Source organism: Scomber scombrus, chromosome 9, assembly GCF_963691925.1.
Source record: "Scomber scombrus chromosome 9, fScoSco1.1, whole genome shotgun sequence".
Classification (NCBI taxonomy): Eukaryota; Metazoa; Chordata; class Actinopteri; order Scombriformes; family Scombridae; genus Scomber; species Scomber scombrus.
This window is the reverse complement of record NC_084978.1, coordinates 20,538,308-20,661,853: the sequence shown is the minus strand read 5'-3', so window position 1 is coordinate 20,661,853 and position 123,546 is coordinate 20,538,308. Positions and strand designations below refer to the sequence as shown.

The 123,546-nt window shown below is 41.8% G+C and overlaps 1 protein-coding gene across 6 annotated transcripts; it reads right to left on the bottom strand.

Moving 5' to 3' along the window:
- Positions 1 to 12,036: 12,036 nt before the first annotated feature.
- nlgn3a (neuroligin 3a) lies at positions 12,037 to 101,637 on the bottom strand. 6 transcript variants are annotated; one of them, XM_062425313.1, is made up of 7 exons: positions 101,517 to 101,637; positions 100,536 to 100,557; positions 88,783 to 88,809; positions 83,653 to 83,813; positions 52,605 to 52,790; positions 22,370 to 23,159; positions 12,037 to 12,986 (listed from the first exon to the last, which is right to left on the bottom strand). In XM_062425313.1, the coding sequence occupies exons 1-7, from the start codon at positions 101,620 to 101,622 to the stop codon at positions 12,128 to 12,130; spliced, it is 2,151 nt and encodes a 716-aa protein (XP_062281297.1). In that variant the 5' UTR covers positions 101,623 to 101,637; the 3' UTR covers positions 12,037 to 12,127. The 6 variants fall into 6 exon arrangements, with proteins under 6 accessions (XP_062281297.1, XP_062281294.1, XP_062281298.1 ...); XM_062425310.1 differs by lacking the exons at positions 88,783 to 88,809; positions 100,536 to 100,557 and adding exons at positions 91,819 to 91,878; positions 100,389 to 100,448 and having other exon boundaries at positions 83,653 to 83,802; XM_062425314.1 differs by lacking the exons at positions 88,783 to 88,809; positions 100,536 to 100,557 and adding exons at positions 91,819 to 91,852; positions 97,933 to 97,952 and having other exon boundaries at positions 83,653 to 83,802.
- Between the last annotated feature and the right edge of the window lie 21,909 nt (positions 101,638 to 123,546).

Genomic DNA, 123,546 nt, shown 5'->3' with positions numbered 1-123,546 from the left:
AGTATGCAAAATTATTTTCGCTCTGTTGAAGAAGATTTGAGTTGGGTCTGATGCTGAATTAACCAACAGTCAACAATCTTTGAAATGTAGTCACAAAGCTTACTGCAGTCTGGATTTGGAGTGGTGAAAGAAGTCGGGTAAAGGTTTGTCCTCCTGGAAACAGAGACGTCAGGGACTGGCAGTTTATAGAATTGTCATTGTTTTCTCCTTAAAAATTCCCCAACATTCTGTTGATACGATCCGTCATCCATGCCACTGGTCCAGGTAATACATTATGGATAGACTGCTGCTTGGGTAGACCTATTTTCTGACATGATGTTAGGGGCAGTGGCCAAAGGAAGAATGACTGCATTTAAGATACTGCTCCCTGTCTGATTATGTCTTATTAAAGGCCATTTTGTTCAGAAAGTTGAGCTCTGCTCTGAACTCCGACCAGCTATTTAACCCTGCTGACCGAGACAGGAGCTGGCACTGATTTGTGGGGAGAGGGAGGAAGGGTAATATAATAGTGAGAGCGAATTACCTTAAAACGTGACATACTGTAAAGGAAAGACGTATAATGGGAACAGAAAGAGACCAAAAGGGAAAGTGTTCAAACAATAGGGAAACACACAGAGGTGGTATAGAATAACCTGCTCCTCCTGTGCTGTCTGTTCCACTTAGAGAGAGGGGGGGATGACTGATTGAGGCCACAGCTGTTCAGGATAGTAACAAACAAAGTTGGCTTTGACATGATGGAACTTCCCTCCCTAACGAAGGGCACATCCTGTTTTCAGAGGAGACAGAAGGCGAGGAACTGCAACAATGCAGGAAATGTGATGCTACAGGGCAGATGAAACTGAAAGGCATTTGATCGGAATTCAGTTCTCGCTTTGTGTTTTTTGTAACTGCGTGTTTCAGATGTGTAGCTCTGTATCTGGTCTGGTGCTTCACATTGCTGCCACACTTACCGGCTCTAATCTACACTGTCATTTCATTGTACGCAGAAAGTCAACGGCAGATAATTATGCTGTATGATTTTTATTAGATTGCGTGTCGGTGGGATCTGATGTAATATATCAGTTTGTCTTATGGGAACACCTCCCCATTGCTTCTCCGCTAATTACTACGTGGCTGGTATTTGATTGGCATCACACGAAAGTAAGAGGCCAATATGTCAGCCAGTCGCCTTGTTTAGATAACAGACAGAGTAAATGATGAATGAGCTGAGTTCATTACCTCATAAATTAAAATTAATTGATGTTATGATGAGGCAGTGAATGGTCTTGAGAGATGAAGACATAATAAATATCATGTTGTACCCCTCATGGCCTTCACCTATAGAGTCAGGCATCTTGGTAATAAATGTCAAATAGAATGAATAGAAAATCTCTGCACACAATGCTGGTTTGTTTTAAGCTAGTTGGCAAGCTAATGAAGATGTAATTGACTATAGCAGAAAGGAGACACTTGTTATTATCAGACAATGAGTAAATGAAGCAGAGATACGGCCTGTGCAGTGAGGCTATTGTGGCCGAGATGAGTGCAGCATGCAGAGCACGCAGTGTTCTGTCATCTGCCTGATGAGAATCCGGAGCAACGCCTTTCCCCTGAGAGCTTCTCAAATGGTCCAAGCTAACAACGCTCTCCCAAGGAATTAGCTGGCTCAACCGCCCAACACACACACACACACATAACCACCAAACCGCCAACCCAACGCACACACTATGAATTGTTAGACTCTGACTGGGTCTTACATAACTGAGACCAGTCCCTGAGCCCGGATCAAGGACTCAAATCACTGCTTTGTTATTCTTGCAGAACTCACAAAAGGCAGAACAAGGAGCTTGACTCGGTGGCATGCTGTCGAATAATCTCTTATATGACACCACTTCACAAGTCATATAATATATTCATATAAGCCATAAATACTGCGAAAACATTTCTCAGTTATTTTGATATCCTGACATGATTGGACAGTGAACACCGATCAGATTAACAGCAGCATGAATTATAAACTACAACAGTCTTATATAGCTTCATTATCTTAGCCATGCTTTGCTGGATGGCAGTGTTGGTCTGTCTGTTGGTTGGTTTGTGGGTCCACCACTGTGATTTAGAAATATCTCAACAACTGTTGGATCGACCATTAGAAGACATGCATCATAGTCCCCAGAGGATGAATCCTACTGACTTTAGTGATTCCCATAATGTTTCCTCTGGCACCACAGCTAAAAGCTTTCAGTTATCTAATGAAATAGCTCCTTATTCATGGATTACCAAATTTTGTACAGACATCCAAGGTTTCACATTTGTGGTTTTGATTGAAATGTCTCAACATTATTGGATCAACTGTTTTGAAATTTGGTACATATGTTCATGTCTCCCTGAGGATGAATTGTAATAACATTCTTTCAATAACTAAAGTGAACTAACCCTTCACTTTTCATCAAGGCAACCGTGAGGACAAACGTTTGTCTAATATTTTGGTTGCCCCCAATATTAATGACATTACCAGCAGCTTCAGCTGTACTTTTTTGTGCTAATTAGCAAAAATCTGCATGCTAACAAGCTAAACTAAGATGGTGAACATGGTAAACATTATAACTGCGTAACTTCAGCATGTTAGCATTTTTATTGAGTGTGTTTCAATGCATACAAGTTCTGAGTCTAATCCTGTTTTTGATCATACCTTGTTATACAGATTCCTGTTTTCATATCTCTAACAGTATCCAGATTTCAGATCATGTGTTCAGTTGTGTATGGATTCCCTAACATCTGTACCAACAAAAAATACTCAGAAACCTGTATAGTGTGTTTATATGTGACAGTATCCTGGTTTCTATTGGAGTACTCCAAGTAACATATCCAGGTTTTTCAAAAGCGGGATATGGCCTTAATCAAGTTTCTGAAACCAGGATATGGTGTTCACATGCACAACACGTAACCAGGATACTACAAAAACCAAATCATAACCAGGATACTACTGTGCATGTAGACACTCATGTGAGCATGTTGTTGTTAGTATTTAGCTCAAAGCCCTACTTGCCAAACAGAGCCATTACCATGGCTGTCAACTCCTTGTCCTGGCCACATTTAGCCATTAAATAGTACATTTCAGTGATATTTGTATGCTAATTGAGGAGTTTATTTAAATGAAGCAAAATAAGCATTTTGTGTGTCTCTTAACTCATCATAATTGAGAATACTGGCCTGCTTTCCTGCTGTGTTCATAACAATTACCAATGTAAATAAGCCTTTAACAGCACCAGACAATATAAATAACTAAGTTCAATCCTCAACCCATTCAGGAGAGGAAAAAATCCCACTTCCTTATTTTAAAGCCATTAGTGCAATGGGAACAATTTAATGACTTATTTGGATTTTTGTGGTGGTCATTACGTAAATCAAAGTCTCCTCCTGTAGCCATGTCATTTCCTGTTTTGCTCTCAGACTCTCCAGACTTCATTGTATGGAACAGGAAACCAGTGTATTCCTTTCAGAGATGTTCATCCCCCAAGAATGTGAATCATCCAGCCTTCCCTGGACTCCAAATGAGCCGTTACATCACTGCTGACTGGGGATTTCTTGACGCCACTTCACTCTTCCTCTTTCAACCCAAACCAGCAATTTACTTGAATTCGTTACCGAAACTCAAGTAAACAACATAAAACATATCAAAGGGACTAAATGTTGTAATAATTCCATTCTTGGAGTAAGGAGAGCATTTGCATTAAACATTGGATCCACTAGTTATAAATTGAACATTTGTGAGAAAAGGGGCCGAAAACAATCCATTGACAAAATGTGGATGCAGGATTAGAAGTGAAAGAGAACACACAATAGTTCCAGTAAATGCCATGAGCTACCTAGTGGGCAGGAAAACAGTTTTTATTGCAATGTACTGATAAAGTAAGCTGTCAGTCACACAAGGAGGTCTCAGTGCATCTTTACAGCTGCGTAACATTTTCCCAGTCTGTTTGTAGTTTCAGCAGAGCGAGAGACAAATGTGTGGAATTTTTAAGCTCCAACAGTCGGCTGTTCGAGTTGCCTGTGGTGCCCGGTGTTTATTTTAGCAGTGGGATACATTTTTTGTTGCCGAGATGATACTTATGTCTAATTAATTAACAGACAACATTATGCCACATCTGTGAAGTAAAATAAGAACTTTAGATCTATTTTACGGGATGTGTGAAAATGCATTTGTTTCCAATTTGTGTCATTTGTAAACACTCTGTGCAGATGGACCTGCATTTTGAGATATGGGGGAATTCAAATTATATTCACATCAGCAAAACTACTATATCTTTAAAAAGAACTGTGTAAAAGTTTTATGAGGTTAGACGTTTATTGGACTTTATGATTAAGTATTAACAATATCTAGGCCTTTTTGAGTAAAAATTACCATGAAAAAAATCTGTCTTATTTGTAAGAATAATTGGAAATTTAATCATTTAACAATTCGCTGCACAGGACTGACATTTAGGCATCACTGACAAATGAATGTCTCTGCCTCTCGGGGGGGGGGGGGGGGGGGGGGGGGAATAGGCTTAACTTCAAAGGATGTTTCCAGTATTTCACGGAGAAAAAAATGGTGCAGATTTTTTTTAGAGTAAGCTCAGATATTGAAGTCAAACTCAGTGTATTTGATCTAAAAGATCTGTGAAAAGCCTGGTAGCCTGGATTAGCACTAAAGATCAAATTGGTGCTACTGAAAGTCATTGTAATGTGATCTAAGTGATAAGATACTTTCAGGAAGTCCTCTGGGAGTCCTCTGTAGTCTGTACTGGAGCAGCACAGGCCTGAAAGTTCAGACACCAAGGTCCCACTGACGCAACCTCCCCCCCACCATCAGTAACCCACATCTGAGAAAGGCATTAGTGGACTGCCATCTGATGGTGAACTCCAGCTGATGCAACTGAGAGATAGCGCTGGGCCTGGACTCGGCTGGCGAGGATCAACTCTGTAAAATAGCTCTGAATCTGCAAGATCATGCTGTGAATGATGGGAGCAGTTAGAGAAGAGATAAATTAGATACCTTAGAAAATGTGAATCATGCCATGAAACGTCTTCTCCAAGTATGGCCATTAGAACTGGACTGGCCAATAGGAAAAAAAAAAAAAATTAGCTGTCGAGCAGCATCTCATAGTGTGATGGTTTACAGCACAGAATACAGGATAGAGAATGTGTAGAGGTTTAAAATGCACTTGTTTCTTGCTGTTGTTACTTCTCTTACACACAGTGGGACCGTAGAGGCTTTAGTCTCACCAGCCTCAATGGTATCTCCAGGCCATCCATCTTATAGAGGGCAGATCATTATGTAGTCGACAGGCAGCTTTAGGCCGGGGGGCAGGTAGGAATGCTTGTACTAGATGAACTATAGGCTGCTACTGTTCTTTACTGGACCTCTATAAAACCAGCACAGCCCCTTTTATTGTTAGATAGTACATCACACATGAGCTTGATCCATGTTTGCAATGCTGCCACATTTTTTTGCACCAAGAGCTGCATTTAGAGGATCATACTGGTATTGCTATGTTTTCCTTTATCTGTAACCACCAAATCACCTGAAAAGACTTGAAATAAACAAATAATTTATCTCGAGACAAATATTGTCTGTGTAGCCACAATTTGCAACTTATGTCTCTGCGCCACAGAACTCCATAGTTGTCCAAAAACCATTAAAATCACATAAAACAGCTATACCATTGGGTGATATTCTAGCTTATTCTGAAACTACTCTGGAAAAGCATTTTCTATAGACCAGTGATTCACAAATGTATTTACATCAAAGCCCCCTGGCACAAATTAGACCACCAACTCCCATCTGATAACATTTTAGCTTTTAGATGTTTTATTACAGAAAATGTAAGAAACCCATGACCAACATAGTCACACATTCTGTCAGTGTGCTACTTATGGATGAAATTATAGTGAAATTAAATGATTCCCCATTTTTGCTGGGAACCCCCGGAACGTCCAAAAAATGATGGGAAAATTCAGCTCCTTGCTTTGTTAGTTTGATGAGCCAAGAAGAAATAAACTACTCTGGCTGTGTTCAACGTAATTAAAGAATATGTCACCCAGTGCAACAGTCTGGCTCATGTTTGGCTCTTGTCTCCTTGTTTTTAATCGTTTTTGGATGGCAATGAGTTCAATGGCACAAAGGAGTATGCTACATCTTTCTGTGGCTGCACAGACAGTAGCTACTCGTTAGCAGGATAAATTCATTGTTGGTTTTGGTCTGCTTGTGGGATTTGTTGATTATATAAAAAAAAGATCAAATATACCAGGCTTATCCTTTAATGCAAAAGCAGTGTGATTTTTGGAGGAACAGAGCACTCAAATACAGCACTTACAGAGATGCTCTCCTGGATTGCGATGCATTCTCATTTTGCAGGATGAAAAATATACAAAACACTATTATCAGCACCAAACGTCTTGGTCTCACACCCACTGAAAATGGATGTCATGTTATATATTCATGAGAACCACAATAAGATACAGAAAGAATAGATATTTTATTTTGATTACTCCAGTTTGCGCGATTATAAATACATTCTATGGACATAAACATAGAAGTAACAGGGTATCTTTAGTAATCTGTACAATGACACTGAGATTACAGATCTATCATGATGTATTTGGCCTCAAAGACCATTGGTTTTGTTGATTTCAGTCCTAGTTTCTAGTGAAAAATGTGTTACAATATCTGGGTTTGATGCCACCACAAAGCTCCAGTGCATGATGCTCCTCGTTAGGAAAACCTGAAAAATATGCCAGTGATTTGTCTATGCTCTGTGGGTACAAAAGAAAACTGTCAAGAATGTTTTGTTCACATGGAAATAATAGATTATTGATGTTTTGACAAAATGCAGGATGATTACCCTTTGGAGAAAAACAGGCTATTTAAATTTAATGTACAATAGTTTTGGTTCAGTAACTGGTTCTACTCTGCTTCACAATAAGTAATATTTATTAGCTCAGTCAGCAGAGAAACACAGTAACTCTGGAAAATTAGACCTTAAGTGATGGGTAATGAGTGAGTCGTCCAAATTATGACACTCACAAAGTAGAAGAAAGAGAAAATGGGGTAGTCATGTCTGTGTGAGACAGAGGTAGAGCTGCTCGGATTGCATTTTTTTGTGAGGGAGAGTAGAAAAAACAACTGTGCACAAAACAAGAAAAGAGCAAAGACAAATGAGACACAGGAAGAGAGAGATGAGGGGGAGGGACAGGGTGAGAGGAAAAATGGGTAACAACACGTTCACTGTAGTAGAAATCAAATTCTCAATATCTGCACACACATACTGTGCACACACACACACACACACACACACACACACACACACACACACACACACACACACACACACACACACACACACACACACACACACACACACACACACACACACACACACACACACAGCTGCAGCTCTCTCCCAGCGGGTGGCACTGTGTAATTTGGCACATCCATTTCCTAGACTGGGTTTGTCTTCGGTGCTGTCGAGGCAGTCACAAACCCCATCGGGGTATTCCAGCCAACCCTTGAATGATGTCACATTGGAAACACACTCACTGAACTGCAAACAAATCTCGACTGTGGAAGAGTCTCGCTCATAACTGTCTCGTTTTTCTGATGCTGGTGATTCGTGTCATAGGAAGTTTGGACTAATTTCATCAAGCCTTCAGGTGTCTGATTGCAGAAGAAGTTTGACCCCATTTTCTCTCTTGCTGCACCACACCACAGCAGTTTCCATGGTCTTTCCCTTTGGTCAGCCACTTAATTATGTGGCTCTTCACAGGCACATATATCCCAAAACGTGTCCCAAAGGCCACCAGGTCTGCCCAAGCCAATACAGTGACATCTGCCCTGCTTTAAGAGCATATGGGAAAATTACATGGCAAAAACCAAGTTGCCCTCCCATGACATTTCTTTCCTTTGATAGTTCACTCTCAACTCCACCACTCAATTTTAGCCCTGTGCCGCTGATGTGTGTGTGTGTGTGTGTGTGTGTGTATGTTGGAGCCAAGGGAAACTGACCTCCCACCACTGCAGACGGATCAGATGAGGGGACTATCTACTTTGATTCATGTCCGGAATTAAAGGGTCAGTTCACCCAAAGTACACACACACAAAAACCAAGTGTCAAGAAAACATCTGATGTAATAAATAATGATTCAATCATGATCCTATACCTAATAAACCTAAAGAGACGAAGTTTGATTTTGTTTGCATAGGTTTTGAGACATCTGTCTTTGAGGTTTTTGATGTCTTGAATTTTGTTTGCGGTGACAACAGTGCTGACAACACAAGTTATTTTCTGGCCAATTGGAAGCAGCAGAAGCAAACTGTAAGTGCAATACTGACATAAGTTGATAAGCCTTTTTTAAACATCCGGCAGAAGTAATTTAACGTCAAGTTTTGTGTTAACCTGATACATAGGATACAAGTCCAATTTTCACCCATCCTTTTAGTTCCGTTTTACTATCCACCAACTCCAGAGGGATATCTGTTTAAATGCTAAATGCTCTGCTATGTTCAACAGTTAGCTACCAACTTTGCTTGTTGTTTGGTGCTGAGCAGTGCGTTTTTAGAGCTTTTCAGAGCTCCATACACCTGTTATAATCATTTGAGAGTGACCCAAAACAAAAAGCTGAAAAATGCTAAAATACTCACTTGACCTGAGGTTAACTTCAGAGTCTGTGAGTTTGACACTACCCTGTCATTTAATCTGTTGTTAATAGGAAAATAATGATTATAGCAGCTTTAAAGAGTTTAACAGCAACTTTTATTGTCTGAAACTATGTCCCTGTTTCTCTGAATAATATAGACATTCTTGTGTCTTTAATTTATCCAGAAAAAAAGAAGAATTTTCTGGAGATAGATGTTGAATTTCTTGACTTTTCTTTTAACTGTCACATTGAAATGCTTTCAGCACTACAAACAAATCTCAATTGTATTGGGGTGGCAGCTGGAATCTCAAAATCTTGGCAAATAAAATCAGCATGGCTTGATGCCACAAGAGGCCAGTTATAAAATATATTTTAATTTGGGTGAACCAAACAAGGACATATTCCATTATGAGTCCACATCCGTTCTGCAGTCTGGAGTTTTTAAATATAATATAGTATTTTTGCTCATCGAAATATCATTAATGCCATGTTTATTCATTTTATGCCAGAAAATAAGGTACAGCTGATATTATTGCTACTGGATCAAGTCTGACTATTTACGTAGTTGATCCCTTATTTCATTATGAGCACAGAGACATTATTAAATGTTTCTGTATATATGAGACAGCTCCAGGTAGAAACCAACTGCATGTTTCTTTCCTAGTGGCTGCAGCTCAGTTGAAGACGGAGGCTGATTAGGAGGTGAGCCCCATATAAGGCAGATAGACAAAAAAACAAGATGACTCATATAGATCAGTCTCCAAGCAATTTCCCTGAAATAACCCCTTCTCTCTTTCTGCTACTGGCAGGATCAGTGATGAGCTGACCAGACTGTGATTCTCGCTCTGCTGCGTTTCCTATCATTAAATACGAGGGGAAGTTGAAATGGAATACTTCATAAAAATGTTGAGGTCTATGTGCATGAAGTATCTAAGAACTGCAACACTGATCTAGGATCACTGGTCAGGTCATATTACTGCACTTCGCTGTAACACGAGAGACAATCTGTGCTACGCCAAGATACTTAATGAAAATTGTCACTTTTACTAGCAGAATCAATAACTCTAGTTTTTCTCCTCGAGAATAACATATAATAGGATGCTATGTGAGTACATCAAGGCAATCTTTTCACAATCTCCCTTTGCTGCAGCACTACTTTGCATGAATTACAGTAAAAGCTGGAGTTATGCACACAGATAGGCCCCAAGCCTGTTTTTCTCAAAGGTTTCAGTGAGAGAAAGGAGAGAGGGAAGACAAGGAGGAGGGGAGAGAGAGGGAGAGGAGGTAGAGAGGAAGTCCTTGGGGTAGACTTGCACTTGCTGCAAGAATATTTCTTTTTAACTCATTCAAAATGGAAATAATAAAAAATTATAAAAGGAAGGAAAAGAACTTTGATCAAGAGAGAAGAAAAAGTTTAGTGAAACTTTATATTCTTCATTTTTTACAGTTTTAATTTGGCACATGGCACAATCAGCATGTATGCATCTGGTATACATAAATAAATATTAAATATTTTATACATAAATATACATATAGAGCTCTTACAAAGACACCTAGAGCGGTCTTGGCTTAGGGTGTTTCGAATGACAACAACAATACATGAAAAATATTTGTGTTGATGCTTTTCAGTCTGAACAGTGTTTTAATTGTTTTGTAAGTGGGAGCGATATCTCCATAGGAGCCCTATACATATATGTATGTATGCCCATATTTATATATATATTCAAAGAAATACAAGTGTGCACTGATGTAGGTTTATTCAGTGCAAACAGGTCACTGTCTGCTTTTGAAGAGGAACTCTTACAAAGTCAATGGAATCATGTCAGTTAGTTCAGTTGAATCTTTAGCTGTTTTTTTCTCTTACACGTAAAATAATAGATTTATTTTGTAATCTTTAAGCAAAATTAGACATATATAACTTTGAAAATAACAAAAGTGCTATTTCGCAAAGACAGACACCCAGAGACGCAGCAGAAACACTACTGGTGGTGAAACAAAAATCAACAACATGAGAAAGTACTCAGCCCCCCCCCCCCCCCCCCCCCCCCCTCCTCCCCCCCCCCCCCCCCCTCCCCCCCCCCCCCCCCCTCCCAAAAAAAAAAAAAAAAAAAACCCACATTATACAACCTACAAACAAAAAAACAGGTGCACGGACACACACACACACACACACAAACGCTGACACACACACACGCTAACACACACACACGCTGACACACACACACACACACACACACACACACACACACACACACACACACATGCTGACACACACACACACGCTAACACACACGCTGACACACACACACACACACACGCTAACACACACGCTGACACACACACACACACACACACACACACACACACACACACACACACACACTTGCTCACATCGTTGCCTTGCACGTATACAGACTCACTCACTCACCACTCTTGCTTTTGCACGTTCTGACAATGTGTCTCTTCCTTTATCTCAACCTCTTAACCACGTTTGAACGTTAGGAAACAGAAATCATTTTCACATGCACACAAACACACAGGTGCTCAAAGCGGCATGTGTACGTGCACACTTTGTGGAGATAATATCAGATAGCTTAACAGATAAATTGGCTGTAAAAGATGCACTTTTTTTCTTAACAAAACAATCACAGTAACATAGTATTTATCTCTGCCTTCTCATCTCCCGACAAGAGCTGTCCCAGACAAATCATTTCTATACGAGCTAAAAAAAGATAACACCATTTGTGTGGCTGTTGTGTTGGTACGCAACAGAAAAAAAATTAGTTGCCCAAAATGGGTTTAAAATCTCTACATCTGCATATCCTCTAGGTTCCCATCCTGGATTCAGTCTCTCATCTTTGAGTCTCATCGGCTTGTAACACACTCCACTTGGAATAGTCTCAGGGAATAGAAATAATGACAAAAAAGAACAAGCTTTGTAAGGCATTGAAACATAAAACAAAACAAAGAAGCAATTAAAAACATTTTGCGAATATTGACGTAGAGGCCATTGTTCTAGATGTGTCTCCCGCAGGAGGAGGGGATGGGAAATAAAAAGCACTTCTCTTTGTTTTTCTTATGAATTCAAGAAAAAAAGTGTTGATATCTCCTCAGTCTGCTTAAAAAGGCTTTTAAAATGATTATTTTAGAAAAAAACACCGCACAAAGACCCCCTCCCCGATCAGGAGAAGGGAAGCAGTTTGATTTTGGCAGCTCTGCACAACTTGACATCCATAGAGAGCTCTCAGCAACTCTCCTCGTAGTAAAAGTCTAGTTAAATCTCTTCACGTTTTAATCCGACTCCTGCCCTTCCCCTCCCCTCCCCCTCACAGCCCTCCCCCTCCCTGTGATATTTATAAAACACAATCCTCTCCTCCGTTCAGCCATTCCCCTGCTCCTCTTCATCCACCACCACTACTGCCGCCTCATCCTCCCCCGCCTGCACCGGCTGCCCCTGGCCTCCTTAAAGCTATACGCGGGTGGTTGAGTGGGAGTGTGGCAGGCCGGTTGAGTTGAAGCCGGTTGTGAAGGTGTTGTAGGGGTGCAGGTTGGGCATGCCCACCAGGGAATTTGGGATCATAGTGATGGTGTTGGGGGTCATGAGGGGAATGTCATCCGGAGAGCGCCGCAGTGTGAGCGTGTAGTCTGGCAGAGAGGCTAAGCGGAGTGCCCCCTCGTTGCTGTTCCCCGCCTCGCACTCATGGTGCGTCTGGTTCATCTGCAGCGACATGATCTCCTCCTCGGGCGCGTGGTGACCAATGTCGTTGGAGGTGCTCTGGCGCTGCGGGCTGGGCTGCCCGTGGCCAGAGTCCTGCCGCCGTTTGTCCTTGCGGTAGTAGAGGGCTGCGAAAGCCAGTACGTTGAGGAACAGCAGCGAGGCTCCCACAGCGATGGTGACGCTGAGCTCGGTGGAGTAATCCCGTGCGTTCTCCACTACTAGAGGGCCCGTCTCCTCGTCGTCGTTCCAAGAGTCTTTGTCTTCACTGTTGTAGGCCGGGGACATGGGAGGCCGCTTGGTGTTGAACGGCCAGGAGGTTTTCCCGTTGGGCCTCTTGGTGGACAGGGAGTTCTGAGTGGTCTCTGGCGGGGGCACTTTGGTGGTGGTGGAGGTGTAGTGGAACATGTCGTGGAGGTTGTACAGGTGCGGCACTAGGTGTTTCCAGAAGGCCACTTTGGTGGCGCGGTAGTGGTCGCGCACGCGTGGCTTCAGGCCGATATGCAGGTACAGCTGGTCCTGGGGATTGTACTTGGACCAGGCCACCTCTTCAAAGCGGTTGGCCTTGGTGTGGATGAACTTGGTGTCTTGAGGAACCGGTTTGTTGGGATCCCTGCAGACAGACAAGACGTGATAGGGTATTAAATAAGATTCTGACAGTAAGTTTAATTATTCATGCTCTGACCTTCATGTGGGGATAGGAAGCACATACAAATACTAAAAGGAAAACACAACACTTTCAGACACAGCTTATACTTTGGCGTGAGAAGGGTGTAGTTGCTTTTGGAGATTTATTGATCTTGCTCAGCGAAACCCGCAACGATGAAATCAAAAACCCTCAAAACCTACCACCTGACTGCAGTTAATAATTGATCAAGGTGTGTATGGTGTGGTATATATCACACCTTCAGTAGCTGTACCAACTGGCACAGATGTCTACTATTTACTTATTTTCTCAAGGCATGTTCAATTTTATTTATACTACAAGATCTCCACGCAGCATTTGTGCCGCCTCTCTGTGGGCACAGTACACTTGCCTCTCTCACCCCCATTGCCTCTCTCTCCCCAGATGTTGTTCTTAATTCAGTTTTGATGCAGCCCACCCACAAAAACCAGGGCAGAGGCTTTTAAAGTAAACACATATGAATAAGTCAGCAGGCTTTAGGGCTCGCGTCAGGAGGCATCTTGTTGTTGATAATCCAACACTGGTGGAGCCCCTCTGCTAATTGCTCAGGGAAGGCAGCACAGTGTGCATTGGCATCCAGTGTACTGATGTAAAGTGGACCATATTAATCAAGACACTAAGAGGGAACTGCAGAGCTGTGTGTGTGAATGCTCAGATATTAGTATGTATGTGTGTGTTTGTGTGAGACTGAGACAAAACGAACGTGTGAGAGTGAGCGACTGAGAGTGAGAGATTTTTCTAGATGCAGTACCTCTTTTGATCTACAGAGTTCACTGTTCCACTTTTCAGTGTTCGACACCTTGGCATCAACACTGAATGGCCACCCATTTCAATTATAGTGAAGCTATTGATTTATTGAATTAATTAACATATCGCAGTCTTCCTCAATCACACAACTCCTTGTTGCCTTGTTGCTGTCCAATGTCAGGAGTGGGAGTTCTGTGGTCTAAGCTATTGCTTTTGGTACTTGTGAAATTAAATGACACATAACACAATAATTAATGCTGGAGCAGAGAAGTTAAAACTGTTGTTGTTGCAAGAAGGCAGCGAGGATCTGCGCAACATTTCTGTAAATGTCATGAAATATCCCTTTGTGGGTCTGATTGCCATGTCAGTGGCAGGCAAAGTTCAAATTTAGTTGGGGATTTAGGGATATGGTGGCTACAGTGTTTTTTTGGCACTGGCTTAAAACCTCTAAACACGGCCAAGAGAATTAAAAACCATGCCAGAAGAATTCACCCTCCATCCTCTCTCCTGTTCGTTTCTCTGCTGTCAATTTTTCTTTTTCAGGTCAGTGCTTCTGGGAGAGGTGAGTGAGAGAGAGAGAGAGAGAGAGAGAGAGAGAGAGAGAGAGAGAGAGAGAGAGAGAGAGAGAGAGAGAGAGAGAGAGAGCGAGAGCGAGAGAGACAGAGAGAGACAGAGAGAGAGAGAGCGAGGAGGTAAAGCAAATTGAGATGGCTGAAGCTGTATCTCTGGACCTGGGCTGGTGTCAGCAGAGCAGCCCGTAAATAACCTCTTTTATTAGGCCCGTAATGATCCCCAATGAATATTGACAGCCAGACTATGATGACTTTGTAGCTGAATATCAGTAATTAAGTTTCAAAGGAGCGGGTGGTGGAGGTAAGGTCATATTGATCTCCCTGAATGCAACATGCCAGAGAACAGGATGTCAATGAAGCAGCCTGAGACGTGGTTGTCTGCAGCCTGCGTGCTTCATGAATTCTTGCAGCAGTCTTATGCATGCAGTCACAAACACACACACACACACACACACACACACACACACACACACACACACACACACACACACACACACACACACACACACACATGCACACATGCACACATGCACACACACACATGCAAGCAAGTTTTCTCCCCCTCTCTCCCTCTCACTCTCTCACACGAATATGTACATACACGCACATGACAACACTGATGGAGGTCAATAGCTATCTCAGTTAATGGGAATTCCGGGCATTTCCATAAAACTGCAAACGCTCTCTTCTCCGCAGGGTCAATTTGCTGAGATGTGACGGCAAAAAAGGTAAAAGGTACTTGGAGGGATCTCACAAAACAATCAGTGTTTGCAGGAAGCAAGGAAGTGGTGGTGCAGAGGAGTTAGAAAAGCTCTTTGGTGGCTGGCTGGCTGGTTCAGTGCAAGTGAAGATGAATAATTTAGGGAACACAAAGAAATCAATGTGGCATCTTTAGTTAATTTGATTTGCCGCATTAGAGAACAACTGGCTGCCTTATCTAATTACACACATATGCTTGGGTAATTGTTGCAAAGTCAATAGTAAACAGGCTACATTCCTTTGAACAATTTCTACCACTGCTGCCCCTACTTTTGGGCTGTACGCTGGCTTTGAAGTCCCTCTCTGAGCTGTAGAGTCAGAGGGAGTGGTCTGTGCTCGGTTGCTGCTATTCAAAGTGTAGAGGGCTACTAGGTCACTCTGCTCTATTTGTACTGGGGCATACTGGGTGCTGTATGATGCAATGTAGTCAGAACATCTTTATAATGTTTCATGAGTGCTGTGCTGCTGCATTTTCCAACTGAACTTTGTAATAGAGTGCTGCATGACTTTTGTAAAGAAAGAGATGGTCTACCATATAACACATATAGAATATAATCCTATAAATTATAAAGCCATTCTTGAACTAATGATAAGCACTTTTTGTTCAGGATAAAATAACCCCCCCAAAAACATAATCAGACATACAGAACCAGTAAAAGATTTGGATACACTTTCCTCTTCACCTGAATGAGATAGTGTGTCCAAACCTGTGTATAATGCAGTACAAAACACTGTGCAGTGTGTCTGACAGAAAAGCAAGAAAAAATTCTAAGCTTGACAAACCATTATCCTTTTTAAATAATAAATAAATAAACTTTTCAGTCAGTATACTTTGCAGGAAGTCTTAATCTCTGCAGTGAGTGCCATGAGTGTGTAAGCAGAGACATTTTTTTTTTACTCTGTGCTTTTATTAGTTTGTATGTGAAACAATGTAATGACTATGAAATCAGCTGAGACTAGTCACAGCTGAATACTCTGCGATACAGACAGAACAAAATCAAATTAAAAATGCTGGAAAGAGAAGATGACTATAAGATATCAACAGTCTGCTTAACTTGATGGGCCCAGCACTTTCAGAAGTCACCTCGCAGTAAGGAATTTTCATTACAGATAAAAAATGAAAACACTTATTGAACATTATCTTAACCTGTCAAAAAACGTCTTGCAAGTACAAAAAAGGCTTTGCTGCTTTGTCTGTTCATTTCATGTGTCTTAATAGCTTCAAATTAAAGCTGACACTCTGCACTCAAACCTTGCGGTCTCCGTATCATTTCACTCTCAAATATTATAACAATCTGGCAATAAAACGCCGAACAGTGCATCGTTGTCCAAACACTTCCTGAGCTCATTGTAGGTGTCCAGCTCAACAGCAAACGCCTCGTTGTGACTTGTATGAACAGCCTTGGCATAATTTGATGTTTGTGGTCCTGTTGGGCTCTCAGAGCTTCCCTGCATTAGCTGATAGCTTGCCTCCTGTCAGACCTCCCACTTAATCCGGATGGTCATTGGAGCTGTGGCTGGACTCCCAGGCAGAGGAGAGGGATTATTACACCCATAAAAGCAGGCGTTTTAATGGCCTTTCAGATTTCCTCTGATGTGTTCATATGGCTGTGGTACTATAAACCATCGCCTTCATCCACTCCTTAGTTCCACCTCCCCTCTCCATGACCTGCTGACCCTTGCTAACCTTGGCCAACCATGCGTGTTTAAGTGCTCCCGTATGTTTGTATCTATGATTGACTGGGAGTTTGCGTGTGCATGCTTCATCTCGCATCAGTCAGCTTGTGTACCTGTGCATCTACATGTGTGCACGTTTGCACTTGTGACGCATCCTGGTATAATGACCTCTGGGGCAGCACAAGTGCCACACTTAAACACAAGACATGTCACATTTCACAAAGCCATACATTCCGTGCAGTGATGACAACGAGCCTCTCCAGGCTGATAAAGGAAAAGCCTTCTGTAAGTGTTAAACAGCTCTTCTATAAGATGTCGTGCCTCCTGGATGACAGACACAAGTCCCAGTTCTACCTACACATGTGGCAGAACGGGCGCCCTAGCTCATTACTTATTCCAAGCTCTGTCTTCAAGCACTGATGTAAAAGGTAGATAAGGGGAAAGAATGAATTTCATTTTCTTTCTTTTTTTCATCTCCCATGTACCTCCTTCCCCTTTTCATCCTGATGTAATTTGAAGCGCTTGAATGATCATAGACCTAGCCATCACCAAATCTGAAAAGACACATTTAGGCGCCCTAAGGCAGAAGACAAGAATCTATTTTCACTACACTCAAGGTCTCTGAATCCTGCACTGAGAATAGCTTCTCAATATAAAACAAGGAGCACGCATTAATTCAGTGACACTGATGCTCATTTTGCTAAGCTGCTAAAATATGCAAAGTTGAAACCTGTTTTTTTTTTTTTAGTTAGTTATTGTTGTTACTTTTGTGTAACAAATTCATCCCCTGCAGTTGTTTATCTACTTACCAGGTAACACAAAGTAAGCACCTAATTGTAATTTCTCTCTCACAGAAGGTTTCCAACACCTTTTCCCTGCATTCTGTGTACATTTTTAATATATACACTCAATCTAACTCTGTTTGTCGACTTTGTCTTGGTGTGGCGTGGGGGGCAACTTCAGCACTGAGCAGGCAAATTACCAGGCTGTGCTCTTTTACCCTTCATGTGGTTGCACGCTGGGGCACAGGGCTGAGTGATGCGTGGTTCATATTTAATGGCAGCCTTCAGTTCAGCAGGCTAAGTGATGCAGGGCGAGGTGCTTTGACTTTGGGGCGTGCAGAAGTGTTGGAGGACACAGCTCCCGGCCCACTCCTTAATATGGATACTATTGATTTGTTTGATTAGATGAGTGGTAGCAAATGCAAAAAACCTTCGATAAATTCCCCTCTCTTTCTTCTAACCAATTAGCAGCTTTTTAATCGTCTCTCTTTATCATGTTGCATCATTATTGTTTAGTATTTCTCTCCCTATTTAATAAGACAACCACTAACTTATGGATGTACACATGCAGATCTACTTCCTCTGCTCCTCCTCCCCCTGCTGCCTTCCTCTCATTACATTCAGCCCACAGCATGGACACCGATCAATGGAATCCAGGCCCCTTAACAAGCCACACCACTTCCTTACCTTCTCTAATGCAAATCAGGATATTGGCTACAAATCTCCTATCAAGTGAGTGCCTATTTAATGGAGTAGGTAGGTGGCTGTGCTGGTCCACAATGCCGACCATTCACAGACTCTTGGTACAGGTTGAGTTGGCCTTAACGAAGGAAGCTGAAAGGAACAGAGGATAATCCGGAGAAAGGACAAGGAAGGGGATCAGGGATGAGTGATGTAACTACTAGACAGCTGGGGTAAAAGGAAAAGGCTGAAGCAGTGCGTGAATGAGGTCAGACGGGAGAAAGAGTTGATGTATACGTGTCGTTAACCCAGCAGAGGAGGGTTTCATTGACAAGTGGGAGGAAAACAAAAAAAAAACCCGAACAGGGTTGTAAATCAAAGCACTGGCTGTTAAACTGCAGTATAGACAGACTGTAGTTGCTTCTATCTACATTTGTTTGGTCGGAAGCCGTTGTCACTGAAGACAAAGCAATCAATACTGCATATTTTAGCTAATGTTGTGACTGTAATACATGAGTAGACCTTTTTTTGTATAGAATAATGAGAGAGAGGAGGGGGGAAAGAAGGAAAAAAAGTCATCACATGACAGTGCTCTGCTCTTTAACTACCTAGCAAGGCCCTGCACAGCATGTGGCACACCCTGCACATAGAACAGGGAAAATGAGCACCAGCTGGCAAAAAAAAGAAAAACACAAATAGTGGGAAGATGGACGAACATATTTATAGCACTAATGATATATAATGATTGATCTTTTTGAGCTTTTCATCATTCTGTCTTTTTCTGAAGTGCTCTGCCAGTTTCTTTTGGTGTAGAGTCGCGTTTGTGCGCCGATGCTGTGCTCGCATTTGTTACTTGAGCAGGATGTGGAAATCGCAGCGTGTGGACTGGTGGCAAAAGTTTTGGAGGCAATACAGCACAGGCCAAGTTTGCCTGTCAATAGTAAAACAAATGTTACACCCGGAAAAAATAACTCAGAGCTGAGTAAATCCCCAGCTTCTGAAACATCCCTAACTCTCAGGATAGAACAGCCTCATAGTGTAAACACACACTCTCTCACAATCACACTCAATACACATGCACACACACACTAAGAAGATTTGACAGCGTGCACTCTCTGTATGCTTTTATGCTTCGCTGACACTGATAGAGGAGACAAAAAGGCGCATGGGCAGGGATTTGCCCTGTAAAGATGACACATGAGAGCCAGGGACAGGAAGAGCTTTGGGGGGGATGCTGCTATGATACACACTGTTGACATGCAGCCCAAGTGTCTCAACATCGTGTCCCACATGTTTCAACAGCCGATTTAGAGACGAGGGCAGGAAGTGCAATCTGGGTCAGTTCATTACGAACATCTGGAAGGGGAGAGAGAGCTGCTTTACAGATATAGGGAAGATGGCTGTTGGACAGGCTGGGAAGGCAGAGGGAACTCAACTGGGTCTTAATTAAAAGGATGTCCTCTAACGCTACATTGGGATTGGTCGGTGTTGGAGGAGAGAGCTATATCCCCCAGTGTGGTGTAAATAAGGGGGACGAACTCCCCCTCACCCCTCCCCCGAAGAGTTGATGGTAGAGTCCTTCACTTGGGCTGGAGTAAAATTACCCTTTGGAGCAGCACAGTGAGTTTTTCTATTATCCTGGCATGTAATCCCGGGCTTTTTACCATCTGAGTGCCTTGTGGTCTGCCTGTAATCCCCCTGTCTGGAGCTACGCCAAGGTGACACACCATAGGGTGGATAGTAGCCATAACATGGCGAGGATGGATGTAGGACCAGTTTACCCTCCCACTGCTCTGCTCCTAATCTCAACTACAAAAGCTGACACTGGGTCATCATTAAAGTACAATTTGTTGTTTCGGAATCAGTTGCTTGCTAGGGTGAAGGCCAGGTTAGGGTTGCAGGATTACTGCCCATGGCATTGTGCTGAATCTGGTCGTAGGTAAGCCAGGCAGGCTGTCATCATCCATCAGAATTAATTTCACTGCAAGATCCAAGTTCAGCTGGCACTGTTATCTCCAGGCCTCTAACTTTTCTCTTTTAAATAAAACACATCCTCTTTCCTTATAATAACAGATAATATCCTTGGAAGGACAAGTAATAAATGCCATCTGTATCTACAAATTGCCACTTTGTATGTGCCGACACAAGATGGCTGCCAGGCAGAGGAGACAGCTGTTTAGTCCGAGCATCACTGATGGACCTCAGTGCTTTCTTTGAGGAGCCAAAACAGCTGAAATCAGTCCATCTGCACTCGTCTGCCATTAGCAGTTCAAGGATCTAGCGGAGCCGACGGCCTGTGAGCTCAGCCTATCAGCCAGACGGCTGGATGTAAATGCCACCTGATAGGACAGCAGATGATATAGAGGCAGATAAAAAAACAGAACAAGATTTCAGACTGCAGCCCATTTAGGATAGGATCAATACCTCTCTGGTAGTAGCGATTGTCAAATTAAATTTAAGTTGTTAGAAATGATAACTAGTAGTCATACAAAATGACCATGCTTTGTGATGGGTGGGGGTGAAATTGAGCATGGTGGAGAACGGGAGTCACCCAGGGCACGAGTGATCGACTGGGTCCAGGCTGAGAAAATCGATACCGCAGAGGGCAAGAGTTTGATATGCCTCTCTGATAAGTCTCTGTGTCTTTTGGGCATCAGTATAACAGAGCATAGATAGTGTTTCCAGCCAAACACACACATGCACACAAACACAACAGATGTATACAGAAATGCAGGTGACCGTGTACACATATTCAACCCAAACAGTCAGCCAAGCACGAATAGCACAGCACACAATCTGGAGGAACATTTAATCTTCCTCAGATTCAATATGTCTCAGGTTTTCAGACTGAGAACCAGGATGTCCAGGCAAAAAACACCTCTGAAAAAAATGGCTCTATTGAAAAATGCCTTTTCTGTCCTATACTATCCATTGTCAAGCTTCCTTTTTCCTGCAGCCTCTTTCATGCAGTACAGAAGTCCTTTTAATAAGACTGAAATAGGATTTCTGTCTCTGTTACTTTCTATTAAAAACACAGTAAGTTTGTTATTGTGTGGTTTTACTCATTTACAAGTAGTGTCACTGAACCTGTTTAAAAGACAAATGTTTTGTTTCTACTATTATTAGACCCATGATGCACCTGTCTGATCTAAATTGGGATTAGCGAATGACATGCAGACAACTGGTCTTGAATTTTTACTGGTTTCTGATTGGTCAGAACTGGAATACTGATAAACTCCTGCAGGTGTTGGTACTGCTCTGTGCATTTGAATGTCATTTATTCATTTAACCTTCAGTATTTTTTTGATTGTTTACTGTAAAAATAAACTTTTTCCAAATGTGTAGCTGATGTGCTCCTTAATGCTGTGTGATTATGTTGTGGGCTTGTTTACATTCTGTGCATAGTGCAGCAGGAGGGCTAAAATGCTATGAAGAATGGAACAGCTGTAGCAAAGTGAAGGAAAACACCCATCGCGAAAGCTACATGTACAGCAGTTCTTGTGTGTAATGAGGCTAACACTGGTGAGCTAATGGGACAATATGCTATATATTCCCAGTGTTTTGGATTTGCTGAGCAACGTGGCTCCTGCTCCACTGTCCCTGCAGCCAGTCTCTCAGCACGAACTGGCAAGCAGCTCTGAGCTGACCTCAGGTCAAGATAACACTTTTTATCAGATAAAACAACTCCACAGTTGTTAACTGTAACGTAAGGAAAAAAATGGAACACTATTACTTTAGGTGGTGCCACCAAAACAAAGCCACTCTTTGCCCCTAAATATATGCCATTTATTTTCAAATGCTTCCTTACATCTGATGCGTTACTTGTTTTATGAGTGAGCTAACTACCTGAAGAGTTGTTGTTTTTCCTGTACACACCATGTGTAAGCTACACAACCAGTCAGTGGTCTAGATTTCACACCCCAATCCTGTCTACCTCTCGCTGAACAATTAGCAGTATGTCATGATCATGATTCAAAAAAGAATTAATAAATGAATGAAGGAAACACTGAGCAATGTGCATCAGTACTAATATTAGTAAAATCCTTAATTGGGATAATGGTTGAAATAAAAGGTCAAATTGTATTTTACTCACCCAGTCTTGGCAAAGTTGGTCCAGTAGGTCATGACGACAGCACTAAGCATGACATCATTTTTTGAGAAGTTACAGGGGAAAAGGTCAGTGGGACCAATCATGGGAATTCCAAAAACATAGGGCACCTCGTCCCCATGAGCGGCGTCAGACCAGGCGGGCTTCATCAGGCTCTGGCAGTGGTGGTAGAAGGCGTAAAAGTAGGTGGGGGAGCCATAGCGAGCGTGGAGATCCGCCGTCACCACTGAAGGCTCTACCCACTGGTGGTCAGTGAACAAAGCCACCAGTGTCTTGCGCCTGGTCTCTGGATTATCCCTGTCTGCCCAGTCTGTGTACATGAACTTAATGGTTTCCCTCAGTGTGTCCTTGCCTTCAGGGTATCCATACAGACTGTCCACAAAGTCCGACACGGAGAAATCAAAGTCATTTCCAGAGACGCCGTCCTCTGAATCCACCACGTTCTCCACAAACCGCAGCCCCTCACCTTGATTGACCCCCAGCATGATATCATAGTTGAGGAACTCGCCCTGCTCCATCAGGATCTCGGGGTCATCAGGGATAACATCACCATCGATTACAGGTCCAAAGGCCACGTGGTACCTGGCGGGTTGTATGTCCTGCTCCACCAGCTCCCTGGAACTCTTCTTCCTCAGACAGTCCACCATGTCTAAGGTGTCCAAGACATTACAACCCACCTTCTCTGCCAGGAGACGTGTGTACTTGACCGGCTGGTAGTTAACCGCCCAGCTGGAGAGAGCTGACCCACTCTGAATGATGGCTCTGTGGAACAGACCTGCATAAGGACACAGGAAAAAAAAGACAGGATCGTGTTTAGTGTGTCACAAGGATAATTCAGTTAAGTACTCTACTACGTGATAGTTGTTAATTTTGAAACTGCCATGATCAAAAGGGGACTGTCAGCTACACAGTTGATAAGAATAACAAAGGCCAGACAGAACAAGTCCTTGTTGCCACACAGAACAATAATGGAATCACGGCTGTGATAATGAATGTGCAGATGGCCCGTTCTCACAGACAGCTCGCAGACTGAGGAAGGAATCAGCACTCTGTCTGTCATCTTCTTTCCTTCCATTCATCTCTATATACTCTCCCAGTAATAACATCCATGTTTGTCACAAACAGATGCTGGCAGTATGGCTCTATAGGCTTTGTTACAAATAGAAGATGCATCAAAATTGGCTGCACCATACCTTACAAAATATAAATTCCTTTCCTAGAATAAGATGCAGAAATGCAGCAGAGTGCAATTTAAGTGTTCTCAAATATATATGAACTCTGTGCCCGTGCCCTCCTCCTGTTAATGTACTTTTCAAGGTAGCTTAAATTGGATGAACCTCAAACATTGCAATTATAGACACAGATGTTCCTTTTTGCAGTAATCAGCACACACACACACACACACACACAAACACACACACACACACACACACACACACACACACACACACACACACACACACACACACACACACACACACACACACACACACACACACACACACACACACACACACACACACACACACACACTACCTGCACATCAGTTATGCCTTGTGTAAATTAAAAGTCATTTTTTGCCTGAAAGATCACAAAATTCTATGGGAATTTGTGGGTGGATTGATATTAATAAAACTACACTCCTAATCCCTACATTTGTGGTACAAAGCTGCACACATTCACCTGGCAACACAATAAAACATGGCACACAATGAAATAAGACCAAACTGAACTGAACACCACAGTCTCCTGCATGTAATATACAGAAATAAACTCATGCCGTACGAAGAGTCAACAGATCACCTATAATGTGAAACTACACAGCAGTTTGATGTATGTATGTGGGTGGATGGGTGGGCTTCAAAGAGGGTGGAGGGGGTTTGAAAGCTGAAGAGAACAAATCTACTGTCTCACGGGGTCCTTTCACAAATTACAGTCAATTACATTATGGTTGCAGTGCAGTATGAATGAAATCTAAAATGAATTGTCAGGAACAGATCCAAAATAACAAACATAATTTCCTCAGAAATAATTGAATTGCGTCTCTTTTGAAAAAGTTCTCCTTATAGACAGTAGAGTGAAAGTGACATGACATCCTTTCTATCTCCGGTAGGCCTCCCTCACATCATCGCCTATACCTCGCAATCTCTGTCTTGACAGCACCACTCATCGGTCCTCCTGATAGTTTTGAATTCACAAGTGCTGTTTTTTTTCCGACCTCAGAGAAAAACATTAACGAAGCTCCTACCACTTGACCATGCCGCTTAATTGCTTATATCACTATCACTGCCAGAGTCAAAGAATTCCATGTTAAAAGCCACAGCAGATGAAATGCTCCAGAAATGGCATGTATTGGAAAAAATAAATGTCATTAAACGATTCCACATTTAAGCCACGATGAAAAGCAGAGAAACATACAGGCACACATACTTTGATATTTCAGAGCCAGTGTAGGTGGCTCTGTTGAAGTCTTTGTGTTTATGAGGTTAACAGCAGACTTAAGTGCCATATATATCACTTGGGTTGTCTTAATCAGAGGCGGCGGGGGGCTTATTTCTTCTTGGCGAAGATAAAGTGTTTATTTACGGAGCTATTTACATTTATTTGTTCACAAGTAGTAAGTAGAATTAATGTGTCTGGGCGAGTGAACTGTGAAATGTTTCTGTGGTGAGTGTGTTTACCATTATAAACTACCATTTGTGTATTTGACAATGATTTGTAGGTGTGAAAGCAAAGATTTCAATACATGTTGGCCAACACGTTTTTGATTAAACCTCAGTGCAAGAAGTCATGCTTGTTTTCCTGTTTGTGCACCACGTGCCTCGCTCTATGTGGATGAGACCATCACCTTTCTGTGGCCTTGCCCTGATGCTGCCCTTCGAGCTGTCCTGTGGATGTGTGTCTCTGCAGGACGATGGCCTGTGCTGTGTCCCAGGGAGCAGAAGCAGATGTCGAGGGTTTCACCCACTTGAAAGCATTAGAGGGGCGGCCGTGAGATGAAAGATGGACGCTTGGAGGCAGAGAGGGAGGGCTGGGGCTTAATCCTTCCATCCCTCCCTTCTCCTCCTCCTCTCCCCTCCCTTCCCCTCCCCTCGCTCTTTAGTGGTATTGCCTCTCTTCACATCTCGACTCGATTGCGCTGTGCAAACAGAGCCAGTCATGGTGCAGGGAGTCTGTCCTGAATCCCAATGCTGCCAGCCATGCCACAGCCACTTTCTAAATGTCTTTGATCAGAAGTTGCTGTAGGAAAACGTTTGCCAGCAGAGCAGTTCCTATGATTGCCAAGGCGACTTGACAGACATACGTATATCAAATCCATTCGCTGTAATTGAGGAGAGCAGGTTGAATGCAACAAGGCTTGGTCTCATATCTGTCAGCAACCAAACCTACAGATGGCCAGCTGCTGAGGAGGAGGATGGAGCCAGGTTGACATTACTAGATTTATCTACCGCTTTGGTTGATGAAAGAGAGGAAGAGTGACAGAGGCTTTACTATTGTTTGTCGAGAATCATATAAATCCAGCCCACATGAGCTGTCACTGGACCGATAAATATGTATTAGAGCTGCATGTGATGAGCCCCACTGTGGTAGGAGGCTCACTGGGGAAGGTCAGAGAGAGAGGGAAGAAAAGCACAGGCTCTATCACCCACTGAGGGAATCCACTAATTATCAACACTGGGAGGTGAACTTTGTGTGTGTGTGTCTGTGAGCATGCGCATGTGTGTGTGTGTGTGTGTGTGTGTGTGTGTGTGTGTGTGTGTGAATGCATATGTATTTGTGCTGACTTTGATTGATAAGACGCAGGGATGATTAATAGACTGTCGGACGACAGGCATCATCAAGACGGGGGTTAACCATATGTGACATTGTTTTGTCTTCAGCATTTACAGTGACGTCTACGCAGAGAACGCCTCTTCACTCAGCGTCCTGAGGAATTAAACAGAAAAGAGCATGATGACGATCAACATGTGTGTCACATTCATATTTAGCATGCTTTACTTTGTAAAAGCAACAGATAGCCCTATCGTTATCTGTCTGTGTTTGACATGTGAGAACCCGACACCCAAACTGTGAGCAGATCCATCAAGCCATAGCGTTGCTGGCAGATTGAGGTCACACTGAATTATGACTGGAGCTCTGAGGTAATCACTCATTGGGCCCCTGCTAAAATGCTGTCGCGTTGCTCTGCGCTGCGGTTTGCCGACCTCGACCGCGCTGCCCCCTCACTAGATGCCCGTTAAATGGGCATGTGGTTCAGGCCACAGATTGGTGGAGTGGCTTGTGGAGATAATTCACAGCTGATAGGAGGAGAGAAAAAAAAAAAGGAGCTTGACCTTGTGGGTATGATGACCACTGGATAGGTTAGATAGCCACAACCCACACATACACACACACATACACACACAATTAAACATATCCACAGGCTTAAACAAACAAACACACACACACAAGCACGCACGCATGCACGCACACACCCACACACAAACACACACACACACACACACACACACACACACATTTAGGCCATGTTTTGACACCAGCAATATGGATGAAATGCTGATTTTAATGAGCCAATGCTGCATCACTGGAGAGAAAGAGAGTAACATGACGTGGCTGTGCTTTGGATCACTGCTGATGTATTACGTGGCTTGTATAGGCATGTGTGAGTGCTCAGTCCATGTTAATGGACAAGGATGTTCTGTTGGTGATGACGACAGTAAGCACTATAAATGACTGTACTTTGTAATCTGGAACAGCTGGCAAAAATCACTGAAGCAGTAAGTTTTATCAGTCTGGCCCTCAGATATATGCGACTGTAAAACGCATCCTGCGAAACCACTACAACCTTAAAAAATGTCATCCAAAACAACCAATGTTAATGGGACGTCGATCAGACAGCCTTGGAAGTTTGGACTGTCCGAGTATCGTTTCATAGGTCAGTGATTCATTTTCACAACAAAATTCCACATGATGTTAAAAGAGCTAATAGGGGTGAAAAGATGTAAAGCAGTAGTCTTATCAACATTTTTCTCATACACATAAAAGCCATCACAAGAGAGAAATAACACAGCCACAGGGAAATGTCATTTTCTCTCCTGCTGCATCTTGTACTTGCTTTTCCCCTCGCCTTCAATCTTTCCTTAGCTGTTTTTCTGATTCTCTCTCTCTCTCCATAGCACTCTCTCTGTCTCCTTTTCTGAGGGACCACGCTGAGTCCCTTCCTGCTGATTATTAGACATAAGCCTGCGTTCAGCGAAGCCTGAATCCTCTGAGCCATCTTACCTCCACCATCTCTTCACTGTAAGCAAATCTACACAGACCCTAGGACTATGCAGGGCCCCCTGTGTTGCAAAAACATCCTCTCTGTCTACAGTCAAACTAGGCTAGCACTCAGTTGGACACACTCAATAAATGTTGCTCACCCTCTCTTGCAGCATTTCACTCTGGCTCTTGTTTTGTTTCTGATTCTCAGTTCTGCTTTATTTTTCACCCTTCTGAAAACTCTCATCTCCTACCAGAAATTCACAATATTATTGTTTTTCACCCCAAATGATTAAGACATATGAAGTGGTTTAATCCCACCTGAAATATTTAAAGTTTGTTTGGAGATAAATACTTTATTTACTTTTTTACTTACTAAAATTTGCCTAATTGTGGCCTACATCCTTGGCCACTTGCAGTCTAAAAACACAGGGTTAAAGCTGCTGTCTCCATGGCTACAGCCTACAGTACCACAGGCTGCATCCACTTAATCACAAGTGCCTCTGGTCTGATCATGCATTAGTCCATGGATAATTTCACATTGGTCTGGCAGCCCTGAAACAACACCTACATTGTTTCATTTTCCATTAAAAATTCTGTCTTGCATCGAACTTGTCAACTACAAAACGAGTACTGACGGAATCGGGAAAAAGGGAAAGCCTTAGATTTCTGAGATGGTAGTTTCACTGAATGCACTTCCTGGTTTCCTAGCACAGAAGTATCCAGGCCATGTGCGTGTACGCATGAGCATTAATCTATGCGAGACTGTTATTTGTAGTACTTGCTTGCTACAGTTACATGACATAAAATGGCCCAAATAGGTCTTACTACCCATGATTCACTGCGTGCATTTGCTATTTTATGGCTGCAACTATTCTTGTTACCTGGGTTCACATGTTTTCCCTCTAAACCAGATTTATTCTGATTTCATAGGAGATTATCCAACAGAAGAGCTGCCAAAGAAAATGCATCTTCCTCCCAGAGACTGACAGATTTTTTTCGCATGGATAAGAACACAAAAGTGTGCTGTTGCCTAATTCCGACACAATTTAAGTCTGTCTCTCATCCTGGGAGGTGCTGTGGCAATATTTAAGTGAAGAGCAGTGGACTTTGAAACAGAAGGACTGTTTGTATTTCATTGTGTCCATATAGAGGCAGTGTCTGAGGGGCCAGTGTTTTCATCTATCAGTGTGAGACATGCTTCATGCCAGCCCTATATAATGTTGTTTGAAGCTGTTGGTCTTCTGCTCCAGCCTCTGTAGAGACTGCCTGCTTGCCCGCAGGCTGTGGCTTAGGCCAGATAAAGAGTTTGATCCATGAGGGCGGATGGAGGGAAGAAGGAGGGAATGGGAAAGCAGAACAGAGGAGAGAGAAGAAAAAGGCAAAAAAAAGGATGGGGGAGAAGAGGAGGTGAGAGGAAAAGAGAGGGTATGAGAGGGGGAGAGGAAATCGGGGAATGACAGAAGGCAAAAAGGGTAGAAGGCAAGAGAGGAGAGGAGAGGATAAAAATGACCCCATTGACAGGCTGTACCCATGCAGGTTCCAAGATCGATGTGCATCTGAGCCCGGTGAGTGTGATATCTCCTACAAATCGCGACGTGACATCCACTGGTCAATACCATACACTCCAGGCCTCATCATCACGCGCACGCTAGCCTCCCTCTGTCTGCACGCAGTGCACAACAGGGCCACCGCTCCTCCTTGAACTCATCAATCTGGCTGCTAATCACCGGCATGCACACCACACCTGTGTCAAACAGTATTTCTGGTCTTTCTCTGAATTATTTTGAGCCCGGAATAGGCGTGGGCGGGGTTTTACTACATCGGTACATTTCAGATTAGTGCATGTTGTCATTCATAGTAAAGCAGATTAAACTGAAAATTCAAACACGTCTATGTGATTGTCTAAACTTTTTGGGTGCTTCTATGTTATATTGTCCAATACAACAAATTGGATCTGGCACTCTTAGCTGGATAACACTGCCATTTATTTGAAAATCCTATATGATACAGTTACAGTGCCCACAGACACAGGCACAGGCACAAGGCACATACCCACTCACTTACCACGGACTAAAAAGCATCTTTTGACACTTAAAGGTTACAGCAGCTTTTAAGTACTTTGCTGTTGTTGTTAGAAAAGCGTGTGGCACCGTGCTTGATGGATTAAACAATCAAAGGGTGCAAGTAGGCTCTCTTTTTTTTAGCTGACATGAGTGACTGAGAAACCCTTCCTTATGCCTGCTAAAATAAGTCAAAAAAAATAAATATTTAAAAGGTTTCAACAAATGAAGATCACATAGAATAATTTTCTATTATTATTGATCTTATATGGTATCCACATGCAAGAAAATGCTCTTACAGCATTTAAGATTCATGTTATCTGTAACTTTTCATGACTGCATATGTACGTATGCGGGCACGCACACACACGCACACACACACACACACACACACACGCACACACACACACACACACACACACACACACACACACACACACACACACACACACACACACACACACACACACACACACACACACACACAGGGAATTGATTTCTGTCCCTCTCCTCTGCCCTCGCAGCCTCCCTGCCAAACCAAGAAAAACTGAGAGCCTGCATGGTGAATTTTTCCATTTGCACTCATGCATGTGTCACTAATGCTGCAGCCTCTGAAAAGCAAGGAATGCTATCTCCATGTGCCTCTGTTGCTAGCTTTCTTTGTGCTGTGGCATTCGAGGCGGTATTCAGTGAGCTCACTCCACACTGCTGCATTGCCTAGATTGGCCTGATAGCTGTGTACGCACAACAACACGCACTGTCAGTGAGCCTTGACTAGGCGTCAATGTGGAAATGGGAAGAATAATGAGTTATTACAGGGTTATCTGTGTGTATCTTCATGTCATGACTGTGTAAGCGGCTCTGCTAATCTCATTAGATGAGACAAGTTGTTAAAGATGTTTTCTGATTTCCTCCCTCTTCTCCTACTGCGTCCACAAATAGATTTCAGATCAGTGTGCTGAGAGGAAATGATTAGTGCCTATAGCTCCCACAGAAACTGGTTTTCATGGGAGGATTGTGCAACTGGCTGCTGTGTAGTAACAGTAAAAAACATCTGACTCCTGTTTCTAAATATATACACCATGTTTTACACCCCATCTGCATTGTGTAGCAGCCCCCAAAGCATGGCTCATTTTTATATATGCAGTAAGTAGTGAGAGTCAGAGACAAAGAGTTCCCTGACTTCAAGGAAGCAAAGCTCCATAAATACAAATCTGATGTAAAATATGTCAAGTATGGGAGGGTCAAAGATGTAAGTCACACACAAATATGACAATTCAGCCATGAAATGTGGAAGGATGGGAAGCTTCTATTCTTGGCGACATCTTGCCTGTGACAGCCAGATGGGATAGCTGAAACTCATTTTTGGGCCAAGGAAAGCCACGGAGAGGGTGCAGTTGCATTTGTGACAGACAAATTATCGCAAGGGATGTACACCCCCCTGGGGGGAATCAGAGGGATTCAGAGCAAAGAAGGAAGGAAAGAATGGCAGAGAGAAAGAGAGAGAGATAGAGAGAGAGAGAGAGAGAGAGAGAGAGAGAGAGAGAGAGAGAGAGAGGAGAGAGAGAGAGAGAGAGAGAGAGAGAGAGAGAGAGAGAGAGAGAGAGAGAGGGACGTCGGTTTAAGTGAACAAGTCTTGCAGAAACAAATTAGCTGTGAGCTGTAGGGGTACTGGAGGTGAAACTGAGATGGATATGCACATCCCAACTAAAAGCAGGAGGTGGGTGGAAGCTTATTGCTTACCCTGGCCCTTTTCACAGTCTTCCAATACAGCAGATTGGAAGCTTACAAGCCTTTGAGTCTGGTTTATAAAGGGATATGTCCCTGATTACATTTGATTGTAGCGCACATACAAAGACAAACAATGTGCATGGCGTTAACAGTATTAACACGTTGGCTTAGCTGCACATGTGCATCCTCAACATCATCATCAAAATCATCAATAGTATATCTTAGGAAGTTGAATCCTTCTCCAGCTTACACGAAGAATACCTAAAGGTAACATGTAATATACTGTATGTATACTATGCAGCCCACCTAGATAAATACTACCAGTGTGTATGCACACACACACACACACACACACACACACACACACACACACACACACACACACACACACACACACACACACACACACACACACACACACACACACACATTTCAGAAAGCTCATTAGTCATCACTCACAGTGCACCTAGTAGGCAGCAACCTTTCTTTGACCAAGAACATCAACAACTCTTTTAATCTAAACCACCATTAATGAACCAGAACCAAAGGAGACGTTTGAAAAAGAAAAGCTCTCCTGGATGCGCTGTAATTCCTGCACCCCACTTGGAATTAAAGTGCTCTACCTATTAAAAAGAGTCCCCCCAATTACTGATGCCTTTTAGGGTCAGTGGTCACACCAGCAGCGGCGTCCAAGCTGATTAGCTATTGTACCAGGCAGGAATGTGCCGGGCTAGACGAGGTCTCCAACAGTGTAAACATATTCTTCTTGCTGTGCCTATGTCACTCTGTGTGTTCCTCTCTCACAGCGTCTGACACCACTGTTCCTCACTCTGCCCATTGTGCCAGTAGCCCTGCAGTCAGAAGCCACACAAGCTCGGTCTAATTCAAGGCGGCACACCATGCAAAAACAGCGGACAAAAATAGGATGGATATGCATCGCCCTCGCCTCGCCGTCATTGTTGGGCACATATTAAAGATTGAGAGCGAAACTCAGGCCCGGGATAGGACGGCGCTCTGAATGTGATGCCAGCACCCGACTGTGGAATTATTTGCTCTCAGGAAAGCTTCAGCGTTTGTGCATGCATTGAGTGAGCGTGTGTGCATTTGTGCATGCGTGTGTAGCCAGTAACACGGCAGAGAAATAGCAGCACTGTCACAGCAGCCCATCCCTGGAGAGCACCGTCGTATCTGCCTTCCCTGCCTCATGCTTCATACTGTAAACTCCCATTGAGTCAATTACCGTGGCAGACTCTTTAGCCACCGTAGCCACTTACTGTAAGTGGACATTGAGACAATTGGGTTATGACATGTCCTGCTGTAAAAACGGCTTGGAAAACTTCCATTGGCAGCGGAGGCTCCCAGAAAATACACTCGAACAAATCAAGTCAACTGGAAATCCCAACAATTAAAAGCTATTTGTGCAGCCTTTCTGAACTCAGCATTCGGCCACTGAACATCGATCTGCTGCAAAACTAATCTAAATCAATCCATTCAAATGTTTTTATTTTGATTAGGAAATACACTGAGTTGCTGAGATGTTGACTTTGGTAATAGAGATTAAACTGTGTTGACCACTGTGTTCATCAATCTGCGATCGTTCATTTCTGCCTCCTTTGAACAAAGACGTGCTGACTACACATTTATCTGTGCTACAAACTACAAAATATATCTTAGCAAAACAAACAGACAGATATATGGATGAACTGAGCTGTAGACATCCATTCTCATTGTGTCACAGACAGAGAAAGGAAGGAGGAAAAAATGGGGGAGGTCATGGGAGGATAAGAAGGGAGGAAAAAAGAAAAGAAAAAGAGAAAAGCAAGAAGACTCTTAAAATTCCTCAGTGGGTGCTATTGTCCCCGAAGAGTATTCAAGGCAGGCAAAGGCTCTCTGCATAGGAAAATGGCTCTCCGCATGCTAACTGTGACTTTGCATTCATTGTGAAGAAGACACAGGCATCTCAGTGCACTGAGTGACTCATGCAACCATTTCATCTCAAATGTGCGTTTTTCTTGAGCTCACTACAAAGGCTCTGCAATGATTTCAGAGTGATTTTCTTAAATGAAATCTCTTAACAGCGAGACATTTCTATACAGGTTCAAAATATACCACGGATCGATCACATCACTTATGATTTTCTGTAAGTGGATTAGTTAATACTGACTTGTGTAATAACCTAAAATAATTGTATTATTTTATTTGACAGTGGGCTTTTGTCAGTTGTATTTTTTATGACAGTTTAAGCTCATGCAGGGGAGAAACAACTACATTCTGAGCTAATCTGTGGCTATGAAGCTGGATGGCATTCGGAAGAGTTTGGTCAGAGCATTTTCATTTAACTGTGTTTTGCGAGGCTCTACCAGTCCTCTATAGGGTCATATTGGCTTATGATGCTCTGCAACTGTGAGTAAATATAAGCTTGTGTATTAGATTTGGGGACCTGAGATGAAATCTAATTTCTGCAAGCTCAGTGAGAGATTGCTTGCTGATACACTTCCACACATCCAAGGCCACATCTGGCAGGCCCTATCAAATATACATGAACCTCAGAAAATCATGATATGGCTGTGCTCCCATTATTTCCTCCACAAACCACAACACATTCTTGCTCCCTTGTAAGGCGTTTGATACCGACGCTGACATTTCCTTTGATATTTACCAACATTGTGCAGATAAACATGCCGTGACATCTATCTCGTGCATTGGCGACGTCTTGGTTACTGCCCGATCTCATGAGGATACCATTTAAGAACTGAATATTGTAATGAAGGCAATAAAGCACGAAGATGACTTGGCTGATATTGAGAAGTGACAGTTAATTTCAGTCAGTGGTGTAGCCAGCTGATAACAGATTGATAATGCCACAAACCGTAATGGACAAGTAATTAATATCTATTGCACTGCCTCCATTTGGAACACTAATGTATCATATTGAATTTCATATGAAACAAAAAATGGAGTGACAGAAAACATCTCAATGTCTGGCGCTGTGTCAACCTCATTTCAGACAAGCCCGGCCTAATAACAAGGACTATATACATTCCCCCTTTCACAGCAGCACTCCTGCCGTTTTCAATTCTGGCAGGACAGAATGCAGTGTATTTTCTACCTCCGGTCCTTTCTGTCAAGCTCTGAAAAGGCCAAATGGGTAGTGGTGGACAGTTTATTCACCACCTCAATACCTAAAATTGTGTTGGCTGCTTACAGTGGAGTGGTGGTGCACGGAGTAAAACACAGACTGACAGGCTGAGGTCCCGGCACAAGGGCAGAGAGCTGTGAGCTGAGCTATGGTGAGGAGCAGTGCGTCCCCACCCTGGCAGCTTCATTCACTATTTATTTGTGTGTGTGTGTGTGTGTGTGTGTGTGTTTGTGTGTTTGTGTTTATGTGTGTGTGTGTGTTTCAGAGACAGAGAGAGAGAGAGAGAGAGAGAGAGAGAGAGAGAGAGAGAGAGAGAGAGAGAGAGAGAGAGAGAGAGAGAGAGAGAGAGAGAGAGAGAGAGAGAGCATGTTGGCTGTGCTCCCTTGTGTCATTCTATTTACTTATATTGTGTCCTTGTGTGTACACACACACGTGCGTGTCTGCATTCTAGTGAACTTTTCGTGCCGCTTGTGGAGCTGTGTGACTGCCTCACTGAGGTAAGAAAGGCATTCAATAGTTGCCTTTCTGCCTCAACGGTCACACTTCAGATTATCAGTCTTTTACATTCAAACCAGGCTGTAGGCAACGGAGGAAAGGAAAGAAAAAAGGAAAGAAAAAATACCACGGTCTCCTTTCTCATGTTTTTGTGCTCTTTTTCATTGCAACATGCCTTTCACTGCAATCTGTCTGTTTCCATATCTTCCCCTATATTCTCTCTTCTCTCTGTTGTGTCTCTTGACACATGAAAATCCCCTGGAGTGGGAGTGTATGTGGTCTTACATGTACACATGGCCTCTGAGTGTGTGTGTGTGTGTGTGTGTGTGTGTGTGTGTGTGTGTGTGTGTGTGTGTGTGTGTGTGTGTGTGTGTGTGTGTGTGAGAGAGTGTTTGTTTGCATGTGTGCGAAGCTGAGCTTAGGTGAGCCGAGCAGAGGGGGAATATTTACACAGGCCAACGACAGTCAATCCCATGGGTCTGGACCTGCCATAGCCAGAGCTGTGTGTGTTTGTGTATGTGTGTATGCGTTTTCTGTGCTGTGTGTTCAGAATGTGTATCTGTTCTGTATCATTTGTTTGTGCATATAGGCTCATGTTTGTGAAGTATCGATGTGAGTCTGTGGAGATGAGTTATGTGCGTGTACAGGCATGCGCGCGACTGAGAGTAATTGTCTATCAGTTAGGCTGCATGCTGGCACGCTCCACTTTCTCAATGTCAAGCTAACACATATTCAACAGCAACTAATGTCACAACACTTGACACATATCTCACCCACAGACATTCTTTTCCAGCACACATTCAGAGTGGCATCGGTAAGCCTATTGCCATTACTAAAGAGTGTGTCATTGTCAGCCTCCATCACCATATAAAGAAATGACACATAAGTCTGGTCTGTAAAACACAGATTAGAAATTTACATTTGAGTTGTTGCTATGGTACTCTCAGAAATGTTAAAATATTCCGATAAATGATGGTAATTGTGAGCATCATAACACGTAGGAAGTATATTGCTATTTATCTATACCACTCACTTCATGGTTAACAATCACAGTTAGCTGTGAAATGCTTGAAATACTCGAAAGGGAATAGACAATATTTTCATAATCTGATTATTTATAGTTTTGCTGTTTTCTTTCTTCTCTGCAGTGATAATAGATATATAGAGCATGTAGTGTAGGTCTGTATTGACATTAGTTCACTTGTGTTGACAATTTCTAACAAATGTATGTGGTAAATGTTAATACTGCAATAATTATATGTTTGAATGTAATACATTTAATTGTCCCAAACAAATGAAATACAACAAAGAAATAAGAACTCAGTCAACAAAACATCAATACTGACTGACAGTATATGGCTGTTAATGAAATCTGGTTTGTTTATCCTCTATTACCATATTGACCTAAATATAAGACAATGTTTTGCTTTTTTTCCCCTAAAAAAGGGCTGCTGTCTTAGATTTGTGGACTAGACATAAATGTCATTACTCATTTAAACTCCACTGTCTCCCTTTCTCCCTCCCTCTGCACGCCTGCCTGTTTTTCTTTGTTTGTCACCGGTTAGGAGAAGATGAGTAGTAACCAGGGGGGAAAATACCTCCACCAGCTGCTCAGTGTTTATGACAGTTAATACATTAATACCTTAATTAATGCTGATTGTCTTTGAAATGGTATAATGCAACCAAAGATAGCAGCAGCCTACAGTTTTATCATAATTTGAATAACTTGATTTTTAAAATTTGCTCACGAAATCTTTGCGTTTTTAAAAATTGATGTATTATAATTTGATTTAAATGTGAGAGTACATTTTAACAAGATGAAATCCTGTCACATGGTAAATGTTATTTGATATCTGTGTTGAAATTGTGCGTTATTCTGAAAAGTCTCTGAGAAACTGTTAAGGGGTTAAACAACCAAGAATATGCAAATCCTGCACATTTAATACAACACAAATCAAGGCACTTCTAAAAGAGGTCAAAACTCCATCAACACTTGTCATATATAGAACTTGGCAATTTGTTTGGGCGTGTGGCTTTTATCAGGATAATCATGAAACACATTACAAACAACATAGGCTAAGTATGTACCAAAAAAAAAAGATTAATTATTATTATTATTAAAAAACAATTATATACCTCCACAGACATATCAGCCAATGGCACCTACATTGGATTTACGGTCACATGGCTTCAGGCCAATTGTTGTCCCAGACTGGTGGGGATGTGTCTTATAAGGGACATGAGTAACACCATATTCCATTAATTTGAGAAGCGTAACTAACAGGTGGCACCTGAGTTTGTGTAGAAGATGCCTTAATCCAAAATGCATTTAATTAATGCAGTTGATGTCACAATACTTTAAAAACACGAGAGATACTTAAAAACCACTATGAAAACTCATTAATTGAGAAGTCTTCTGCCCCTGGAAATAAACTTTGAGAAAGAAAATCCAAAAATGCTTCTCTCTTTTTCCTGAGGTGGTGAATCTACACTACCACCTCTTTAGCTGGACTTAATCACTTTGATGCCTATACACATAAAAAAAGACGAAATATGATGTTGCTGTGATGCAACAGGACTGATTACATCATTCCTCTTAGTAAAGCTCCTATGTTCAGGGATATGCTCTTTAAGGAAACAAAATGTCTCACCTGTATATATTTCCCCACATGGGGTTGGAACAAAAGAAAGGCCAAGTTCAGAGCAGTGCAGAGAGCTGAGTGAAGGTCAGTTCAGTGCAGCTCAGTCTGACAACAGTCGATTTCTTCCCTGGCCTTTGGATCTGGCTCATGGACGGGTGAATTGATCTCTTCCTCTTGCACTGTCGTGTTTGTTCGGCTTTGGAGGTCTGCTGGTCTGGGGTTTCGGAGGTGGGAACTGACTCTTGTCCAAAAAAAACAAAAAAAAACAAAAAACAGATGGGCAGCATGGCTTGAGGAGTTATGTTGGACTTTCTTCGTATTTGGGGTGGTGGAGAGAAGTCTCCTCCTCGGATATATGTCCTGAAACCAGACTGGATGTTGCTCAGGTGCAGTAGAGGTTTGTACCAGGGATAGGTGTATCACTTCTTGTAGTCCTTCTCATCTCTTAGGAATTTGTCTTTTTTTATCTGCCTTGTTTGGTTTTATTGCTTCTGTAAAGCACTTTGTAAAATTGTTAAGAAAAATGCTATATAAATAAAAAATGTATTATTATATTATATATATTATTATCATTTGTTGAGGTATTTGATTTTATTCACCTTTTAGTTAGTTTCACGTTAATGTCCTCAGTCCTTGTTGGACTTTCTTTCCCATTGATGTATTTGATGGTGATGGCCATTAATGCAAGAGAAAACTAATTAATGCAGTGATAAATGCTGGACTGTCCTTACCAGAGGAAGATGGCTTAGATCTCGTGGGATCATTTCTTTCAAAATATACTCAGACAAGGTTTCTTCAGGTAATCCATAGTTTCATTGTTGACATTGTGTTCAAAAAGTGAGGTTGTCCTTAAAAGCTCTGTGGGATTGAAAGCTGAAAGCTGAGAAAGATAATGCCTCTTAGTCAGTGCAGTGTTATTCTTCCATGGTGTGTGCGTCTCAGAGTAATTAGTCACAAGAAATGTCTCAAGAAATTAGTCACTAAAACATGTATAATGACCGACACTATATGGCTGCTAATGCCATAGAGTCCAGTTTGTTTATCTTCTATTGACCTAAATATAGGACAATGTTTTTCTTTCTTCCAAAAAAGTGATGTCGCCTTACATTTGTGGACTAGACATAAATGTCATTACTCATTTAAACTCTCTGTCAGTCTCTTTTGACTCTGTTCTGCCTGTGTGTTTTTTGTCGGCCTCACTCTACCTGCCTGCCTGTTTTTTCTTCTCTGTCGCTGGCTTAGAAAAAAAAATAAGAGTAGTAATCAGGGGGGAAAATACCTCCACCAGCTGCTCAGTGTTGATGATAGTTAATACACTAATTCAGTTAATTCGTGTGTTAGTTAATACTGTTTGTCTTTGAAATGGTATAATGGAATTAAAATACAGGTGGGCTACAGTTTTATCATGTTTAGCCTTTGATTTGAATAATTTGATTTTAAAATTAGTTTATAATATCTGCATGCATTTTGTATTTATGTAGTATATATTATTTTAATTTAAATGTATAAAAATTTCTTTTTTTAAATCCTGTGTCATGTTAAATGTAACTTCAGACTGCAATATTGGTATATGTGTTGATATTGTGCTTTTTTCTGAAAAATCACTGAGAAACTGTTAGAAGATGAAATAACTAAGAATTTGAAAATTCTGCACATTTAATACCTTCATCACACTGATGCTAAAATTATACACAAATCTAATATTGCAGGAAAGCATTCTGGCTCAGACATTGCTCACAATGGTCAAATAACAGTATGGCAGTATACCATGTCTGACAGTTGAGAAATTAATATTGTCTCATAGTATTATGAGCAAGCTTAATTTTTTCCTTTTTTTGGTTATTCAGTTATCTTCACAAAGTATTCCAAAACAGGTTTTGTAAAAGGGAGACTTATTATCATGGCAGTCTTATATTCATTCTTCACAAGCAATACATATATTCTGTGTACACTATTCCAGAGTACATTTCCACATGACAGCCGAGTCTACAGCTATTGTCACTTACTGTAAATAGCTTGGAGCATATCACTTCTACCACACATTGATTTCTGCCAGTCTCCCGCCATGTCGCTGTGTACTTTCTTTCTTTGCAATTCTGCACAGGGAATGGGAATGTTAGAAACTGGCCTATGTTAATTCAGTGAAGCACTTCCATGGCATCATGTTTTCCTCTTTTGAATTTTAATCAAACATGGGCCGCCGTTTTTCAGCCAGAGATGTGTTTTCACTGTGACAGGGGTGCAGGATTTTTGGCTCTAATATGTCGCTGTTCCCATGAACACCATCAGATATTCACATCTCGTGCCATCTCTGATGTCACAGCTTTCCATCCTCCTTGCCAACTTCATCAGTTTTGACACAGAGAAATAGACTTGTGCTTATGGGTTCCTGACAAATTACGGCGGCACAATCTACAATGTTTGAATAATTTAACACTGTACCGCTCAGGGTAAATTTGTGAAAAAGGAAAAAAAAAAGGAAACCACACACACCAAAATAGCCCCTACTATCTTCAGGGCTCAGAGTAGAAGGTATCATCTGTCTGTCCTCTGGGATTTTGTAATCTTGTATCTTTCTGTATCTCTGCAAGTGTATGGAACATGTTTTGATATCACAGAGGCTGGTGGCTGTCTCTGAGCACAACTCAGGTAACCATACACCCCCAGTCTTTCCCAGGGGGTCTAGGTCAGAGGTCATAATGGGCTGGGTAGGTAGTTGATCCACAGAGGGAAGGTGTATTTTGTATAGCTCTTTAATAGAGACCAGAGGGAGAGGAGGAGTAGCAGAAGCTGGTTGGGCTGTAGCACAGTAGCGCTGTTTTCCATCTACTCTCCCTCTCCTCTCCTAATGAGCATTCTATTAGCAGCTAGGGGACGGATTTAGGCAGTTAGGCATACGGAGAAGGCTGGCTAACAATGCAAGTGGTTAGCTAAACAGCTGTTCTCTCTCTGCTGCCACCTCCCATCCCTGGCTAATGAAGCCCTCACCAATGAGCAGGAGTCCCGGGACATGTCGGAGAACAGCCACAGACACCCAGACAGTCATTCACAGGCCTTATAAAAAGTGTGTGTGGAGGATAGCTTTTTACCAACAGGACAACCAAGGCTCCAATTACATAGTGGCTCTAAGGGGAACCCTAAGAATAGCACATTGGATGAGAGTAGACATTTTTATGAGCACTCTGTTCTGCTCTGTGTTTCTAAAGAAGTAAACACTCTTGCATTGTTTTTCTGACTAGAAAACGGCAGTAGGCATGATTCCTTTCATAATGTATAATAAACAGATCACTGTGATGATTTTTGTGAAATGTTGCGTTGCTACATTTCATTATCTTCTACAGTGTGAGACGTGTTCACAGTGGTGGGCATCGATCAATATTAGTGGCATGCCATATGGGTTTGCAGAGGACGCATGCTCTCCAAACAGCCTTCACGGGAAGAAATGTTTCACAAATGATGTCTAGTTTTCATTTTGTAAAAACATGATGCTGCATTATCTTTAGTTGGCAAAAAGCACAATTTGTTTTAGTTAAATGTTGAGTCTGACGTTGGCTTGATTGTCTGACGAGGGCCCAGGTTACTTTCAAGTGATGAATGGGTTAAGACAATTTGCAGGCATTTCCTTTTTGTTCCTTTGTTCAGCAGTCACTTTAGCTGTCAAGGCTGCTGCATGCTTTCAACGAAGGGCTGTTTTAGACAAGGGATACGGTCAGAGCTCAGACAGGAGAGGTTGATATTTTGAACGTCTACACTTACATTTTGGAGCAATTAGCCAGGTGTGTTTAGGTGTGAAAATAGGCAAGGTTTTGAGTACTCTGCAATTTCTTTTCAGTTCCTTCTTCACACAGCTATTTCCACTATTGTGTTGAATAGTAAACTGCTCATCATGAACAGCTTTGAGGGAAAACCTGCTTTTTAGTGTTCGCTTTAATCTGCATTTGTTAGTTCATGGATAACGTAGGAGTCGCATTGGGAGTTTTGTTCTATTCCTGCATTCCTTGTAACGTTTCATCTAACAGATAGGCGCCTTACTTGGTTTCTGATCCACTTCATTGCTGTGCTAAGTCAGCAAAACACTTTCTCAGCACTTCCTGCAGCTGCATCACAATAAAATCCCTCCAGCTGTATATGTATAATGAATTTTATAAGCAAAATTCTTTTTATTTTATTTGACTGCTGTTTGACTTGAGTCAGCCATTATGTTTTATAGTGAATTCATACGAGGCCCAAAACAGCTCGATGAAACTGCCCAAAGTTTGAAAACTTCAAAGCAAAGTGTATGTTTTTCTAGAATCTTTAAAATTCCTCTGATGTAACAAGTTGTTGTTGGTTGAAAAATGAAATTATCTTGTTGAAAACTGTTGCTGTTGATGTGTTATTGTTCATTGTTAGGATCTCTGGAATGGTGGAAATTTTCAACTCCTTACACACACTGAAAGGGCTTTAAGGTGCCCCTGGAGGCCTTTTTCTTCTAAGCAGCTCCACCAAGTGTTGCAATTTACGTGGAAAGTTAGCCACTATGGGATAATCTTATTTTTAATACTGTGAAAGTTGTCCTATTTATGTGCTTCTTTGGGGGCAGATGGTGGTGAGATTTCTATTTGACTGAGAAAAACAGCACAAAAAGCTCAGGAAGTAACCCCTGAGCTACACATGTGCTCTTCCGGTTTATAATCCAGTGCATCTCCGTGTCAAACAGCTTCTCACCACAACTTCAATTTAGCTAAAGGTGTGGATAATGTTGTACATGCTACATTGTTAAAAGCATGTGTTAGCCTTTACCTGTGCCCGAAATAATATTTTATTTGTAACATGCAGGTGCTATTTTCTGTTACAGGGTTGTTGTCTTATGGCATTTTCTTCTTTAAGGAGGTTTTCATTTAAAAGTCTGCAGCAAAAGGTAGCTTCCCAGCCAGATATTAACCACATATAAACATGGTCACTTGATGTTGGATTTTCTCTTATAGAGGTGGAAATTGTCTTGAAGTTGTGAGATAGCAGATTGGCAATATTGTTCTCCAACAGCCATTCGATTTGGTGAGTCTCTCTCTTTTACCACTGAAAAGGATCTATAGCTTATGTTACTTCTCTAAGCTAAAAATCTATTACAGCCTTGCGGGCCTGAGAGCTAAAGATTTAGTCTTTTTGTCAGGTTGCACAATGTCGGCCCTTTATAGTAGAGGTTTCTGCTTGTCAGCATGTTTGCTGAAGTTCGTCTCATTGGGGATTTCATTGTTCTCAGACTATGCAAATTTCACAGCTAAGGCTAATGCATTTGCACTGCCCAGAATTGAACGTCTTGGTAGGCAGGCTACAGCTTGTGAGTGCATGTGCACACGGTCATACACATGCGCACACACACACACACACACACACACACACACATAAAAACAACAGTTAAAGTGTACACTTCCAGCACATTATAGGGATCCAGATGGCAGGCCATGGATTCCATTCTTTTGTTACACACATTGTTATAGGCTCTCACCAAGCAAATCACACCAGCTTAGTCCTACAGCAAAGTAATTGGACTGATGTTTTTCCTATATGCCACACTTCTTATCACACACTGAAAAAACAATTTTCCCTCCAAATCATTCTGTCTGTAAGCACAGACTGTAGCAAGCGGGCTCTATGTAAACAGAATGATGTATTCCAGGACGCCTATAATCATGAAGTAAAGCGGTAAACAAGTACTTTTCCTCTCTGTGCAGATGAAGCACTTATACCAGAATTAAGTGAGCACAAAATCATAAATTTCCCATTTCAAAATGATTCTAAAGTTTCAAAACATCACCCGAAACAGTTTTAAAAACCAGGTAGTGTTCCCTACCTGCTGCAGAAGATCACTGTATGCAAACCTGTGAAAGTGATGGTGGCGCTCTCAAGCACAGCATAGTCACTCCTCACAATCTGTCTGTTATTCATGCAGAGGAATTGAACCCCTTTCTCTCTGCAGAGATAAACAGATGTATGAACACTGAAGGACTGACCTAGCTAGCCACAGAGGTGAGCTGTCAGCGAAAACAAGCAAACACAAAGTGCTTGTGGTCATCACTGAAGGGCAAAGTTCAGCTAATTACACCGTGGTTGTTCATCTGGCAGACAAACACAGAAACAACAGTCTATTAAACAACACATGGTTCAACATCTAGCCAACCGTGTTGCCTGGTGTGGAATGCCTAATGAATAAACACTTATACAACCATGGATAAAATAAGAAACAAATACAATTGTGCAGTGAAGAAGACAAAAAGGAGAACAGATGGAAGGAAAAAGATGGATGGATATAATGAAATGGGAAAATAGCATAAAGGAAACTAGAGAGTGGTGGCAGAAATTGGGCCAATATGTGTGTAACAACAGGGAATAAAGGGAGAGTGAGAGAGAAAAAGAAAGAGAGAGATAGAGAAGGTGTGAGAGGAGGAGGGAGGTCAGTGGAGATGTGGAGATGGGCGGAGGAGGAGGAGGGGGAGAGATGAGCCCCCAGTGCTCAGCTGTCAGTGCTTCCTCTGCAGGTGGGGCAGGAGGAGTGCCAAGTCCCTCTCTCCCACTCACACAGACACCCATGCATCGCTCTATAATGGATGCTTTACACTGATGCCAGAGAGAGAAAGACTGAGGCAGAGAGAGAGAGAGAGAGAGAGAGAGAGAGAGAGAGAGAGAGAGAGAGAGAGAGAGAGAGAGAGAGAGAGAGAGAGAGAGAGAGAGAGAGAGAGAGAGAGAGAGGGACATGGTGAGAAGACGAAAGGGAGACATGGGGGTGGGAGAAAGAAAGAAACTGCTGTAAGAAACAAGGAAGGGAGCTGAAGAAATTGCCTCAGGGATTAAGGTGCTGGACTCGAGGCAAGCGTAGCAGGAAAATGGACAGACAGACGGACAGACATGCATACATACAGAAACCTCTATCAAGTCATTAGACCACTCAAGAGGGGAAACAGACGAGACAGTCTGGGAGCAATATGATGCAGCTATTGGTTTAATTGATCTAAAGACTAACAGGATCAAAGAACACAGGAGCATAGCCAGGAGCTGCAACCATTCCCCCTCCACAACTGTCACTGTCCATTAGGATGTGTATGAAGACGCCCTTGACAATGATTTATAAAGAATGATTCATAGATGGCATCTACTAGAACTAATAATCACTTGCCAGCATCTTCACTGGGGATTGCAGGTCATCAACAGATGACATATTCTGTAGTCCCCTCGTTCATCAGCTGCGATTAGTTTCCAAAAGCAATCTCAGCGATACATCACCAGATGGGTCTCATTGTATTGTCTTGGAGAGTATTGCTGAGGCAGCCCATGTGTGCCACATGTCGCTCAAGCTGCTGAAGCCCATCCGTACAGTTGTGAATCTGGGGTATATGCAATGCTCTGAGCTATTACCTTGGTTGATGGAGGCATGGATTTACTAAAGTACTCAATTATCCCCTGCTTCTTTCTCTGACCTGCTGCTGGGCTCTTTAACACCTATAACTCCATGCTTTATAGGCTCAACTACCTGCTGCAAGCAGAGACAGACTGATGGCTGGACTACCTGAATGAACTGCCTTCATCGTTTTCGAGCCATTTGTCAATTCTTCATTCCTCCGCTCTCTTCTAGCAAGGGATAGGTAAAGCTGCCTCACTCTGATGGAAAGCCCAATTAGATATTATTTTCTAGACTGTTACCTCAAACTGGCTATCTGACCTTAGTGGAGTCATCTTTACCCTAATAACACCCTCCCTCCCACACTGCATTACTCTGTGGCGCCACCTTTTTTGTCCCGTTCAATACAACTTTGGCTTCATTTTCTCTTTGCAACGATGAGTGGTGAAGAGAAAAAACCTATTTGCTGCCTGAATTAGGCCATTTCCAATTTCTTTCAAGATCAAAAGAGAGCAATACCTTTTAGTTGGTAAGTAATCTTCCATCTTTGTTTAGTAAAAAATAAAGCAATTTTGCTCCGCTACACAAAGTCAAAGGCATTGCTGTTCAAAGAATGACTGAAAAATGCCACATAGGCCACTTGTTAAAAGCAGTTTGCTTTCTCCACACAATGGCAGCCACAGTATATGGCAGACAACAAAGGAGAGTACTCAGCGTAAATAAATACAAGCATTCTTGCTCCGCAGAGATGGCATCCCCCTGGTTTAATTATCGCTCCTGTCAATCGAGGTGGAAGAATACGGCACCTGACAAGTCGCGTCCCCATTCTCTCATCTCGCATAGACCCTTTTCACACACTGAGATGCACAGACACCCTTCAGCAAAAACAGCCGAATCAAACCTCGAGATGGAGGCATTCTGTTGCCCCAAACACCCAGGTAACTTTACAGTGTCGACTTGCTGAATGCCTTTGACACTTCAGAAATGGGGTCTATTCAACTTCAACAATTGTCCCTGGTTTTTCTCAAACACGGAGCATTTGCACAACAATGGCAGCTGCATCGTGTATGAATAACATCCCAGGGAGTGGTTATTCAGCTATCTTTCCCGGTGACTCCAGTTCACATTCTAGCTCTTGCAAGGTTCCTTTATTTGATGTTAAACTCCACAGGCGACGGATGGCTGCCACAGGATACTTGAGCCCACAGAAATGAAGTCAACACAGGGTGTGGATGGATTGCACCTCCAGATTGCTACAGTGAGAGCTCAGCGCGTTGCATGGACATTATGGAGTGGGGCTGTGCAGGCCTTTAGGCCATTCCACATGGAGAACCTCCCATGGGTCTTGTTTCAGAGAGGAAACCCACACGTGTTATTTTCAAAGGTCATAGCCGGATGTAACATTGCAGTTAAAGCAGTGATGTAGTGCAACATTCACACACTCTTCATCTATATGGCTTGTTGGCCCCCTTCTCCACTCTGCTGGATAGGGTAATATGGAGCTGCATTTATATTAGCCTTAGATTACGTGTCGATATCTAGAGATACAGCAATGAATAAGTATACAAGTTCTCAAGGCTTAATGCATCCTCACAAGTCCCAGCAGACACAGTAGAACAGTGTTTGCGTTGCTACCTCAAAGGACAACAGCGAGACTGCATGTACACGGTAAATGATTGTCAGAGCAGAGGTTACGTGCTCATGGCAACGCAGGCTTTGAATCCCACAGTGGCCGTAGTGGATCAACAAGATTGACAGAGGCAGATTGATTTGAAGTCCAATAAACATTGTTGTCAGTCTTGTTTCCTTCCTATATATGTCCGCAAGTTAAATACATGCCAGGCACAGCACAGCAGTCATTTGCACTGATTTGTGCAGTGAAATCACAAGAGGACGAAGACAAGACCTTACAAAGAGGTCTGTTCCCTGAGGTTCCTCTGCTCTATGTGAAGTCATGCAGATGGAGTCACTCAGAATTTCATTGAACCTTAAAATATTCAGCAATTCAAGCAGAATCAGTCAAATTATAAGAATCAAATGTTACATGTAATGCACACTAATATGCACATAAACTATACTAAAATGTATGAAACTGCATATGAATTTATAGTATGTACTGTGGTTCTCTATAGTTTCATGTATTGAGGATAGTATATAATGTAATGTATATATAGTTTATGAAACCATGGAAAAAATGACATAAATCAGTCTAAATAAAATCAAATATACTGTATGCTTCATCTTATGCAGCAATCAACATAGATTTCAAATAATAAAAAGACACTAATTAAATGTGGGCACATTAGATGTTGCTTCCTAACTAACTATGTCATTCATGCAGAATTACTAAAACAAAAAAAATCATAAGAATAATGCACCACTCCAAGTGAGTGTCTGCATTGTATTAGCACTGTAAACATTACATGTATTGCTCACACTAATGCATACTACTACTATATATGAATAATAGTACATAGTTCTACTATGGATTTATCTGAACACTGCTTGCCAGGAGTTTTAACACGTGTGTGAAGCCAGTAAATGACAGCGAAGCACATTTGGATTATAGATACAATTAATATGGAAAAAAAGGTTTTATTTGGAAAACCAAGCAACGTATTAATATTCATACACATGCAAATATTTATCCTTAAGCTGTGATATATTACAAATTGTAATTATGATAATAATGATGATGATTTATTATAATTAATATTACCAGTTATTGTTGATGGTAATCTACTCGTTATGTGCCTCTGTATTGGTGTCATCAGTGTGTTTTGTTTACAATTGCAGAGGTTGGAGTCTTGCATCGGAGGTGGAGGAGGGAGAAAAAAGGCATGTTGACAGAATAAAACAAAGTGTGATGAGTGTTGCTGAGTGTAGCTTATGATTGAAACAGTCACAAGTGCAGATGTTAAACAAAAACTCTAGACTAGCTCAAACTCTGAGGGCTGATAAGTGTTGATGGATTTGTGATGAATATTAAGAATTTGATACTGATTGCACTGTTGTAAAATTACATTTTTATTATAAGTTAAACTGTAAGATCAAATGTATTAATTTAATTATATTTTTTATCACCAATTATCTCATGTTGCAGTCTTCACATGTATATAAACTGAATTGTAGAACATAATCCACAACCATTAGTAGAGTAGAGTGCAGTACTACTGGTTATATTTAGGTTAAAAAAAAACACAACATTTTTCCATTCATCTTAGCCTCAGATAATTCACTGACAACACTTAATCGTAAAGGACATGGCTATATGTCCCACTGCAATCATTACATCACACTCAAGTCACTCTAATGGAAGCCCTAGTTTCTCACCCAATCAGCTGTGGGAAATTGTACAGTAATACATCAGTTCCTATGATTTCTGAGTCACATCTTTCCCAAGACTGCATGAATCATAAATTCTAGTGAGAAAATCCACATCAAGTAGTTCACTATGCATATCAGCCATTTATAAAGTTAATATTTCAGATTTTTTTTTTTTTTTTAAAGTGCCACGCCATTTGATATTTTCAATCTGTCAGAGCCTCTATTTCTCCACATCCCATGATGCATTCCTTGACTTAATCATCTTCTATGCTATACTTCACACTAAATGGATTCAAAAAATGTGTTACAGAGTACCTGTCCCACTGCCCTCCTAATACTCATGGTTCAAGGGGTTTCAGTGTTTGCTAGGTGGTGTCTTGCATTAAAAAGCCTTGGTACTCATTGCACTGCTATAATAAAACCCAAGCATTTAACATGCACATTTATGGTCCTCAATAACCCAGAAGTCTTAATAAAAATGAAAGCTGACATTGGCATGAAGGATCCTCCACACTAGTTGTCTTTAATGTCCAATACGTTCCATTAAAACGGGAGCACTTCCTCAGAAGCAGAGCTTTTATCTTGATTGCTTACAGGAAGAAAGGAAAAAAAGAAACCAAACGACCTTCAGCGCCTCTACAACTAGCCCTTCCCTCCTGTGTGCTCCGCGAATAGACACGCCCGTGTGCACATATGAGGACAGCTGGACACATGTGCACAGACATAGTATGATTCTTGTAGGTTGTGTAGGGAGAAACATATATAATGGCCTCTGATATGCAAGCATTAAGAGATACATTTACAAATACACATGTCTGAGTCACTGGCTACTTGGTATTCTGTTCGTGTGCAGAGAAGCCATCTCACTTTTTATATCATAATGATTATTAGGAGATAGGGAAAAAGCCAAATCTGCATGTTCAATTAGTGACTGTGCGATGCCAGATAGATAATACATGGGACTGGCTAATGTCCTTGCTTCTGAACTTCTTCAGCCGTTTTCTGTTTGAAGCCAGAGCAAAAGAAGATGAGGACAGAGATTTCCCTCTGTGGGAACACAACTGTTGAGCAACATTTAATAAGCTGGTCAAAAACACTCTCCTACCGAGAGAGACTATGCTTTTAATGACCATTCTGCTTCCAAAGTCTCAGATGTGCTGCTAGATTGCTTGCCACATAGCAGACAAGGCAGCCATCTTATTAATAGCAACGCACCACACATGCTGCAGACTAGGGAACAGAAACCAAGAGAGAGAGAAAACTAGAGAGAGAGTCACACACACGGACACATGGAGAGAAAGTGTGTGTCCCTCGCATGCATTTACTGTCTGTGAAGGCAGAGAGACAGATGGGTGCAGTGAGAAGGAGATTAGATGGAGGAGGCAGGGCAGGGACTGGGGTCTAAAAAATCCAGCCCTCATGAGAGGACGTCTAGGCCAGCCTTCACGCAGGCCAGATGGGGGAGGCTTGGTGATGGATGTACACTGTGACTGGAGCCCTCGGCACGCCCACATGGAGACAGTACCAAGGCCAGGCCAGAGGAGCAGGCAATCAAAGAGAGAGGCCGGAGGGCTAGGATGATATAGGAGGATCCAGATTATTAAATAGGCTTCAGGAGGAGCATGGAGCATCTGAAGTAAGTTGTCACCCTGCCACCAACAGGCATAAAAGGAGTCTCTGTTAGATGGAGAGTCTATGCACTGTAGGCAGTGATGACAGACTGTGTACAGTAAGAGTGGGAATACTGTCATTAAATACACCAACGCACCAGGGAGCTCCAGAACAGTGTGTCATCGATGATTTACTTTTTCTTTTTTACCTGCACCTCGTTATCCTGCATCTGAGCAGCAGGTGAAAGGAAATGTCTGTGTGCTAGTGTGCTAGTGTGCATGTGTGCTAGCAGACATGTGAATCTTATCCTGTGTTATCATATCCGACCCTATTAAGCTCCAGAATTTGAACACATCGTATTCAATGTGACACCACTGCCTCTATTTCTATGAATTGAGTATGAATTTTTTATTTGTGAGCAAGTTGGACAACAAAGTCAAATGAAGAGATGAGGGAGGAGCTATGAGGCATTGTTTACAATATTGCTTCTTGACTTAATTTCCATTCAGACTGCAAAGTAGAGAACTCAATATAAGACGCTCTTCCAGAGATGCAACAGTCTGCTAACATGGAAGGAAAATCATTACAGAAATCCATTACTAGAGGCCACCTGAAACCAGGTGTGCTCATGCCAGAGTGTATAATTCATTTGATTATAGATTTTTGCATCAATTTTCACTGCTATGTGAATCCAGACGCTTTGATTCCTTTCTTGTTTATTGCGTTGTCTTGGCAACAAGAACATCCTACCAGTTTTCACTTCACCAAAACTGTAGGAGAAAAGAGGAGAATGGGGAGAGGAGGGGAGAGGGTACAGCTTAGGTTGTGAAAGCAGGTGCAGAAAGACATTTCTTTACTTGGATTTCCTGTCACATCCTGCAGCCCACTCCAGTCCTAAACTTTATATAATTACAACAATCTGTGCTCCGAAAGAGACTGTGTGAAATCTGATTGCCATTGGTAACATTCGCAGCAAGAGTCCTGGCGTGATAGAAGACTTCCTGTTTCAATTTCCTAGGATCCCTCAAGTTTTTACTGGGTCTTTTTTTTATCCTATCAGTGGGGCATACATTTCCATTCAGGGAAAAAACAGACCCGGTAATATCCAATTTACTGGGAGGCAGAGGAGATGGTTTCACTGGCAGTATAATAACATGCTACATGGAGCGTAGCATTATGGAGTATGAATAAAAAAGGCATTTATGGTAAAAATTCAATCCAAAAGCAGTCATCATTCATCGGAGGAAATCAAGGCAATTAGTAACACTTTAATGCAAATTGGAGAATGCAAAACACATCACAAATCCCTGGCACTGTAATGGAGACTGAAGACGAGCAGCTCAAATGACCTCTTTCAAATGCACGTTGGTCTGCTAATCAAAAATCAGAGAAGAGAGATTCTACTCTGCCTAGTGATGAGGAAAAGCATTGTGTGTGTATCTGTGTGTTTGGTGGTCGGGTGGTTCCAGTTGTGCTACTTAATAGTTTCCTGACAGCAGCATTGCCCAGGACCAACCCTCTAATGCAAGAGTGATTTCTTTAATGTAATTCACTTGCAACATAATGTGCAGTAAAAGCCCTGTGTTACATTTCCAACCATGTGTGGCCAAAGCAGCATGTTTGTGGCTTGTTAACATGTTCACAAGCTGGGAGCACGTCTGAATGTAAGGATTTCTCATTTGGAATATTACCACCACATAAACAACGTGTTGAAAAAAACATAAACATTGCCATACAACACAAACACCTTAATGTCCTGATAGCCTGTCATGTACAAAGCCCCGCTATCAATTAAACGTGGACACTGTCAGCTTTTAAATGGATGGGTGAATACGTGACTGACTGTAATAATTCTAGGTTACGGATGATGCTGTGTCCATTAGGCTCTGCAGGGTGCAGTCTGAGCCTGACAGTCATGGATGGAGCTCAAAGCAAGCATGAGCAGAAGCACCTCTTGCAAGAACTTACCTACAAGCAGTGGGACTCCATCTTAATTCAATGATGCATTAGGGGAACACGAGTATGATGAGGGATGTTTATCGCATGTCCAGCTCAAGCATGCTTGCTGCATTAAGTATGGCCAACATGAGCAGTAAATCATCATGAAGCAGCATTAAGGCAGTCAGTAGATAAACAACATTGCTTAGAAAGAAAACAGCAAAGAGTGCCATTTAGCACAACCACAACCAATAACTGTCCTTACATGAACAGCCAGCACATCATGTCCTTTTTTCATATCCTGCTTACAGGGAAAAAAAACATAATACCTACATGTTCAGTTCTGACATACAGTAGCAGGGATACTAGAAAACCAGCAGAGTATCACAAGACCCACATGTAGAGGTTTGAAAGCCACTGTAGAGTTTCAATTTCCCGATGGGAATGAATATCACAATCATTTAAATGCAAACACCTGCTCCTTAAACATTCGTTATGCTGTACAGTAAAGTAGAATACATTACTCAATAACTCTTCCTGCATCGCCAGTTTCTAATATCAAGCAGCATACACGCCATCGGGCATGAGCTCCACAGCTGTATCACCCATCCCCCACCCACCCTCTACTGTATTGTACCTTCAGAGTGGTGGGAAAGGGTGAGAAGACTGACGCAGGAAGCTCCGATCCCAGAACCGAACACAGTGATGCGATTGGAGTCTCCTCCGAAGAAGCCGATGTTCTCACTGATCCACCTTAAGGCCTGGATCTGGTCCAGGAGCCCATAGTTCCCTTTAGCCGCCTGGTCACCAGTACTGAGGAAGCCTGTAAACACACAGAGATTAAGAGATTTAAAACTAGAGAAAGCTAATAAGATAAGTCACATTGTTGTACTGGATACTGAAATGTGCACTTGACCATAAAAGAAACAACAAAAAAACAAAAACAAAACAAAGTAGGGCTAAAGGTTATCCGCAACGATGAACCCAATCCCAGTTTTGTCAGAGGAACCATCGAGCCGGGTGACAGCAGCGGTGAAATCATGACTTATTAGATGACAGGGTTGTTGGTAAAATAGGAATGTGTGTGACCACATGTCATCTGTACCTTATGGGAAATCAATGGTATGTCTCCCTAGGTGAACACCCATCATCAGATATATTGAGCAGGCCTGATGAAAACCTTACGGATCTATGAAAACTCGGACAGAGTGAGAAAAAGAAGTGATAATACGATTTACAATCATTTCAATGCAGCAAAAAAGACTATATGGACTTCACCCTTATTACATATCCTATCAGAGTTACCATCTTCTGCGGACACATTTCGATTCCCTCACATACCTTCAGTTGAAACACTCACAACAGGTACTATCCTTGTACATTTCACTCTGTGTCTATGTAATCTGCTATACGATGTCTGAGTTGGACGGGGAGTTTCTATTGGGTACATCAGAGCTCGTGTTAACACACCACCCTTTCCCAGCTGCTCTCAGGGGCCTAAGCCCTGCTGAATGATGGGTAATCGAGAGTCGCGGGAGAAGATCAAAGGCAAGCAATCCCTGAAGTCCCCACGGTGGACTCAGTGTCCATCAAATCCATGAACATGCATGCAAGGAGACAGCTGGGAGACATGCATGGAAAGCAAGACCCCCCCTTCCCCTTCCCCCACCTCTCTTTAGTGGCAAAACCGTTGAACATTTCACAAGCTATAAATGTGTTGGTGGTGAATGCTCGCAAGCCTCCAGTGATGGTCCTTGTTTCCAACATCTATTTCATGGTCTATGCCTCCATATAATGATGAGTACACTGTGTTTAAGTCCTAAGGGGGAAAAAGGAATAGTTTTGATATCAGCAATGCAAAACAAAAAGAGAGAGAGAGAAAAAAAAAAGATGACTCAGGTCAGCACAGCGATGCTCACTTTAGATAAACACAGATTAGAAAGCAGCTGCTCTGGGCTCATTGGCAGTTTATGGTATATGTACAAAGAACATAAGTCTGATGATTCCTATTTTCTCTCTTTGTGTAAATCAGGGACTATAGAGGGCGCAACCTCTTGCTCCACCCCCAACGGCACTCTCGCCTCGCCCCGAGTGCCTGTTGGCAGCAACAAAGAGGGTGGGCAGGAGAAAGGCCGGGCCTGATCATCGATAGGAGAGAGGGGGTGGCACAGGAAGCAAAGCAGGAGACAAATGGATCAACAGATGGTCTCCTTCAGATGCATCCCTGAGGATGACAGAGCAGCAGGGCACATGCAGAGAGAGAGTGAGTGAAAGGGACAGGCAGAGGAACAGAGACAGACAGAGAGAAGAGAAGGCAGGGATTGAAGAGCTTTTCCTTTTCTTTTTCCTCATACGGCTCCTCCTTGTGTTCCGTCATAACTAAAGGACAACAGCTTTTACAAGCCTCTCGTGGGTGCTGGGGAGAGAGGAGACGCGACTCTCCCAGAATAACCCTCATTTGCAAAATGGTTCACACTTCACCAAGTGTATGTCAGATGGGTTATGAAATGTCAAGAGACCGGCATGTAAAAGGGATTCTGAGCAACTGCTAGCCTAATTGAAAAGATATAGTAAACATTATCCATTTGACATTGTAATATGAGGCATTACTAAATAACAAATGTAAACCATTAGAGTTGAATACCCAGCCAGTGGTTTAAAACTGTTAGAGGCCCTATTCTATGGCACGTTTTGTTTAGGTGAGCCTATTCCTCTGCATCTATAAATGAAACTGGTCATTAAAATGTAGAGGTGGAATCCAATATCTTAGACAACAAGACAGGCTGAAGGCACCATTTAAAAATACATCTAATATAGCTGCTGGTTATGTTTTAATTGGAAAGGTGACAGAAAGTATTTTCTTTGGAAAGCAATTAAGATAGTAAAAGTAATTGTTTTTATGCTTGGCTATTTCTATTTTTACATTTATAGCAGGCCATTGTCTTAATGTTCATGCTCTAGAGGTGTTTAGTCTGTTTTGTTTTATGGCTGTTTCTTAATGTCCATCACCTATGAATCACCTCCAGACTTTCCCTCTGCTTTCCTAGAATAATACGATAGAGAATCATTTGCATACTATTACTCCAACACACAATCTGATTACTTAAATAATGACACCTAATATCTAGCTTTACTTTTCCAATGTTCCCAACCTCTTTACTCGTCGGGGATTGTGTTATAGATTTCAAGATCTAGCAGATGATACCTGTCTGATCAGCGCTGCGTGGGCTTTGGCTGCACATGAACCGCGATGTGCAGCGCTCACAGCTCACACCTACACAGGACCTTGGGAATCTGCAGCTCAGTGCCTCTGAACTATTTGGTCAGGATGGTTACGCGCTTGACTGCACTACACTCAAGCTGACACTCAGCCAAGACTTTTAGGTGCAGCTTTAAAATAAGCATTTAATTATAAACTGTAATCACATAATATCCATCTTTGTTAGCTGTCTGTTTTCAAATCAATATGCAAATTCTCTTTTAAATGATCTGGCCAATTAACTCTGGCACAACCGGTACATTGTCTCAGTCAAGTTAATTCAACAAACATAAAATAATTATTAAATAACAAATAGTTCTGGTTGATCTGATACTTTGAAAGTAAAGTGCTCACAAATTAATTTGTACTAATTGAATTTTCTCAGTGCTCCATAGACATTATTAAGCACGCCTGTTGTGAGTTCTGTAGATTAAACGTGGGATGCCTTTTCAACTGAGTCTCAATAACTGAAGCCCAAGTCTTATACTTACAGGAATGTCATATATGGTTTGCCTAAAGCCTTCTCTTACAAAACACAACATTGTTTTGTATATACAGCTGAAATGGTTCAGTGGAAAATGTTTTATTTTGACAAACGAAAAAGGAACATTGAGGAAGGGAAAATGCCCCTAAGTTGAACTGCACTGGAGAAATGAATCATATACTGTAACTGAACTGAATCACGTGTGCCAATTTATTTAATAAGATCTCCAGAGAAAACTAGTTATACATGCATCACTTACAAAAGGTCATGTCATGTCCACAAATAACATTTCAAATTGTCTCGAAAACAAAGATTTCCAAATGTGGAGTCTAATCTGTTTACACGTGTCAACTGGATTAGACATGAAGTTTGCAGGAGAGTTTATTAATCCCAGCATACAATGAGTTATTAACAGTTACTGTGTGCTCTTTCTCAGCATGTTAGAACTGTAATTTGTCCTGACTGTTTACATGATGTGTTTTTGTATCATGTCTAAAAGCTGTTCTTCCTTGACAGTGATGTGGTGCACGTCTACTGTATGGAGAACTGGTGTTTTCTCCTTGTGGCAGCACAGTCAGAGATTCAGTCCTGATCTCAATCGGAGTGGAAGCAGTGACCGTGGTCTGGTCACAGCCAGGTCAGGTCACACCTGTCACCTTGCATCGTCCTTCTCGGACAAAACATTGTGTGTATGTAACACACCACCCCATGCGAGGAACTTAGCCGCCCTCGTCACTTTAACATGACCTGAGGGTCAGTCAATGTATACAGCATGACAGTGTCCCCTCCTTGCGGCGCGACAGTGTCCCCTCCTTGCGGTGATTGAGCTTCAGCAATTGTGCCGGAAGCAATACATGAGCAGCAGACGCTGATGTTCAAAGACCAGGAGATCACTGCTCAAATCCACTCCATTTCCACACATTTTCACACACCAGCTACAATCATTGCATCACCTGAATATCAGCAAAACTGTTTATTTTTCTAAGAAGCCAGCACCAAGCGTGATGCCTCATAATGCATTTTGTGGCTTGATCGTCTTTTATCAATAAGCGTGTGCCACTATCTCAGTCTGAACTGAGCGTCTCCGTTAACTCCTGAGGCATGGCAGTGATTTCCTTTAGCCATGCCTCTCAGCATTGATATTGCTCTATTGATTATGATTTAAATGTCTGTTTCTTATACGGTGGGCTATAACTCACAGTGTAACGGAAAGAGGTGATGATAATGATCGCTCCGACCCCGAGACATCTCTCTTAGCCTGGTCTCCCAGATAATGGAATGTGTGTAAAGTAATGGCGGAGGGTGAGAAGGGGGCGAGGAAGGGTGAGGGGAGGGCAAAAGCTTGTTATTGAGCTGAAGAGTGAGCTTTCACAGGGACAGATGGAGGGAACGGATAGGGAGGAGTGGAGGAGAAGAGAGAAGGAGGATGGGAATAACAGCGGTGACGTAACGGAGGGAAAGTTTTTTGGGCTTTTTACTGGATTCATTCTCGCTTTTTTACTTCGTCTTTTCCCTGTTTCTTTCTCTCTATCATCCTCTCTCTCATTGGGGGTGCCAGTTAACAAGGTCGTCTGTGTCCAAACTCTCCTTTGGTACTCCCCCTCCCACCAACTCCCCCTTGCCCTCTCCCTCTATCTTTTCTCCCCTTCTCTTCTCTGGGGAAATAAAGGCCCACACAGTCACAGCCTTGACAGCCTCCCCTAAGAATCCCCCACTACAAAAGAGCTCCAACTTCCCCCCAGCTAGACCCGGGCTGAATGGGAGCCTCTGGGGTGTGGATGAGAAGCAGAGGAGGGAAGGGGCCACCCTCCACACAGCCACATAAAGGGCCTGTGTGTCAGGCTGACGATGAGCAAGGGACATACCCAGTGGTCCATCCTCCACACACAGAGTCATTCCCACAAGATTTTTCATTCTCTCTTTTTGGGCGCTAGAACAGTTCAGCATGCTGACAAAACTTAAAGAAAAAAATGAAAACAGGCTGCGTAAAGGGAAGGGGGCAGGAGGGGGCATGGGCCTGAATGAAGGTGATTGCAACTTGGATCAGTGTGCAGCTCCTGTTTACAGCTTGCTGCCCAATAGCATGGCTGAAGCGCAGCCCGATCTGAGAGCAGGAGAGGGAGAGAGAGATAGATAAATAGAGAGAGAGAGTGAGCGAGAGAGGGGGACAGAAAGGCAGCCAAGGACAAGAAAGCCTCTTTATGGCATCCTGAACACTGAAGACCATTTACCCAACACCACATCCTTGTTTCCGGTGGAAGAGAAAATAAAGGGGGGGGGGGGAGATAAGCCATACTTTTTTGATTGTCACCCCTACAAATGACTAGTTCCATATGAATGAATATAACATGATAGCAGGATCAAACTAGAAAATGGTGAAAAGGAATTTATGTATGAGTCCCTGATTCCTGCTAGCCTCTTCATGGATCAATAATTAAAGAAAATATCAGACCGCCTTGGATTTGCAACAAAGTCATCTGATGTGTCAGGGGCCTGCCCTTGAACACTGGACTAGTTCAAACTGAATGATAACGCGCTCACTAAACTGCAGGTGTTGAAAATGTCAAGTGACCAAACAGAAACCTAAATGCTTGCGTTTGAATATGACTCTCAGTTGCACATAATGACACAAATAGATGCAGGGTGTGCAGCAGGAACCAACACCGCAACTGCACTCTGCACTCAAGGGTGGTCTGAATCGGCTAATGCATGATGCTGAAGACGGATCATCATGCATACTGTGCTGCTGTATACAGCCTGAGCCACTCAAACGGAAAATGTGATTTGTGTGCAACAAAGCACTGAGGAAAAAAACCCCCCAAAAAAAACAACAAAATGTCAAGAGAGACAATCTTCGCCGCACAAACACCAAAGCTCATCTGACACGTATCTGAGCCCCTTAAACCCAGATCTCTTTCAGACAGACAAGGGCCTGTTACAGCAGACAAGGATGAAAAACAGATACTGTAAGTCAGAGCTGGTGGTGCACGTGGCAGCTGTTGGTCGTCCTGCATGTGACTTTGGGGCTGCTTAATCTGATTGTGCTATGTGTCCCGGTGGTCAGGCGACACTATTCAAGGGCTCTGGTGAACAGCAGCCCTGGCAGCAACTACAAATGAGCAGTTTGCATATGTATGACCCCTGGCATCGGAACACCACTCAATCAATCACACATCGGCTACAGCGGCTGTCGACTTTCAGTTTAGTTGCCCTCCTTCGCTTCTCTCCCGCCCTCCCTTTTACAAGTCCTCCCTGTGCTCTGTCTCTCTGATGTGTTTCCTGTCTTCCTCTGCTCTCAGTATCTCTCTCTATTCTCCATCTATGCCTCTGTATTTTTTTCCCACTCCCTATCACCTTTTCTCTTTCCTGTATTTCTCAACATATTTCCTTTTGGTGAATAGCGGAGACCGTGGCTTGTCAAAGACAGCAAAATGCTTTTACATTAAGTAGAGCTTTGCATCTCACAGCTGGTGCGGAGGCGGTTCTGCATGCTTCCACAGAGTGAGAGGGAGAGACCGGTGTTGGAGAGTCACAACTGCGAGGTTAACCAGTGCTTTGGTTCCACTTGGAGGAACATGCGGCATAGGGAGAAATTTTATGAACAATAATTAGCTTTTACTTAAGTCGGATTTTTAAACGGCTCTTATATTCAAGATCCTTTTTTTTATTATTATTTTTTTTCCTAAACAAAACTGCACGTAGGATGCTCTGTCTCACTTTTTGGCCGGTGGCTTGACGTGTTCAAAGGCATGGTGTGAAAAGTGACATCAAACCTGGGTGATGTAATCTGAGGGCGTGGTGAGAAAGTTTAGCGCCACCCAGCTCTGGAAGTCTGGGCCAGTGTGCAGTGACGCACTGTGATACCACAGAGGAGATCAGAGCATGGCTTATCAAAGCACACCAGTGGAGCAGAGTATGAGAGAAAAGGTCATAATTTAGAGGATCTTCAAAGCCCAACTCCTCCTCTCCTCAGGTTGTAGTTCCTCTGATAGCTGGCCATAATGAGCTTGGTTTTTGGTTGACCCTTCCTCACAAGAACTTGTGAAAATATGCTCAGGCAGCTCGATCTATAGCTTTTATTCCTGATACTGTTCATTTCTAAAACCATGCCAACTTTAGTTGTAAATCAACAGCAGCAATTTAAATGAACATCTGTTTTCTGGAGGTTTAGCACCGTGGTGTGTGCTGTATGAGTGATGTTTTATTTGTCTTCGGAAGGGCATAATATTTTTGGCTACAAAAAGCCGCGCCGCTGCCAGTTGAGTGGTGTTCTGATTTGGAATCAGCTCGAAATTTACAAGAAGCAAAGATTTCTTAAGAAACATGCTTTTTGATTCGGCTTATCATATTCTGAAAGCAAAGTTTGGATCTGCTCTGCCTTCAACTACAGGCAGTTAATCTTGTGTCAATGTACCATTTTCCAATCTTTCTTTCAACTGTCGACAAATCCCATGAAAAGACTAAAACCAACAATCAATTGGTCTTTCTAACAATTATTCCATCCTTGATTATGATGAACATGCGCTCTGTTTAATTTGAATCAGTCCCACACACACCATCCTGCTGCTCTAAATACCTCATAGCATGTCAAATCCACGGCTGGAAATGGTCCCTACAAATACACTATTTACTCCTGTTTTAGTAAGGTTTAATGTTACTTAATCTACAATGTTTTATTAAATTACTACCGGTAGACTACTTAAAAAAATATAAAACTAATGCATTCATGACCTATTTTTAAAGACTTACATCTTCAGTAGGATCTAAACAAGCTGGTGATACAGACAGACACAACAGTACTCCTTCAACTTTATCAAAAGACAAGCATTTTTTTAAATCCTCCAGAGTCACCGAATGCTAACATGCTAGCACATATAGGAGAGTGTTTTTTTATAACAATATGAGAATTTGAACTAAACGATCACGAGAACTGAAATCTGTACAGACACCCAAAACCTTGAAAGAGCAAGGACAGTTTGTATTTGGAACAATTAGGATGTTTATGTGTGTGACTGCATGGCTGCTGGGCTCCAGCCATGTGTGCATGGGAGAGTAAATGGGAGTGCCATGGCAGTGAGTGTGGGTGAGTGCGCAGCCACTGTGTGCATAAGTGAAGAGGAGGGCTTCCAACAGAGTGTGTGTGAGTATTTGTTTGTTTGTGAGTGTGCATGTGTGGAGCAGCGGCAGTGTGTGAGCACTCAGAGGGGGGGGGGAGTGTATGCAGTGCGGTGAGGGAGGTATGGATATTAATCACCAGGAGGAGCATGGTTCTGTGGCGCCGGGCGGAGATGGATGGGGTGTGAGTGCAGTGATGTCACCCTGACAAATGGACCGGCCATGTTGGCTGAGACTTGCACATCGCCTCTCATTTCAATTAGTTCCTCACACAGCAACCCACCTAGCCCACAATCTGCAGGTTACACACGCACAAACACAAACACTTAGGCCACAAACACACCCCCTCCGATTCCCTAACCCATAGCACAGCCCTCTAACAAGATGCACTGATCTGTAAGAATACAGCGTAGCTCCTTTAATTAATCTAACTCAATTATGACAGCACTTTTGCTTTCAATCCCAGCAGCCAGTCACTCATTACCATTCATATTATCAGCCAAACACACTGACTAGGTCTACGGCCAGCACACTAGCCAGTGGGAACTGGCAGAGAGTCTAGGTGTGTTTACGAACTAAAGACTGGGCACTGCTGGTGTGTTTTCCCACAATATCAATTTGATGAAGTGCTGGAACGATGGCAATGTGAGCAGTCGTTTGCTCCAATGGTAATAGCATGCATTTACTCTCTGATGTGGAAAAGGGCACAAGATTTGTACCAGCCATCACTGTGAGCAGCAATTGTGACAAACTGAGTTCAGGTATAAAAAGCCTAACCACCTCACTAACTGTTTATAGCCTTGTTCTTAACAGCCTGACACCACAAACTAAAGGAGCCAGGGCTGACTTTAAACTGTCTGTCACCTATGAACAAAGTATTAAGCCCTGTTTTCAAAGGTCTGATGCTAACTAGAAGCAGTAAGCCTCGTTTGAAACTCCTGCCTTTCTTCTGTGAACTTTGACACTGAAGGGCTTCACTATTCTGTGGACATTCCTCTGAGCGCTCTATGTTAAAGCACCTCTCTATCACCATCTGGACCTTTTCATTTTTTGCTTCCTCCTTCTTTCTTCTCCAGTTGATCTCTGTCTCTTTGCTGCAATCTTCGCTTTCTTCACACACCAAGAGGAATAGGATCACTAGGGTAGGCTGGGCCATGTGAGGCTGAACTAGGCTATGCAGTGCACAATGGAGCACTAAGTTCGGGATTTGACTGGAGCCTCCTGGGGCTGCAGTTCCAGCTCAGGCTTAACATCAGTGGTTGGTATCTCTTCATCTGCCTTGAAAGCATCAGGAGGTTAATACCTACTCTGTAGAGATGAGTGAGAAGGGGGAGGAACTTCATCGTGCCACAGCTTTAATTAGACCCCTCCACATCTGCATTTAGCACATTAAAGCCACTTTAAAGGTTCCACAAAATCTGGGGTTGGAGAAAAACAATAAAGCACTATACTCAGTATGAGACAGTAATGGTTAAGAGCTAAGCTTTATGATCACAGATAGAGATAATTACCCGTCAATGCAAAGGCCATTCTGTGAACTGTTAGTTAGTTTAGTTAGTTTATCTTTATTTGTTCAAGAGGGACAGTGTACATTAATGAATATTTATATTAAAAAATGTAAATTCACCCAATTGTAGCCAAAAGGCTAGTTTCCATAGGCAGTCCCTCTGTCACATCAATACAATTTTATTTATTATACAATCAAAAGAAGGTATACCACCTACACTAAGAAAAGCAGTTAAAGTGGGTGACATTGGAATGTGAATCTGCAGTAATGTGGTTTGTTAACAATGCTCGCCAACACCGAAAAATATTTGAAATGTCGATATTGGCAGTTGGATGTCTTTCTCCCTCATACAAACTGAAACCGCAAGGTTTTGTACATATGCAGAATTTATTACCTTCCACCTTGTGAGGGTGCTTGGCTTGCTTGCCTTTACATATTCCTTTGTTGATGAAACATGCCTATTCTCTCACCCCAAGAACAGTGGGAAATGAAAAATGGATGAAAAGCTTTTGAAATAGTGTGTATGATTACCATAACACTTTTACAATAGAGGGAGTGTGCCTGTCATGTATTGTTGCAAGTAATACAAAGGGCATGCACTATACAAAAGACACTTGTGCCAATGTCTTACAAAGGATGACAATATTTGCTTTATTTTCCTCCTTTTCAATTGATATTGAAGTCCTGTTTCCAGTGAGGGTCTCCATGTTCAAACAGCTGAAGTGATTCCTATTTCATTTCACTTTGCCGTTCTTCCTTTTAATCTAGCAACACTAAAGAACTAGGTTCCAGCAACAACAAAAAGGTTAGATCTCACTTTCTGTTTCATCTTGGCCTCCTGCGATCCCCAGGGACGTCTCTCTGTGCTCGTCTGCACTGTTTGGTGATGGGAGATTTTGCCAGGGCTCTGTTTGTTTGGCTTTCTTCCCCCTCCTCATCGCGCTGAAATCTGCCTGACAGTTCAGCAGCATGGCTCAGGCCCCACAGGAGCTACCGTCAGATAAAATGTCACCGTGGCTTTGTTCCATGCGCCCTATAGGCTGGCCAGATGCACTGTATACCTGAAAGCCTGAAGGCCAAAGCACAGAGCGAGAGAAAGGCAAAGGAGGTGGTGTGGAAACAGAGAAGCATCCAGTCTTGTTAATTTTGCTGCCTGTGCCATTGTCGCATTTTGTTAACTGCCTGCATTTTATCTTCATTGACAAAATCAGCTTTGATGGACAATTAGATTAGACGTTCGGACCTCAGAGCTATATGATTAAACCACAAATAAGTTGCAGAAAGATGTGATTCACCTCACCATCACTTAACAGCTTCTGAGGCTCCAACTCTTGACATCTACAGTCAAAGCTGATACATTTTCCTCTGAACAGCGGCAGCACCAGACCCAGCTCCCATCTCTGAGCCTCAGATATCTCTTCTCTCTGTTTCTCTAACGAGGCTCAAGTGAAAAAGCCGACTGGTCCTCTCACAGCCGAGCACTAGGGCGGTTGCCACTGTCAGCTCCTGTTAAGTCAGCCCTCTCTGGTTCACGTTTCAAAGAGCGCAAACACACTCATCCCAAAGGAGCTCATCCATGCTCCTTCACTCACCCCCTGACTCCCCTCACCCCCCCTCAATAAATTAATAAAAGAAGGAGCAGCCGTCGCAGGTAATTTGATTAAATACGACATCCCTGCTTTAAAGAGTGTGCTGACGGAGCAAAAAGAAGACGGGACGTTGTCGGAAGAAATTGTCACTGTACTTGTACATGACCCCCACCCCCGCAGCTCTGCTCCACTCCCTCTCTATCAGCTGAGCATCACCACATACTCCATTTTCCAAGGACATCTCCGAGTGTTATTAGATGAAAAATGCTATATGCTCCAGATTACTAGGCTTGTCAGTCACCTAATTTGATGCAATCCCCACCAGATCTCTTCCCTTAATTGAGTTTCTTTTTCTTTATTTGATAGCAGACGTTTATGAGTTCATATGTCTGAACCATGGCTGCATGCTGCATAAGCCTATGGGCTTATCTGGGGCACATGCTCATACTTTTCAAAACAGACATAGTGTAAACAACAACATGAGCTCCGACATTTGTTATACACCAAGGACATAAATGTAACCAATTTCTTTCAAATGTGCTGAGGGAATAGTATTAGCATTTTAGAGAAGAAAAAAAAACAGCAACTTAATACAAGGATCCAAACACTAAATGTTCATATTTTACTTAACACGGTTACTCAGTAATTGCAATATTGTTATCAAAGCAACTGAATCAGCGTGAAAATTTATTTCACTGAATATACAGTATAGGCTATACGGTATATTCCCATTTTCCTCTGGAGAATAGTTCATCTCTTTCTGTGTTTATGTCATCCCTACTGTCTTCTCTTTCTCCCTCAGGCTTGAGAGGGCTGACTAGAGTTAGGAGGGATGTATCGAGCTAAGACTTATGAATGGAATGACAAGCTATGTCAGTCAGAGGGGAAACCACTCATTATACAGATTGCTTTGTGGTGGTTCTGGGTAGTCAAGGCCAATGTCACCCCTCCTCAGTCTGGCCTCAGCCTTTACTGGCATCACTGCCTGTCTCGCAGCCCCTACTCGCCATATCCGAGCTGACACACTTTGTTGTTAACTCTGTATCCGTCAGAGTCAGTTTGCCTAGAGGTTACAAGGGTGGATTACCCAACAACAATGCCAATAATGGGAAGAAAACAGACACGTTCTAATGGAAGCGAGGATTCTGAATCTTATTAGCTGGACATCTTGTTTCAGTCAATGCTCCAGTAGCCCCTCTGGCTCTATGATAGCATCAGCAGCAAACAGCTAGCAGGTGCAGAACAGAAATAAAGCCAATTGCGTTGATCGAATCATCCCCCCGTTCTACCACCCCACATCTATTCCTTCACTTGAGCGTCCACTAACTGGCTGTGCTATGGATAATGCTCTCTAATGTCTATTAATGCTCTCTGCGGTGCTATCAAGGCATATGCTGATGACAATACTTTCCCCTTGTCTCCGACAGGTTAACTACATTGCAATGGCTCCCATGTTGGAGAACAGGTGGTTAACTGCTCTTCCTGTCTCTCGCTTACGATAACTGGACCAGACTGTGTGCTGTGTTGTTGCTCACTGTTAGTGACATCCCTACCTGTAGCTGCTGAAAATCCTGCAGTATTGCTACCTGCAGCTGCCTGTGTAGTGAAGGTAAGTTTGTACAATATTGAGCTCCTGTGTTAAACCTTATCTCGCAGCCTGAAAATCCCTGATTCTGCCCTCTGGATTGGCATGGGGAGCAGCTCTGAGTGGCAGGCTCCTGCTCTAATTAAACCAGCATAAGCATTAGTCCCGCGTGTGAGCAGTTTTCATAATTACCCGCGCAATTCATTCATTATTTAAGTTAACGAGATAGCTCGGCGGATAAACATACAGTGGATTAGAGGCCTAATTTGGGAAAATGCCATAAAGATATTGGATACCTGATGTTTTTTGCCCCAGCCACCTGTAAAGCTTCTGGATGATCAGGGATCAGAAATAATGACTGGATATTTGGTCTTATTAAGTTAAAAGTGTCTGCTGGTGATGTAGGCAAACACAGAAAAGCACTCTTATTGCAATGTCTATTAAGTTCAAATGAAATGTAAGTATGACCTTTCTAAGCTGCTTAATTCAGCTAAATTGGCTCCAGAGGAGGCTAATTTAGCCTTTTACAAGATGGGCAGAGCAGTGGTGCCACCAGCAAATGGCACTGGGCCCTGACTTGTTTGCACAGAAAAATGTGTTAGCTTTCTATTTAAAAACTTTCCTTTTTCTTAAAAGCCCCCCTCTTCATCCCACCACCCCAACCCCCAAACTACTTATCCTCACCCAATTGCTGATATTACCATTATAATTTTGACCACAGCGGTATTGTTAGTAAATGTAAATAGGTGTTTACATTAAAATGCAAATGCAGTGCGTGAAAGCATGCAGTCAGCATTTTATAATCCTGCATGAAAAATGTAACCTTAGGACGTGCATGCATTTAGATGCCAGAACTGGGATACCAAATCATACCAGGCTGTACTCAGAACTGAGGCTGGGGAGATAATTGATACTCAATTCATATTTAAAATGACGGGGGTGGATGATCAAGTTAGACTGGTGTGATACAACTAGATTATTGAGTCAGAAGATAATCTGTTTTGATGCAGCCTTTATACCACTTATGATAATTCATATAGCTCCATATTCTCACTCATACATAACAGCTGGATCCACTGATCACAGGCACAGCTTGAGTCATCCCGCCTATGCCCTTCCATATTTAATGAAGAAAATACAAAGGTGAAACACCCTCCATTTGTGTCGTTGTTGTCGGGTGAAAGCCTTTTGAATCCAGCTCTTGTGATTTTGACGTTTTATTCAAAGAATTACATGGTTCCTGTATGATTCAGGAAAAATAGTTAGGTTTTAGTTTAATTTGCATAACAGCATTTAAAATTGCACATCACTATTTTTTAAGTTGCATATCACGTATCAATTTTTAAGTTGCGTATCACTATTTTTAATGGCCAGACACTTTTAACAGTTCAACTAATATGATCTGTGTCATTGAGTTTCTGTCGCTCAGGAATCCATATCCATTTTAATCCTTGTCATGCATTGTTAACTTGTTTACTGCTATATTAAGCACCAGATATGCTGCCTCAGAGAGAAGTATACAGCCTGTGGCAATTTTGCTTCAATGAAAGCATTAGGCTCACAGCAGTCTTACAGGAACAATGAATTCAATTACACATGTGTTTTTGTGCACGCTGTGGACTCTGTATTTTTGATTTCATCAAATATTTATGGAATACGGGGGTTACTCTCATGGGGTATATTTCTTACATTTGTACATGCTGCACTGTGCATATGTGAAATCATGGCCATGTTTGCATTAGGCTTAGCTTACTTGTAGCAGGTTTACTGTTCATGCATTTGTATTGTCAGTGCAATGTTTGCAGCATGGCTTGCTGTTGACTTAAGGACTACTCAGTTTGGGAGAGCAAGATTAGAATATACTGTATAAAGTAAAAGACTGAAAATCTACATCACTGTTGCAAGTGTAAAGCAGTTCAAACAAAGCAGCATGCATGGTGCTTCCAGCACAGAGATATCACATCAAGAATCAGACAAAAGCCAGAGTAAAGCCACATCTTCTCCCTCCACTGTCAGGAAATAGAAATAGTATTACCACACTTGTAACTGTGCTCCAGTGACCCAGAAACACATATTTCTAATTGTTCTAGCTGGCCTCTGGGGCTTCCTTCACAAAGCTATGACCTCTTTACAATCAGACCCGAGCGCATGGCCCATCAGGATCCAAAGGAGAGCCCGATTGAGTATGATCCCCTCAGGCACGGGAGCTCTCCCCTGAGCAGGCAACTCCAAATGCCACCTCCATGTCTGTCTGTGACTCATGTTTCATGAGGCTTAACAGACACAAGAGCTTGTGTGCACGCAAACAACCGACTCACAAACACACATTTTGCACCTACACGCACAAAAGTCAAACACCCTCAGACAGCTCTATTTGTTCTCCCCATCCCCTTGAAAGTGCACCGAAGACCAAACGAAAGGAGAGATGGACTGCGTATGCTTTTTCAACCTTTCTCCTTCCTGGACAATCTAATAACATCAGACCGCGGTGATGCAGCAAGGTCGCCCCTGGTCCAAGGTCACTCTCTGCTAGGTCCACAGTTGAGGAAGTGCGCCGAGAGGAGGGGAGGGGAGCGGTAAGCACACGGCCAGCTAGATGAGATCAGATTCCAGATCCACGAGCCCTTCTGATTACAGTCTAATACATTTATAATTGAGAGTGATAAGGTCTCTGCCATTTAAAATGTTGCAAGTGTGCTGTTGATAATTAGTGACCCAGGAGAACAGACAGCTTTTTTCCCCACTGAGCAGCGAGGAGCGGGTGGTGCTTGTGATGAGAGCTGATGTTGCCAAAATAAAAGCCACCTAAACAGTTGAGAGATGAAGAATTAGGCACTTATCAACTCTGATCTTATCAGCGAGTACGATTTGAAAACAGACACAACTTCTGCGCCAATGCTGTTTGGGCCTTTGAAATAATAATCTCTATATTTTGGAAAATATTATCCATTAGAGTCCTCTCTATCTGTTTTCTGGGGGACATGTCAGGGGCTAATTGTTAAGAATTGAGTTATTGAGCTGTATGCCCTTCTACAGCCCCTGAAGGACTAACACCAATACAAATAGCTTCCAAACACTATTGGAATTCCACTGGAGTACCCCTGACTTACCCCAGCCATAATATTGTTCTAATAATTGGAGCTCACAGGCCATCAAATATCATGCCGGTTTGTTCAATTGATTCAGACAGGGTAAGGAAAGGGGGAAAAAAACACGCATTTGCAATTTCCCCATTTGTAATACGAAGAGCATTTCTCCGCAATGTTTTTAATGATGGAAAATTCTGCGAGGCGAAAGCATTTTGTAATTTATCCTCTGGCTAACTTTTATGTAATATGGTATGCGGAGCTGTTAGGGCTTTGACAGGACTACAAACAAGTACACATGCAAACAGTATGCACAACTAAGCTGTATAATTTGGCTCAAAGTATAATTCTGAAATTTCACCTCCCTACAAATGGAAATGCCTTGGTAAGAGCGGCACCAAAACATTGTAATTGGCTGTATGATATAATCAGGTAATTTGATAGGATTCATTGTGATAGTGCTCTATTCAAATTGAATAGTTGACAGAGCAGAAGTGGGGTGTCAACTGCCTGTTTGCCACATTCCGCGGCCGTCGCCGCAGCACTGAAATGATGAGAGCTATATCACAGCCCATCACTAAAGGCAGTGGATTACTTTTGTGGGAGACTGCTGACTTGGCACGCAGCAGAATGTGGTTGAGTGAAGTCAAGTGGCAGAGCCGGGTGATAATGAAAATAGTTGTGATAAAGATGTAATGGATGTGGGATAGGGGTAAAAAACATTCATGAATAATATCATAGGGAAGGTGTGAGACGTGGGTTGACTTGGTCTGATTACATATGGACAATCTGCACCTTAAAAATACATCCCCACCGACTCACTTTGCATACGCTGCGCTTATCACCTTCCAACAGGACGGAGGCAGCAATGTGTCCTATCAAACAGTTGTCGTTCAGAAGTGTTTGAACATGTTTTAAAGCATTTCAAGTGCAAACTGAGTTTAATTAGAATGGCTGCTGATTAACGCCGCTGCGGATAAAGATGAGTGTCCAAAGACTATCAACAGTGGCTCAGCCACAGTGTGTGCCTCTAGTCTGCCTCAGCTGTAAACGTCAAATTCAAGAAATGGAACAAATGTTGTCGTATGAAAGACAGTGTGGCTATGGGGAGTAGATGAGACTAATCAATAGAAAAGAAAATATAGTTGACTGTTCAGTTGTATTTTTCTCAAAGCATGGTACATTGCATTGTGGGTGTGCATCAGTGCAGCACTAAAGAGGGATATCCAAACCTTTTTTTGTTGTTGCTGCATTTATGAGAAATGTTTGTCAGTGGATAGAAGACACACATATTTTTGTATTTTATTTTTGTGTGCTCTTTCTCAGATTGTCTCAGCAGTAGCTAAGTACTATAATTGCTGCGTGTAAATGTGCTAACTAGCTCTGCATCCTTCGTCCGTGCTTACCGGTATACAATATACCCAAAGGGAAGCATGAATAATAAAGACTTCAAATGACAGGCACACAGCAGGGTTAATGATAAAGGTCAACTTGCCAGCATGCAGCCAGTGAGTGTAAAGGACAAGTGACATGCGGTCACAGCTCACATGGGCTCTTGGCCAATATAAGTGAGCAGGACCCACAATTCTCCGGAACCAGATGAGAGTTGTTGCTTTGCAGCGACCGTTCCCAGAGCGGCTGCCATGTGCCACACACTTCACTGATGCTTTTATTAGCCTGCTACGTTGTGTTAGTGATGACAGAAACTAATACAGTTTGATATGGGAAAGCATAGCAAGGCTAATATCTGTGTAAACAAAACAGGAACAGATGAGACCTCAGAATATGAGGGGAGAAGTGCTGGTACAGTATGCTAGTGAGGTTGTGGATTTTCATTAATAGTCTCGCACTGCAAAAGAGAAGCAGGATATTCAAGAGCAGTGACTGTGCTATTGAAAAATATCACAGAGAAAGACAGAGACAGTGCTCCAGAGGCCCAGCGTCGGTTTGACAGGCAGCTCCGCAGAGAGAATGTCAGCCAACACCTGAAGCCATGCAACTCCAACAAGACATTCAGGATTTATCAACACATTCACTGCTATTATTCATGAGAAACTGGCATTCGGCAGCACCTGACGCTCACATCAGTCCCGCATGATATTTACAAGAATCCCTTGAACTTCTTTTGCCTGTGAGGAACAAAGCCTCTTTCTGTTTTATGGACTAATCTCAATTAAGCCCTGCTGTTGATTACCTTGTTCACGGTTTCTGAAAATCTATACAGAATGGACACTGTAAAAAATACCACAATGTAAGCCAAATCCAATAGCACAAGTTCTAAAAGAAAGTAATTATTTTTATCTCGTCTTTTTTTTAAATAACCATTAAATTGAATTATAGTGTCTGTAACATACTATATAAAAATCACTTTGTGCATTTTATTTCTGTTATATTATAAGCTCAGTATGTCTGTGGCTGCTGTGAGCATATATTTCATGTCGAAAGGTGGCGCAGAAGAGAAGTGGTGCAGCAGATTTGGAACCCATTCGGAAGAGTGGAAGTGGACCTGTTCACCCTCAAAACTACACCCACTGCCTGCTCTGTTTCTCGTGATGATTCACCCCATGGTCGAGGAGGCTGCTTTACGCCTTTCCTCCTCTTTGTCTCATTCCCTTCTGCTGGAGAGAATGAGGACTTTGGTGACAGACCTGAGGTTCGGCTGTGATTTCACCCAGTTCATGTTCATGTTAATAGGGCTGGTATGGACGTCTACTCCACACAGCTGGGATCAAGAGGGTCGAGGCAACTAACCTATAGCCGGTTGGGCTCAGTGAGGCAGTCTGATGATGTGTCATCGAACTCTGCCTACTGTAACCATCGAGTCCAGTAGAAGGAAAGGCCTGTATAAGATAGAACGAAGGTTACGATATTGTAACCCTAATTCTATAAGCACAGGCAGCTATGGACCCTACAACTCCTACACCACCCACTGAAGTGATTTCAGAACGAGAACAGCAGCTAGATGCTTCTTTTTATACAGTATGAGGCACACGTAATTGGTAGGCGTGTCCTGAACGGCTGGCTACATACATAGAAATTTCAGTAGGCTAATGCGTGCTTGTGAGGAGAGTGTTACCCATAGAGTCCAGCAGAGAGCTCCATCTGTGCTTATCGAACCAGGGTTATAATATCGTAACCTTCTGTATCAACCATCTGTACTATACTTCCCATCTGTAAGCTGCTTTGCCATGTAATTTCATTTCTCTCCTTCAGGCCGCTGTTACATACATAATTTCTTTTGTTGTTGCTGCTGTTTGCCCACATAGGAATCAAAATAAATCAATCCTCAGCAATACACTGATGGGAAGATTTGAATTCTGGGCATGACGCACGAAGGCAGGTCAGTCAAGATGAGATTCAAGTGTGTAGCTGTGCGCTGCTATCAGACCTCTCTGTACTGTCATAAGGATTTTCTACGTGAACTGAAAATGTGCAGCACTGGTGCCTTGAAACTGATATTTAATATTTTCACACTGAAGAAATAAATATGGGACTTGCTCATTATTTCATAGAATTTCAAGTAGACAACTGTCTGAACACCATTAAACAAATACCTTATTCAAGCAATCAAAAATGCTGGTGACTTTTCTGTCCGTCTAACCTTCTCCATAGACGAAGTTGCATTTGTTAAACACTGAAAAGATAAAGTATATCACTGTTAAATTGATTGAACTCTCAATAACTCTCAGAATGACTTTTACAAACACAACTATCTGACCCCCTAATGCTTAATGATGCTGTGAAATCTACATTTGCAATGTAATCTTGAAGTCTAAGTAATTATTAAGGAAACAAAAAGATATTCTATTTATATGATGTTTTTGGTTATTTTTACAAGGTCATTTTCAATTGTACCTAAAGGTTGGTTGTGCCTCTGTTCATACTGGGTGATTAGTTTTTCTTAGTTATTCCCCCTCAGTAGCCACCATTCATCTCTTCTACACATTGACCTCTGAGTCATATATTGTAAACTACCGTATCTGACTTTTTCTCAAGCAAGTTGTCAAGTTTTTTAAATGACCTCTTGCAACATGCAAATCACCTCTCACTATCACTATCGTGACTTTGTTGCACTCTTCCACAAAGGTCAAGGTGGACAATTCAGCTACAAAACATGTGACTTTAATACTGTAGACCAGAGTTTCCATTCTGTCTCCTATCAACAGTAAACACTATTCTCTTTTAACCATGACTACAATTTTCCCTTACCTTAAAAGTTTGAGTTGCCTTAAGTCAACCATTAATTGATTTATCAGTCATAACGACAATCTTTCCTTACCCTTATTCAAGCAGTTTAGTGTGGATTTGACCAACCAACATTTTCATAAAAGAGAAACTAATCAGATTCATAGTATTAGAATGACTATAGACAACCACAAAGTTAAGAGTACACTTCCCTTCTACTACCTGAAATGACTGAAAAAGTTACATAAACAGAAGGCAGAGAGGTAAAGGTAGTGCCCGCAGGATTCCTTGTACGCTGGCTTACAACAACAAAGCTCTTCTTCGTGTGTTCTAATACTCTACATTCCTCCAGAGTGTTTCCTCCTTCATGTGCATGAAAAGAATGGATGAGCAAAGGAGATGGTGGAAAATCCCACTTGGATCAATTTTATACCAATCAAGGCCTCTAAATAGTGAGAGAGAAGATGTGGTTGAACTAAATTGGACTACAGCCATGGCTCCTTTTAGCTACTGTAAGGATATATTGCACCTCTGTTTCATAATGCAGCAGAGACTTATTGTATTTTCTTCATGGCGGTTGAGAGGAAATGTCCTCTCACACATTTGATAGACCTCCTTTGGGTTATGATACATTTAAAACCACATATGACCCCATAAAATTAGCTCTCCTAGGAGAAAAATAGTACTTCCCTGATGTGTAATATAGGCTGTCATGGTTATATTGCCACTTATTTGCTTACTACTGTTCTTTTGTGGATACTTTACTTTAATAATAAGCACTGGACTGAATATCTGGCTTTGTATTCTGCTAAATTAACAGCACCTTTATCATTTGGAATCTTTCTCCAAGCTCCAAGCTGTCACGAATAAACTGTCTGAACAGCCATATTTCTCACCTCTGTCCTATTTTAATAATACTAAACTCCTACATGAGAGGTGTGATTAAAAGCATTGTGACCAGACCTTGTTCACATGCTGTCCCGCCGAACCTTCCTCCCTCTAATTTGTGCAGTTCCACCCACTGTACCAGTGCACCATAGGCTGTTATTTTTTCCCCCTTAGCTGGGCTGCCCACTTTAATCCATTATCCCAAAATGTCCACCTACATTTACTTAGCAATCTCCTTCACTACCACCTCAAGTGCCACTCTTTACCGACCACGCCCCCAGGGGTCGTCACTAATCCAACCTTATTCTCTTTCCTGTTCCTCTCCTCCTACTTTCATCAACAACCTGCTCCTCACCCTCTTCACACTCCAGGCTCCTGCCTCTGTGAGCCCCTCTGCAGCAGCACTTTGTGGTGGCAGCTTTGGAAAGTACCTCCTACACATGTGAGGATTGCTGACCTTGGTTGTTAGGCTTGGCCGCTGCTATGATTAATGCCTCTACAAGACAAGAAGCAAGTACCTCTACTTGCCCGGCCAATATATATCTTCTTACACACATCATTCCTGTCACAGGATACACCCCATGATGGACAAATCTCAACCCCCATCCTTGCTTTTGCTGTACCGGCTCTAATCGTTCCTTTCCATCCTTCACAACACTACTGCAAAGGAGTACAAAACTGAAAAGGGGGGCAGGGGGGTTCAGATTCATACACTTTTTTTCCTTCTCTGAATGATCAAACGTGCCGCACTGGATAGGTGTACATGCTGGCTTCCGTTCGATAAGGCTGTACGTATTTTGCCCTAAGGAAGAAGAAGCGCCTGTGTGTTTTTGGTTGTGAAGTTAAAAATCCCTCAAGGACAAATGCACTAAGAAGAAAAGCTGTGCTGCCATTAGGAGCCTCATACTCCCTCCTAGAGCAGAGTATAAAGCAAAACAAAGCATTCAAGCAATGAATCACCACAGATAGATCTTTCAGGCACCATAAACAAGAAGCCCGATACGAGTCGGGAATAGACTGAAGTTATAAAAAGTCTCAGAAATACAAATATTCACCTTTGAGTATACAATACATCTTGCCGGTGCCATCCTCTGACAGAGTGATATTTGTTCAAAGACTTAATACAATGATATGTACTGTTTTCATTTAATTGATTTTCAGCCCCTATGTCAATATCTCGGTGGAGAAACAAAACAGTAATTTGCAGTTCCTATTACCCAGACTGCATTGTTTTCTCTCAGGCATTTTGTGCCTCTCAATATATATTAGTTTGGTAACGCTAATGATTTTGCATTATTTAGTTCCACAGTCTAATCCATTTACTGTTTTATTAGCATCTTCAACTTTTCAGACATGTCCAGAAAATCCTAGTTTAGTACTTATGTAGTTTAGTTTGACCCAGCCAGCACAATAATACATCCATTATATCCAGTGTTATATAGCTGATATGTTATGCAATGACACATTTAAGGTTGAGAGGACCTTCAATTTATGTCCTTGAGAAAGCAAGGTCATTTTGCAATTGCTGGGCAATAAAACAGTCCAAATAGGACTAAGTATAGCAGATCATACAAAAGCCCCTGTTGGTGTGATATTTTGGGATTTAGTGTTGTGACTGTTAAAAGGGCGTCTGGCTCAGGAAGCAAAGGGGAAGACCAGCCAGGGATTCACACGGAACTGTGAAACGTCTATTTGTGCAAGTTAATAGCCCCTACCACAAAAACTAAAGGTGAAAGAATAGCTTAATCACTGCATTGGCAACACCTGCCACTGTGCATGCACTGCATTTTGAGTTGCCTATTGGGGCTTTATTTGAGTCTCAGACTCAAATACACTCAATTTAAGGGCCACTTGAAAAAATGAAAAACATTTTTTTTGCAGCGAATGGCATACCAGGAAATCGCAGCTCTGCCCCTGAATGAGTATCGGGTCAGATTTTGCTGAGGTGGAAATGGAAATGCTTTCTCTTGTTGCTGTACCATGCTATGTCAGAGTGTGTGAGATAGCTGCTTGGTAAACATTAGTTTTTTGTCTTTGAGGGGCCACTTAGATATTTACCCACAAAACTCACATTTGTGAGCGCCACAAGACTGAGTAGAAATAATGTTTATGGATGCTTAGGATGCAAATGAAAGCTTCACAAGACGCACCTCCTCCATCAATAACAATAAAGGTCAAACATCCAGCAATAAAGCTTGTCAACCACAAACACTGACACAAGGTTGACATTTTCCTTCAGTGAACCGCTGTTCCATCTGTGCACTTCGTATTGCCATATTCGGGTGAAGTGTTCCACTTTTACATGAGATGCTACAGCAGACCCCTTGACCAGATGAAAGCAATTGTCGGGTTAGCTATTTGATGTCTTTGTAATGCATATTTACTGTTTTGGTGAAAGTACTGCGATCAAATAAACATGTTTTCATCTCAGGGCAGTGCTACAGCAAAGTGTGTTTTGCATAGAGGAAAGCACTACTGTACCGTAGAAATTGATTTCTTAATGGCACAGTTTTCTGAAATGTCATGCTTATGAAATATAATGAGCTTTGATCCTGTATCCATTAGCTGTAAGATGAAAAAGAAGGACGCATTCTCATTAACAATACATCAGCAATCTGAGTTGGAGTCACAGCAGTGAGGATGAAATGTGTTGTTCATTCAGTGTAGAACATCTTTATACAACACTGCTGTGACCGTGATCCTGAGCAGGTGGTTATACTTAAAGAGAGAGAAGTACAACACGTGAAGGTGATGCTTTATACTTTATATGCCACTGAATGTATATAAAAAGACTCATGTAGAATTGTCATAAGCAGAATATAAAAGTTGGTGATAAGTGGAAAAGTTAATTACATATTGTTTGTGTCAGAAGTGGAGTTGGGCTGATCATGTCATAGCTGAAATTGGGTTCATACTCATAAAAAAAAATCTTGTGACCAAAGGTGAGAGAAACAGAAGTGAACTAACTGAGAGTTTTATTTCTGCTGCTTTTTATATTTCACCTTATTTGGTATCTTTTTTTTTCTTCCATATGTCGGTGAGAACAAATGAAAACAAATTTCACAGCTGCGAGCAAAGAAAAATGATGATGGTTCTTGGAAAAATTACACCGCGAAACATTTAGATTGCCATATTACCTGACCATATTTAAAGCTGAGTTGATGTCAAACATTTCAACCTTGTCTTGTTGAAGCATTTCTCGTAAATGATCACTGCCTGTGTTACCTCGGTGACAATGATATTGCATTTCCTGTGACTGCTTTGCAATAAAAATGGCACAGTGTTTCACCAGCTTGTAATGTGGACAAACAGCAGCAGGAAATATTGTGTCTGCAACTTTTTACTACATTCCTGTGAATTTGTAGTGTGTGGGTAGGTAGTTTCAATCCCGCACAGGAATGGCAGACTCTAATAATGACACTAATAATAATAATGATGATGTAAGTACACTTTCATTTAACCATTCATTAAAAAAAAAAAAAAACAAAACATCAAGAAGGGTTTGATTTCATAAAAGCCTCTAAAAGATTATAATTGTATTATTATAACAAACAATTTGTATGGTACCTTTCATGTAGGTAATTCAAATTCAAATTCCAATATATGCCTGTAAAGCTACAGAATTTCAGTCTCTGGGTATCTCCTGCCTTGGCTTTATTTTCCAACAAAATACTTCATAAGGGCAACACTGTGAGGAAACTCAGTTGGAGGTTCCAAATTTTGGACTTTTCCCATCAGCGTGTGAAAACACAATTAGTCTTGATTGGTTCCCCTCTCTCAACAACTGAGTAAATTCTTTCAATCAGCAAGGTCTCCAGCATTTGAAATGGCAAACTCTCAGGGTGTGGTGCACATTGTGCTGTCTGCCAATCAAAGCCTGGTGCAACGGCTGCAACTGAGAATTTACTTTTGTAACAAAGAAATGCATGAATAATTATTCTAAAGCACATTATGCGTTTCCAGAGACAACACAATCAAAAAGAAATTAATGAAAAGTTCATAACTTTAAATGTATATAATAAAGACACTTTGCCTGCTGTGTAAGTGCTGTTTGACAGCAATTGTTCCATTCTTTCTAGGGCTCAGTCCCACTCTGCATCCTCCTTTTCAGTTTTAATCAATACTTTTCAACAGTTTCAAGCTAAAAAGGAAACATCTTCTTGGGGACGGTGAGCTGAGCACTGAGAAACAATAGGTTCCATCTCAGCGTTGTCTTGCAGAGCCAGACGTTTGTTGCAGTGCGTCTGGCAAGAGCAGCTTAAGAGTTAATTCTCTGGCAGTGATGTGTAGGAGAGCAGCTTCAACAAGCTGCTGCAGACTGGAGCATGAAAACCATTACTTCAATCCCTCACTCCCTGACATTAATAGGATGAATAAATGTTTTTGTTCTCTGCTTAATTTGGATGAATTCATCCAAATGGCAATGAAAACAAGTAAATATCCATCTCAGCTCCCCTCCCGATAATAGAAGACAAAGAGAAGTCACTCTGCCTTTGCTTTTCCTTCCACCTACTGTTTGAGGATTCTTCTTCTCGGCGCCAAGCTCATATATCAGATGATAACCAAAATGACTGAGACTGGGAACACTTACTGAGGGAGGCTCGTGTGAGAGGAAGAGTTTATTTTAAGTCGATTCACCCTCGCCACACAGGAGGCTGTCATGTCAAATTTTATTTTGCAGTAACTCAAGAGTGATTTTTGTGATCTCAGACATTCAATGTGAAAAATGAGCTGCACAAAGACAGATCATATCTCGCACATGGACTTGAAGTAAACAAATGTAATTTTCACACTCATTATTTTTTAAAAGCTGGTTCATCCATACAATGCAACTATATGTTTGTGTTGGTTTATGAATACTTATTAGTTTGCTAGCTTATTGCTAACTGTTCATTTTTGTGACTAAACTGTCAAAGTGCACAATTTATTCTTTTTATGATGCCCTTGGCAGTTACCAAACACCTTTAGGTGCTTTACCACCTCCCTCTGGACTCCATGTAGCCTGGGAAACCAAGGTGGACTCATCAACTGATATGCATATATGCAGCTAAAAGCAAACAAAAGTGTTATTAAATTGTACCTATATGCACTTTAAATCATACAAATGTGTCACTGTGCCACAATGCTTATGAGCTTTTAATGCCTGTGGCCTCAGACAAGAAGCATTGAGATGACATCTTACAGTAATACTATTTAACAAACATCCAGCAGGGTACAGCATCTAGGTCAAGAGGCCATGAGCACACTGGATCCTGCTCAGCTCCCGGTGAGCACACTGCACACTGTAGTCAAAAACAACTCTGGCAATTTGTGTGATATATTTTTCTGCACAATTCACACACAACCACCAATATCCGCTGTTCCCATAATCCTTGGCTGAATTAACATCCATCGCCATCTTTAGTTCAGGAGAGTCACTTACCACACAGAGAATAACTGGCAATTCAACAAATCAATGCTAAGTCACCCGCCACTTACACTCATACAGTAGGTTGAGGTTATTTTGATTGGATCTAAAACTATTCTTTTGAAGGCCTGAATTACGTGGGTGTTCTGAGGTGACAGTCCTCAGCGGCGAAGGTCCAACCATAAAATGGCTGTGATCAGAGAGATATGGGAGATAGACATCAAAGGTCACAAATAAACCCTGTCAGGGGTGAAAACTCTCCATAAGTACAGACTGTACTTGACCAGTCTCCTTTCAGAACAGTTGGCTGAGAGGAAGTCTTACCTTGGGTTTTGGAAAGAGAGGCAGCCTTTGTTAATTTTTAATGCATTTGGAAACTAGTAATTAAGCCCCCCCCCCCCCCATTGGACTGGGAAATTGACATACTCTGGAGAGCCGGTGAGTAATTATATTTGTAAAGAGCAGTGATACAAGATACTCCCCTCTGACTGGGACTCATTACACATCATTAGAGAGGCGCGGCAACTAGGCACATGCACGCGGACCATGTGCACAGACCACACACACACACACACACACACAGACAAATATGCACATGCATGAGGGTAGAGGGTAGACAAGTCACACACTTTGACACACACAGTGTCTCTTTCTCACACACAGATCAATGAGCAGTAATCCAAACACTTTCTATTCAGTAAACAAACTCTGCTCTTCAGGTCCCTGACCCTGAGCAGAGCGTGACGACTCCTAACAGGACAGTCTGGAAGGTTTAAAACTCTATTCTCCATATCTCATCTGCTGATAATCATACTGCAGTGGGTCAATAAGTAATTAAAGATTAAATCTGAAATGAATTCCCATTCATCTAAATAGGGAAAGGTTGAGATATGAAAGTTTCCAAATGGGGCCTCAGGAGAATTGCGGTCCACCCTTTGAAGCAATAATTACCATTACAGCAGCGCAGGGCTAAAAGCTGCAGGGGGATGATAGAACAGCACTAGAAACTTAGTGGACTCCTCTTTAATTGGAACAGGAGTGGCAGCGACTCGACACATCATAGTCTCAGAATAGAATTTGTACAGCTCTCCTCTGTGTTACCTCTTCTTTCTACAGTATTTCTCCTCTCTCCCCCTCAGCCCTCTTCTCTCTGTATTTCTCACTGTACTCACAGTTTGTGTTTCACTGGAGAATGTGTAACTGCCATGCACACATTATAAAACCATGCTGAAATATCGATTAAATCCACTGTGGCCTGTCTTTTGGAAACACTAAACAAATGTTAAATGTATATTTTATGACACTCTCAGCACCGTCTCTCAACATGTTTACACCGTTGGATTGAAGTGTTGAAAAGTCGTAAATGGTGTAACTGCAAATATGATGTAATGAAAATGAAATAAATGAATAAAGCTGCCATCACGGAGGTTAAGAAAGGTTTGTGCTGTCCAATTTGTTGACATGTGCTGTTGAAAATGTTTTTTATTCTGCACATTAAAAATGCTTTTCAGTACAGATTTGTTAGTGAGGGCTGTTGTTGCCTAATAGTTTAGGCCTATTGTTTCGGTGAAATATTCACATTGTTGTGTGTATTTCAAAGGTGTTTACTGCATTATTAATGCCATATTCAGATTGCCCAGGGACGGTGAGAGAGCTATATTAGTGTCAGAAAGTGTAGTTTGAGTTGACTTGTCTGCTTTCACTTTAAACTCATTATCTTGTCTAATTCTCTCTGTCTCCATTATTCCCTCATCCCTTTAAGCAGCCTAATTAAAATAGCTTTCATTTTTTCATTAATATTTATTTATTTATTTCTACATGAAACTGTTTCACCCTGCATAGAATCTAAATGGCTTTCTTTTCATTATTTAAATAAAGGCAGTCCTGCTGCACAGCACTTGAGTTGAAGCCACAGAAGAAGAGAAGTAAAATCTGGAGTATTTGCTTTTGGCTTTGCTTTTAAATGACCTGATCTTATACAGCAAGTGCGAAGCTTTCAACTAAGAGTGCTGTAGTTAATGTACTGTACAGTGTGTCCACAAAACAGCTAATCTACTCCACTTAATGCTGTTTAGACTACATTATCACCCATATTCAATAAAAAACAGCAAACAAAAATAAAATGAAGACATGTAATTACAATTTCTCATGTTCTGAGTTTTGCAATCCGCACTTTATGACTGAAAATCTTCAGACAGCTTAGTGTTAATTGGCCCATCATGGTCTCATTTCTCTCTGGCCTTGGTTTTATTTGGTTTATATGAGTGTGTCTGTAATAACAGTTTAAAGCCGTACCATGGGGAGATTATCAGACCATGCTACAGCAATGGACATTATCGCTCAACTACATGCATCACTTCTTCTCTGCTCATTTCTCAGAATGGCTGCTGGGGAGCTCACCAAGAGAGCTGCTTTATGAGCTGCATGTGTGTATGGCAGTTCATGTTTTCAAATATGTGTGTGTGTGTGTGTTTGTGTTTGTGCATGTGGGCCAATCGTGGTCTATATGTGCGTCTGGGTTGTTTTTGTGTCTTGCTGTCTCGTACGTGGTGAGGGTGTGTGTGCATGCATGGAGAATGACATTTAGCGAAATGTGGCAGCGAGAGAAGAAACATCTGACTCATAATTGAAGTGCCATGAAAGAAATATGATCATGAATCTGTATTAGGCTTACGTGCTCAGCTTTAAACCAGCGGCAGGAAGAGGAAGAGGCTGCATGTTCAGCCAGTGCTCTACCTTACCACCCAGAAGGCTGATTACTACACTCAAAATGATGCTCCACAAAAATGACAGAGGAAAACACAAAGCATTCAAGGCAAGTATTCCTTATGACAAAATCGATAGGCCATAGCACTCTCATCTCCATCAAAAAGAGAGTCTCAGGATGAATGTAGTTGTATCTCTGTGATTCAACTGCAGTCATCTCAATGTCCTGAAGGATAAAGCAGCACTCTTCCTCAGTCATACTCCTGCTCTTGACATGTGGAGCCCTCTGAGCAGCAAGGTGAGGCAAACCACTCAATCAAGGATAAAGCCATATATATATATTTATATTCTTTGCAAAACATAGTATTTTTCTCACTGTCAAATACCAGAAAAAGACCAAAACCATCAATGAATTACTGAGAAGTCTTCTTATGCGGCTACAGCCTGATAAAGGTCAGTGGTCCTCAACCTTTTGACCCTTTAACAGAAAGTCAAATCTTAACCGTTCTCTCCTCTTAAACTATTTAATTTGAATACATTTTCATGGTCTGAAAGGTAAAAAATGTCCAACAGGGAAATAGATAGGTTTCGAGAAAAACAGCAGATACATTTTTCTCCTTTCCCTTGTGGTTAATCATCCTGTGACCTCTCGGATTTATCGAGTGAGTCTCAGGAGGTCGCCACCCACAGGTTGATTACCATTGATACTGTCTATCTGCTATGCCATAGGCCTCCATTTCAGTTGAAAAACCATTAAAAACATATCAGCGAGGCACACTGTTGCACTGTATGACATGTTCCTTTATTGCTTTGAATATAGATATTGCTGTGTACCATTTTTGAGTCAGTATTCTGACTTAACGCTACAGGTTTGCTTTTAATATTATTCCTCAATTCCTTCTTGTGTGTTTGCTCTTCATCAAATAGGTTTGCTTTAATCCACTGCTGAAACCGTCTCCAACAAATGCAATATGTACCTCTCTTTGAATAACATTTGTTGAAAACTACAGTTCCCACTTTTCCTGGGTTTTACAAAATGACTTGAGCTATTTGTGACCCTGCTTTTAAATATTCAACATACAGCTGCAGGCAGATTTCTGCAGACAAAGTCGATGCCTCTGAGAGTGTTGACGGACAGACTTGTTGACAATAAGAAACATAAAGAATAACACCTGCATCATCCTTAATGTTAACAGGCAATATTTTCAACAAATGCAAACAACTTGAAAATTTCATTTTATATTCAAAGTGTTTGTAGTCAGCACACAACCACTCTAAATGCAAAAAAAAAAATGTGTGAGGAGGGAAATCAGCTGTGTCAGAGAGATGGATGGAATAGGTACAAAGCTCTGGTAGTGTGCTAACAAACTCCATTTTGTATTGCTGCAGCTGTTTCCATGGAGCTCTCTCTCCCTCTCTTTCTCTCTCTCCTTTCTCTTCTCTCTCTCACACTCACACACGTGTCTGAAAGAGGATTCAGCTGTGTGAGTCAATCTGCAACCAACGGCAACTCAGAGAGAGAACCCCTCGTTCTCTCCAGCACTCTTCTCATCGTCTCTGTCTCTCTGGCATCTCATCGTTTTTCCCCCCACCTTATTACAATAATTTCTTAATTTATTCCAAACCCCAGTCACAACAAACTAACCCACATTCACCACTTTCAATTACTGTGATTTTGATACACGAGCACCACATCGACAACAAGCACAGGAACCAGTGTGTATTTACAGTGCAGCATTACTCTCTCAGCCTTATTTCAAGTGTATGTGGCAATCAGCAGTGCTCATTACACCTAGGTGCCCTACAAAGATGCCCCAGAAAAATGTCCTTGAAGGAGAAAGAAAGAAAAAATAAGAAAAGACAAAGATGCTTACCAAGGACTCCGACGCGGTAGTTGAGAGTGATAACGATGACATTTCCATAGCTGGCCAGGACGCTCCCATCGATCATGTTGCCCGTCCCCTCCATGTAGGATCCTCCATGGATGTAGACCATCACAGGCTTGGCCCCAGTATCTCGTATGTCTGCAAGAGCGGCCATCATTAACACATTCACATTGTCGTCCGCCCACTCCGATCATGGGTCAGCTCAGATTCAGATACAGCAGATATAGCACATGGTGGCCAACAAACAGACAAGCTGACGCTCACCTCCCAGATACCAGCTGCAAGGATACAGTCTGCTGGCCTACTAATGGAAATGGAGGCAATATTCTATCGTATCTGCTCCATGAGAAACAAATTAATGTCCACTCATTATGTCGAGTTCAACTCTATCACATTAATTGGCCATCTCAGCTGAAAATGTGACTTGTCATTTACCTAGAAATGAAACTATTAGGGTTGTATTTGGTTTTGTGTTGCCTTCCAGGAGGCAGACCCACTTCCCAATATAGACACGCAGGAAGCCATTAGGGAGAATAAAGAGAGAGGTACTCTGACACATCTCCTAACCAGGGAGGAAGCTAATCTGGCTTGACAGTGATAGGGAAAACGTACCAGCTAATTACACAATACTACCATGCACCTCCTTTTTACACAGGCCTATCTCTGTGCAACAATTTATTTGCACAGTCCTGCTTGGCATTGCAGGCAGTTAAGTTTGTGCTTCAGTTTTGGTAAAATGTTGTTTATTTTATTCCTGAACCAGGGCTTGATACCCAGCTGTAGCGACACTCCAGCCAGATAAAGCGCATCCAGAGGTAGAGGGAAGAAAAAAGCCTCTGTCTGAGGAATAGACTGAATTACTGACTGGCTAGCTAGAGCTGAGAGACAAGACAAGAAACTCTCTCTCATTTTCACTCCTGCTCCCCCCAACCTTCCCCACCCCCGCTTTATGTGTAGCTTCTCGCCTTCCCCTCCCTCACTTTGTATCGCTTTCACTCACAGACTCTCCCCTGTCTCTCCCTGTTTCTCTCCCGCCTCACCCCCCCATCTCTGTCCAACTCCCTGCATGTGTTTTCCCCCTTAGCCCTGAGAGTGGTGTGAATGAGAAGGGGGTGGGAGAGCAAAGAGTGAAGACAGAAGGAAGGAAGGAAGGAAAGAAGGAAGGAAGGAGGGAAGGAAGGACGGAAAGGAAGGAAGGAAGGAAGGAAGGATGGAAGGAAGGAGGCGAAAGGAAGGAAGGAAAGAAGGAAGGAAGGAAGGAAGGAAGGAGGGAAAAAAACAAAAGACAGCAAGAAAAGGAGAAAGAAATGAATAAAGATGGAAAAAAGAAAGAAAAAAAGGAGAATGAAACAGAAAGAAAGAAAGCAAAGGGCTCAGATTTAAAAGGGTGGTATTGTATTCTGGTTGCTATGGAGACTGAGAGCCAAAATTCAAAATCCTCAAGAACAGCTAATCGCAGACCACATCCTGCACAGCCCAATCTGCATCCATCTGCAGGCACTGCTCGTTGTTATGCACCCCATCACATTAGCATGCTCAACACCGAGGACAACTACTTAAATGCATTTTGTAGCGACACAGTTTTTCTTTAACTCCTATAGTAGACCTCAGCCTTAGTTCACAAGTTTTTTTTATTTTTTATTATTCCCTTGGTTATTCATGGCCCTGTTACATTTAAAAGCAAAGCCATAACTTGTATATGATGTGGCCTTATTTATGGCGTTCTTTATCTTGCTGGTATCTGAGAAGGCTACACAGTGAAATGTGATTTATAGCTGACACTTCTCTATGCACACACTTATCTTAGACAAGAGGAGGAGGGGATGCATGGGGTGAGGAAGCATGAAAAGGTACAGTCAGAAAGGGGAAAGGGGGGGTAGAGGGGGGGTGGAGGGTTGGGGAGGGGACAACAGCAAAATGATATCCTACACAAGCTACTCAAACAAATGGGCCACAGATACAAAAATAATGGCAAAGAGGAAGAGGGAACAGGGGGCAGAAATAAGAAAAAGAGATTAGTCATGTCAATGTTATCAGTCACCTCTTTTGTTGATTCACATCATGTCTCCATGACGACAGTTAAATCCCTTTGGGAGTGTGATTCAAGACAGTGAAGCTCCACTTGTTCTAATCTATTTATTGACTTGATCTGATGTGGGAGGTGTCACACAGATGTGATATACAGTACAGTACTCTCTGACAGTGATTTGTGTCAGAGGAAAATATACATGTGACAGATCCCAATTGGAGTTTGGCTTACAGTGAAAAATAATAATGCTTTCTGTTTACATCCACATCTTGGCTGCAGCAAGGCATGACTGGGAGCTAATGATGTGAGTAGCTCTGTTTTAACCAATCAGATCAGAGCTTTAACAGTTGCTGTGGACAGCTTAATCTGGGCGAAACAGGTGACTAACTGGCTACCTCGAGAAAGCTGCTTAGTGATTCACTAGTTCTCCAGGGCAAATACATTATTACATCAACACATATATCCATACAGTAGCATCACAAGGTCCAAAATGTAGCACAGAGCTCTGTGCTAGAAAAGAAACAGAGATATGTTCATTAATGCACGCAGCAATACATTTGCAATAGAACTCCATGCATAATGAGATACAGATAAAAAAGACAAATAAACTTATGATCTGGAGATGAACAAAAAAAAATCGGTGCATGACAGAAATGTAGATGACAGCTGATGTGTGATGAAGAGTGAGCAGAACAGAAACATCATTTGAATAACAGATCATTTCTCACATTCCTCTCAACCACACAAGTGAGATCATGCATCATCTACTGTACAGTCATATATACTCTCAGGATATTATTAAAACAGTAGAAAGTAGAGAAAAGATATTTCAATAAATAATCAAATAGTTTACAGTTTGCTGTACTTCACTCCTAGACAGAAGGGTTGAGGACGGTCCCAAAAACAAATACATCCCAGAGGATGAATTTTAGCAGGACCTGAGGAGCATAACCTCTCACAGGTGCATCACAGTAGCCCTGGACTGATTGGAGTGTCAGTGGGAGACATAACTCAGTCCTGAGCCGAGCCTGTAAGTGTTGCTGCTGCAAGTGAAACTCACCAGGAGGGCTCAGAGGACTCCTTCCTTCCTCCTCTATCTTATTTTCTCTCTTTTGCTCAGGAACTCTAAGTCCGTACCTTTGTCCTTTGCCTCTCACTCCATTGAGAACAGTCAGTCATATGTCTGACGTTAAGCGCCCCAGAACCGGCCTTGACACTCCGGAGTGGGACAGGACAAAAGCGAGTGGAGATGAGTGTCGATGGCATTCACTGTGTCAACACTTGGTGAAACATGGTGGCTGTCAGCGGCTATCAGTGAGGTCTGAGGTGGGGGGGAAACGGGTGACAATGTCCTGATGTGGCAGGACATGACATGCACCCTACTGTAGTGCTCTTGTCAGGCCGAGCTTCACGCTTCACTCATGACAAGTCCATTACTGGTCATGTTCACATTTAAGAATGGCATATAGTTTATCTGGGGAGCTGCTTCGCAAAACAGGCAACGTAATTACCCCAAATTAAACAGCTGCTTGTGCGGTTGTACAAGTCGCTGACAGTATTCTGAAATTCACTGAATGTCTGCTTAATATTCCCTTTATGCAGAATCAAATGAACTAGTACTGTGTGTGACTAGGCCTGGGAGGGATAAAGGCTAAAGTGAAGGAACACACAGTAACACATTTTCTATTTTTGACTCAGAGAAGACAGTAGAAGGAGGACCACAGGGGTAAAACAAAAAAAACAAAAAAAACAAAAAAAAGCTGTTGCATAGCTGTTGCTATTTTAAGCCAGTTGACTTTCAGAGCCTGCACATCATCAGGAGTGATGTGGTGGGCAGAAAAAAGGAGCACCTCATAGTTGTAGTATGTCAAAATCACGGCGTTCCCTACAACACTTGACATTTCTGAGAGTAACTGAAGTGTGGTGTATGTATCTAAAGGCAACCTTGGCATTGTGTATATGAAAGGGAGACGTGTTTGCCTATATTATGAATTTTGACATCGCTACAGTAAATGTAATGTGAGGAATGACCTTTGTGTGAAGGTGACCTCTTGCTCCCTGGCTGGCTGGTGTGTTTGTGCGTTAAATATGATGTTGGCAACAGGGCAGACAGCGAGCGGCATGTATATATAAAAGGATAGAGAGAAAACAGAGACAGGGATAGATGCAGGCTGAGGAAAATAAAGGGGAAGACACAGTGAGAAGCCTACAAGGCTATTAGCCAAAGCCCCCTACATCTGGCCTGGATATAGGAAATAGGAAGAAGCTGTTGAAGTGCTGTCATCCCTAAGACTCACAGAATGATAGAAGACCAACCCTTTTGTCTTTCAGGAAAGTCCGCTGTCCTTGGTGCGAGCCACAAAAGCCGTGGTTATACTGTACAAACTCACTGAAGGGTTGACGACAGCACAACAATAAACACATTTCAAAATTGCACACAGCAAACAGGCGTTCTGTGGCATTGCATAAGGAAAGAGTCAAAGTGCCTCACTGAACTAATTCAAAGCCTATCTCCACTCTTGTTCCATTCTTTTCAAAAGCAGAATGTTTTTGCATGTTTTTGCCTTGCCAATTATTTTGTGCCACTCAAGAGTAAAGGACAAACGAAAAAAGAAGAGAAAAAGAAGATCACAGCAACAGTCTGGTTCTCCGATCCTTTGAAATGGCTCAAATGATGCCCTTGTGGATCAGCCATTAGCAGCAATGCTTATCTTGGAAGGGAGCTAAGAAGCAGCATTCCAAATATCTCTGCATAAATGGGCTTCAAGGGGCATGATTCCTCATCCCTGCAACATCAGAGAGAATAGGATAGTGGCAGAATGGGGAGAATGGTGTGTGAATTGCCCCCACTGTCGATTCACTACTCTCCAGGCTGCCTGAGCTGAGCTGAGGACTTTGCTGGATGGGGATCCAGTCAGGCCTGTGCAATGGAATTAATGGTAATACCCAGGCAGGTGGAGCTCAGCTCTGCTCCCTGGCACAGCAACGATGGAGAGCTTCTGCGGGGGTTGTGGTATATGTGTGAGAGTGTGTGTGTGTATAGTCTTCTTCACTGCCTGCTTCTAAAGCTTGGAAGCAAGCATTGTTTATGTGTGTGTGCATGTGTGTACGCTTCACTGATTTAATGGACGTGAGTGTACATGTCTGAGTGTGTGCACACTCTCGCAGGGTGGAAGCATTCCTCCTGATTAGAGCTGGAGTCTCAAAGTGCCAAATGACAGACAGACACACACACACACACACACACACACACACACACATCTATTTTTCATCAGTGGGAGAGGGCCGAGGTAGCATTGGTGCGAGACACTCTAGAGGTGGTGTGGGGACGGCTGCTTCACTCTGCCTAACACTGGGCACAGTACCTCGGCACTGCTGCCATGTTCCACCTGGGAGATTTAGCTCCTACACAGCCTCACTTCCTCTATTTACATGCCCACCTTTATCTAACAACAGCAGGTAGTTGATTGAAAGCTTGCGCTCCCTTATACAGTGCAATAACAGCCTCTGTAAAATTGAGTCTTGATTGTGGGACGGTGTAAATCACAGTAACTTGGCCCACACACTTGTGTTGCTGGAGGGAGTGAGGCGTAGAATTTGAATAGAGTTTGGGGAAAGCCAGGGGGCTGACTGTTGCTCCGACAGACAGGCGGTCACACAAAGGGACAGATGGAAAGACGCAGGAAGAGACAAACAGACAGAAAGGCTAAGAGGGAGAGGCTCAGTGGACAGAAAAATATAAAGTATGTATATAAATGTCATTACATTCCTCACTACATATTTCATTTAACTCATCTGCTCGTCTCAGCTGAATGTTTTTATTGGCTGTTTCACAATCTTTTTATTGAAAATGTATGTATTACTATTCCATTGCACATGTTGCTTTCATCTCTTTGGTAATGTGAGAAACCCTTTATTGTTCCAGTACAATATATTTGAATTAAAATTTAAGAGCATGTCTTGAGGGTTATAACAGGGAGGAGGGCAGCTCAAATATAGTGGAGGGAGGGGAGGAATTAGCCCAGGATAGACAGAATGCCAACTGAGACAGCATGGTAATGCTGGGATGAACAGACTGAGAGATGGAGGGGGTTAGACAGAGAAGCCAGACAAGACAGCACTTCCCTGGAATGAATGAGAATATGTGGATGAGAAGTGCATCACTTAAAGAGTGAGAGAGTGGGAGTTATGCTTGTTTTCTGATTCTACTTGCCCTTTAACTTGAATACAACTGTTTGATTTTCATTGGTAATGTATGCAGCGCATTTATTGTAGACAAGGAGATTGCAATTATCTGCAATAGTAGTGCAGCCACTTGTGAGAGCGGTACTATGCAAGACAGTTTACAAGGACTTTGTGGTTTGTGCTGTGTACTCAAACATCCTTCAGTGAGGAAACTTTTTTTTATTCACAGAGGTAACTGTTCTCTTTTGGGGCAATATAGAAGAACAGAGGGGAGTCTCTGAACACTGGTTTCATGTGTCGAGCTACGACACTTCAAAAAAAAAAAAAAAAAAAGACATCCGCCAGAACAATGAAAATCTTCTGGATCATGTATAGGGATTGATGGCCAACTCTGTCACACATTAGTTACAGTGCTATAGCAGAGATTCTGCTGGGACCGTATTGTGCTTCTACAGTGATGCTCTGTAAATAGTATTAGTTGCGCTCTGTAAAGAATAGACTTGTCACATTTTCAGTGAGGCTAGTCTTGCACAACAGCTTGGAGACCAAGCCACTGTGTATGCATGCAAAGACTTGCCAGACAAAGGGATCGGCACTTGTCAGCAATTTTGAACGGACTTAGGGTTACATACACTGACGCATGTGGGCTTGCTTGGAGGAAGACAAACATCCTCACACACACACGTATACACACAGTCAAGCCCCAGACTGAAGACAATTTGGCTTCAGTTGCAACAGCTCGCCCTGGGCTTGAATGAGGAAACACCTGTGTGTCAAAGTGGTGCCATGGCAACGCTTCCTGTTCTGTGATCAAGGCCAGCATGAGGCTTCTTTTTGAGAGGAGAGCCCACTGGCATATAGGAAGGAGCTTGACTACAAACCCTTCAACATCTGGAGAGATCCCTGGCCAGCAAGCCTCAGCTGGGTTTAAAACCCAATGCAGGACCCACAGCAAAATCAGCATTCACGGTGCCAACATAAAAAAAGTAATGTATATGTAAAAGGATATTACAACAAAGTGTCTTAATTTCTTGCCAAGTAGAAGGGACATATGCCTTAAACATGTGTTGAGGTCCAAAACAACCAAACTCCAGACATACAGTTGAAATGTGTTCAGATAATATACACACAATGTGCAAAAATCCAGTCTGTTCATGGCAAAAAAATGCAGTATAAATCAACAGCTTTAACTTGATACCCAACATCATGCTTGCATCACCTGTACTATAGTGGCAAATGAAGACAAGGGCGGGGCGATATCAAGGGGTTTGATTTAGATTCAGAGACTTAAGCCGTTTCTGTTGCAGCGCAAGAATCGTCTCTCATTCTAATCTCGGCAGAGATCCACCCAGAGCCAGGAATATCCCAAGATAAATATGGAAAGTGAACAATGCGATTGCTGAGCAGCAACTTCCCATTTTCTACACCTCTCGCCTCTAATCCTCTCCAGCAGCACTCCTGAACTGCCGCTCCTCATCTAAATCTGCTGGCAGACCTGGCGAACAGTCTGATATTACACTGCTGCTTCACTTTCCCTCTGCCATTATCGCCACAAATACAGCTGCTAGCCACACCTTAAGAAGGGGCTCTCACCACTGCTGCTGCCCTTGTAATAACAGTTGCTCTAGTCACTATGTGAAATATTAAAATAGCTCGACCTGGGCTTGGTTATCTAGACAGCGACTAGATCTCACCTGACTCTGAAGCCAAACACTCTACTCATCGGCTGAATTTAGATGCTTAGGAAAAAGAGACCTCACATTATCTCACACATACACTTACATTTGCTCAATCTCTACAGACTGTAATGTGACAGGGGTGCTTGATGATTGCAATTGCAATTAGAAGTAAAAACAAAGATAAAAAAGCATAAATGATCATAAAAGAGTGACGTTTTTCAGAAGAAATCATGCACCATCTTTGTTCACCATGGAAAATACCTTCATCTTCATCACCGTCGTTATCCGATAAATCCTCGCCCTGTTTTTTTGCATGGGCCCCTATTAATGAAGCAGGAAGAGACATAGAGAGGCACAGGGAAATTCAAAATGGCATGTTTGGCAACACAGATATGGGTAAAGAGGCAGTTCAATAAAAAGCCACAGCAGTATTTGAGACCACATATGAATAATAGCAATGTTAATGTAAATACACAATTTCCATTAGGCATTTCTTTTTAATACACCATACAATAACAGAAAAATACATATTTTAATAGAATACAAATCTAATTTAAAAAAGACACTGAGTAAAAAAAAACATCATCACATCACCTGCAGAGGGAAACTTTGAAACAAACATATTTGGGGCAGAGTCATACACCACTGGCATTTTCAGAGAAACCTTTTGTTTGTAGATTAGTAGATTAGATTTGTTTGTAGATTTATCAGGAAAACCTTCTGAGGCCAATCCTTTAAATTTAGTTAACAACATTATTAACTGAAAGCATTGTTGAAAAACAACTATAGTAGAGTGTGCAAGTTTAATTGTATTAATTATAACTTTTTTTAACAGGGTTTTAGTGACTCTCTAGTCTCTCTATTTATTAAATTAAATTCGATAGGATTTGCACCTATCAACAATAAAATGACAACAGCATACCAAGTAGTTACTCACTAGCTGAATAACAAAAACTGGGATGCAGAAAATTGCTGAAAGAAGAGGTTTTAAACTGCAACCAGAAGCAAGTGCATGATTCCAACTTCCCTAGAGGAGACAGGATTTGAATAAATCACAAGATTGCGTGTATCATGTACACTCACTGATGTGTGCAGCTTGTCTCTTTGCTCTAAACAGTAGGTAATGTGCTGTTGTCCTTGTGCTACATGTAAGTTTGAAAATCTAGCCCCCTAGGGCGCCTGCGCACCATGTACAGATAAATTGTACAGGCCTATCTCGCCTACCACTTACACAGTAGTATTCTGAATTGGTTAGAGTTTGATATCCATTTACTGCAATTTGTTCTTGTCTGCTAGCATCAGAGCCTGAGGATAGCAATGTCATTTAGTGTGTCAGTCAATCAATTCAATAGTAAAGCCTTCAAAATCAAGAATATTTGCTCAACATCTCCACTAGTGCCATCAGTAGAACTACACTACTTTCCACAACAAATAAGTAACAAGAATACTAATTAATATCAAAATCTAATGGTTTGATTATCATTGATTGGACTTTTCCCATCCTTCATCAGTAAAAATTTTTTCCTGGTGATATTTATGGTTCCAAATAGGTATATTCTGTTTGTTAATTTTAGTGAGACACAGTGTTTTTGTCATGGGGGCCAAAGTTGGAACTAAGTCACATGTTGCCCTCAGGCCCAGACCCCACTTATGGTTAAAACCCATCAAGAGACTTATCAAGATAATATTTCTGTATCAGCCCGTCAGTCAGGTGGAGTCAGTGAAAGACACTGTAATGCACCTACATTGTGGACACAAAAGTAATAACAATATAAACCACTTTGGCGGAGCGCCATGGTAGCTGAATAGTTCTGGTGTGTGGCTGCAAAATTTCTGGTTTGAGTCCACCTGAGGACCATTGTTGCATATCATGCACATCTCTCTCCCAGTTGTTTCCTGTCTGCTTCTCCACTGTCAGCTGTAAAATAAAGGCAAAAAAAAGCCCAAAGACATATCTTAAAAAAACAACCTCTTTGGTAAAAGGCGCCTGTTAAATAACTTCTATTTGAATGAATAGTTGGCTGTGTTAGAATATCTCATCCATTGTTAATTGAGAGTTGCAATACATTGCATAATATAATAGACTGAGGGTCATGACACTTACTGAGTACATACAGTACGTGCTCTTAAGTGGAGGAGCCTTTTGAATTGGTTAATTCCAGGGTCGGCACAATGACCTTGTTCAGTATGTCCATCTTTTTTGTGCTATGGGCTGTAATGAACATGTCAGTCTGTATTTGCTGTTGTATGGGCTTTAGACATCCAAACATAATCATATCACTATGACAACTGACTAACTTCCATCAGCCACCGGAAATACAATGAAAGTTGTAACAGGTCTGAGAGGCCACATACCTCACACTGGCTAATTGAAATGTATGAAATCCTTTATGAATCCATTATTATATAATATCCATCAAGTATCAGTATATAATTTAGGTTGTCAAAGTAACCAGTGATAATGTTGGCATGAATATGACCTTAGTCTATTGTTTGGCAGATACAGCAACTTTCATAGTAACATCAGGCCAGCTAGGAGCATCTTCTTTGTGTAGGAAGTGACTGCCATTGACTTTTCATGTGTCATGTCTCTATTAAGTAGGAATTACAGGGACCAACAGCCAGCACCCAAACAAAGAGGTTTCACCTGGTTCAACAGCCTTCTTTATGGCCTGTTAGCATCTACTGTTATTCTAGCATCCGCTGTGTTGTTGACATGGTAAAACAGTGAGGTTATTGAGTGATAGTGCTTCAGACAGGCATAGATTGGATGGCAGGTGTCAACAGGGAAGCTCTGTCACTTTGAATCGTGTTGTCTGCGAACCTGAGTTTGTCAAATGCCGGATCTATAATAGGAACTGCAAACATGTGACATCTACAGTGACTCAGCAAGCGAGCCTATATTTGACCTTCAATCTTTTAAAGTGATGCCACAGTGAAAGAGTTTGACGTTAAAGGAAAACTAAAATAAATTGAAGAGTTTCTTTGTACGGCCAGCCTCCAGGAGTCGACATTTGCATCGCTTCGAAACAGGCGTCATCTAGAACAACAGCTATTATTCATGTTCCTTGACAAGCAAAATAGAAACCTGTCGCATTTATCAAATCAGATTAAAAGAAAACATATTTGATAGGCTTACTTGTTAGATGAAGGGTACTGAAATTTATCATCTTAACAGGATGGATTGAAGACAAAAGACACTCTCGAGCTAGGTATACATGATAGAAACCCATGCATGCACACATGTACACACACACACACACACACACACACACACACACACACACACACACACACACACACACACACACACACACACACACACATATACACTCACTCACGCACACACACACATATACACTCACTCACTCACAGACTCACACGCGCACACATACACTCACTCACTCACACACACACACACACACACACACACACACACACACACACACACACACACACACACACACACACACACACACACACACACACACACACACACACACACACACACACACACACACACACACAGATATAGAGTGCTCTTGGACTCCAGAGACTTCTTGACTGAATCCACAATTCACTCAATACATTGTGGAAGGGCTGAATGTTAACTGCCTTTCCTTTGCTGGAAAAAGGTTCGCTGACAATAGATTGGCCTTGGAGTTAAATATCAGAAAGGTCAGAATGTGGAAAGGGACTTAGTGAAATGTGAAATGTTGCAGCCTTGACAATTTAGAGCAGTTATATCCAGTCTCTAATCCTCAGGCGGCCATTTTTCTCTTTCAGAGGGCCTGGATCTGTCTCTCCTCCTGTCTTTCCTCCTGTCCTGTCTGCTCTGTCTCTCTTTCTCTCTGTGTGTCTGTCTATCTCCATCTCTCTCAATCTGTCTCCCAGTGTAGAGGTTAAGGAACAGCTTGGGAGGGACACATAAGAGAGAATGATGGAGAATGCAGCTGAAAGGTTAAGGAGGCTGTAATCCTGCAGTAAAGGACAGCCAAAACTCACACTGCGCTTCAGCTGTTCCCAAAATAAAAAAAAAACAAAACAAAACAAAAATTCATATAAAAGGCAGCCAAGTCTTTCTGCCTGTCTACAGCCTGATAATGGAAAGAGACATGTTGAACAGACACCACAGGGTTCTGAGTATGAAAGCAACCTAAGGTAACACACTGGGGTCACTTGCCTCCATTCTTGAGTCCTAATGAACCATTTATTCCCAATAATATGTGAACAAAGACTACACTGCACCAACATCTTACAAAAACAATAACCGGGCCTTAAGTTTGTTTCGCCTCACACGCTTAAAAGTCATTTGCAGCACCATATGCCTCACTGCTGATTTCAGACTCAGTCAAAGCCTTTGAAGGCCATGAGAATGTCAGTATGTAGCCTTCAGAACTGAAATCAGAAGAATGATTTTTAATAGTTTGTCTATTTATATCTAGAAATAATAGTGCGCAGACTGATTTTGCAGTTTTTGGATTCTGGTTAAAGGTACCCTGTAGAGGTTTTGACCACTGGTAGCAATGTATAATAGTTTGGAGCAATATTTAAAAAATCAAGGGATCCTTCACATCCCTTTTTTTATCAAGCTATTTTGCTGATTGACAGTTGATAATGGTAATGCACCAACAAACGGCAAAATTATTGCCGTTTATAAATTCATAAAATAAAGAAGAAAATCCACTTTTTTATGAGTAAGGAGATGTCAAATTTTGACACATTTGTTGGACTTCAAGGATATGAATGTTTTGTTGAGAAGCACTGAGTGAAAACATAACTATTGTTTTTATTTACAAGGAAACTCCACAGGACACACTGTCGAATGCACTGTAAGGTGCATCATTACAAATGCATGATGTGTGGGAAAGTATTGCTCAAAATCACAAAACTCAAAATTTAACTGTTTCCAGTAATATTAAAAGTGTCAGGCTGAATTGCAGGAAAAAGTTTATAAAATGGTGCATGTTTTATGTACGCAATTGAGGGGAAATAAGGGCTCAAGAGGTTAGGTTTCAGCTAACAGAGATACCAGCAGCAAATATATTGTGTTTTCCTCTTTAAAATGGGCTTTAGGACTCCACAGACTGTGTCCTCTATTGGGGTAAACAAAGAAGTGAACAGAGATATTGAGCCTTGGGTTGACTGTGGAAGCTGGACAGCACAGCAGCAGGAGGTCTCTGAATAGGAACTTCCTGCTTAGGTTGCGCCTTGCATCTCAAGTCAGAGTGACTGTTTCTGCCTCTGGCTGGCAACAGCTTTCACTCACAGGGTTCATCAACTGTCCCAAATAGATGATTGCAGGAGATCACAGAAGTAATTTATTTGTCAAACAAAAAAAGGAGGACATCTGTTCTGTTTTCAAATCACACAGGCCAATATTTGTTCTTGTCTTCTTGGAAAGTTTTTGCCCTGTCTGCTTGGCGTACAGATTTCCTCAGCAGCACTCAGAGACTAGCCCCTCCTTCCCCAAGGCTGGGTTGAGTCGGCCAACCAACAGGATTACCATGGTGTGTTACTGTCTGCCATGGTCCAGAAGTAGTCAACCAGGATTGGGGCTCTTTCGCAGTTTTCCCAGCTCTCTAGCATCTGGAGGTCATCTGGTAAGTGGAAAAGATGTCCAATGTTTCTGCTGGGGTAGTTAATCTACAGGTTTGGCAACTGATTGGGCTGTTCAGTCCTGGCACTGGACTGTGTAACACACGGCAGCCTGCTGCCTGTGAGGCCTGCATAGGAATGATAGCTGAGTGGTCCAAATCAGGCAAAAATGTACAACAGATTTCACTGCACTTATCTTAAATAGACTCATGATGAAGGTTGAATTTAGGAGTCAGAAAGGATGATCTCAGTGTCTCTCAGAAACACTGTTATTCAGAGAGACCAGTGTGAAGGACTCTAAGGACATGTTTTACAAGTGGGTTACAAGCAATGACAGAGACATGCTGTAAAAACGCTGCAGAAAATAATCTTCTATAAACAGGCAGCATGAAGCACAGTGAATGCCTTATCACCAGAAATCTGCCTCAATGAAGATCTCATCAAAAGGACACAATATTATAGATCTGTTTTAAAGATTGTCAATCAATATAACAATGTAAACCTTTTTTAAAGATAAACATTGACCTCATCAGGGTCCGTCCTCTCAAAATGTACCCATCTCGAGCCAATCTAGCACTCTAAGACTGAATAGTACTTAGCTGTGCCCCACGCATATCATTACCCCTCTCTTCATTCCATTCACTCTGAATCAGAGCAGAGAAAATGACAGTGATATAACAAGGGCTCCAATGTCTCTGGCTCTGTCACTGCTCTGTGTGCCAGTTGAGCGAGAGCAGGGGGCTACGGTTCTGATCTTGCACATTGGACCACCTCCACATGACCTCGGTGACTACCTGCTCGGACATCTTGGACATGCAGTGCTGCAACGGAACAGCAAAATAATGGATAGTTGTTGTTCTCTGAACGATATTTCAGTCAGTGTAAACATCAAATTGTTCCTGAACAAAGATGACTACACTGTTGGTTTTGCTAAATTCGCCTCACAGCAGCTCTAGCCCAGAACACCAATCGAAAATACGTTTACTTAAAAAAGGCAACATCTATAATTTTGCCTTACATTTTGTGAATGAGTCTGTCTTTGATCTTTTGTCAGGGCACTGCTATGTGTTCTAAGGGCATTTTATGGGGGAAAATGAGCCACATTTTTGATATCAGCACAAGCAAATAGTTTCCTTGAACAGTGCCCACTAGGATCCCAACAGAATGGGATCGATAGGATAGACTTTCTCAATTGTAAAATTAGATATTCTCTTACCATCACTCGTCTAGCTCATACTGAAGATCGTTTTCTGTATTTACACATGTTCTACACTCTACAAATCATCAAATACTAACATCTTGTCTCATAAAACTGAAGAAAGATCTCATGCTATGCTTTACAAAGTTCACAGGTGATGTATTTTTTTCACTTGATAGGCATCACCATTGCCTATCTAGTGCTTCACGCTAGGTAAGAGGGCCATTTACCGTGCTCCTGTCACAACTGCATACTGTTGCTTGGCAACAATCACACAACCATTTCATTAAGAGTCAAATATACTTCTCCTCCAGAGGAACCTTAGTCATAGAGATACAGATTGTACATTTGTGGTGAAGGTGTTATTAGTACTGAATATGCACAGTGTGTATGACTCTACTGCATTATACAGGTTTCTATTGAAAGCTTTGCAAATTTTGAAACATGTAATCCTGTTGGTGTTTGCAGCTTTATGTAACAGATCTTACTATTTCAATAACACTAATTAAAAGCTTTAATAAGGGAACTGATGAACTGTTAAAACTGTTTACCCAGTTCACGCCTTCCTTGTTGGAAATATTTAACCAAAACCAAGAACGCTTCAGAGCTTGCTTTCTACATCGCCTAAGACGGATAAATTATGCTTTATTTGCAGTGTTCAATTCAACATAAACCAAGATTAGCAGAAGCAGTTTTTTTAAAGGTGCAATTGAAAGAAAGAATTTCCAGCCTAACTGAAAATTACAACCTTGATGTTTATAGTAACAGAGGAACTATGCAACAATCACCCCTCTGCACAATAATGTGTCATAAAACCAACATATGAAACTTATGATAAACCATTTTCTCATTACCAAACATGGGGAAGATAATTGAAAATTTTCAAGAGGAAGGGGAATATTAAAGAGATATTTCTGTGTATATTCCACAACTGGGACTAATTCAGAAGCAGAAGTGCCTGGAGGGCCAGTCTGTCTCTAACAAAATTGGTTTACCAAAGCAGAATGTACAAGTGCACAGAGTGAGGCCAATAGCTGCCTCCTGCCTCTCATGGAAATCAACAGCAGAGGTCTCCCAGCTGAAAGTGAATCTTTACTGTGGAGCGTGATATGCTCAGGATCACAGTCTTAAGGCTAGTCGTAAGGTCCTCCGGTGCCTTCGGGCAACCTTCGAAAATTAGAGATTTCAGCTGTTGCTAATGGAATTGCACTGTGTTTCTTTGTGGCACTGTGTTTGAGCATCTGCCACATGGATAGATGAAAGCTGTCATACCAATAAAATATCCCACCACCCCTATTTGAACAATTGTGAATAATACACTTAGAGAGAGGTGGCCCTCCGCTTTTTAGTGTAAATTTAATCAACGGCTGAGGCGCAGACGCTTTCAGGTGTCGTGTTTGACAAATACTTGCAATAAGCCAGTGTCTTAAGTGCTGTCAGTGCAATCTGAACATGACTAAAGTTCTTTGCATACCAAGTCACATTTTATGTGCGAATATTTCACAATCGCACTCTTGCCTCTGACTTAATCAACAGTTGTGTTTAAGTTACACATATTGCACTTTGAACATGAACGAGCCATACGACAACATTAAAAAAAAAAAAATACAGGTTATGCTTAGACATCATGATCTATTGATTGACAAAACTCCATTATTTATTTAGGGACCTGGATTTTCCCTTCCCCCCCCCCCCCCCCCCCCCCCACACACACACACACACACACACACACGCACACACGCACACACGCACGCACACACACACATTTCTCTCATAGTAAAACCACATTACAGCATGCACACAGCCACACGCACGCACACGCATACACATGCAACACAACACAACCGTTTACTCATCTCTCACACTCAAGGATGATCTGAGTCACTAGTCCCATGTTCATCCCAATTAGCACTTTGATTTGGGAGTTGATAGGTGGTGATATTGAAGGCTTGGAAAGATGCAACCATCACTCTCCTCTCTCTTTCATTCCGTGTTGGCTTTTTTTTCTTTTTCTTTTTTTTTTTTTTTTACATACCTCCTTTTCTACACATTTTCTTGTTGGGTTTCCTGGCACATTCCTTGGATATTCTTTTGACTGTAAAATGAATGGAAAAACTACAAAATAACAGAGTACTCTGGAAAAGATCGCATGTGACATGCAAAAACTCAGACTGAGTCAGACCCCCTCTTCACCCTCTTCCCTCCTCCCACCCTCCTCCCAGTCATCAACAACAAGAACAACAGAGGACCTGTTGAGAAAGTAACTGGGGTGCTGCTGCAGAAATATTCCAAAATGGTGGAATGAATTTGCTGCATCCTGGACACAGGAAGCCCATATTCACATGCACTTCTATTTAAGACCCATTACAGCCACACAGAACTGTGTGTCACCTCGGCTGAGAAGCTAGATTTCCAAAGTTGCAGTACATTTTAATCTGATATTTGACATTATCCATTTGGTTGTCAGGGCACTTAACATTTCAAGCCCATTTTCCTGTGTGGGTCTCCTTCAAGTGGTGAAATAGTAGGGGCCATTTGGGAGTCAACATGAGGATATCTAAACCTTTTAAGACTTTAAGTCATGGTGGAGCCCAATCTATGTTTGCCTTTTGCACAACAACTGCTGTATTTAGCTTTGTGCAGGGACAAACTGTGGATGAAGCGAGGAGAGTAAAGGGTCTTACATAGGTCAGGCTGATGCCACAGGCCTCTCGTGTACCAGACAGAATATTTCACCAACCCTACAGTAGATCATTCACTTATAAGGCAAGCTACTGATCACTAATGGCTAATAATCCCCAGAACAGTCAAGACAGTGAGGTAGGAAGGTGCACCGAGTTTTTCCAATCTCTTCCTTGAATGATTAGATTTTTAAAAAAATTATTCAGTCATTTTAATAAGTCATTTAGTCATCAAAAGAGGAACCTCTAACAGTGGCATGGAAGGGGAGAGTTGATGAAAAAGACTAAATGAAAGTTCAAGTCAAGATGGGAGGTTGAGATGATGGACACAGACACAGCATGCGCCAGACAACAGGTCATGCTCCGCGCAAAATACAGAGGTGACAAGTTTTGTTTAGAGAAAAGACAGAAAGAGAGAGAAAGAGGCAGAGACAGGAGAGAGGAGGAGAGGTTTTGGTTTCCTGTACACTCGACACACTCACCATCCTCTGTTGGAACATAGATGTTTAGATAAAGACAATCCTCGTGTTGATCCTGTATGTACGTGGTAACTATATCCAGGTTGAAGGTGAACCATATTGGCATCATGATGTCTGGCACGGCGTTGTGAATATTTTGGGGGCAGACAGGAGCAAAGTGGGTGGCATTCTTGATCCCTGACCAGGAAGAAGGAGGCTCGGGGGGCATGAAACGTTTTTCCCCCACTGGGGAGGCAGCGTACGGAACCCCCAGATACTGGTCCACCGGTCCCAGAATCTCACTTGGCAGGGGCACCCTGACCCCTCTGAGTTTCCCATACTGTGTGTTCACAGTGGGGTGGTAGTTCTGACCTCTCACAGCTTCAAAGCACCAACAAAAACTTAAGACCCACAAGGACACGCTGAAATGATTGGTGCAACTGTAGGCACCGTGCCAGTTCTGCGAGGGGAGACGACTTCTCCTTGGAGAAAACCACATGGTCCTTGTGAGCGAGTGCGACTGCAAGTGACCAACATACAAGCCGGGGCAGCCCCTCAGCAAACACGCAGGCTTCCCGTGCCTTCGCTCAGCGCTGCAGTCCAGCCACCTGAGGGACAGTCATCAGCTGTGATAGTGCAGCCTGGCGGCTTACAAATGAGGAAAAACAGATGCAGTTGTGCAGCTCCTCTCTGCAGCGACTTCCTTATTCACTGTTCTCCCGCCACAGATCTTCTATCCCGTACTGCAAGAGAAGAGGATAGGAAAATTAATGACAGTTCCCTGACAGCCCACCAGTTTGTTCCCATTTTTAGTCACTCATTTTTATTGACTTGTAAAGTCCTTTTCTGTCATGACATAAAACAGCTCACATAAACATGACAGAGCTCTTAGTGCTACCATCAATCCACATAATCAAGAACCTGCCTATGACTAGGATATTGCAATTAACTTGCCTAATAATGCTAATAGGGCATTTGAAATGTGAAAGGCATACTGTCCATAGGTAATTATTCTTTACTTCAAAGCCTAAACTTTGCATTAATAGTTTAAGACAGTATTTACAGGACAACCGAGCAGTAGTAGTTACACACAAGAACATAACATGATGAAATTTTCATGTCCTGCTTAATGTCATGTAGCATTTCCCCTACATCTCCCTTTGGTTTAGATATGTACATGGTAGAATGTAAATCTCAACTCCCTGTTTTCCTCTAACAAGAGGTCCCGTTTTGGGAGGAAGAAGAGAGAAAGATGCAGAGGAGGATGTAGATACCGGCAGCACAGGCTCTTCCAGTGACAGCCCTGTAAATGCTAATCAAGAGTCCCAGTGAGAACCACAGTGGTGCCAGCGACAACACCTTCCTACACTGCCTGATCAATTTTCAATTTCTGTTGGCTTAGGGTGCCCCTCTGCCTTGGGCACCCACTGCAGCGTTCATTCTAATAACAATGGAGAAGAAAAGCCAGCATTTAGAGGAGGATATTGCATTCCAAAATGACTGTGTAAATGATTTATAATGTATCAGCAGCCGTTGGAGGGCCAGTAACCACTGAGAGAAAGCAATCCTGACGTTCCTGGAGGTGCTGTTATCGCTAGGCAGCTATTCCCATCTGCTGCAGCTGCGGATCAGCGGAAAGGCTGGCGGTGGATTCTGCACGCGTAGTTGTACAAGGAAGCCCTCACTTCATATCAAAAACACACATACATTTTTTAAATACGGCTGACGAGCCCACCGTCATCGATACTTGTATAAATGAATGCGTGTGGTGGATGATTCCGCTCAGGGACTCCGGCACACCGAGCACCTGCTATGTGATAATACATAAAAAGCCATCCGTATCCAATCTGGGGACTAAGAGGCATGCATTGCTGGGGGCCAAGAGCAGGCAAAGGCTTCAAAAAGTCACACTCGCAAAGTCCCTTCTCTGCACTGTAACACAAGCAGAAAACCTAGAAGACATTATAGCCATATTGAAAGACTGTATTACATATATTGTTATTTGTAAAATTATAATTACACTTATGTTTATCTTTATTCAAACAAGTACAAACTGTAGCACCGATCAATGCCACATATTACAACATTTATAGCTTCATCTAGTTTAAAATCTTATAAAAAATAAACACAGCTCAACAAAAAAACACTTACAAATAATATAAAACACAAGCTGTGATATAATACACTCAGTTGCTTGTTTATTAGGTGCGCCTATCTAAACCTAGTGATTTGTTTAATACAACAAGCCTGCATTCCATTAAACATTCAGCAGGGTTATAATGTTCAGTTTTCTGTGAGCTGTTTTACATTTTATTTAATTTAATTTTACTTTTCGGTCAATTTGGAGACTTTACTTTGCGGGGCTATATCAATGAGAATTTTATCCACCCCATTTATCTCAGTGAGGAAAGGCTAAATATTAGAGATGCCTCACAATATAACACCACTACAGCCTCCAAAAAAACTGAAAGTTGAATTAGCACCTGTTGTTTAACAGCAACTAGACATAATAAGCTTCATTAATGTAGGACATACTGTATTTGCTGGGCTGATGTATTAGACTGCAATAGGTTTACAGTAGCTAGGTTCTCCTAATAAACTGGCAACAGTATAAAAATCTATAGGACATCGTTTCCCCCATATCTACATGTCTGATCCTCTTCAAAAACAGTTGCAATTGAGCTTGAATTAAATTCTGTTTAGATCCATTTTGATCTCTGTGTATAAGGACCTTCAAATATTGAATCCTAAAACAAAGACAAAGATAATAATAACTGTTCAGAGGAGGTTTTATAAAAAATGCACATAGTTATTTTCATTACTAATTTGCTGATTATTTTCTCAACTAATCATTTTGTACCTACAATATCAGAAAACGGTAAAAAATCACCTGTAGGTTATGTTTGATTTTCACTTTCCTGTCGCATTTGACAAAGACAGACATTAAATTATCATATTTGAGGAGCTGAATCCAGAAACTATTTGACATTTTTGGTTAAAGATACAAACAATTATTTGATTTTCAAAATAGCCTCGATTAACTTTCTATCGATCGACTAATTGATTAAACAGCCAATCGCTGCAGGTCTAGTATAAATCCCAGTACAGTAGACACACCCAAATTTAGATTTTTAATTTCAACCAAAGCTATTTGTGTTTAGATCTGCACACACAGCAACAGAATAAGTGTGATAACACTAATTCTAGTTGAGATAAAATACATCAGGTCAAACTTTTTAATCAGGACATAGCAAGGACATAGGACAGTGTGATTGAGTGTGTGTGTTTAGAGGACACACAGCACAGAGGACTTCATCAGTCTCCCCTCCAACAGCATCTCAGACGTCCTCCCGGCTTTGATCATTCTACCTGCTGAAGCACTGCCAAGGGAGGAACAGAGGGAGAGAGAGAGATTGCATGAGTTCTCCCTCATCATCCCAGAAATATTGATCGTCTCATCACCGTGGCCTTGCAGCCCGTAATAAATACAACTGGACTGATGGACGCAGGGGGAGGAGGGGAGGAGGAGGAGGAGGTGGTGGGTAAGGTGGGTGAGGGGGGGATGCAGTGCTGACGCTCTTATTAGCCCTTAATGCAAGACGGCACTCCACCGAGTACACGCCGTTAAACACCCGCCTCCCCATTTCTCCGATCCCTGATTAATAAGACATGTTAGATTCATCCGGTCCAATCCCTTTTCATCATTATTCAACAGCACAACATATGAGTTGTCCCCACACAGATCCCATATCTAGAAGGAAAAACATAGACTTTATTCATTCTTTATTCTGGTCCGAGCCCACAGCCATGTACATTTACTCTAGAACACCCTTTGTTCTCCTACAGCAGAGAGATCTCTGCATCGCAATAAAAGTCTGAGCACAGAGCCAAATGTACTCCTACGCCCCGACATCCCTTAGAGAGAGGCTGAATGGGCTCTGATAAAAAAGGAACCAATAAGAGTTCTGAGTAGATGGAGTTCTGACTCTCCCCACTCTGTTATTATAGTGGCTAGTCTGCAACAAAGGCATTCACAAAGCTGCATTAGTCCTCTGGAAGATCTGACTTCAAATAAAGTGAGCCATCCTGACCTGAGAGAGTGTAATCGCTGATTACAATTGCTCCTGGTGCTGTAACATTATAAGCAAGACTGCATGTGTCATTATAGAAACAATAAGGGACAAGCAACAATACAGGAAGCAGATGACAGAAACGTATGTATCCGCGCTGTTACCTCAGCTGAATTCATTAAAATGTGAGTGGCAATGGCAGAAACTCAATTTAGTGTCTTTACCTTCCATTTGTGCTCCAGAAAGACACACGTCTACATCAGTGTGAAAGCCCCATTTTGAGACCAGTTCAGCTTAAGATGATAGGATTGCTCTCTGGCCTCCGTGCATCAATGATGTGGGAAGTATATCTGTAAATGATCTGTTTACACGTGTTTATTTCAGATAGGCAAACAAGGATTTCAACACAGCAAAATCAATAATGAATGTATACACATACAGCATCCCCTCTCGCTGGCACGCACTTTATATAAGCTCCTCGGCTTGATGAACAACAGCATGCCATATCAAATCAAGGAGATTGGCACGTTTCAGAAACAACGTTCAAAAAATGTCAAAACCAAAGTGCGGCTTCATAAGACTCCTGCTGAGAACCAATGCTGCTATAACAGTGAGGGATGAGGGCCCACCATTCCATTTCGTTTGCTTTTTTTTCATCAGACACAGAGCCTGTGCAGTCATTATTACTTAGGAGATTTGGCATTAAATCAAGGACAAAGACGCAATGCATTCTGACTGCTAATCACCACGGTGATGCTGACATATTTTTAAAGAAGCAAAAGGGAGATGCAAGGAATGAAAGCGCTGCTGTCGCTGTGGCCGCCTGCTAAGCCGTGTGTCTCCACCCCTTCTCCTGGCTGGTGGATAAATGCTGCCATGAGTATCATTACTAGCCAAACGGCCCAGGAAGCATAGAGAGGTGAGCCTGGCTGGCCAAATAAAGACAGATTCCAGGTGAGTACATGTAGAGATGAATCGAGTGGTAGCACAGCAAATAAATAATGGCCATTCTGTTAACTGCTGACGGTGCTTGAAACAACTGTTTGGTCTGTGTGACTTAAATGATAGGGACGGATTTGATCTAGAAGTCCTACAATGGCAAGTAGAAGCAGCCTATGCTGCCTCTCTCTTCTCTTGACTGGGTGTGGATGCCTCTGGGTGTTATGTACAGTTGAGGCAGTGATATGATATGTGAAACAATATGCGGGGCTGCAGGGATATTAATCAAAGCTCACTGACTCAATTAGACAGGAAAGGAATGAGGAGCTTACATTTTAAAAAAATGTTAAATAATGAAACTTCCCCAACAGGTCATCATCCTAACTCCTATTGATCAGCTGAAGAGTCCCACTAGACACTCCTACTGAAAAAACTCAAAGTAGCTAATCACTCAAGTAGCCCACAGGGATCCTACGAGAAACCGCAGGGGCAAGTATTGGGTCCGTCTCTAATCTAGCCGTATGTAAACACATTAAGGCTTTACACATGGCATACTCATTATCCCGGCTCCCACAGATGCCGTTCGCAGGGTGGGATATGTTCTCTTGACGGAAATGTTTTGTGTGCAATTTCTATCACCGTGCCAACACAGCTCCAAACTGCTGCTAAAGAGGGAGCTCAAGACGATTTCCTTTGCCGTGTCTTCAGAAATGGCCAAATCACTGACAATAAACAAGTCACATCTAATTAAAGTCTGGCATCCATCCATCCACCCATTACAATCTCTCATTGGATGTTGTTGCATTATAGGGGTTCAAAGCCATAGTATTACTGTGCACATACAAACAACACGCCATTCATTTTGGAGAATTTTTAGCCATGTGAGCAGCTCTGGAGATGGCAATGTTATTTTGTCAGTCAGTGCACCACTTTGGTTGGACATTCATGGTACACAGAGGATGAATCTTAATGACTTTGGAGATTCCCTGAGTTTTTATGTAGTGTCATCATTTGGTCAAAATTTTAATTTGTCTGATACTTTGGTTCAAACAGACATAGTTCTAATTAGCAAATGTTATCATGGCAGCACACTAAACTAAGCTGGTGAATATAGTAAACATCATATCTGCTGAATATCAGCATGTTAGCATTGCCACTGAAAGCATGTTAGCAAGCTGAAATCAGCATTTAGCTCAAGGCACCACTTTGCTTCTTTACAGTGCCACTACTAGCATGGCTGTAGACTTAGTGTTATTCCTTTCCTTCCATTCTTTGACACAACTTTTACAAGAATATTACTCATGAAAATCCAGAGGAAAAAACGGTGATGAGAAAAATTATGCTTATGACTTTATAAATATCCACTTCAATTAGCATTTTCATGTGTCATGCCGGATGTTCAGCTATAGTATATATTACTAACATACACCATTATGAATGCTGCGTTCACTGGTTGTTGGTCAAATCATCCTACATCTGTGTAGAGGCAACACATTTGATTGGACTTAGCGAGTACATGTGAAACATGATTGAATTCCTAGAGAGGATACACTCGAGCATACCAAGGAGAATTCAGCAGATATTTCAAGCAGCTTGTCTCATCTCCTCTACTGTGAGGATAGCACGTATAACATGGCAGCACTAACATCAATTTCTGGCTTACAGTGGAAAGGAGGATGGATTTTTAGCCTTCTGGGATGCATCCCTAATAAAATTCAGGCAAGTGCAAGGAACCTGAACAGCGCTGGAATGGCGCCATGTATATATATATATATATATATATATATATATATATATATATATATTTATAAAGCAAATCAAAGTTTATGACAATCACTTCAAATGTGAACTGCTGTGTATTACTGCTGCTGCACTCTTTGGTCTAAATGCTGTCATGGAGCTCCCTGCCAGTTATCAGAGTTACTGCCTGAAATCAGAACTCACTTACAGTAAATGTATTGATTGCTTACGGTTCTGAGATTAATGAGGGTATCATTTGGGATAAATGGGTTATTTCCAATTTAAACTCTTTATTGGATGTTTAAAGTGTGTCATGTATCTAGTGTGTAATGTATCTACAAATATGCAGTGCATTGAACATTGATCTGAGTTGATCAGCAGTACCAAAGAATTGACAGGGATGTTGAGGGGGAAACATTTTTCTTTAAGCAGCTATTAACAATTCACAAACATATAGAGTTGAACTGGGGGTTTGCTGTGAGTTAATTGAGGTCTGGCCGGTAATTACAACAGGGAGTTGATCTCTCACAATCAGGGTTCCAAGTTCATTGGCACTGCATTATAAAATCTTAGATGGATCAGCTCCTATGGCTACTATTGACTCTTCTCCTCAGTATTAAAGCGGCCATGCAGTTGTCCTTGGCCTGAATAAGCATTGCAACTAACACAAACCCACATTGGTTAGCCATTATTTAAAAAGAACAAAACAGTTCCTCTTGGCCAGAAGGACGGTTCTCGTGATAATATGATTTAGACCATCTTCGAAATGAATAGCTTACAAAATATATCTAAAAATGGGATTATGCGGGTAATTTGCAATGTAGTAATGTCTGCAATATGGTGGACATTTCCTGCTAGGAACAGAGAAAATTAATTATTGTGGTTATAATGCCACTGCCATGCAATCCCCCCACCCCGACACACATACACCCTCCATTACAGAAACTAAAACACAAACAGAAGTATCCTCATAAACCATACAGCACAAAGCCAGGCCTTTGAAGAGCTGATCATCCTGAGGACAACACTTAGCTATGCACCATTTCAAAAAGCAGTGAAGCCCTGCACTGAGCACATGTAATTCACCGCTTTCATCCACTGCATTTTGAATTATTTTTTCTGCAGACAAAGATTACAAATTCAGATCAACTTGTCCAGAAGAATGTGAAATTTAATTTTACAATAAAACGAAAGCTGTTGGGGCTGCACTGTGAAATGTAATAGCTTTGTGCATGTGTGTGTGTGTGTGTGTGTGTGTGTGTGTGTGTGTGCGTGTGTGTGGGCAAGTACAAAATATACTGTCAGTATACTGAGAAAATGAATCTTTTCATGGCCTAATAAGCTAAATAACAGCTTTAATTTAAGGTAAGTAGGCTGCAGTTCTCAGGGAAAATTGAAAGATCAGCTTTATCATGTGGTGTGAAGGGGCTCCACAGAATCACATATACCAAGCAGAGACATGACCCAGATGCTGCCTGTAAAATTAATGAGCTAATAATGCATTAGCTGCCTTATATGCATTTGCAGCAGTTACAGTAACGTGCAAACAGAGAGATATTTCACATTTAGGTAAAATATGGTGTTAGACTCCAGACTTCTTGTAAGAACATGAATTAATTAATTTGTTTTGATCTAAAAGTATCGCAGTGTGAACTCAGTTGCATCATATATCCTCAGCTTCAGGCATGCGCTTCCAAACTCTGCACATGCTTTAAAAAATATCCTGCATGATAATTGTGATTGCTGATCAATTAAGCCATGATGGATTTTGAGAAAATAATGTGTTAATGAACGCACAACGCATTGCTCTGATGTTTCTTTTCAAGACCTCGACTACTTGGCTTCCTCACAGAGTATTCACAAATGCCAAAAGCGCAGTGGTAGAATGATGCTATTGACATGCAAATGCATGGTAGTTGCAAAGAAGTGAGAGGTGCCAAAGTGTATTGTTGTGTGACAAGCAGGATTTCTGAATACATAGTTGAAAGCTGAGATATACACGAGTGCGCTTGACACAGCTAAACCCGCAGCATATTTTCTTTTTTTAAATTTTATGACAAGAAAAAAAACAACCCAGCATAATAGATTCATGAGCATTATGGCGCGGGCACTATTTACACAGGAAGCACCGGGTTACTGTAGCCTAATGACAACAGATTAAATGAGGTCTGTCCACCGTACATGATGCCTGGAGTTTTATGGGAGCATAATTAAGTTTCGAGGCAACCCAACAGTGATGTGCTTTTAACTAAAGGTCAACAGTAAACAGCTATTTGAGCCACACTTGATTACTATGTATATCACAACATCAAAAAAGATACTGCTGCACTAATGAGGGGGTGACCTTCATCTTCGGCGTAAACAAAGACCAAACAAACACATGCTGCACTGCGTGGCCTCTCTAAGCCATTAATAAGACATGTTTAAGAAATTAATAATATTTTAATATTCATTATGGGACACAGTGTTTGACATTTCAGAGAAAGCCTGGTTTGCAGTGGAATGCTTTCAAATCATGAAAAGGAGACATACTTTATTCGCAGCATCAGGAGATCCTAAATGCTGCAAATAAGACCTATAAATAGCATTAAAAAATAGATGCTTTAGTTTTCACTTCTATCAAAGGATAAATTATCTATACTGTATTAAGAATGAAAAATTGGAAATGCAAATGAGGTTTGAGCATTTAAATCTTAATTCATCACATTACAGGCTCATTCAGAGCTACATCCAGGTGGATTTAGAGGAGATGTAGGAGGATTAGTGAGGTGATATCAATCACCACAGTTGAACCGTCCTTATCCAGCACCATCACAGTCCCTGGCTGCTTTTCCCATTGATCCCACTCAGGCTAAAGGGCCTGAGCTGGAGCCAAGGATTTCCCTTTAGAGGACCCTAAAGCATTAGAAAATAGATCATTTTTATTTATTTTTTAAAAAGTGGATACACTCAGATTTATCCTGAAATTTAGAAAAAAGCTAATCAGAAATTCAACAAAGTTTCCAGCGCACCAGAAAGATGTCCTAGAGGGGGAAAAAAGCAGCTGTTTTTCCTCCAGTGTCTCTCCCAGTTATCTGTATAGAAAAACACGCTGCATGCTCACATTGATATTCTAGATATTATTAGTCAGGCCACAGCATCCAGATGATGATGAGCTCTGGGGGACATTTTAAATGACAGTGCCCTTTCTTGAAGGGAGAGAGTAAAGAATAGAGACGACTGAGGCTGTCTTGTTACTAATACTCATCTGCATTTGCGGAAAAAAAACAACAAAACAAAACACAAGTGTAACTGAGGGGCAAAGCTGGGAAGACAGAATATGTGTGTGTGGGGGGTGGGTGGGTGGGTGAGGCAGACACATGTTTCAATATCACACATGGAGTAGGGAACACTGTCCCTGGACAACAGTCCTTTCGGCTCGCCCTGGCAGATATGTCTACTCTCCATTCACTATTTCTAATCCTGTCTGAAAGCCTATCTTGAATGTCAGGCTTCTTCCTAAATTGGCTCGTGTTCTTAGTGATTGATTAAAGTACTGTAACCCAGCTTTATCAGACCACCCTGAACTCTGTATTTCTGCCAAATCTATTAGGTAATGCATCCTTTGTTATTGCACTGGTTGGTCTTTTCTCTCTTCCCCCCCCCCCCCCCCCCCCCTCCAATCTCTCTTTGAGAAATGCACAGATCCATTTACTATGACACAGAATACTCATCATACCTGGCTCTATGTTAGCACAGCAGCCTTCAGATCAAACAGTGGAGCGGCCTTAAGCTCACGACAGTTTGTGACAAATGTGGCATCCTAATTCAATATAGCATTATTCAGTGAAATTGGCTTACATTTATCACCAGAGTCCAAAACAGTCTGTGCAGGAAAATACTTAAAATACATTTCATAATCCCCATTTCTCCCTTTTTCTAGCTTTTGACTGATGCCATGGTGCAACCAGAAACATGTCAAAGTCCCCTGACATTGAGCTAACAATATGGCCATAATTCATGCACTCTAATGCTGTAATATCCCCCATGCCATTGCACACAGAGGAGAGGAGAGGTTGCCCTGATATTACTGCTGACGCCTGAGTCCTAGACGTTGCACTTAGAGTGTCTCTCCTGCAGGACATTATTCAAACACACACAAGCACTACAAAGTCCATGAGACAAGAGTGGGCCACAACAGCACCACAACTGCACACATCCTCAGACACTGCAGCTTACTGAGGGTACTCAAGGTCATACAGCGAGGCGCCACACATACAGGATGTCATCACTTTGTGAAATTTGTAATATTTTATCAAGATCTCCCACTACTATTAAAATACAGCTCTGAAATTGCAGTGGAACAGCGGAAAGAAAAGACACAGTGCAGACGCTCTGCATACGGAACTCTGAGTATGAATTAAAATCCCATTTGTTTACTTTAAACAGAGTAGAAGACCACATTAATGAAGCTTAGAAGTAGGCCATGTCCAAACACTGCAGGCGAATCTGGCCTCGGGTTGTCTGCACTTCCTCAAAAACTGCACACAACACGCACTCTATCCCTCTTCCTATTATATGCCTACTTAGCAGCAAAAAAGCCCAGAGTGATTCCAACACATACTGTAGTTATTCACATTGTGTAATTGCGATCGCGCATACAGATTTTTACACACAGTGCAGCACAGCACAGCCGGATCAATACAATTTAACTTTTATGTGAAAACAATTCCACCCATCTGCCTCTTTCCAACCTCCTTCCTAATGTTTTTGTCGTTGAACACATTCCCTGTTCTATGTTTCATTAGCAACCCGAGGGGAGGGGAGAAAAAAAAAGAAAAAAGGTTTTCCTCTAACATCTGGATGTTAGCTAGCTTGAGTGAAAAGTCATAACAGATCAGATCCCGCTACATCAAATGCAACTTGAGGGCACATTATTTATTCATTTAGCTGCTGACATCCAAACCATGCCCTAAACGGTGACACTTTGAAAACTATTCCTCTGTGCCTGAACTGTGCCGATACAAGAGCAACTAGCAGGGGCTCGCAGAGGGAAGGGAGTTTTATGTTCCTTTTTTTTTTTTTTTTTAACCAGGCATGAATGTAGAAGAGACAGAACAACGGGGGCCATTGTTGTTTTCTAGCTGAAGAGCCTCGGAGCTTCAGCGAGGAGCAAACACAACAATGAGAGTGCCTCCATGCCCGCTGTACAATTTCATGTGACTACAAGGCCTTTCTGCAATTTTCATAGACACTAAAAGCAAAGCCCCCACAGCCAAAATGCCACGTCACCTATTACCAATATTTACCCCCGCGGTGGACGGAAAGACCAGCCCCCATAAATACTGGCTTGTGTAGGTGTGTGTCTGTGCGGTGTAGTGTATGTTTGGGGTGATTTGTATTGTCCTTTTCATGTTTTATGAGTTGGCAGTGAAAAAATGTGGAGATAAATCAAAGAGAAAATTTTCACTCAGCAGGAATAAAAACCCTGCTTTAATTCAGAATGCACAATGTGATAGCACCAAACTGCCACGCTTTAACTTTTCAGGAACAAAAGCATTTGGTGTAATAACGAATGCCCTCTTCTATCTCTGTGCAAGACTTCTTTCCACCACTGTAATCCGTAAATCATTTTTTTTAATCTTTACTTTATCTTGCGAATAATTTCAAAAGTATCCGTTTCTGCACCCTAGGGGTAACCTAAAAAGCGGGGGCCACGATGGTGAAGATTGGCCTCTGCCTCCTGAGGTTAGCAAGAGCAACTTGGTATGCGCACAAACGCCACAAAGGAAATCCATACGCGATGGATACAAAGAAAAAGGTTTTAAGTGGAAAGAGAGGAGCCGCCTCTGCGCAGGATTAAGTTCTTTAGATCTAATGATGAGAGAGGCCCTGTTTTTATTTGTTTTCAAAAGGCATTTTCTTGTTGATGGAATAGCGGCTGTGTTCTGTCTCATCGGGTACAAATGCTCATCAAAGACCTCGCTGTGTCAAACAATCCATAAACCCTTAATGTCGCATACCACGCGATACTTGCTAGACAAGTTCAGAGAAAGAGCAAAAATCAATGAGAGACAATTTATCCCAATTTACAATGTGATTATACAGTTTTATATCTAACGCTTTTGGTGTGTGTGTGATTCCAGGCTGCATTGAGGGGACGGCTCATGTGTTGGGAACATAGGCCCTCCAGCTCAGAATTCCTTGGTGGGATTCTCACGCTCCCTATCAATATCTGCGGCGGTGGCTGCCAGAAGATTTGGTAGCTCTGGATGCCTGGGGCTGTAAATCTGGGCCAGGGGTTGTGTGGGATGCTCAGATAAATGGGTTGGGCTTTGTTTTATTGCAACACTGCTTGTCTTAACTTTCTGTGTCTACCAGGGATTTAGAAAATTTGCTACTGTCCTTGGGCCTCTCCGTGCAACAGCAGCTCTGAGTCGGGTTTGAGTCAGCCCTGGTGCCCCAAGATTACATAAATATCCTCTATGAGCCATTCACCACTATATCCATGCTCTACTGTTTTGGTCGCTTTTTATCTGTAGCAGCGTTTTGTTTTTTGCGTGGGTATGGGGGTGAAAGTCTCAGATTAAAAGGGAAACTGAGGATCCACATTTAACCCAATTGGACAAGTCCTTTCACACTGCGCCGAACAATTAAATGCAAAGAGTAAACATTTCCTCAATGGAGGGATATGTTGCCTCTGCTCTGGACCTTTGCTAATGGATTTGACTTGAGAGACCTTTACATGTGATGCTGCTGTTTGTCATTCATGTGCAGCAAAGCATCAATATGAAGGAAAAGTGGGGCACAGAGACACAAAGCCCAATTGTCCCCAAGGATATATGTCACATTTCAGACATCTTTTGTGATAAGGTTTCCTCATTCGTGCTTGCTAACATCGTCTTTCAAAAAAGCACAGTGGGAAACAAAGGCAAAGATACGGCTTATTCGGTCGGTCCTGGATTCCCTTTTTGCACATTGATCATGGATCTGCTGGATAAATCACATGGGTATCATTAGAATCAACCCCGAGGAGTCTTAGGGTGCGGCGTGGAAGTGTGTGAGTGTGTATGCTGGCTAATGACATTCCTTTAGGTACATTTTCAATAGAGTAAAACGGTGTGTAGCAGTGTGGTAGTCCTCCTCAAAATATATATATTGTGCAGTTCTGATGCCTTTTGCACTGTAAAATTCACAATGCTTCTCCGTTTCAATAATTTATTTCGGATGTAGACTTGGGAGATAGCTTGGTCATACAAATCAAGACGAGATTCAGAGAATGTAAATTCAATATCCTGTTTGGTTGAATTGTTATTTTTCAGCAGCAATGGCAAATAACTCCATTCGACATCCCATTAGTTAACATATTACTGGGTGCCAGGGTACCAAAAAAAGCCTTAACAATAAATGCCAATTGTCACTGTTTGCTTTAGAGTTAGGGGTTCTGTAGAATTTTAAATGCATGAAATGTGTGTGCAGCAGGTTTTGGACTGAAAGAGGATGTGATTAAAGAGAATACGAGATGAGAATGCCAGTAAATTCTGGGGTGTCAGAAAAACGTTGAATCATTTAGTAATTTTCAACATGGCAGGCGAATCTGGCTCAATCAAAAATCTTCACATAAAAGGGGGGAACGTAGGATAAACTCCAGGATACAATTCAGTAGCATTTGTATTCTGCTTGTTGTTTGTGTATTACTGTAAATAAACAACAACAACAATACCAAAAAAAAAGGTAGTAAAAGCTATAGTTGTCCACAGCATAAATAAAACAAACATGGCAGATTTTTGTTTGACTGGCTTTCTCCAGCCCACAGCTCACTTGTCAAAAGGCTTATCCAGGCTTACCTTTCTCCAACCTAACCATTTTCCTCTTGTTTCGTTTCAATCTCACCTCTTCCTTCTGTCCTTGCTCTTATCCTCTCTGATCCCCTCTCCATTCCTGCTACTCTCACCGAACCATTTCTATCCAACAGTATCATTTCACTCTTCAGCTGCAGGACTGAACTGCCCACTACTATTATGTCATTCAACACCTGTACTTAAAATCGGTTGAAATTCACTGTTGATGCAGGCCAAAAAAAGCACCTATGAGAGAAACTACAATTCTGGAGTCTCTTGTCAAAATTCTGCCTTCCGGTTGTAGTCCCACGAGAGATTTAATACATGTGTCAGTTTCCAGGTTTTCACTGGACAAGACTAACATCAAGATTTGTTCAAATGTCTCACAGCATATTAATATTCAAGGTTCAAATAGCGTCCCACATACAGTAAGTACAGCATTCTACAAATCATATGCGATTATGGATTTTGGAGCATATCATCTGGCCAGTTACAGCAAAACCCTCAAATCTGTGCTACTTAAAGGATCAGAAAAGTGCCTAGAGGATGCCTTTAGTCTTATGTTTTTCGCCCACATCGCCAAACTCCTCAAAAACAGAACTTTTCAAGTCAACAAGAGACTCAAAAACTGTCAAAATCCCGAGCCCTTCCCCTCACTTTTTTCACTCTAACCATTGTCATAGTGACCTACAGCCACCAATTCATCAGAGCTGCCATCTTGGGAGAGTCAGCCACAAGGCTATTTCTGTAATGACCCAGATTTTCAGGTGAATCTGGATCCGTATCAATGTAATGAGCTGCAGCAAGTCAAAGAGAACACATTAGGTGAAATAAACTCGGTGTTACATGGGTTTTTTAGAGCCTGAAATGTTACAGAATATTTTCAGTAAGCTAAATGTTCAATTATTAAAGCCCAGAGAGCAAGGCAAAGTGTGCATCTTGCATTTAAGACTCAATCCATGCCAGAAAATTCCCCAGTCTAATTTCCTTTCTTGGTAATTTTATCAGATTAATATCAAGTCAATTTCCTGGAGCCTGTTCTTTCACTAAATGATGGCATGATGATGGTATCATTGGAAGAAAGCTATAATTGTGGAGGATGGCTCCTTTTGGGAGGAATATGGGCACAGATGGGCCCTGAGTTTGATGGAGGAATTTCTCTGTCCTCAAAGGCTATCAGGAAGCATTGCCAAGCTGGCAAGAGATATAAATAGACTACAGTGAAAAGCAGGTCTACATGTAAGCACCAAAATAAACCAATCCCAAAGCGGGTATCCTATTAAGGTAGAGGGTTTACAATGTCATTAAGGTACATTTAAAAAGCATCCACATTGTAAAACATAATACTATCAGATTTGGTTTGCTGATCCCTTCTTATTCAGGTTACTGACAGACTACAACCACAACAGGACACACTGGACACCAATCAAAGGGCTAACAGACATCCACTCACTCAATTCATACCTGGAGGCATTCAAAGTCTCCAGTCTACCTGATTTGCATGTATGTGGAATGTGGGAGGAAATGTGAGTAAAGACGGAGATGTAATGACCACTGAAGACACCGAGGACACATACTTAGTGTTGTTTGGGGGAATTTGGGGTTGAGGAACATGAGGAATTACACACATAAAAATGACACATGGTGAGCTTTTAGGTCTTGTAATAAAAAAGTAAATATACAATAAATGTGGCAGAGCAGATATTTTAACACTTAAATTGCTACAGAAAATTTGAGGGGGGAATTATTATTTATTATTTTGAGGGACTTGTCAAATATATGTGAGGGAATTTGAACTCTTGACCTCAGTACTCATAAAATCCTGGCTGCAGCCATGAGCACAAAAAGCCTGTGAATGTCAGTAGAATATAGGAACACACAGAGGGCCCTTTTGCTGAGAAGCAACAACAACTGAGCCATCACACTCTGGTGCTTCAGGTTTATGACACACATAATATTTTATATGTTCATCAGGTTCCTCAGTGGCCAAAATAGTGAAATGAATAATACAAGCTAAAGAGGCAAGGTCTCCAGCAGCTAGAGCTCTAGGTAAGGCCTCGTGCCTTCTCTGCGTGCGGTCACAATCACAGGTAGAGAGTGTGGTGCTCAGTCAGCCTAAAAACAGAAAACACCTCTACATTATTTACCACTTGCCTTAAGAGAGATAGAGAGATGGAGCAGCATGACAGTGATGCTTGATTCATTGTCATCACTGATTTGGATAAAGATAAAATATAGTAATTTAAAAAACAACAACTTTGTTTTCCAGTGTATCAGATGTGTGTGTTTGTGTGGAGACGAAACAAGCAAAATTAGAGTGAAAAGAAGACAATAAAGTTGTGACTCAGGGGTCTATGAGTATACGATAGTCCCACCAGTGGCAGTGGAGAGTGTGTGTGTGGGAGAGTGAGGAAAGATCTCAATTAATCTCTTGCATTACTGCAGTCATTTCCACTCTCTTCATCACCAGCAGCATGTGCTCTGTGAGATTTAAAATATTTAAATCTGTAATCTGTCAGCATTATGAGGTTAACACACACCCGCAAGACTGGTGTCCTATCCGTCACCATGCTTTCCACTTCACATGACTCCACATATATCACAGGGACCTGACGTGGCCTTTTGTAGTTCTTGCAGGAAAAGACTTTGCGGCCGGTATCTGTAATTTCTCAACAGCAGCGCAGACATGCTGCTGGACCCCAGAGGAAAATTAAGGGAAATGCGTGTAGCTATAAAAAAAAACAGAAGAAAATAGAAAAGAAAAAAAAAAGCTGTGGTACCGTGAAGCGAAAGGAAGCCTCTAATTGTTTCCCCAGTGTATGTGACCCAGTGACTCTGGAGGAGTTCTGGGTAAACCAGCATTCATTATTGATTTGGTGGCACAGACTCACAGTCTTACACAACATGGTCTTATGAGTGGGCCTAAGTGTTTTGTCAGTTTGGTGTGCAGCTGCATTAGAGCCTCGCTAATACACCCTCTTTCACCTTTCTTACACATAGTGCTGCCTTTTCCTAAAACTCTGAATTAATAACCGAGAATGAATAAATTGAATGGGATTAAAGCCTGAACGACAGTGACCCATATATGAATATTAGGTTGATGGAAGACACTCCAACGTAGCCCATTTAGCCAGCTCCATGTCATGTCTTCATACGACAGGCTTTTACTAAGCTCCTTAAGAGCCTGCCCCAGGGGATCTATGGTAGGCTGGAGGTACTGACTCAGGCCTTATCTCCACTAATTTACCCCATGAATTAGACGGGCCCTCGCCTCTGTGTCCTGCCAGACCCACACAATACTCACTCCATGTTAAGAAAATGAGGAGAGAAAGGGGCTTAGCGATTGCTTAGTTGGATAAGAAGCTGGTGAATTGACAGGGGAAAGGCACACTCTGCCACATCAACTTTACCTGGACAGTAACGTTCATCCCCGGGATTTAAAAGTGTTGATTCCACGTCACTTGTCTGTATATTCTCAGGGTGGATTAAGCGGAATAAAATGCAATTTGAATCATGCGGATTAAGGTGAACTTTTTGGAAACAAACAGGCAGGACTTCACCTCTGTCAGTCACAACATGAGCACAGAATTACTGATTTTTTTGTGTTCATTTTAGACTTAAGATTTTAAAATTTAAATGAGCCAGTGAGCTCCAGATGTGGACTTTTAGAGGACAAAAAGTGCAGAATTGTAGACATAAATTTGAGTTAGTTAGTTGTCTTAAAAGTAAAAGTGGAAAGCATCGCAGTATGCAGATCAAATGACTGCGACAGTCTCACAAAATAAAATCATTGGAATGTAAACAAACTTGCAGACTCTGCTTCAGTGGATTGATTTCTATACGCCAGACTTGGGAAAAAGAGGGTCATTCATGTCGTTGGCATGTTCCACATGAATGAACGAGCTCCATCCCGGTCTAATCTTATGGAAGTCTAAATTACAGCTTTGAATCTGAGAACCCTCTCTCCCCTATCATGACAGCCCCCCTCCCGCCCCCCAAAATCCCATCCCCACCTCTTGCTGTGTCTCTCCATTTGATGCATTTTTAAAAAGTCTTCTTTAAAAAAGGGAAAAACAATCAGAAATAGCTCCTCGCTGCTGCTGCACATCAAGTCGTATCTCTGATTTGAACTCAGTAGGCTTCCTCCGCGGTCCGTGTGTTATTGAGTGTAAACCGTCTAATTAATAGATAAATAATAAATAGATAACTTCTGGCAGACAGTGAGTGGAGACATACTGTGTGACATCTGCTTTGTAGTTAGAATGCCGATGTCCAAAAGCATCTTGTTTACTAAGCAGACATTGGTCTTTGGCAGGGAAACCTGTTAGTTAGGGGAGATGTTTTTGGGCCATCAGCAATGTAAAATCTCTGTTAAATATGTTATGTGCATTAGACTTGAGGCACATCTTTGTGCCTAAGGCCAAAAGCATTTTGTTAGTCAAACAAAGCCTCTTTCATCTTCTCACTGATTTAACAAATACGTTTTATCCATTATTAAAACGACTGTGACACAAACCTATCTAAGCGAATTGTGGCTCATTTCTAGAAATAACTTCTTTTTTTTAAACAATCAGGGTATTTTTGCGGTAATTCTGTCACAAACGGTGTGATTTAATGATGATGAAAGCCCATCCTCCCGAGCAAATACGAAGCGACAAGTTTATCCTCCTTCATTAGTCACTGTACATCTATGTCTGTGTATGGATTATGGAGCTCAGTCATCATGCGCAGTTTGATTTGAGTTGAAAAGATTTTGCTGTTTTTTGCCTCATCAATTTTCAGACCTCTAATGCATCATTGCTATTGTTTAGGGAAATTAAAATCCCTTAAATTACTTTAAATCTTTTACATTTTAAGTGGCTAAAACATGAAGACTCTGAATGATTCTCTTCAGTGCCAACAGAAAAAGTGATAGTTTAAAGGGAGTTTGGTGAGATGTTTCTACACTGACTCTTAAGAAGGATCAGCCATCAAGGCCAATGGGAGCTTGCTGTTTGCTTGGTAAATTAGTGAAAACTAATCTGCATTAAATGCAAATACTTCACAATTACCTTTTTTCTTTATGCGTGTATGACATTGCAAAGTTGTTAAAATCCTGCTAGAGCAATGACAGGCTTTTCCTTGAGTGTAGGACAGCGAGAGGACGTATTTTCAGAAGGCCAAAGGTATCCATTTGGGAAAATATTCAACTACTGCCCCTGCTGCTTCAAGACGACACGCCAAAAAATATGAAGAATATTAGAAAATACAAATAACCTTCCACAGCCTCTGTCATGTAACAACACACCTCTGCATACACACGGAGGAGCACACACCTTGGTCCAGGCGTCTGGATGTGAGAGCAATATCGAGAGCACGCTGAAAGAGAAACTGAAGGCTAAAGAACAAGAGGCCTCTTGGGCCAGAGACCAATGAGTGGCTCATCCATGTTAAGTCAGGCCAAGATGGACTCAGGTGTATTCACATTAGGTCAGAACGAAGCCTTGCTGACCTTTTGCAGCAGACAGTGAGTCTCATGGAGCTTTTCTTGAGCAGTCCTCAGACTCAGGGTAAACAACAGACTCAATGCTGCACTTTGAAACACTGCTTAAAGTGTATGTGTGAGTGTATGTGTGTGTGTGAGCCTTCCTGCAAGTGATCACATGTTGACCACTTCTGAATCCCCAAGCCCCTCCAGTCCAATCTATTGAGCACGTTCGGCGAGCACCGTTCCAGGTAATTACGCTTACAAACATCTAAAACCCGAAAGCTTCAATTTTTGTCGTAAAAATGAAGCTGCCACGATTACTACACAAAGAGCACAGCGCCGAATAATTCAGTAAAAGAGTGAATAATGGATAGTAAAACAGCAGGGAACTTGAAAAATAGCACATTTTGCTGGACTGGAATACAAACACCGAAGGGCCAGAGAGAGAATTCACAAGCAGCAGCAGCAACAGCAGAATGCATAATCCTCCACATGATATTGAAGACACACATATAATATAAATGAGCACAATTTGCCTCCGAATCGAACCAGAAATCCAAAGATTCCTAATCAAATTTCATAGGTTGTTTTTTTAAAGGCGTCCAGCAAGAACTAAGAATTCTGTGTGTCTGTGTTATTATTATCCATTAAGGGCTTCTTTCATCAACAACGTGGTATGCATGCCAAATAAAAGGCTGGATCACTTCCTAAATGCTTATGTTTCAGGGACACATTGCTTATTCAACCAATCACCATGACAACTCTTGCTTGACATTTTCAGTGCCTTCTTCCTTTTAAGGAATTCACCTCTCACAGTTCATTACTCTGTCTACTCATTGACTACAATGAGACTATTTATCTCTGTAAGCTTGCACCATGTGTCCGGGAATTTCAGCATGTGAGAAAGTAGACATATGAGGCCTGGAGGGATCATTATGGCGCTTTAGAACGAGCACCTCTCCTTACATATGCAATCTGTTCTTGTGGTGGATTAACAAAGATGAGAGGCTGCTTACTACAAAAAAAAAGAAGGAAAAAAAGAGAAAGAAATTAGCAGACTCATGGGACAAGTCTTAAAGATCAATGCCTTTGATAAATGAAGAGAGGCAGATTTCAATGCTACTATCAGAGAGCATGTCAGAGATATGTAGGTATGACAATAGCACCTATATGCATCACATTAATAAAAGAATCCAAGTTCAAGTGGTTGTCACTTAAAAAAAACACTGATCTTTGTTTGGACCTCCTGCATTAAAATTACTCATTAAACTTGAGTAAGCTATATATTAGTCAATGAACTTTAATGAAAGTCAATTCATATGCATAATTTTAAAAAATTAAGATTTGGACATTGGGTATCCCCATGTACGCCTGTGGCAGATTATCCTTATGTGCATTTTGCCACAAACTAGTGCCAGATCCCACTAAAATGTTAGATGTCATCCTGCGCGATTTGAATTTTTCGTTTCATTTCATCTTCAGACCTTTTTTTTCTGTTGTTGCTATTTTCCGTCCCCCCTCCAGCGGGTCACCTGGCTATTTCATTTCTGCTCGAGGGGGGGCGATGAGAGAGCTTGCGCGTCACTGCTCCATCACGCACACAAGATGTCTTTATGGCCAAGTAACAAGTGCTCTGAACAATTATCACACACATTTATTTTCTGCATTGACGTGTGCAGCGCAGGGTGTTAGAGCATGTTACATGTGCCAGTGTGGGGGCACGAGGCGCAGTTATGTCCCTGCCTCTCACAAAGACTCAGGGTAGTCCGTTCCAGTCACAAAATCCAAATGCGTTTTTTTGGAAGTAGCCTGTCTATACGTGCTTTAGTGCCGGTTTAAAACGCTGCGTCGCAGGTTGCATCGCAAAACAGCCTGGCACTTTCTTTTTTTCCCTCAGAAAAAAAAAAATAGAAATGCAAGTCATGTAATTTTAATCCAAGTAGCCTGATGTGCCAAATTATCCCGCATCCTTTTAAGTCACTCACCAAGCAGCTTTAAGATTTTTTTTTTTATTCCTC

What these genes read in the sequence shown, in the direction of transcription:
- nlgn3a (XM_062425310.1), bottom strand. Translation starts at nt 101,622, where the DNA reads ATGATGCCAATATGGTTCACCTTCAACCTGGATATAGTTACCACGTAC. An exon ending in GAAAATGTGTAGAAAAGGAG is followed by an intron (nt 91,879 to 100,388) that starts GTATGTAAAAAA and finishes CTTCATTAATAG; the next exon opens with GGGCCCATGCAAAAAAACAG. An exon ending in CGACGGTGATGAAGATGAAG is followed by an intron (nt 83,803 to 91,818) that starts GTATTTTCCATG and finishes CCGCTCTTGCAG; the next exon opens with ACATACGAGATACTGGGGCC.